Below are 144,179 nucleotides of genomic sequence, written 5' to 3' on the forward strand. Positions count from 1 at the left end.
ATAAACTGGGTGAATCTAGAATCATCAATGTAGCAATAAAAAGAAAATCAAAGTTGTGTCCCGTTTCACTCAGCTTTCTGCTAAGGTGCTAGTAATCCACTTTTGGCGAAGTTGAAGTAAATGCTCTCGTTATACAAATGCATAAGAAAAAAAGTAACCTTCAGCTCAGTATACTGATACCCGCTCACCCCAGCTCTAATTTCAACTCATGCGTCATTCACATACACGTTTATACACATGTACATATTCGTGCTTGTTTTCATCCATTCTGGCGCTACCCCGCCCCACAGGAAACAGCATCGCTACCCCCTGCTTATTATTATCAAAATCATTATTTCATCATTTATACTTGATCGCCATTTCCTGTGATTTCGAGGTAGCACCAGGAAACAATTTTATGCATGTGGATGGGGGCCCATGAATCATCTCTTACACCTGGGCATCCTGTACTCTAGGAATGTTCTTTATGAAGATGAGCAAAGACAGACTAAAAGAAATACATGTCATAAGTGTAGAGAGCAAAGGGGAATGGGAAGACTGAGAAGATGAAAGGATGGAACAAAAAAAGGCTTTAAACTGTCAGGCCCTGAACATTCAGGAGAGTGAGAGGTGCACATGGGATTGAGAGTACTGAAGTGATGTGGTATACAAGGGGTGATTTACTCTCAATGGCCATATGAAAAGATCAATGAACACCAGATAATGATTTGTATGGGGGATCTAGTTTTGGTGCAATCTATATGACACATACAGAGGTCACATGAGCAAGGGAGACCAGTCCTCTATTCCTATTGCAACCTCACTAATGCACATAATAGTGACTATATGAAAAATATTGTTCAACATTCCTCTAATCAAACCAAAACCAAAGGGGCCATACATAAAGTGAAAGTACCCATGGTCTTACAATAATCTTGAACACCTGAAGAATGTGCTCAAGTTATTTAGACTGGTGCTTCCAAAATTATGTTATCTGACAGGCCTAAAGGTCACACAACCAACAAACTAGATCCATTCTAGATGCATAATATCTACCATACTGTATCTCATAAAGGGAACATTTCACTATGTCATATAGTACACTATGGCATATATGTACAGTACTATAATTGGAGCACTGTAGATTTGATGCCTCTCAAGCATTTGCAATTGTTGAGGCATTGCATTGATTCTAAATGGGTACAAGCTTTGTTTGCTGAATGATGGGATGATAACTGAAATTCTTTTGATACTAAATTCATTTTTCATGGCCCTTGGAAATCTAGTAAGTTGTGTTAATGCAGCTACTCTGTCTGATGACAAGAAGCGTTCTATCTATCAAATCTGAAAGTGATAACTACAGCATTACAAAAAATGGTTTACATTCCAACTGACCATGCTTCGAGGCAAGTTATCACAGGAACAGGCCCAAGTGAGGTAATGGCAAGTTGAGCAGTCATGAGTAAAGATGCTTGATCTTGGGAACCATGTAGCTTACCCACAGGGAACCCATACTATGACCTAAAGACAAAAGATTCAATTTGTAACATTAGTGTATGCTACCATAACTAAGGCAAAGTACATGAGCTTGCTCTTTCTACCTCATGTAAATTATCCTACCTATCCTCAGGCAGCCATCATTTATTTCTCCTAACTTCTACTCAGCAATGTATATCTAAATATCTTGTTGTAAGTGGTTGCAGGCATGCCACGTACATCTGAGGCCCCATGCACCTTTCATGGCAATTAATTTGCTGAAGCGAGGTTCCTAGCCCCAGCATATAGTATAGCAAAGGGCTGCTAGGCACAATTCCCTGAGTTAAACTTGCTATCTTACTACCCTACAATATGTATGTAACTCTCCAATTTCATTTGTTAAGGGAATTACATACAATGAATAATCTTATAACCATCATCCATAAAATGTTAGGGTAAATTTCATAGAAGATATTTTGACTCACAAATTTATTCAAAATGAAACAAGCAATGATGGTGCAACTAAGCACATTATTTCATCATTTTGTGCAGGAATTATCATATTTTTCACAAAAGTCTCCATTCATCCTGTCATTTCTTAATATATAATTCTACTACAAAAGAGATGCATCCATAAAGGAAATTAAATGGTTATGTATTCTTTAACCAAAGTATTTGTAATATGAGGCACAGTTCTGAATCAGACATTTGCCAACATATGTGACTCTGTTATTCACTAATCATATGCTTATAAAAATCATAATACAAAATTACAAAGTTGGTATAAAAATATTTCCACATAAAACCCAAACTTTAAAAAAGTATATAAAAAGATCTTGTTTAAGTATGTTTTATATAAAACTTTACGATAAATGCTAATCAATATTGTTGTGGTAAATGCATTATTCACAGAACTACATTCGCATGTTTTCTACTTCATAGGAATTTGTTTAAGTCATTCACTATAAGAATGAACTAAAATACAAGAAGGAGGCACTGTTGAAAGAACATACTGCCTCAATAAAACAGTTTGGTTCTGCAGTATGACAATGAAGTAACACAATTGGCAATTTGCATCTTGCAATACATTTACAGGAAAAAATTATCACATGCGCCAAAGTTATTACTGAACAAAAACTGTCACATAACTAACACCAGCAATTGAGAAAATAAATTTTCATATCTACAGTGCACCCCTTCCATAATCCTATTACAGTGTGTGGCTGCAAGATTTAGCATGGGATGTTCATATATCAACAGTACAAAAATTGGAAACAGAGCTATGTATATCTGGTACTGTAAATCCAATACTTAATACCAGATTAAATCGTACACCTTTAGAGGTGCAGTTAAGATTACTCATCTTCAAAATAGGATCAGCGTGCATAAAAAAAAGAGATGCTTCAACTAGATTAAAGAGTCAGATCAAAGCATCATTAATGAGATTTACATTATCTCAGTTTTCTGATACTACTGCCTTAGTAGGGCTATTTTGCAAAATGATAAACCTAATGATATTACAACTCACCATTTTATGTATTACAGAGAATTCATGATCCTGTTTTGGCAGTGAGAGACTCCTTTCTGTACATTGACAAGCTTGAAAAATGCTTGGTTAACATCCAGTCTTTCAAGGCGGCTAAACAATATGATGGTAAGCCAAGCTACCATGACATGGAGGCTGTGGAGAAGGAAGAGGCAGTCCTACCCAAAGACGTAACACCAAGGTGTTCTTGCTAGGCAGTAGTTGGTATGCAGCCAATAACCAGGGAGGTATATTACCAGAACTAACCACCTGGGTATCAGGAGGGTTAGTGATGGCTGCATAGTGAGCCAGCATTTCAGTGGTTGTCAAGCTGCACTAATCTGATCCAGGTAGCTGTCTTATCTCTCTGCCTTGCCTAAACATGGACAACTGGTATTCTGTCTACAAACATACAATCTTTCCTTGTCACACATAACACTTGACAAAACTGAACTCAAACAACTTATTCTTCATAACTTTAGATTTTCCTGTAGTGAGTGCTAAGTGTAAACCCTGCAAAATGGTAGGAGCAATAGACAGAAGTAGTAGGTAGAAACATTTAAGTAGAAACATTAGGTAGTAGTCAGTAGGGGCATTAGATAGAAGTAGTCAGCAGGAACATTAGACAGAAGCCTCAGCAAACACAGCACTAGAGTTGCACTCTGCCAGTGGCCTGTTAAGGGTAAGGCACTAAAGGTTAAGAAGTGGCAGTGGAGTTCATCAGTTGTGGAGACTCCATTGCTGTGGCCACCTTAATGAGGGAGTTCCAGAGGGGAACAGGCATCAAAGATATAGAGAGATAGATAGATAGACTTAAGATACCACTTAAGGTCCTTATCAGTCAATTTACCACATGAACTTCTGATACTATCTAATAATAACCCTAGTGTTACCTAACTAAATAATGAACATGAACAACTCCTCCTACAGTATAAGTGATGAGCAAAGTACAAAGTTCCTTACCAAATGGTAACTGTACAGTAGGCTATTTCAATTCAAGAAAATAAGAGCTTTCCATTGATGACTTTCTTTGGCGGTGTCTAAGTGTCAAGTGGCATCCTCATTATTAGCTCGTTAGTGTCCCTAAGATGAAATAACCATCAACATTACCTTGTATCAAAATCTGCAATATGTAGCTGTCTGATAGATGATTAATACTTTGCTGAGGCAGTTTAGCTTATTGTTTCATGTCCCAGCTGCCTTGAAAGATAAGTTGCTAACCATGCATCTATTAACCTACTAAATATAAATAAAACAAATAATACATATCTATTCATACGTGAAATAAATTTTGCAACGGGAATAAGCACATCATCTACAGTAGTGCTTCAGTCTTCTATCCTAACAAATAATGCAAAACAAACGTGCTGTATAATTTTTAAAAGCTAATAATATACATATGTATGTTATCCCTGGGGATAGGGAAGAAAGAATACTTCCCATGTCTTCCTGTGAGTCATAGAAGGTGACTACAGCGGACGGGATTGGGGGGGCTGGAAATCCTTCCCTCTGGTTTTACTTTTCCAAAAGAAGGAACAAAGAAGGGGGCAAAATTAGGATTTTTCCAACAAACGCTCAGTCATCTGTTCTTAATGCCACCTTACTGATGCAGGAAATGGTGAATATGTATAAGGAAAAAAAGAAATATGCATATAATATACTCCTATAAGTCCAATGGGAAATGAAACACGATAAGTTCCCAAGTGCACTTTTGTGTAATGATCACATCATCAGGGGAGACACAAGAAATATAACAGTTAGTTGATATACAATGATGAGACATAGCTAGGATGCCATTTGGTAAACAAGCAACACCATATACCAATGGTGTCATAGATACATCTCTTCCTTGTATATGAACTGACTGTTTGATATGACGATATGATCATTACACAAAAGTGAACTTGTGAACTTGTCAGGTTTCATTTTCCTGAGGATTTTTTGCATATACACTGTGTATATATAAATATATATATATATATATATATATATATATATATATATATATATATATATATTTTTTTTTTTTTTTTATACTTTGTCGCTGTCTCCCGCGTTTGCGAGGTAGCGCAAGGAAACAGACGAAAGAAATGGCCCAACCCCCCCCCCCCATACACATGTACATACACACGTCCACACACGCAAATATACATACCTACACAGCTTTCCATGGTTTACCCCAGACGCTTCACATGCCTTGATTCAATCCACTGACAGCACGTCAACCCCGGTATACCACATGACTCCAATTCACTCTATTCCTTGCCCTCCTTTCACCCTCCTGCATGTTCAGGCCCCGATCACACAAAATCTTTTTCACTCCATCTTTCCACCTCCAATTTGGTCTCCCTCTTCTCCTCGTTCCCTCCACCTCCGACACATATATCCTCTTGGTCAATCTCTCCTCACTCATTCTCTCCATGTGCCCAAACCATTTCAAAACACCCTCTTCTGCTCTCTCAACCACGCTCTTTTTATTTCCACACATCTCTCTTACCCTTACGTTACTTACTCGATCAAACCACCTCACACCACACATTGTCCTCAAACATCTCATTTCCAGCACATCCATCCTCCTGCGCACATCTCTATCCATAGCCCACGCCTCGCAACCATACAACATTGTTGGAACCACTATTCCCTCAAACATACCCATTTTTGCTTTCCGAGATAATGTTCTCGACTTCCACACATTTTTCAAGGCTCCCAAAATTTTCGCCCCCTCCCCCACCCTATGATCCACTTCCGCTTCCATGGTTCCATCCGCTGACAGATCCACTCCCAGATATCTAAAACACTTCACTTCCTCCAGTTTTTCTCCATTCAAACTCACCTCCCAATTGACTTGACCCTCACCCCTACTGTACCTAATAACCTTGCTCTTATTCACATTTACTCTCAACTTTCTTCTTCCACACACTTTACCAAACTCAGTCACCAGCTTCTGCAGTTTCTCACATGAATCAGCCACCAGCGCTGTATCATCAGCGAACAACAACTGACTCACTTCCCAAGCTCTCTCATCCCCAACAGACTTCATACTTGCCCCTCTTTCCAGGACTCTTGCATTTACCTCCCTTACAACCCCATCCATAAACAAATTAAACAGCGACAAAGTATGATAAATATAAATAAATATAAATATATATATATATATATATATATATATATATATATATTTTTTTTCTTTTTTTTTTTTTTTTAAACTTCGCCATTTCCCGCATTTGCGAGGTAGCGTTAAGAACAGAGGACTGGGCCTTTGAGGGAATACCCTCACCTGGCCCAATTCTCTGTTCCTTCTTTTGGAAAATTAAAAAAAACCGAGAGGGGAGGATTTCCAGCCCCCCGCTCCCTGGAAAATTAAAAAAAAACCCGAGAGGGGAGGATTTCCAGCCCCCCGCTCCCATATATATATATATATATATATATATATATATATATATATATATATATATATTTATATTTATTTATATTTATCATACTTTGTCGCTGTCTCCTTCAAACATACATATATATATATATATATATATATATATATATATATATATATATATATATATATATATTTCTTTCTTTCTTTTTTCTTTCAAACTACCCGCCATTTCCTGCCCTAGCGAGGTAGCGCCAAGAACATATATATATATATGGTTCCAACAATGTTGTATGGTTGCGAGGCGTGGGCTATGGATAGAGTTGTGCGCAGGAGGATGGATGTGCTGGAAATGAGATGTTTGAGGACAATGTGTGGTGTGAGGTGGTTTGATCGAGTGAGTAACGTAAGGGTAAGAGAGATGTGTGGAAATAAAAAGAGCATGGTTGAGAGAGCAGAAGAGGGTGTTTTGAAGTGGTTTGGGCACATGGAGAGAATGAGTGAGGAAAGATTGACCAAGAGGATATATGTGTCGGAGGTGGAGGGAACGAGGAGAAGAGGGAGACCAAATTGGAGGTGGAAAGATGGAGTGAAAAAGATTTTGTGTGATCGGGGCCTGAACATGCAGGAGGGTGAAAGGAGGGCAAGGAATAGAGTGAATTGGAGCGATGTGGTATACCAGGGTTGACGTGCTGTCAGTGGATTGAATCAAGGCATGTGAAGCGTCTGGGGTAAACCATGGAAAGCTGTGTAGGTATGTATATTTGCGTGTGTGGACGTATGTATATACATGTGTATGGGGGGCGGGGGGTGGGCCATTTCTTTCGTCTGTTTCCTTGCGCTACCTCGCAAACGCGGGAGACAGCGACAAAGTATAATAAAAAAAAATAATAATATATAAATATAAGAAGAGTGAATGTTGGGGTGAAGAGGGTGGTGAGAGTAAGTGAGCTTGGGAAGGAGACTTGTGTGAGGAAGTACCAGGAGAGACTGAGTACAGAATGGAAAAAGGTGAGAACAATGGAAGTAAGGGGAGTGGGGGAGGAATGGGATGTATTTAGGGAATCAGTGATGGATTGCACAAAAGATGCTTGTGGCATGAGAAGAGTGGGAGGTGGGTTGATTAGAAAGGGTAGTGAGTGGTGGGATGAAGAAGTAAGATTATTAGTGAAAGAGAAGAGAGAGGCATTTGGACGATTTTTGCAGGGAAAAAATGCAATTGAGTGGGAGATGTATAAAAGAAAGAGACAGGAGGTCAAGAGAAAGGTGCAAGAGGTGAAAAAGAGGGCAAATGAGAGTTGGGGTGAGAGAGTATCATTAAATTTTAGGGAGAATAAAAAGATGTTCTGGAAGGAGGTAAATAAAGTGCATAAGACAAGGGAGCAAATGGGAACTTCAGTGAAGGGCACAAATGGGGAGGTGATAACAAGTAGTGGTGATGTGAGAAGGAGATGGAGTGAGTATTTTGAAGGTTTGTTGAATGTGTTTGATGATAGAGTGGCAGATATAGGGTGTTTTGGTCGAGGTGGTGTGCAAAGTGAGAGGGTTAGGGAAAATGATTTGGTAAACAGAGAAGAGGTAGTAAAAGCTTTGCGGGAGATGAAAGCCGGCAAGGCAGCAGGTTTGGATGGTATTGTAGTGGAATTTATTAAAAAAAGGGGGTGACTGTATTACTGACTGGTTGGTAAGGTTATTTAATGTATGTATGACTCATGGTGAGGTGCCTGAGGATTGGCGGAATGCGTGCATAGTGCCATTGTACAAAGGCAAAGGGGATAAGAGTGAGTGCTCAAATTACAGAGGTATAAGTTTGTTGAGTATTCCTGGTAAATTATATGGGAGGGTATTGATTGAGAGGGTGAAGGCATGTACAGAGCATCAGATTGGGGAAAAGCAGTGTGGTTTCAGAAGTGGTAGAGGATGTGTGGATCAGGTGTTTGCTTTGAAGAATGTATGTGAGAAATACTTAGAAAAGCAAATGGATTTGTATGTAGCATTTAAGAATCTGGAGAAGGCATATGACAGAGTTGATAGAGATGCTCTGCGGAAGGTATTAAGAATATATGGTGTGGGAGGCAAGTTGTTAGAAGCAGTGAAGTTTTTATCAAGGATGTAAGGCATGTGTATGTGTAGGAAGAGAGGAAAGTGATTGGTTCTCAGTGAATGTAGGTTTGCGGCAGGGGTGTGTGATGTCTCCATGGTTGTTTAACTTGTTTATGGATGGGGTTGTTAGGGAGGTGAATGCAAGAGTTTTGGAAAGAGGGGCAAGTATGAAGTCTGTTGGGGATGAGAGAGCTTGGGAAGTGAGTCAGTTGTTGTTCGCTGATGATACAGCGCTGGTGGCTGATTCATGTGAGAAACTGCAGAAGCTGGTGACTGAGTTTGGTAAAGTGTGTGAAAGAAGAAAGTTAAGAGTACATGTGAATAAGAGCAAGGTTATTAGGTACAGTAGGGTTGAGGGTCAAGTCAATTGGAAGGTAAGTTTGAATGGAGAAAAACTGGAGGAAGTGAAGTGTTTTAGATATCTGGGAGTGGATCTGGCAGCGGATGGAACCATGGAAGCGGAAGTGGATCATAGGATGGGGGAGGGGGCGAAAATTCTGGGAGCCTTGAAGAATGTGTGGAAGTTGAGAACATTATCTTGGAAAGCAAAAATGGGTATGTTTGAAGGAATAGTGATTCCAACAATGTTGTATGGTTGCGAGGCGTGGGCTATGGATAGAGTTGTGCGCAGGAGGATGGATGTGCTGGAAATGAGATGTTTGAGGACAATGTGTGGTGTGAGGTGGTTTGATCGAGTAAGTAACGTAAGGGTAAGAGAGATGTGTGGAAATAAAAAGAGTGTGGTTGAGAGAGCAGAAGAGGGTGTTTTGAAATGGTTTGGGCACAAGGAGAGAATGAGTGAGGAAAGATTGACCAAGAGGATATATGTGTCAGAGGTGGAGGGAACGAGGAGAAGTGGGAGACCAAATTGGAGGTGGAAAGATGGAGTGAAAAAGATTTTGTGTGATCAGGGGCCTGAACATGCAGGAGGGTGAAAGGAGGGCAAGGAATAGAGTGAATTGGATCGATGTGGTATACCGGGGTTGACGTGCTGTCAGTGGATTGAATCAGGGCATGTGAAGTGTCTGGGGTAAACCATGGAAAGCTGTGTAGGTATGTATATTTGCGTGTGTGGATGTATGTATATACATGTGTATGGGGGTGGGTTGGGCCATTTCTTTCGTCTGTTTCCTTGCACTACCTCGCAAACGCGGGAGAAAATAAAAAAAAAAAAACTCAATGTATACATATGTATACACACACAGACATATACATATATACATATGTACATAATTCATACTGTCTGCCCTTATTCATTCCCGTCGCCACCCCACCACACATGAAATGAAAACCACCCTCCCCCCGCATGTGCGCGAGGTAGCACTAGGAAAAACAACAAAGAACACATTCGTTCACTCAGTCTCTAGCTGTCATGTACAGATGTATATATCTATTTTTCCATACGTATTCGCCATTTCCTGCATTAGTGAGGTAGTGTCAAGAACACAGAAGTGAGCCTTAGAGGAAAAAATCCTCACTTTGCCCCCTTCTCTGTTCCTTCTTTTGGAAAAGTAAAAACTGGAGGGGAGGATTTCCAGTCCCCTGTCCTACCCCTCTTAATCACCTACAACACGCAGGGAATACATGGGAAGTATTCTTTCTCCCCTATCCCCATGTATAATATATATAAATATATATATACTACATTTACACATTAATCTATTATGATGACACAAAACTAAAACAACAATATCAACAAATTATGTCAATGCCTGTGTAATTCCCTTTTCTCCAAGGAATTAATAAATGATAAAACACTGAACATACCACATGTACATTTCAGAAATGCCATTTTAATCTCTTTATTATCTAGTCATATTGTCTTATTATATACTGTACACAAGGAAATGAGTGGATTATATCTAATTTGTTGACTAGTTAAAAGAAACTGTTATGACAATGTGGCACATTACCGGAAGGACTACTTACACATGGACAGTGAGTTAAAATTCTCATTCTCGTTTGTCTGTATCATTAGACAAAAGTGAATACTTACAAAACTGTAGACAGGCTACTGACCACAAAATTCCTCAACAGAAGACCGCATTAGATTCCCATTATGACATAAAATACATATGTATCTGCACTAACCCACAAAGTCTTGAAACCTCCAGTAACAACAGCAGCCATATATATATTCTCTTTGTGCATAGCCACTAACTAGTGATGCTTACTGAATTAAAACAAGGAAAACAATACAACCTATTCAAATGCCAAGGCAGCTGAAAAAGGAAATACTGCTGAAAAGTGTTGTACTGAGGTTTTACAGACAACTGACATCTGCAAAGCATTTGTGAGCAGTACAATCAACAACCAATGGGTCAGTTTAATTAAGCTGGCATGCAGAATTATAATGAGTGGTGAACTACCTAAATTGAGACAACCTACATCCTTTGTTAACCAACATTTATCTGACCCAAAAATTCACACCATACTCCAGCTACTACCCTGCAATTGTTATAAATTAATGTATAACAAGAACTACAATGTTAATAGGAGACTAAGTTCTACTATTTTCAGAATTTTACAAAGTGCACATTAACATCAAATCTGAAAAGGCAACACAGTTATGGACGGCCAACATGAGGTTTCTGTCTCATTAACTGCACAAATATGTTATCGGTAAATATAACGTACGAGGATGAGTATGGATAACCATATAGTTTTGTGCCTTGCAAACAATCTATGTAACCAACTGCATGGCAATAAATGGCACTCATTCAAATCAAAATCACATGTTACTAAAAAAGGTAATAAAAAGTCTATCGCAAGGAAATATGATTGCATCCTGTACTGTTGTTACACAGATAACAATAACAAAAAAAAGTGACTGTAATGGTAAGTTTTACCTATAGTGAAGATAAATATACTCCCAAGCTCTTTCTCCAGGTTTCTAAAAAGTAAAAAAAAAAATTATAGTGGCCTCCACTACTAATAACTGTACACCACCATTTAGCCACTTATATACAGTTTAAAAAAAAATACCAAATTCACAAAATCAAACAAGGGAAGGGACCACATCTGCTGACAAAGACACAAACCCTTTACATTCTAAGCTTCATGTATTTCCCATTCCCCCAGCCTGAAGTATTTTTGCAAAAAAACGAAAGATGAAAAAATAGGGAATCATATTAATTCAACATAACGTAAAGAGACACAAAACAACTCAAAAGATAAAAGTTCCCTTATCTGCTGCAATCCCTCAGTTTTCTTAGCAGTATGGCAGTTTGTTACCCTTCTTGTGAGTATAATTCTATCATGTAACAGCCATCATGGGGCCTGAATTGGGCCTAAATAATTCTTCATGATGAGTATCATCGTATTCCTCTATTTCACTACTTTCAGTAAAATCTCATCTTCTTTCTTCCCATGTTAGTACATGTTAATATTTGTAGCTGCCAGACACACAGGTAAAACGTCTGCAGGATGCAAGGTATCACATTTATTACTGACAAATAAGTTTTTAGTTTTTCTGCATAAACTTATGTAACTTACTTTTTCAATGCTGATTACTGTTCCATTTGAGTTTCCTGTGTACCAAATAAGTTTTTAGTTTTTCTGCGTAAACTTATGTAACTTACTTTTTCATGCTGATTACTGTTCCATTTGAGTTTCCTGTGTACTATCTTGGAAAACAGGTAGTTCTTTATTTCACTGTTTCAGCAATTTGGCTCAATTCTGGTAAATGACTGTCTGCTATGCACAGGCACATATGTTCTATATACAGTATTACTTTAAATATCTTTCTGAAGCTCTTCCAAGCTCTGTTCATACTGTTTTCAATGATAATGTCATTCTTGTTCACTCCAAAGATATATAAAATTTGTAAGTCTACAATCTGGTATTATTTTATGAATGTGTTGAAAGCTACCTCAAAAGTGTCATGTCAGTGATCACTCACACCAAACACTTCAACTACAGCATTAGAGGTAAGATCTTCATCTGCAGCCAGAACTAAGTCTACTAAGTTCATGTCAAAAGAAAGTTTCTCAGTGAATTGTCCGAGGGCACTATCAAGCAAGTCTCGGTAGAGTTCATGCTCAGAGCATGTCAAAATCCTCTATCATAATCAATTTAAGTTCTTTACAAATTCCAGCTCACTGATTATATGTATTTCTTCTACCTTTGATGTCTGTGCATGTGAGATATATTCCTATACTGAACCTACAGATACTCTGATGAGATATACTTGAGATTCATAAAGAAGCTGCCAAGAAAATATCTTTCTGGGTTACTGCATGCACTCTTACAACAGATCCATAAGCTTCATCCCTCCATTGAACCTAAAGGTACTCTGATAAGATATACATGAGATTCATCATTCAGCTACAACTTAATATCTACAACTACATCTAAAGTTTTCATGTCACAAGCAGCTTTCTCAATAAATTGTATCAGGGCACTGTCAAGCATGCTCAGTCAGAGTTCATACCCAGAGTTACTGGAAAGCGATTCTCCCTACAGTGTATACCACTAAGTCAAAATCCTCCATCATGATCAAAGTAAGTTCGTTACAAATCCTGCTACCTGGCCATTATTATTTCTTTTACCTTTGATGTCTGTGCTTGTGAAATCATTCCTCTGCAAAACCTACAGATACTGTGATAAGATATACTTGAGATTCATCAGGGAGTTGCTAAGAAAAGATCTTTCAGGGTTATAGTATGCACTTTCACAACAAATCTGTAAGCTTAATCCCTTTGCTGAACATAGAGGTACTTTGATAAATATATGAGATTCATCATTAAGTTGCCAAGTAAATATCAACAATCACAAGTAGGTTTCTCAACAAACTTTTAGGGCACTATCAAGCAGGCTTAGGTACAGTCCATGCCTAGAGCTTCCAGAAAGGGATTCTCCCTGCAGAATATACCAGCTTATCAAAATCCTCCATTCTTAATCATACTGTGTTCATTATATAAGGTTTTCTTCTACCTCTGATGCACTTGCCAGTAAGATTTCTTCCTCTGCTCAACTTACAGGTACTTTGGTAAGATATACTTGAGGTTCATCAAGAAGCTGCCAAGAAAATATCTTTCTGTGTTACTGCATGTACTTTACTACAGATATGTAGTCTCCATCCCTCCAATGAACCTGCAGGTACTTTGATAAGATAAAAATGAGATTCATCATTCAGCTGCAGTACATATCTTTCTGGGTTACAGCATGCATTATTACAATAGATCTGTAAGCTTCATCCTTCTACTGAAGCTACAGGCACTTGTGAGATTTATCACTCAGCTGCCAAGTAAATATCTATCTGGGTTACTGAATGTACTTTTACAATATATCTGTGAGCTTCATCCCTTGGTTGAACCTACAGGTATGCTGATAAGAAATACATGAGATTCATCAGTTAGCTAGGTGTTACTGGACTCCACCAGCTCAAGGTCACACTGTCAGTGGAAAACAACCTCTGGCTAGGTTATATCATTGGGAGTACAGTCCCGTCAAAGAATTTCTTACTCCATAGGAGTCTACATTTCCCTGCTAACAAGGCAGCCTTTGCCTGCAAGAGTGTTTTAGAAAGGTCCTGGGTAACACAGGATGCTTTCATAAAAACTGAACCTGGGGTAATTATATATAAACAAATAATTAATCAGCTGCCTAATAAATATCTTTCTGCATTACTACATGTACTTTCAAAATATATCTACAACATTCATACCTTTCCTGAATCAATGTATAAAAGGTTCCTGTTCTTTTAGTTATGTATGCCATTATTTCATGTGTTTTTATAATACTATGCTATGAATCAATTCAACAGATAAAATAAAATACTTATCAACCTTTACCTCACTGCATAGACAAAAAATGTGGAAAATGACTGACTAGTCAGTTAGCATGTCATCCTAATATGTACCAATTGGCTTGGAAGAACAAATGAAACAATTCATGCCATGCAATGATCCTTCCAAATAAGAACTTATGTCTAAAGAAGTTATAGTGGAAAAAGAAATGCCTGCTTCGCTCAAGAGCCAAATCAACATGTAGAATTTTCTTACATTTGTTTGCACAATTGTTATTTAGATTAAGATTCTTGAAGTTCAGCAACTTACATGCCTTTGAAAATTCTCCATGTTTCATTCAGATCTTATGTGACTACAAGAGGGCTTACATGTTACCGATTGGGAAAGTACCATTCTCATCCTTAGATAAATATGGTAAACATACACCACAACAAAGGGGTCTCAAACATAAAACCTATTTGGTATTTTCAAGGTACATTTCATGTAATCAGTACTTCAGAGGAGCCATGAAAATATTCTGCGACATAGTCAAAAGAATTTGTCTGTTATCATAAAAAGATGTGCTTCTAATCAGGTAGCGTATGGTTTTGAATATCCTTTAATGAAGTCATACGTCTGACATGAATTTGCATCAGTTCAGAGAGATGTCACAGTTGTCCTTTAGTTAAAAGGAGATATTCAAAAATATTCTTATATCAGATTTGTCCCCTAGCTCAGAGAGATGTAACAGAGATACATGCTCTCAGTTATTATGAAAATCATCTTGCATAGCAATGATCAAAAAATTTCATTAACATCAATTCTAATTTAAACTGTTGTTTCTTGATGGACTGTGGTTGTTGGTTTACTTGGTGAAAGAGGGACCGCTGCTTCATCATCCAAACTCCTGGAACTACCCCGAATACTTCCTGCATAGCCATTACCCATATTCCCACTAACTGGACTAGTGCGATAGTTACGACTGGGAAGCATAGTAGGAAATATTGTAACTGTAAAATATATCACAAGACATACCCAACTTGAGCTCATTTTCACCCACACAGCAGACCAAGAGCGTCCAAATGTCAACAGTCTTGCAGTGGATGGTGTATACCAGTCTGTGAGGCTCATCATTAGGAAGAGAGTAGCAAGACTAAGCATAACGTGAAACAGCGGATAACTATAGGCTAATCCATTACTTTCATTACGAACCACTTTCTGTCCCCCTATATCCTCAACATCATAGCGCTGAATACTCTGACGTGAGGGACAACTGGGAAATTCAATGGCCTGGCAATTATCTGGAGTGGCTGTGCGTACAACAGAATACATAACTGTGATTAAGGTAAGTGCTAGACTCACATAAGGAAGGATTTCCTCTGCCCATATTTTTTCTTCATTACCATCACCTTCACCATCATCATCATCATCATCGTCATCAGGATAATCAGATCTGACATCATGTCCAGCACCAATCCAAACACTAGAGTTCTCCCACTTGTCAGAGTTTCGGTAATTGTGAGGAACACTTGCAATGGCAGTCCAAGTGAGGTACATGACGTACAATGAAATAAGGGAAGAGTGGAGAAGTCTAAGACGAAAATCTTTGGGCCCTGGAGATAAACGAGAAATGGTGATGATTACAACCAATTCAAACACATGAAGTGACTTTTAGCAAGTAATAAGAGCTAAATTTACAATCATTATCTACAGATTTCAAATGAAAGGCAGTTTTGTGTAAAGAGACTTTTTCTGCACATGTGGGTACAGTACCAGAAAAGTCCTTCTTGGCTCACAACTGGACCTCTAATTCAATAGATAGCCAGATTTGTGAAAAAAGTTACCATCAACTAATCTATGGTATCAATTATTGGTTGTTAGTTAGTGAAGAACTAAATATGAAAAAAAATTCCCAAAGCCAACCGACTGAAGGCAGCCCTACCACTTAGAACATCCCTGCTATACAAGCCCTCACCAGAAAGGAGAAAATATACAGGTAGAGTTGGAGTGTAGCACAAACCACAACAAATCATTCTATTGACATTAAAAACATATTGTACATGTACCTTATTTGCCTGTAATACGATTTACACAAATTTAGTATCCCTTTTTGGAAATTCTTTCAGGTTTTATATAATGCTTCTCCCTAGGTTCAATCATCAGGTGAGCCTTTAAAGAATCTCTATGATCCCTAGGGTTTGAAGCCAGGAAACAGCCAAAGAAAGGATTCACCCACTCACATACACATACATATACACACATAAAGATTAGAAAGGGTAGTGAGTGGTAGGATGAAGGAGTAAGATTGTTAGTGAAAGAGAAGAGAGAGGCATTTGAATGATTCTTGCACGGAAATAGTGCAAATGAATGGGAGACGTATAAAAGAAAGAAGCAAGAGGTCAAGAGAAAGGTGCAAGAGATGAAAAAGAGGGCAAATGAGAGTTGGGGTGAGAGAGTATCATTAAATCTTAGGGAAAATAAAAAGATGTTTTGGAAGGAGGTAAATAAAGTGTGTAAGACAAGAGAACAAATGGGAACACTGGTGAAGAGGACAAATGGGGAGTTAATAACAAGTAGTAATGAAGTGAGAGGGAGAAGGAGTGAGTATTTTGAAGGTTTGTTGAATGTGTGTGATGATGGAGTGGCAGATATAGGGTGTTTTAGTCGAGGTGGTGTGCAAAGTGAAAGGGTTAGGGAAAATGATTTGGTAAACAGAGAAGAGGTAGTGAAAGCTTTGCAGAAGATGAAAGCTGGCTAAGCAGTGGGTTTGGATGGTATTGCTAAAGAATTTATTAAAAAAGGGGGTGAGTGTGTTGTTCACTGGTTAGTGAGGATATTCAATGAATATATGGTTCATGGTGAAGTGCCTGAGGATTGGCGGAATGCATGTATAGTGTCATTGTACAAAGGCAAAGGGGATAAAGGTGAGTGTTCAAATTACAGAGGTATAAGTTTGTTGAGTATTCCTGGGAAATCATATGTGAAGGTATTGATCGAGAGGGTCAAGGCTCGTACAGAGCACCAGATAGGGGAGGAGCAGTGTGGTTTCAGAAGTGGTAGAGGATAAGTGGATCAGGTGTTTGCTTTGAAGAATGTAAGTGAGAAATACTTAAAAAAGCAGACAGATTTGTATGCAGTATTTATGGATCTGGAGAAGGCATATGATAGAGTTGATAGAGATGCTCTGTGGAAGGTATTAAGAGAATATGGTGTGGGAGGTAAATTGCTAGAAGCAGTGAAAAGTTTTTATCGAGGATGTAAGACATGTGTACGAGTAGGAAAAGAGTGAGTGGTTCCCAGTCAATGTCGGTTTCTGGCAGGGGTGTGTGATGTCTCCATGGTTGTTAAATTTGTTTATGGATGGGGTTGTTAGGGAGGTGAATGCAAGAGTTTTGGAGAGATGGGCAAGTATGCAGTCTGTTGTGGATGAGAGGGTTTGGGAAGTGAGTCTGTTGTTGTTCGCTGATGATAGCACGCTGGAGGCTGAGTTGGGTGAGAAACTGCAGAAGTTGGTGACTGAGTTTGGTAAAGTGTGTGAAAGAAGAAAGCTAAGAGTAAATGTGAATAAGGAATAAGTTAGCTGGGATGTAGATATGAATGGAGAAAAAGTGGAGGAAATGAAGTATTTTAGATATCTGGGAGTGGACTTAGCAGCAAATGGAAGCATGGAAGTGGAAGTGATTCATAGGGTGGGGAGGGGGCAAAGGTTAAAGGAGCAATGAAAAATGTGTGGAAAGAATGTTATCTCAAAAAGCAAAAATGGGTATGTTTCAAGGAATAGTAGTTCCAACAAAATTACACGATTAAGAGGCATGGGCTATAGATAGGGTTGTACGAATGAGGATGGATGTGTTGTAAATGAAATGTTCGAGGACAATATGAGGTGTGAGGTGGTTTGATCGAGTGAGTAATGAAAGGGTAAGAGATATGTGTGGAAACAAAAAGTGTGTGGTTGAGAGAGCAGAAGAGGGTGTGTTGAAATGGTTTGGATACATGGAGAGAATGAGTGAGGAAAGGTTTACAAAGAGGATATATGTAACAGATGTGGAGGGAACAAAGAGAAGCGGAAGACCAAACTGGAGATGCAAAAATGGAATGAAAAAGATTCTGAGTGACTGGGGCTGAACATACAGGAGGGTGAGAGGCATACAAGGAACAGAGTGAATTGGAAAAATGTGGTAAATCTGGATTGACGTGCTGTCAATGGACTGAACCAGGGCATGTGAAACGTCTGGGGTAAACCATGGAAAGGTCTACAAGGCCTGGATGTGGATAGGAAACTCTGGTTTTGGTGTATTGCACATGACAGCTTTGTATGAATGAATGTGGCCTTTTATGTCAGTTTTCCTGGAACTACCATGCTGATGCAGGAAGTAGTGGCACTGGGAATGGATGAAGGCAAGCATGTATAAATATGTACATGTGTATATGTATATGTCTATGTGTATGTATATGTATGCAATCCTCTGTTCTTAATGCTACCTCACTAATGCAGGAAATGGCGAATATGTATAAAAAATATAGGTATATACTTTTTTTCATACTATTTCATAACATTCACTGAGAACCAATCACTTTCCTCTCTTCCTAGTCGTACACATGCCTTACATCCTCGATAAAAACTTTTCACTGCTTCTAACAACTTGCCTCCCACACCATATATTCTTAATACCTTCCCCTGAGCATCTCTATCAACTCTATCATATGCCTTCTCCAGATCCATAAATGCTACATACAAATCCATTTGCTTTTCTAAGTAATTCTCACATACATTCTTCAAAGCAAACACCTGATCCACACATCCTCTACCACTTCTGAGACCACACTGCTCTTCCCCAATCTGATGCTCTGTACATGCCTTCACCCTCTAAATTAATGCCCTCCCATATAATTTCCCAGGAATACTCAACAAACTTTTTTTTTTTTTTTTTTTTTTTTTTGCTTTGTCGCTGTCTCCCGCGTTTGCGAGGTAGCACAAGGAAACAGACGAAAGAAATGGCCCAACCCACCCCCATACACATGTATATACATACGTCCACACACGCAAATATACATACCTACACAGCTTTCCATGGTTTACCCCAGACGCTTCACATGCCTTGATTCAATCCACTGACAGCACGTCAACCCCGGTATACCACATCGCTCCAATTCACTCTATTCCTTGCCCTCCTTTCACCCTCCTGCATGTTCAGGCCCCGATCACACAAAATCTTTTTCACTCCATCTTTCCACCTCCAATTTGGTCTCCCTCTTCTCCTCGTTCCCTCCACCTCCGACACATATATCCTCTTGGTCAATCTTTCCTCACTCATTCTCTCCATGTGACCAAACCATTTCAAAACACCCTCTTCTGCTCTCTCAACCACGCTCTTTTTATTTCCACACATCTGTCTTACCCTTACGTTACTTACTCGATCAAACCACCTCACACCACACATTGTCCTCAAACATCTCATTTCCAGCACATCCATCCTCCTGTGCACAACTCTATCCATAGTCCACGCCTCGCAACCATACAACATTGTTGGAACCACTATTCCTTCAAACATACCCATTTTTGCTTTCCGAGATAATGTTCTCGACTTCCACACATTCTTCAAGGCTCCCAGAATTTTCGCCCCCTCCCCCACCCTATGATCCACTTCCGCTTCCATGGTTCCATCCGCTGCCAGATCCACTCCCAGATATCTAAAACACTTCACTTCCTCCAGTTTTTCTCCATTCAAACTCACCTCCCAATTGACTTGACCCTCAACCCTACTGTACCTAATAACCTTGCTCTTATTCACATTTACTCTTAACTTTCTTCTTTCACACACTTTACCAAACTCAGTCACCAGCTTCTGCAGTTTCTCACATGAATCAGCCACCAGCGCTGTATCATCAGCGAACAACAACTGACTCACTTCCCAAGCTCTCTCATCCCCAACAGACTTCATCCTTGCCCCTCTTTCCAAAACTTATGCCTCTGTAATTTGAGCACTCACTTTTATCCCCTTTGCATTTGTACAATGGCACTATGCAAGCATTCCACCAATCCTCAGGCACCTCACCATGAGTCTTTTTTTTTTTTTTTTGCCGCTGTCTCCCGCGTTTGCGAGGTAGCGCAAGGAAACAGACGAAAGAAATGGCCCAACCCACCCCCATACACATGTATATACATACGTCCACACACGCAAAATATACATACCTACACAGCTTTCCATGGTTTACCCCAGACGCTTCACATGCCCTGATTCAATCCACTGACAGCACGTCAACCCTGGTATACCACATCAATCCAATTCACTCTATTCCTTGCCCTCCTTTCACCCTCCTGCATGTTCAGGCCCCAATCACACAAAATCTTTTTCACTCCATCTTTCCACCTCCAATTTGGTCTCCCACTTCTCCTCGTTCCCTCCACCTCTGACACATATATCCTCTTGGTCAATCTTTCCTCACTCATTCTCTCCATGTGCCCAAACCATTTCAAAACACCCTCTTCTGCTCTCTCAACCACACTCTCTTTATTTCCACACATCTCTCTTACCCTTACATTACTTACTCGATCAAACCACCTCACACCACACATTGTCCTCAAACTTCTCATTTCCAGCACATCCATCCTCCTGCGCACAACTCTATCCATAGCCCACGCCTCGCAACCATACAACATTGTTGGAACCACTATTCCTTCAAACATACCCATTTTTGCTTTACGAGATAATGTTCTCGACTTCCACACATTCTTCAAGGCTCCCAGAATTTTCGCCCCCTCCCCCACCCTATGATCCACTTCCGCTTCCATGGTTCCATCCGCTGCCAGATCCACTCCCAGATATCTAAAACACTTTACTTCCTCCAGTTTTTCTCCATTCAAACTTACCTCCCAATTGACTTGACCCTCAACCCTACTGTACCTAATAACCATGAGTCATACATACTTTAAATAACCTTACCAACCAGTCAACAATGCAGTCACCCCCTTTTTTAATAAATTCCACTGCAATACCATCCACACCTGCTGCCTTGCCAGCTTTCATCTTCCACAAAGCTTTTACTACCTCTTATCTGTTTACCAAATCATTCTCCCTAACCCTCTCACTTTGCACACCACCTCAACCAAAACACCCTATATCTGCCACTCTATCATCAAACACATTAAACAAACCTTCAAAATACTCACTCCATCTCCTCACATCACCACTACTTGTTATTACCTCCCCATTTGGCCCCTTCACTGATGTTCCCATTTGTTTCCTTGTCTTACACACTTTATTTACCTCCTTCCAAAACATCTTTTTATTCTCCCTAAAATTTAATGATACTCTCTCACCCCAACTCTCATTTGCCCTCTTTTTTACCTCTTGCACCTTTCTCTTGACCTCCTGCCTCATTCTTTTATATATCTCCCAGTCATTCGCATTATTTCCCTGCAAAATTCGTCCAAATGCCTCTCTCTTCTCGTTCACTAACAATCTTACTTCATCCCACCACTCACTACCCTTTCTAATCTGCCCACCTCCCACGCTTCTTATGCCACAAACATCTTTTGCGCAAGCAATCACTGCTTCCCTAAATACATCCCATTCCCCTTACCTCCTTTGTTCTCACCTTTTTCCATTCTGTACTCAGTCTCTCCTGGTACTTCCTCACACAAGTCTCCTTCCCAAGCTCACTTACTCTCACTACGCTCTTCACCCCAACATTCTCTCTTCTTTCCTGAAAACCTCTACATATCTTCACCTTTGCCTCCACAAGATAATGATCAGACATCCCTCCAGTTGCACCTCTCAGCACATTAACATCCAAAAGTCTCTCTTTCGCGTGCCTATCAATTAACACATAATCCAATAACACTCTCTGGCCATCTCTCCTACTTACATACGTATACTTATGTATCTCTCTCTTTTCAAACCAGGTATTCCCAATCACTAGTCTTTTTTCAGCATATAAATCCACAAGCTCTTCCCCATTTCCATTTACAACACTGAACACCCCATGTACACCAATTATTCCCTCAACTGCCACATTACTTTCCATTCAAATCACAAATCACTATTATCTGGTCTCATGCATCAAAACTACTAACACTATATATATGTGCGTGTTTGTGTGTGTGTGTGTGTGTGTGTGTGTGTGTGTATGAGTGGATGATTCATTGTTTGTCTGTTTCCTTGCGCTACCTCGCTGATGCGGGAGACAGCGACAAAGCAAAATAATAATAGAATAAATAAATACTACACATGGCTTACCTTGTTTAGATAATGCAACCAGGGACACAACAATGCAGGCAGCAACGTTGATAAATATAAGCCAGCAGATAATATCCCAACCTTCATCAAGCGTGAAGTAATAATACATGAGAAAGACACAACAGGCACATGCAGAGTATACAATGGTTGCTGCTGTCAAGGAAAACACTGTAAAAGAAAGGAAAAAAATTCATTGTCACAACCAATTCATACTGTTAATACAGTAAAAGAAAAAAGACATAATTCTTTATCAAAAACAATACTGTAAAAACAAAATTTATAAGGAAATAAGTGATAACATGAGCATTCTATGAATTAATATCCTTAATTCAAAAGTTTCAAAGTATGACAAACTTCATCCTGTATTACAAACAAGTTGGAAATGAGAAAACATACACCCATGAACTGGCTGATAGTTATGCAACATAGATACCCATTCAACAGTAAGTCACACTACCAAAGAAAGCAGTTGACCCTCCTAAATGACTAGCCACCAAGAGCTTAATAATGAGTTGCATTAATTTAAATCTTTCTGTTAGAGAATATAATGTCAGTATAACCATTTTTCTTCAACAGTTGGAAGCTCCAGTCATGGACAAGAGTGCATAATCAGGTTAATGCCATAACTGATATATACAAAGAGTTAAAGACAGGAAGAAATAATTTAAGAGGAAAATGATTTCAAAAATTTTGGATGTAGGGGAAAATATGCTTTTTATGAAGAGGTAGATTATAACATATAGGAAAAACATAAGGGGGTTATGAGTTCCAAAGCTCTGCAGGGTAAAGAAACATCAAAATGGCCTAATCCAAGCTGCTAGTGGATACTCCGTAACCATGCAATGGAGCAGCCTCCCGCATATTACATGGTCTACCTTAAGGTGGAGGCACACAAGCAGCCAGTTCTTGGGAGAAGAAACCTAAGTAATATCTTTAGAAGAAGAAAAAAGAACCTACATTGTAGCACAGGGCAAAAGGAACATATTGTGAGGTCAGACTGAGAGAGTTGATAAGAGAAATCACTTTGGACTTTGTCTGGTAAACATGCAGACTGAACCTTCCCAGATGTAAGAGTAGAGTACTCCACTCATGCAAGGATCAGTCTTTTGTACAATTAAAGCAACTAATAAGAAAAGAATTTACAAAATCTGAACAGAGCTCTCAGGTCCTTGGAGGCAAACTTATTTATTTATGTAATATGGGGTTTCCGAGATGACTTTGATGTTACTGTTTACTGTGACAGCACGTATGTTTACTATACCATGAGGCCGAACTTAGTGACAGGGTTATGTTCCTGGAGATCTGTCACTTTAGCAATCCATCATGATACAAACAGCCAAAACATGTTATAAGAGAGGTTACATCCCTGACCAAAAAATTTCCTCATATGAGTTAATATGCATGGACCATGCCTGAAACCTTTTAGATTACCATCACTATCCTAAATTCTATTATGATATTATGATATAACACAAAAAAATATTTAATGAAAAGTTACTGAAAACAGCACTGGAAAAGGTGTTGATGATGGCTTGTGCTGGTGCTGTAGTAGGATAGTGTGAAGATTACTGGGAGCTAGGAAGACAATGTATTAGACATTTCTACATCATCCCATGAATCATATGATTCAGTAACTGCTGCCAAATCACATATAATGCAGACTTTCCATAGCCACTCATAGCCCTAAGATTTTCTCAGTGAAACATAAACAAAGGCTTGCTTGCACTATAAATCTCCCTCAGTTTTCCTCTAAGTTATTATCTTTATCATATATAACCAGTACCTTATCTCCAAAGGTTCCTGCAGCTTCAAGGGTGCGCTAAAATAAGTAGGACTGGAAGGATGGACTCCTTTGGAATGAGTTCTTGAATAAGTTTGTACTCTAATGATGTAGTAAACTCACAATAGGTGACCTATCACTTGCAGCATAACCTCAAGCTTGCAAATTCCAGTAATGCCTCCCCTTAAAAAGAGAGCTTCAAGCAATCTCAGGTGACATTAATCCTATGGGCTGGGCTGTTTTTCTTCTTTACTTCTGAAGGTCCTAGTTGGCATTTTTTCCAAAATAAGCCATTCTCTATCTTTCTATATATCTGATGCCTGTTCCCTCTAGGAACTCCCTCAAGGGGATGGTCAGTGCAAGTCTCCATAACTAGTGAACTCAAGTGCCACTTCTTAGCCTTTAGTCTCTCACCCTTAACAGAGCACTGGCATAGGGTGAATCTAGTATAATGTTTGCTGCAGCTCCTACCTAATGTTCCTGCTCACTTCTTTTGCCTAATGTTCCCACCAACTTCTACCTAATGTTTCTACCTAATGCTCCTGCCTAAATGTTTCTACCTGCTATTCCTGTCTATTGCTTCTATCTATCATTTTGCCAAAATGCAGGGCTAGTGTATATTGCTCATTGCAGGAAATCTAGAGTTACGAAGAGTGAAATGTATGAGTTAAGTATTGCAAAGAGTTATGTGTGATAAGGAGAGGTCGTCTATTTGTAAACAGAATGCCAGTAGTCCATATGTGGGTGAAGCAAAAAGAAAGCCAGTCATATTCCACTAAACAGACGCTGAAGTGTTCAATCTCCACACTCAATAATCTTCTCTGAATATACACAAAATAACCACAGGAAAGCAACATAATAGGGCAAGAATGTGAACTGGATGACACACATTTCTGTCTACAACCACACTGCCAGTGGGTGGGAAAAGAATCTAAAAGTACTTTGCCAGCAAAAGTCTGGTTGGTTTGTACAGAGGTTGAAGATACTGAATGAGTGGCACTGGTTTATTAGTAGTTCACCTTAAGGTTCTTGGCAGTGGGTCTTGAGTCAGGCAAGATAATTGGCATTGAAATCTCTACCAAAAAGAAAAAAAAAATTCAAAAGATTTATCCCCATCTCTCTTGACCTCATTTCTGCCTGTTAACAATTCCCTATTTGCACCTTTCAACAATATTCATAAACTGAATCATAACCCAACCCAGACTCTGCCACCAATGCTGCATGACTGCCAACCACGATTCTATGCTTATAACAGCCCATTTTTTTTATTTTCTCACACTATTAACCTCCTGCCAAAACATTTTCTTATTCTCCTTGAGGTTTCCTGATACTTGCCCACCCCATCTCTCATTTGCCCTCTTTTACTCAGCCCATGTACCTTCACCTTGACATCCTGTCACTTTCTCTTGTATACCTCCAAGTCACTTCCAATCCTTTCCTGCAAATAATACCCATACATCTCTCTTTTCTCTTTCACTAGCAACATAACCTCCTCATTCCACCATTTACTGACCTTTCTCACATGTCCACATTCCACATGCCACACAATTCTCTCCCACAAGTAAGCAGTCCTCCCTGAAACACCTCCCATTCCTCACTCACTCCCCTAGCATTATTTACCCTTTTGCCATTCTACACTCAATCTCTCCTAGCATCTCTTCTGACATGCTTCTTTTCCTAGCTCACTCATTTTTACAACCTTCTTCCCTTCCATCATTTTATCTCTTCTTACAAACCTTTTCCCAAGCCGCCACCAAGAAATCATCTTAAAACTCCACCAGCTTACCTTCTCAACACATTTACATCTATTAGTCTCTCCTTTCCTTGCGAGTAAAGTAGTACATAATCCTATTATGCCCCTTCCCACCTTTCTAACTCACCCATGTATACCTATGTATGTCCCTCTTTTTAAACTAGATATTCCTAATCACCAGTTCTTTTTCAGCACACAACTCCACAAATTGGGCACCGTTCTTATTCACAATTATACCCTCAACTGCCAGATTACCCACTCTCACATTCAAATTACCCATCATAAGTACTGCTGACACAGTTCCTCCCTTGCATCCCCTCTTTAATTTACTCAATCCTATGTTGAATTACCTTTCAGTTTGACATGGCAGTTTCTCATTTAATCAAACAGATTTTGGTAACTCCAAAAAATCCATGTTTGACACAATCATATGGATATGTTCTCTGATCATTAAGAAACATGATCAATGGGAGAACAAATCAAGATCCATACAGATACTTCTTGTGGGATGTTTACTAACTCCTTAGAGTATTACAGCCCACCTCATGATCAGTTACAAAAGATCTGGTGGACCAATCAAGAACAACTGGTTTCTCTATGGTCTGCCAGAGATAACCTATACTGCTCATTATAGAGAAAATGGATTAAATACATACTGTTTTGTGTTTCTTAGATGGACAACTGCTTTCTTCTTAATTCTATGAAACAAAATGGCTTAGGAATGCCCACTCTGGTGAACTGAAAATACTATTCCTAATGAACCAGCTATTACAGAGAAAATAAAAACAAAGAAGTTCTGACACAATAATTTTGAAATATTTCTGCATATATCAACTTGTTTAAAAGTTAAGTAGATTGTGACAGACTGGTACAGTTAGAAACAGAGAAGACACCTACCTCCATACCAGCAAAATGGTGAGCCACCATTGTCTACACGAGCCATCAGTTTGTCAGTCCATGAATGGTACATGAATACCAATAGCATCAGCTGGATGACAATAAACAAAGCTGCTCCAGACATTGCTGTATACATCCACACTGAAAAACAAGGTTCATAACATTACTAAAAATGTCAAGAGTTAACAACTTCACAATTTCTAATGATAATTTTATGAATATCATGACAGAACAACAAGAAGCTAAATTTACCATAGCAGAAGCTAGGTATTTCTAGGAGCTGAAATATTTTCCAATTACAGGTTTTACTATCTGTCTTTTGTATCTTTTTTTCTATGCCATCATATCCCATGACAAAATAATCCCTTCTTTTCCCCAAAAATGTCACTCTCTTATTGAGAAATGGTATAAACTGACAGCAAATGCTTTTTAGTTCTGATTTTGAGGGAGTTCGGGTTGGAATAGGCATCAGAAATATAGATAAATTGTCTTTATATAACTTGGACCTAAGGATCCTCAGTATGACAGTATAGAGTACAGCACTTTATTTCATGTATGTCATTACATATGACTTTTTGTCTTCCCATTAACACCTGTATTTTTTCCTTTAGATCTTTGCCTAGTATACAGTCTTTGCCTGTACTTTAGTTGACTGACCATCCAGTAAGTGAAAAAAATTCAGGACTTGCCTGTTTATCCCTTCTGATGGCTCTGTTCCATTGCTGCATTCTTAATACAGCACTTCAGATGTGTACAGCTCATTCTCACACTCCTTACTATGTTCAGACTGTTACATTTTCCAAATTCAATCTTTTATATTGTTTCCCCTTACTTCTACCAGTCTGTTTTTCATGCTTCCCTATTCCTATTCTTGTAACAAGAATGCTATATCAAGACAAACAAACAATGCTTGCTCCAGATAATCAAAAGCAAAACCAAAATGTAAAATTCTTCAACAAGGGATTTATGTTGTTAGATACAACACATGAAGCTGTGAATATTGTCAAAAAACTGTCTAGGGAGTATCCTGCATACACTGTTGTGATGTGACTGTGTGAAAAGGCATGTGTGATAAATATACATTCTATGCAGTTCTTACATATATAATACTGCCATACGATACCAAGTGAATACTGTATTCTGGATAAGACACAGCTGGAACTGGCAGAAAATGGCAATAGATAAATGAAAAATAAAACATAAGAACAACTGCAAATTCTGACAAAGGAGTTTCTTTTAAATTTTTCAATACCTCTAAAATGGCCATCAAACCATACAGAATGCTACTATCAATGAATATGGTTGGTGAATGAGATAGCAAATACATGGTTGATCCAAGTACATTCTTACAGCTTGCATATATTTTCTCTGTATTTTCTTATTTTCATCATTAAAGAATAAGAGAAATGTTTGTGTAGATGAAACAAGTAATAACATAAACAACAAAAATTCATATCTCTGGAATACAGTTCATGTTTTACCAAATCAATTTGCTCAGTTTTTCAGATCTTAAAAATTTCTTTTTAAAACCTTGATTTTCATTGCTAATCATCAAGAAAAATCTTAAAGTTAGATAGGAAAACTTACATGTCAATTTAAAGTTGAAAACATTACATTCAGGCTTTTACATTCTCAAGGTAAAATGACACTCTGGGAACATCCAAGAAATCTAAACATAAATAGAATATATCTAAAACTATATCTAAAAAATACTCTATATAATGCAACATTATGCTTTTTGTATCCATTTGGCTTCTTAACTGATCACTTTGCTTATTTTTTACTATCTTCACTGAAAATTCATTTTCAAATTTTTTTACATATTTTTTTGTTAAAACCTAAATTTTCATTGCAAAATACTGTTTTACAGTTTCTTCGGTGTCAGACAGGAAAGTGTTAAGGTCATTAAAAGTTAGAAATGCAAGACAAATGGTCATATTCAAACATTTTTAAAGGAAAATAATGCTTTTCAGGAATACCTATGAAATCTAAAAATGAGGTACAAGGATTAAATTGAATAGGACAAAGGGAGGGGGGACAACAAGGTAAAGCATGAAAAAGTGAGGAGCAAATCATTTACATTAATGGGTTGAGAAGTGTAAATGCACAGAAATGTTGATCAACTAAAACATTTACAAAGACTATATTTTTCACACAACCCTCATTTAAGGCCTGAGATATAATACTTAAAGACAGAATAATAAGACACTGAATCTGAAAGACTCACTTTTGATTCCAGAAAGACTCACTTTTGATTCCAGAAAGAGTGTACAAAATCCTGATCAACTCATCAAGTTCATGTCTTGGTGGAAAATATAATATGGACATATTTCCGCATAACCAATTACTTTAGCCTCAAAACTACAAACAGCCACACTCTGGTAAGCAGAGACTGTTAAACACTGCAAATAAACCTCTGTTAAGCTGGAAAAGAAAAGTCATCTAATGCTAGGAATTTAATCAAAGCTCATGTTAAGAGCTATAGAAAAAGATGAAATACTGTACTGAAATGACTATCTGTAATTAAACTACAGTACTATCTAAAGTCAAAACTCTCAAGAAAAAGTCTAATACCAAGCCCAAAAAGTTATGGCACATTATTTTACATACTGTTTTATATATCAATTATGATCTATGATGGTAGTGTGGTATAGACAGGTTTCTCTTAAACTATAGAATAAATCTTAATTAGGTTTTTACAGTACCATAGATAAACAAGTCCATTGGATCTGGTATGAAGAAGGACCCAATGCAAATAGTGATCAAAAGGAGGAACTTGTAAAACCACATTCCATTGTGAAATCCAGCACGACAATCTCGGCTGCTTTTAACTCCTGTGGAAGATTGTAGACATTTATGTCCTTTAGTTACAGGAATGAATGAGAGATGTACATTCAAAGATAATGAATTGTAAGTTTGTGTCAAAGCCGTAACAAAATCTTTACTTCACTGATTGTTGATCTTATTCTATTTAGATATATAACAATATAAAGAGCAAAGAGCAAACCGGCACTCCTTCCTTTACACTGAATCACATAAACAACAGCAACTTTATTGGACAATAAAAAGGATCTACACCTCCCATGTCACCCCCAGACCCCACATATGAAGTGTTTCAGTTCCAAATCAACAACATCCCTTTCCCCCAAGCATGCTTAAACATGCTCATGCAATTACTTGAATATTAGCCTAAAGCCATCCACATCCCCCAGAAGGACAGTAATGAAAAACCTACGCAAAATCTACCCTAAAACAATCACTCGTCAATCCTTCACCTCTTGTGACACTTGCAACACAGTTAAAATCCTTGAAGAACCCCTCTGCAAAGCACTTAACAACATAACATACCACGATTTCATATAAAACACTTTGGTCCTATTGCAATCCAAGCATTTCCACATATCTTCAACCACTCCTGATTAAGTGAAAGAATCTCAAACATCTGGAAACTTCCCAAATAAATACTCATCCAAAAATCCTCCAAACCACCCAGCTTTCTTTCCATCTACCACCCAATATCACTGCTGTCTTCAGCATCCAAACCTCTCCAAATGAGAACAACCAAAATATCACGCTCTCAACTACACTGCAAGGTTTTAGACCTAATCATTCCACAACATTCCACAATCATTCCTCTATATGCAAACCTTACACATCACATCCTGGATGAAATCAACCAACCACATCTCCCCTTACACACAGTAATGGTAGAAATATATATCAACAAGGAATACACATCAGTCCCCTGACGCATCCTCAAACAAAAGATACTTGAAACCAAATCCCACCAGTAATTACATAAGTTTGTCACACAGCTTCATAGATGATAATCAAGCCAAAGTTATTTACAAAATCCTTACAGTGGAGTTCTCCAAGGAGCAGGTCTCTTTCTAATCCCCTTTAATAACTTTTCATATAAATTTCCATCCCCCTCCTACAGACCAGAGAATCAAATTCCTCTCACACAAAGATGAACTCACAGTTTCACCACAGCACCCTGACATCACCCAACAAACATGCACACTACATCACAGAGTTATAACAATAACTTACTCAAATGGGATCTGTATCACCATCGAAATCTACCATCACCATCTTAACCCCTAATAGATATGAAACCAACCTAAACCCTCTAATCACTCAAAATGTATGACTTCTTCCACTCAACTAAATTTCCAATTATAGTGGGTATCACATATGATACACACAACATTCACTTCCCACATCACATACATCAACACCAAGGCCATGCATAAAGTATTAATCCTTAAAACACTTACCAGATTTGGACAAAAAAAAGAAACCCCAAATATCTCCCACAAATAATTCATCTGCTCCACCTCTAAACCATGCCTCATCTGCTTAGTCATTAACAATACCAAAAGCAAACACAAAAAAGCTATAAATGACAAAGAACAGAGCCCGTGCAAAAATCGCCAGCTGCCTAGCAACCACAAAAACACTTGCACAACGAGCAAAAATACTTTAAATACCATCTCACCTAATATACTTGGCACTCAGTTCTCTGCAACAGCACTAAACCTTACCCACCCAAACCATTCTTTCACCAACAAACAATCCTTAAGTAGAAAAAACTGCTTTTCTCTGATTTACACTTCAACAAACTATACTTACAGAAACCCCCTCCCAACAAACAAGCTGACAAAATATACACATCCTAAAATGATCTGACAACCATGGAACAACTGTCCAAGTAACCTACTCTTAAACAGCACTGCATCAAACATAAACACATAAACCCCTGCTCAAACAATCCTCCCAAGACAACCAAGAATTACCTTTTCTCATCTGCATTCAAAATACCATCTATCTCTTCAAAAATCAGTTCACCATATCAAAGGACCTCTCATGCCCATGATGTAGTCTCCATGCTCAAGTCCCTCGACACTTATTCCTCAATTGTCCTGTGCTCTGCCCACAAAAACACACACACATACACCTCACCACATCTCTTGACCCATGGTCCTACCCTACCTTAGCACTGCAGGAACTCCCCAAAAATAAGATTTGGGGGCAGGAAGGTAAAGGTAAGAGTAAAGCAGTATGACAGACAGTATAATATGGAAAAGATGTCTACTGAATGGGTTGACAGATGTACTAAAAGGACTGATCAGGAATAGGGATATTTCAGATCACGATTCTGAAGGATTGAATGTGGATCAGATGTACTGGAAGCATTGTGTGCAGAATGGTATGAATGGAGACATTGATTTCTCTGGATTAGGGGCATCTAACCTTCTTCATATATGGGCCACATGATCACAGATTCATATGTGTACATGGTTCAAGTGCATATGAAGGCTTTATCTATACTTATTTCCCCTTTTGTCAGTAATTCTTCATTATGCCCTAGTTTCAAAACATAATTGCAGAGGATTTTAACTTAAACAGCTCAAAATTACATCAGTAAATAAATTCAACCTGAATTACAATTCCTAATTGATTTAAGCCTAGAAACAGTCAATTACTTAACAATAGTGGTGAGCAAGTGGTTTGAGTACATTTGATAATAAGCTAAAAAAAAATATTTTGCTAAAAATCTCTGGCAGGCCACACTCCAATGTTGAACAAGCCACACTCCAATATCAAGCAGGCCACATTTAGCTCGTGGGATGCATGCTGGATGCCCATGCACAAGTAGAATCAACATGATGAATAAAGTCATGATGAAAGCAGCTCAATTACAGATGTGAGAATCCATGTTTCATTTCCACTCAGTGGACATGGGTTGAATATGAGTGCAAGTGATATTATGAAGGCTGTGTCTACAGTACTTGAGTGATCCCATTATACTAAGAAAGGGGTAATCATAAAACACAAATGATAAAGGATACACCTTTATGATGCTCTAAATGAAATTGAAAATGACAGATTATTTCTATGGAAGAATTTATATAAACAAGGCAGAAAAAAGTTCACAGGAGTACAGAGGGTTACATTTGACAGGAAAATGTTCTTAAACTGAGTTGTGGTCCCTATTATTCTGGGAAAACAAGAGAGCATGTAAATGTTCAACGAAATCCAACACTACCCAAAAATACAAGTCACATGTGCTCCTTCCACAAAATGACTAAAATTTAAGGTCATTCATATCTTTAATCTCTTTTTCTTATTCAATTTATATATTATAAGTGAAAGTCTTAAAGCATGTTGATGGTAAGAAAGCACTTCTTTAGCCTGTCTTTCTATCAAGAAGCTACATACTGTCATCCTTTGCATAACAAGAAAGCCCAATACTTTGTTCCATTCACATGGAATGCATAAATCTTATAAAAAAAAAGACATGGAAGTGCATTTAACAAAAAAACAGTGCAATATTGCTCTTTCTGCATTTTGATCAGTGATAACCCTAAATACACCAAAACTGTATCGCTCAATTAAAAATTAGGAATGAAGATCTAATATTTCAGCTCTTAATAAACAATTCACAGAAACCTATGGAAATGAACATTTAACATTCTTATCTTTAAAGGTATATCAAACGAACATAAAAACACTTACCACATGTAATAAGCATGAGTAGGAAATGATAACAAGAGACAGCAAATCCAAGCCTATAGACAGCCATATACCCCATAGCTGCCTCACAATTTTTCCCGGCACCAATCCACTCACACACAACACTATGATCAGGAAACTGAAATAATGAATAATTTTTTCATCAGTAATTCTCAGCAACTGCATATATGTGGTAATGTAATCAATAAATGCAGCCATTAGACCATCTACTAAGCTGCATCATCTATTTTTGATCTTAAATACCTAAAATCAGCTGAAAACCTTCACTACAGAAGTTCTCACATTTACCACAGTGCAGCTTTGAATAAAAATCACCTCTTTCCGAAGGAATATTTACAAATACATCTTGCATGTTGAAGGTTTTTTAGAGTACTTTTCCACTTATTCCTTATCACTTCTGTTTGATATTCCTCACTTTCTCATTTCAACCACACCAAAAATACAATATACACATCACATCTCTTAAAAAGTTATAAATCAGTACTTCATATAGTAACTTACCATTCCCATTATAGCTTTCTGAACACGAATTGACATCATGAGTGCCATAATGACCACACTAAACATAAGAAACACTATGTACACAATCCTTGTTGATGTAGATTCAGACACGCTAGGGCAGAAGCGGCAACAGAGACGACATGATGATGTTCCACACAGGCAACCAACCTGTAAGATAATCATGTGCTTTGAATAATCTAATTCAGATATATCTTTTCAATACATTTTCTTTTCTTTCTTTCATACCTGTTTGCCATTTCCAACAGTGTCGGGATAGCACCAGGAAAAGACAAAAGTAAGGCCTCATTACCTCACATCCATTCTCTAGATGTCATGTGCAATGCATAAAAACTCCAAACCCCTACCCACAACCAAGCCCCACAGACCCTTTTGTAGCTTACCCCAGCTGCTTCATGAGCCCTGGTTTAGTCCATTAACAGCAAGTTGCCTCCTAAATACAATATTGCACAAATTCACTCTATCCCTTGCAAGCTTTTCACTCTCCTGCATGTTCAGGCCTTGAGCACTCAAAATCTTTTTCACTCCATCCTTCCATCTCTAATTTGGTCTCCCTATTCTCCCTATCATCTTCACTTTTGACATTATATATATCCTCTTTGTCAACCTTCCCTCACTCATTCTCTCCATATGTCTAAACTATTTCAGACACCCTTTTCAACTCTCTCAAGCATGTAATTCAAAGGAGTACCATCAGTACACACACTTAAGAACAGACTTAACAAAAATTTTGCTTTAATTCCAAAACTGACATTGTTTGTGCCTCCTTAGTTACATGAGAAGCTTGCAAGCTCTTCCATTTGAAACACCTGCATGCCTTTCTCCTCTCACCACAGTAATCTGAGTGTTTCTGACATCTTCCACAACCACAAGCAGCCTTAAAGGTACCACTAGTATGCTGCTGTTTGAATTCTTTTGTATTCATCCATCTGGGCCTTAAATACTATGGACAAATTTGGTCACCATACTACAACAAGGATATTACTCATTTAGAAAATGTGCAACACAGAGTCTTGAAGAGGGGGTGATGTACCTGAGACATACATGCTTTAACAGGTATAGAGAAATTTGATAGCACTGTCTCCTTCAAGCCTTCTTGAGAGGAAATACAATGAAATTACTGAGGGGGGGGGTGCAGACTCTAGGTCAGAACATACTTCCTCAGTCAGAGAAATACATCATTGAATAATCAATAAAAGCTTACAAAACAGTCATGCGCTTTCTAGGATTACGATCTGTGCTCTACTCTTATATTGCCATTTTAAAGAATGATCTAACTGAGTGGAAGATTCCTTTTTCACTCTTAAAAAAAAATCTTTTGATATTCAAAAAATGTTATTGTTCAGGTTATTACTAAGAGGGAAAATGTGGGATCAAATGATAAAAGCATGATGTAAAATACCAATAAATATTAAAACAAAAATATAACCCAACTATTCTATCCTTCAGATGCCTTGTGAGTTCCATAATTAGTGACACTCCATTATCAAAACATGAACTCCACTTAACTGCACAATGATTTATTGGTATGGAAGGTAAACAGAATTCAGATGTCTGTGGATATAGAGGATCCTGTGTGTAACAGATTTCAATGGCATTAATTCGTCTCCTAAATCTATTGGGACTTCTGAATTTACCCTACATATTTGCAAAACTCAGATTCATTTGGATTCAAATGTTATGATGCATGGTGGCAATAAATGGAATGCATAAGTAATAAAGTAGGCATTTCTATACCCTACAGGCAAACTTTCTTATTGTATTACAGCTTCATTTGGTTTGTACAGTATACTGACATATGAACCACGTAAAACTCTAATGAATCCAAACAAAAGCCATGTGAATATATTTTGTCAGCCATCTGCAGGGCGCTCATTTTTTTAATATCGTCTCACCACAAGCGAAGACATTCGATAATAACCTCAGGACACTGTAGGAATCCCTCCTGTTCCTTTACCATTAGTTTGATATGAGCAAGTACAGATGCATTACTAACACTCTGAACTATTCATTTTGAGCATTCTTACCCTACATATTTCCCTCTACATCAAAGCCATACCTCTTATGTAACACTTACAACTGACGGAGTTAAAGAGGTAAAATTACCACTAAAGACATTCTCTTTCATGGAAATTGAAATCATGCTTTGCCTTCCAAAATTCTGACCATTTCTACACAAATCACTATCTTTTGAAGTATCCCCCCTTATCCAATGATAAAGAGGAAGCTCCGGTGGGAACCGGAAATTTGTGTGGGGGAAATCACAGAAAGTGGTGCTATATTAAAGATCAGAATAATTCAAAAGGCATCAAAAACCATAAAAAAAAAATCAACCATACCAAACCTAATCTAACCTGGGCCTGGATTAAGGATGCTATATCTAAAAATCTCACACTTTGTATCACCTCTACACAACATAAGGAATAAATAGGTACCAATTTCATTTAACTTTGTCATCCACAAAACATTCGTCCGTCTTATGAATAAATACCCATGTCTTCCACAATATTAATAAGCCAGAGGCTCATTGCCACACACGATATTGAAACCAAACTTGTTAAGTAACCACTAGCTATGGATAAATATCATTAGAGGCCCATACAACACCCATTAACACTTAAATGAAACTGTAATTGAATAAGTTCAAAAAACACCTTAACAAATGAAACTGTTTTGAAATGCTACATGTACTGTCAAAGGTATTATCAAGGCTTGACACTCTCAATGATATCTCTTAAATCACCTTGTTCGATCAGAATTTAAAGCAAAAGAATTAATGAAATAAGGATAATGACACTTCCTGCGGCCGTCACAAACTGTAATTCCTGGAACACCCATCAAATTGTCATTTCCTCCGCCGACAATAAACATCTTACCTGCGCACGGCAACATGATCTGTCTTCTATATAGTCCTCTTCCTCATACATTCCCGTCATTTTGAGAATTTCAAGGGATCGTATTCCAGTAAATGTAGGGCAAAATTAGTGTCAAATGTCAAATGCCGTAACCCAGTTTAAGGTCGTGATGGACCTGCCTCACGCTAGGAGTCTGATGGTTCATGCTCATTATACCCGGACTAATATATGGACTATTATTATAGTATAACACAAAATTTTTAGCATTTTAGAATTATCATATACTTTTTGATTACAAAAAAAAACTTTTCCATAATTTTTGAATTTTTCTAGCAATAAATTGATTCACAATTTAGTTTTACACCTCTATATCTAAGAGTATGCAAACTGGATATAAAATTTATGTTTGTTATTGTATACAGCCAGCTGAAATTTTCGGACGTTTTATTTTGAGCAAAAATGGAAGTAAGTGACATTTTACAACCTCTGATTACATGTCGACCATGTCCTTATTAACTCTAGGGTACATTTTTATGCTAGAGGACCATAGAACTAACTAGGGGAAGTGGATTGAAAGTGTATCAATGAACCCTTCAAACATTTGGTAAAAGTGGTTCAGAAGGACGCTGATCTTTGCCCCTTATCCGCTCTTGTGACATTAACATCAAATAATCTTACCATGAGATATGAAATGATAGTTGGGAGGGCTGTGAAGATCAGGGAAACTGTGGGGTTCATCTATGCAAAAGTCAGTGAAACCGCGAAATCACCAGAATTGAAGTAAATAATTTGCCAGTTATTAAGGTAGAAAGTCTTGTCTCTTTTCACAGTAACCTTTCCAGTCTTCACTTGCACCACTCAAGCCTACAACATGTACTACACATTACAATTTATGGCGAGGAAAGCGTGCATTTACATTGAGTAAGGTGAATATTTTATTTTGATTTAGTTATTATGTCTTAGTATTCATTCCTTTATGTATTTGTCTCTGTTTTGTGTTTATTTCTTTAGTTAATATGTCATTAGTTTTGTACTTTATATATGTTAGGATAATTGAAAATCACCACCCAGGAATGCATCTTCAACTTACATTATGCTAATGATATAATGTCCTTGATACAGCATTGGGATTATTTCTCATGTTAGCTGAGATGGCATGGGCGGCTGAGGCCCTAATCAAGGCCATCCCATGAACACTATATATATATATATATATATATATATTTTTTTTTTTTTCATACTGTTCGCCATTTCCCGCGTTTGCGAGGTAGCGTTAAGAACAGAGGACTGGGCCTCAGAGGGAAAATCCCCACCTGGCCCCCCTCTCCGTTCCTTCCTTTGGAAAATAAAAAAAAAAAAAAAACGAGAGGGGAGGATTTCCAGCCACCCGCTCCCTCCCCTTTTAGTCACCTTCTACGACACGCAGGGAATACGTGGGAAGTATTCTTTCTCCCCTATCCCCAGGGATAATATATATATATATATATATATATATATATATATATATATATATATATATATATTACCCCAGACGCTTCACATGCCTTGATTCACTCCACTGACAGCACGTCAACCCCTGTATACCACATCGCTCCAATTCACTCTATTCCTTGCCCTCCTTACACCCTCCTGCATGTTCAGGCCCCGATCACACAAAATCTTTTTCACTCCATCTTTCCACCTCCAATTTGGTCTCCCTCTTCTCCTCGTTCCCTCCACCTCCGACACATATATCCTCTTGGTCAATCTTTCCTCACTCATTCTCTCCATGTGACCAAACCATTTCAAAACACCCTCTTCTGCTCTCTCAACCACGCTCTTTTTATTTCCACACATCTCTCTTACCCTTACGTTACTTACTCGATCAAACCACCTCACACCACACATTGTCCTCAAACATCTCATTTCCAGCACATCCATCCTCCTGCGCACAACTCTATCCATAGCCCACGCCTCGCAACCATACAACATTGTTGGAACCACTATTCCTTCAAACATACCCATTTTTGCTTTCCGAGATACTGTTCTCGACTTCCACACATTTTTCAAGGCTCCCAAAATTTTCGCCCCCTCCCCCACCCTATGATCCACTTCCGCTTCCATGGTTCCATCCGCTGACAGATCCACTCCCAGATATCTAAAACACTTCACTTCCTCCAGTTTTTCTCCATTCAAACTCACCTCCCAATTGACTTGACCCTCAACCCTACTGTACCTAATAACCTTGCTCTTATTCACATTTACTCTTAACTTTCTTCTTCCACACACTTTACCAAACTCAGTCACCAGCTTCTGCAGTTTCTCACATGAATCAGCCACCAGCGCTGTATCATCAGCGAACAACAACTGACTCACTTCCCAAGCTCTCTCATCCCCAACAGACTTCATACTTGCCCCTCTTTCCAGGACTCTTGCATTTACCTCCCTAACAACCCCATCCATAAACAAATTAAACAACCATGGAGACATCACACACCCCTGCCGCAAACCTACATTCACTGAGAACCAATCACTTTCCTCTCTTCCTACACGTACACATGCCTTACATCCTCGATAAAAACTTTTCACTGCTTCTAACAACTTGCCTCCCACACCATATATTCTTAATACCTTCCACAGAGCATCTCTATCAACTCTATCATATGCCTTCTCCAGATCCATAAATGCTACATACAAATCCATTTGCTTTTCTAAGTATTTCTCACATACATTCTTCAAAGCAAACACCTGATCCACACATCCTCTACCACTTCTGAAACCGCACTGCTCTTCCCCAATCTGATGCTCTGTACATGCCTTCACCCTCTCAATCAATACCCTCCCATATAATTTACCAGGAATACTCAACAAACTTATACCTCTGTAATTTGAGCACTCACTCTTATCCCCTTTGCCTTTGTACAATGGCACTATGCACGCATTCCGCCAATCCTCAGGCACCTCACCATGAGTCATACATACATTAAATAACCTTACCAACCAGTCAACAATACAGTCACCCCCTTTTTTAATAAATTCCACTGATATATATATCATAGGTTCCCATTTTATTGACCAACCCTTAGGGGTGGATGAACAGCTAAATTGACTGTGGACCAACTGTCATACCCAGGATTCAAACTGGTGCGCTTGACTCTAGGCGGCCTGTGAATGCATCACAGTTAGGAACGCTTACCACTACACCACAGGAGTCCATAATGCATCTCCAGCATTAATTGAAAAACCTTTGAATGATTTTCTGTTACAAAGATGAAGAAAAGACATGTAGAGTGCAAGTAGGTGACTATATGGTATTAAACTTATAGTAATATTATTTTTTTCCAACATTGTTTCAGACAGTCGCAGGTTCAAGCAATTCTAGCAAAGTTGACAAAATGGCAGACTTTAAAGCTCGCTTGGCTAAGCTACATAGTAAAAGAGTAAGTGTTCCTTTTGTTGAATTTTGAAATAATTTGCTCTGCAATAAGTGATATTTCAGTTCTGCTAGATGTTCAGACTGCTTAATATGTTTATTTATCCTTATATTTTACAGTCTCCACCACTGCTGTGTATAGATTAATGTGTAAGATTGACTGTACATACATCTGTTAGATAAAGCTGTCTTGAAAGTCTACTAGAATGGTGTGAGGATCAAGCTTCACAGTGATTTTTTTCACTGATTTCTTTTTTCCACCATTTCCCAAGTTAGCACCAGGAATAGATGAAGAAAGGTGGTATTCACTCATCCATCCTCTAGCTGATATATGTAATGCACCAAAATAACAGCTTCCAGTCCACAACCATGCTCCCACACGCCTTTCTGTGGTTTACCCCACTGCTTCACATGCCCTGGTTTAATCCATTAATAGCATTGATATCAGGGCAAATTATTAGATCACCAGTACCATTGATGGCCTGAGTGTTGCTGGGATCCTGGGTAAGGGAGTCATTTGGGTCCCTTTAAAAGCTTAATTTTGATGACCTACAAGAAACTAAGATATTTCTTTATTTCAAATTCACATAGTCATATCCATGAAAGTGCAATGAATGTGTCATGATGTGATATTGTTAATATGGTTAATACAAAATGATGCTGATAATGCAACATTTTGTGGCCCCTGAAGTGTGGGGCCCAAGTTGGTCACCCAGTTTGCCCTCCCCAAAGGCAGCTCCTACTAGTACATTCAGATTAATGTTGATGAACTCATACTTATGTATTCATTAATAATCAAGGGAAGATGTCCAGGTGTAAGGATTTTTGGAGTGGATTTTTATGAATATTACAGTCCTAGTAAGCTTTCTGTTAATATTATTTTTTGTTGCTGCATCTCTAACTGTTTCGGAATTTATGGAGCAGTCTTTCATGTTCCAGAATGAAGCTGCAGTTTTGAACCATAAGGAAGTTGTGGAAGAAGACCGTTTAAAGCAAATGCCCAAAAACTACTTGAAGAAACGCCAAAGACTAGAAGCTGAGTATGAAGAAGAGCAAAGGAGGGAGGCTGCTGTAGCAGAGGTTAAACACTAATTGATAATTTTTTATTTTTAGTAGTAGGAGTAACCATTTTCATTTTACCATATTTAATACCTCGCTAATGTGGGAGACAGTAAGGTAACGCAAGGAAACAAACGAAAGAATGGCCCAACCCACCCACATACACATGTATATGCATACATGCCCACACACACACATGTACATACCTATACATTTCAACATATACATACACAGATGTATACATATATACACATGTACTTATTCATACTTGCTGCCTTCTTCCATTCCCATGCCCACGCCGCCATACATGAAATGTCACCCCTCTCCCCCCCGCGTATGTGCTAGGTAGGGCTAGGAAAAGACAACAAAGGCCACTTAGATAGATAGATTTCTTTATCTGTTATTATCTGTAATTCTTTCCCCATTGTTACAAGGTGGATCAGGTATCTACATTCTCTTAGATTACTCTTACACATTCTCCATTCATGCACAGTGTGTTAGAGTGAAAAATGAACTTTCACATTTACATTGGCATGTCTCACTTTTTCACTTTGCTCTCTATTTTGTTTTATCTGGTGAGACCAATATCTCCGTTCATGTTATCCCTATACACAAAACACTACCATTGAATTTGATTTTAACTCATTCCTCAGGCATGCTCATCTGATATATCCCCAGCCCATATTCCTCAGGCATGCTCATCTGATATATCCCCAGCCCATATTGATTCTCTAATTACATCTATTAGATTCCTTTGAAGTCTGTCTGTCCTCCTTGTACCTCCATCTGTTATCTCTTGAATATTTGACCGTACCATCCACTCCTCTTACCTCTAGACATAGCATACATATTATGATTTCCATCCCTTCCCAATATTATTTTCCTTTCAAAGTTTTCTTTCCAGCTTCCACTCACATTCTCTGGCTTTGATTGCAATTAACTGCCTGTATCATTTATTGCCTTCCTTTACAGTCTTATTAAACTTTCAATTCCTTTCCATTGGCTGTCTATGTTTGTGTTTGTAACAACCTATTTGCATTTACCAAATTGTACTGTACAGTGAGGGAGTTTTTCTCTGAACACTCTTCTGTCATACAGCTTCTCATATTTCTCTATGCTGTCTGCATTAACTATGTCTACTTTCGCTTTATTCCAATCATCCACCACCCATATAGAAGTATTTCTTCACATCTCTCAAGTCTTTTGCTTAATTCGTTGTATGTTCTCTTGCTCTGTCGTTAAATCTCTTGAAAAACTGTTTATTGTCTTTGTCATTAATTTGGTTTAAAGGTTGGGTTACCTCTCACTCTTCTTTCTAGCCTTTCCCTGTAACTCAGCTCTCTTAATTTTGATACCAACTATATTGCTCTCCTTTGCACCTTCTCCATTAACTCTTTGTGCCTCTTTAGTTGCAGTGACCAGACTTGAGAAATATGTTCAAGTTTTAGGTTTATGTATGATGTGAACAGCTTGTTGAATATTTCCTTATCTATGAACTTCAGTGAAAGTATTATTTTCAAGGAGACGCTTCGTGTCCTTAACTATTCTCTGAAGGTAGGAACATGGCAACACGTTAAGGACAGTGTCACCTCACACATTTCTAAAACACAGATTCCTGCATCTTATTTCCTTTTACATGATGATCATATTGAGACCTTTTTTTCAATGAGATCCATCCTCATTTCTCTACATTTTTTCTTTTTCTTTTAAACTATCCGCCATTTCCCGCATTAGCGAGGTAGCGTTGAGAACAGAGGACTGGGCCTTTGTGGAATATCCTCACCTGGCCCCCCTCAGACCATCTTTGGAGTCTGCTAAGGTCCCCTTGTAAGTTGATGCAGTCTTCCATACTTTTCACCTCCTTCATGATCATGCATCCTCTGGAGACATATTCAAGTAGGAGTTTATACCTTCTGGCACGTCATCGAGAAGAGTAATGGTTCTAGAACAGAACCCTCCAGCGCTTCCCTGGTTACCTCTACCCATTTCGAGAAGGCTCCTTTGACATGCTTCATTTGTTCCCTTCCACTGAGGTATTCTTCTGTCCATTTAATGAGAGATCCCCTTATTCTTGCCCGATGATCCAGCTTCTTGATTAGCCTTAGCCTCTCATGTATACAGTGTCAAATGCTTTTTGGCAGTCCAGATGCAGACAATCCATGTACTCTTCTCTTTCATCTAAGACCGTGTTTATTCTTTCATAGAACTGTAAAAGGTTTGTATGCATGACCTCCTCTATAGAAAGTCCTCCATTTGCTTTATTATTATCTTTTTCAGAACTTACAGCCCTCACTTGTCAGTGAGAATAGTCAGTAATTCAGTGTTTCTTCTCTTTAAAAATGAAGGCAATTAGAACAGAGTATGAAAACTAGTACTTATATATGAGGTTTACAAATGTTCATAATGTAGTTTGTTGTGTGAGAACATGAAACAGACAAACCATCAAATAGAGAAACGACATGAATACTGTTAAAGAAGAATAAATGTCTGTGTGAAAAATGGTTGAACCAAGTTTTTTTCTCATGATGTTTTGTTTGCTACTGACATAGCAGTGAGTTTATTTCATGTGTTATAGTGGTAAAATGAAGTAGGAATCACCCATATATGGTAAATTCTTTAATTATTGAGGAATGAGGTCATTCCAAATTCTAAAGGAAGTAAGTTGAAAGTATTAGGACTGACTTTTATGGAAAAGCATGTACTGTGTCAGCAGCTTTGGTCATTATTGGCTGAATTGCAAGTTAAAGTTTCATAAGAACATAAACCAGAGATTCATGAAATGTGAATAATTTAGATACTACTTTTAGGGTAAAGATTATGATCGCTTAAGGATGATGAATGTAGGAGCAGATGAAGCAGAGCGCTGGGAGAGGCGAAAGAAGAAAAAGAACCCAGACCAGGGCTTTTCAACTTACGAGGATGCCACCATCAGGTAAAGAAACAAAATATGAAGTATTTCATTTTGATAGAAGCAAGATCATGTTGCTGTATCCTACATATATATAATTCACTTAAACTGTAATGAAGTTCGGTACAGATCTGTTAGATATTAACTAATTCTCTGAGGTCTTGACTAATTGTACCGATACATCTTTATATGTTTCAATCAGATGATTTTAAATATGCTTATTTTGTGCAGTCAGGGTAATCATGCCTTGAAAATTGATTATCATCTTTCCACATGTTATTTAAATCAGTAGGTTTCCTAATCAATGTTGATGACGGTCTTGTCCAAAGTTTTTCACTCATGAGTGCTGAATGTAGCAATATATGCATTTTGGAACAAGATTTCTGTCTGTTTTCAAGGGAAAAAAGAGTGAAGTTCTCTCACTAATAGTACAGAATTAAACAAACCAGATAATGGGTAGAGTGACAGACAGGAATATGGGAGTAGGAAAAATAGCAATTTAGAAAGTTTGTAAAATTGGGGTTACACCAAACACAAAATTGTATTTAGCATGTATTGGTGCCTGTGATCATCATTGCTAAGAGTCACATCCAACACCAGTGGAACAGGATTTGGAATATTGTAAACATCCCTAACTAAAGCTACCAATGTTGTTCTCAGTAATGTCGAATACAGGCATGTCTGCACAGTCACAACAGTGCAAGAAACATTTTTGTCAAAAGTTTGGACGAAAGCTGGTTACATTGTTTAACAAAGTGTTTAACAAAGTTGAAACAATCCAGATCAGTGGCATGTGTTTTGGTAACGTAGGCAGTAAAAACGGAGTTGTAGTAATCATATTTCCTACATCAGTGCTAACTACCAGTGTAGCCAACAATAACCTTATCAGTGGGAGATAGTTTATATTACCAGCACTATTGCTAATGATAATGTAGCCAATGTCTTTGTATATGGGTCACAACATTGCTGATAACTATGTAGCCAACACTTTACTGATATTGTTTCCAGTGGATCCATGGCACTGTAGCAACACTGTGGAATAATACTATCATTGTTACTTACACTGCCAGTCCATACCAGGTGTCATCCACGTTATTTTTAACCATGTTCGCGGTGTTGTTACGTTGATGTGAGCCCCCCCACCTTGAGATTCTTCACAGCTTCAGAAGTTAACCAGCCTTTAATGAGAGACTGTATTGTGAATGAATCCAATGCAGTTAAGGCTTCAGTTGCATAATGAAAGCTTGAAAATGTTTTTTCCTTATAGTAAACCCTTGATTTATTGGACTAAGGGGGGATGGAGTGTCTGCTAATGCCTTAAGTCCGTTAAATGGAATGTAACCTATTACTGTGCCACATTTAAGTTCACATGCTTTCTTTTAACCCCTCTATCACTGTACAATTTAGTGTGTGGTACAATGGTTGGGTGGTGGGCACCTGGCAGCGTGGGGATGCTCGTTGGGCAGTTGGAGGCAGGAGTCAGACTGAGATAGAGGTGATGCCACCCCTCTCCTGTGAAAGGATACTTCTTAACAATAAAGTAAGGATGGACTACCTACTTTCATTGCATCTCTTACATGGCGCAGAGGGTAGGATTCAAACCTATGTGGGGAAATCCCACGTTATCTTAAGGCTGCTCACCTTCTTCATGGGATGGGGTGCACCCAAGGAAATTGCCTTTGATGGCAGAACCAATCTAGACAGTGAGGAAATGGAAGCTTTCTATAGAAAATGGGGAATCATGGCTTGCATCTCCTCAGCCCATTTCCCTCAGTCCAATGGACTGTGAGCATGTTCTCCTCCATACAGTTTTTGGTTCTAAATGATTTTGGATTAGAAACAGACATTCTCAGTCAACACTTCCTTGTATCTTTCTCCTTTTTTAATCTCTTCCAGTATTAACCATCCAGGGTTTCTCCATGTTTTCTCACTCCTCTTTTGTGTTCCACTTAACACCCCAGTCTTTTTAGAGATTTTATGTTTAAAAACTGCATTTTACTTCTTGAACAGGCAGTATAATCGTCTAGTTAAGAATGTGAAGGTCGATGTGGCAGAGTATGAGAAAGAGAAACATGCTGTTGGGGAAAGTGCATTTTATGGAGAAGACAACACTATTGCCATTGGTCTGCACAAGGATTCTAAAGATGCCATTGACAATATGGTAGAGGATTTGGAAAAACAGTAAGTTTTTGTTTTCAATCTTTGCATTTGGAGTCCTCTGATATATGTTTAGACTCATGCATGCTTGTTCTATGGTGACTTCCCTTCTTTTGATAAGCTTTTCATGTCATTTGCCTTATATCTTCCTCCATCAGTTTCTTTATGTCTTCTAGTTGCTGTTACTCAGGTTTTTAGTATGATTGTTCCATGCATCTGATATAATGACAGTCATGCATTACAGGTTTTACACATAATGCATATCTGTTGATGCTGGTCCTAAGAATGTTATAAAGCTTTATATCTTGCATAATGGAACAATGGAGAAAGGACTTTGATTTTCATTTATGATCATTATGTATTGTTCAGGAAGGCACAATAGTTTCACCTTTTTAAAGGGCTATAGTGCCAAAATCGTTCAAACATTGTGGTGGAGCCTTGTTTGCAAGATAAATTGAGTGTCTCTTAGTAGATTAGACAAATACATGCATTATATATGCAAATTGTTATTATCTTGTTCTTTCTTTATATGAAAAAATGAAACCACCAAGATTAAGGTACAAAGGCACTAAATTGGCAGATTTGGACAGTTGCAACTGAGTTTCATTCCTTCTGTAGATGTTTTTTCTCCACATACACCATATATGAATGATAGCGCATTCTCATACTTATCAGTGTTTCTCAGATGGTTATTTTTATTCCATCTGTGCTTCAGTTTACGCTTTCTCTTTTTCTCCTTTGTTATATTTTATTATTGCTTTCCTTCTTGTATTACACAAGTTTAGGGAGCCCTAATTCTTCACTATATATATTCTTTTCTCCAGTTCAACATATGGCATTTGTTCCCCTTATTTGATGGGAACACCAGCCAGCCACTCTTTAGCAATTCCTTCAATAATTATTGTGTTTTTTCTTTATATGGTGGGAAATCTGTATCATTGGAAATGTTAAGATTCCTTGTTCATACAGGAATTGGTACATCGTAAGCTGGATAAAGATTCATGGATGCCTGATTTGGTGCATTTTTTTTTTCTCAAACAGAATTGCCAAGAGGGAAAAGTACTCCCGCCGTCGCACGTTTGATGACGATGCTGATATTAACTTCATCAATGAGCGCAACATGAAGTTCAACAAAAAGTTGGAACGCTTTTATGGTTCATATACTGAAGAAATCAAGCAGAATTTGGAGAGAGGGACAGCAGTGTGAGGTTCATAGTCACTGTAGTATTCTGGTGTGAGAAAATATATGTATTAGCTAGCAGCAGTACAAAGTAGAAAAGCAAGTGATTTCCTGTCTATCCTTAATGTTGTTCTGGTCTAAAGGAGTTGAGGAGCACAATTATTTTCTTGTTAGAATGACTACCTTTTAGTACAATAGCTGAGAATTACTGACATTTTGAACACACACACACACAAGATTTAGAGGTCTTTTGGTTTCCTGTTACTGTTTTGTACAAGTAAGATGAGAGAGTGTAGTGTGATGGGAGCCCTGAATGATATAGCTTGTGAATACGATATTTTGACTGTGCCAGATTAAGGAGTAAAGTAGCTGTTGGAAAGACCAGGTAAAGCAAATAGAATGATCAGGAATGTTGCAAACAGACATGTTATAATTCCTCCACAAATGGAATTGATTATGATTACCTTGGTAAGTCCATGATTATAATTATCACTTTTCTGAATTAAGGGATTCAGATATGATTATGAATCCTCAGAGTATTTGGAATCAGTTTCAGTTATTACAATTACTGATTTCAATTACAGTATTTAGCCAGTACAGACTCAAATTGAATTCATTCTACAATGAAGTGGCATAGACCATATGACCATGTAATGGACAAATAAAGTATCATATCAGTGATTCGACCACTGAGCCACCAGCACCTGTATGCTTGACAGGACTAAGGTGTGAACAAAAGTTTCAGAACTGTTTCCCAAATCCTTGTGTCCTGCCTTGCCCTCATGTGCTCTCCACATTGTAAATATGATAGGAATAGAGAGTTAAGGGAGAGAGTGGTACAGGGTAGAAGAGTCACTGGGTCCCTTAATAGAATAATGAAGGGTAGAGTTGTAAGTATGGAAGTGAAGAAAGGATTAAGGGATAGCATATTCATCCCAGCTCTGACCTATGCAGCCAGAACATGGATATGGAATTATTCACAGATGTCAAGAATCTAAGCTTTGAAAATGAGCTATTTGAGAGGAGCATGTGGTATGACTAGATGGAATGAAGAAAGAAATGGGGTAAATGAGAAATTTTGCATGGCAGTGAATGCAAAGGGATTGAATTGTGGAGTGGTAGAGTGGGTGAAATGTAATACTTTGAGATGGTTTCGGTATGTGGAAAGAATGCAAGACAGGGAGTTTACAAGGAAGAGTGTATGATAGTATGATTAAAGGGGTTGGTGTGAGAGGAAGGCCTCCTGCGATATGGGGAATTAGAGTGGAAGAGCACTAGAGGGAGAGAAATGGTGGAAGAATGCCTGAAATTGTCTGCAAGGGAGGCATGTAAAGGAAAAGTGGAGATTCTTTTGCCATGGCCATCAGTTTGATGGGAGTTCCCAAAGGAAATGGACATCAGAGATGAAGATTGATAGATAGTAATTATGGAATGTGATCATGATCATGATTCCTTTTGCCTTGGTATTGATTGTAATTGCAGTTTCATGGTCTCCTAAGACAGTGGAATTGAACATGATTACATATCCTTTAAAAATATGGAATCAGTCCCTGGTTATGATTGCAACATGTCTGGTTGCCAGTATCTGTAAATTGAAACTATAAAAGATTGTTCTTGTAAATGATATCCAAACAAGGTATTGTAAAAAACTGACGATTAGAGAAGTTTATCAAAGAAATGCTACAGAGGACAATGAGTAAAAAGAAAAGTAACATATTACTAATAGGCAATTATGCAAGCTGATGTGCTTCTGAAAAATAAATTTCAGGATAGGTACTGTTTTATGCCAATAAGTTAATTAACTGTTATTCTTAGAAATTGGGGCAACAGTTTAAAATGTTCAACCATAGATAGCGGCCGATGTTGATTGACGTTTATAGCAGCCATCATCAGTCAATATTTTGACTTTTCGTGACTGTTTTAAGTATCTAGCTGACTTATGATTAGCATATGGAGGTCTTTTTTCATCCTTAAAAAGATGTAAGAAAAATTTTTGCTCTCCTTATTACCAGTCACCATTATAAATGCATACCTGTTCACCTGAAGGTTATGTGCTCATGTTGACCCTGTGGAAAATATGTAGTTTGTTGGATGACCAAAGTTATTAGAAGGAACACTTTCGATATGTATCACTAGTTCACCAACAATGCTTTGCTTATGTATGAAACAGTAGTGTACATGAAGTAGGAGTTAAGAGTTTTAGTATAGGAAGGAAATGAATCCTTCAGTATCCTCTTTAGACTTGCCGGCTGATCTACTTAACGCTAAATTATAATGTGATAGGTCAGGTATTTCTAAATGAATTTATGTTAGTAACCACTACCACCACTGTACCTGCATATGATTTAAGAGTACAAAATGGAAACAACTTTAATAGAAAGGAAGAAGTGTTATTTTCATGTCTTCCTCAGTTATCAAGGGCTCTTAGATGCATCATTCACACCCCCTCCCAGCACTCGCTTAGCAGGCTAACAAAGAGGTAATAATATTACTTTCTGTAAATTTTCTATTACTTTGAGTGCTAATGTATCATTTCATAAGGCCATTCTTTTTTTAATCTATTGTTATTAGCACACTCCATGATGGACTTTCCAGACCATGCCTGTCATTTAAGGGTTAAGTGGTACATGAACCAGTAAAACAGGGATTTACAAGCTAAGGCAAAGAAAATCAGACCACCAGTCAGACCAGGTTCGGAAAGCTTGTTTCAAGAACACACACTCACAATTCAAGCTAGGCAAGAATTTTTTTATTTTATTTTTGATCAGAAATGTATTCATAAAAGAAAAATATCAAACAGTTGTGGCTAGATCACTTAGAAGGAAGCTAGAAAATGAGGATCTTACAGTATGAAATAAAGGGTGAAAATATAATCAGTTGAGTACTGAAAGATCAATCATCTTTGACCATAAGTGTAGGGAAGTTAGTTGAAATAAGTTAAAAAAGGATCTGAGGTTATCACAGTTGAAAGTAGAAATCAAAGATCTTGGTAAGTGTCAAGATGGGAAAGGAAATGAGGGAATCATAGCATATAGTTAAAAAGAGCATGAACACAAATTGGTTAAGGAGATTCAGTAAGTATGTAACCTGAGGAAAGAAGCGGAGATAAAAGGAAAAATATGATTAGAAGGGTCTTTTCTTGATGTCCTAGAGACTTATGACAAAAGAAAGTGCCCGTAACATGAGTACATAAATTGTTGATAAAAGTGAGTGGAGAGAGGAATCAGGAACAATTTCTGGGGCTGCTCAACAGACTCTGAGCATGAAGACTAGTGCAATGGAACAGACCTGGGGACATTGAGACAGAGTTATACAGGGAATAGTGAAGCTGTAGAAAAAGCAATATGCACTGGTAAAGATGAAAAAATCAGCAGAATTTATGGTCTAGTAAAGGATGCAGAGCATACAGGATTATTACTTGTTAACAAAGAGAGAGATATTAGAGAAAGCCACAGACATGGAGAGTGACAACAAAGAAGGAATTAGAAGGAATAGTCAAGCAGGAGATTGATAGACATAAATCAGTGATGATTTTTGGACTGAAAGATCATATTCCTGAAAGAGAAGAGGGTGGGGAAAGAAGAAATGCTGATTTATTGGTTTACTAGAGACATTAGAAATGCCAAACACAGTTTCCATGATAAAAGGAAGGAGGACAACCAGTTATGGTTACATTTGATTTGGAGTCATCTAGCTAGCAGGTATATGGGTTGGCTAAGAAATTTAAAACAAGATGGAATTCAGTAAGGTGTTCATCAGACATGATAGACCAAGAAAGGAGGGGAAGAATAACAAAGAAAGCAGACAGAAAGAAAAAAAAACGGGAGACAATGGATGAGGCAAAAGGATGGAATAATCCCACCACTAGTACATAGAGACGAGGAATCTTAAATGGTGATATATCAGACTGAAAATAATGTATACAAATGCAGATGGGCTAGTAGCAAATGGTATAGAACTGGAATTCAAGGAGTGAATTCTAGAAAGTGCATGTGTTATTGCAGCTGTGAAGACAGAACTTAATAAAAGAGGTAAGATCTCAACTGTTTTATCCAGAGGGATACATATTAGCATGGAGGGAAAGAGAAGATATGGAATGGCCTCCTTGATAAGAGATACTCTTATAAGACTGGGAAATGCAGGTATGAGGTCCATTTAAACAATACATATTGGGATGGGTAAGTTTAGGAAAGAAGTGCATAATGAACTGGAGCAAATTTACAATGGTACATGATGCCTAAAACATGCACTTATCAGAGATTTAAGGGACTGGTTCACCAACTGACAAGATCTTATCTTCAGACATAGCAGCATGAAAATTGAGAATATATATATATTTATTATTTATTTATTTTGCTTTGTCGCTGTCTCCCGCGTTAGCAAGGTAGCGCAAGGAAACAGACGAAAGAATGGCCCAACCCACCCACACACACCTGTATATACATACATGTCCACTCACGCACATATACATACCTATACATCTCAACGTATACATTTATATACACACTCAGACATATACATATATACACATGTACATAATTCATACTGTCTGCCCTTATTCATTCCCATCGCCACCCTGCCACACATGAAATGAAAACCCCCTCCCCCCGCATGTGTGCGAGGTAGCGCTAGGAAAAGACAACAAAGGCCACATTCGTTCACACTCAACCTCTAGCTGTCATGTATAATGCACGGAAATCACAGCTCCCTTTCCACATCATGCCCTACAAAGCTTTCCATGGTTTACCCCAGACGCTTCACATGCCCTGGCTCAATCCATTGACAGCATGTCGACTCCAGTATACCACATCGTTCCAATTCACTATATTCCTTGCACGCTTTCACCCTCCTGCATGTTCAGGCCCCGATCGCTCAAAATCAGTTGTTGTTCGCTGATGATACAGCGCTGGTGGCTGATTCATGTGAGAAACTACAGAAGCTGGTGACTGAGTATGGTAAAGTGTGTGAAAGAAGAAAGTTATGAGTAAATGTGAATAAGAGCAAGGTTATTAGGTACAGTAGGGTTGAGGGTCAAGTCAGTTGGGAGGTAAGTTTGAATTGAGAAAAACTGGAGGAAGTAAAGTGTTTTAGATATCTGGGAGTGGATCTGGCAGCGGATGGAACCATGGAAGCGGAAGTGAATCATAGGGTGGGGGAGGGGGCGAAAATCCTGGGAGCCTTGAAGAATGTGTGGAAGTCGAGAACATTATCTCGGAAAGCAAAAATGGGTATGTTTGAAGAAATAGTGGTTCCAACAATGTTGTATGGTTGCGAGGCGTGGGCTATGGATAGAGTTGTGCGCAGGAGGATGGATGTGCTGGAAATGAGATGTTTGAGGACAATGTGTGGTGTGAGGTGGTTTGATCGAGTAAGTAACGTAAGGGTAAGAGAGATGTGTGGAAATAAAAAGAGCGTGGTTGAGAGAGCAGAAGAGGGTGTTTTGAAATGGTTTGGGCACATGGAGAGAATGAGTGAGGAAAGATTGACCAAGAGGATATATGTGTCGGAGGTGGAGGGAACGAGGAGAAGTGGGAGACCAAATTGGAGGTGGAAAGATGGAGTGAAAAAGATTTTGTGTGATCGGGGCCTGAACATGCAGGAGGGTGAAAGGAGGGCAAGGAATAGAGTGAATTGGATCGATGTGGTATACCGGGGTTGACGTGCTGTCAGTGGATTGAATCAGGGCATGTGAAGCATCTGGGGTAAACCATGGAAAGCTGTGTAGGTATGTATATTTGCGTGTGTGGACGTGTATGTATATACATGTGTATGGGGTTGGGTTGGGCCATTTCTTTCGTCTGTTTCCTTGCGCTACCTCGCAAACGTGGGAGACAGCGACAAAGCAAGAAAAAAAGAATATATATATATTATATATTTTTTTCATACTATTCGCCATTTCCAATGTTAGTGAGGTAGCTTTATGAACAGAGGACTGAGCCTTTGAAGGAAATCCTCACTTGGCCCCCTTCTCTGTTCCTTCTCTCGGAAAATTAAAAAATGAGAGGGGAGGATTTCCAGCCCCCCACTCCCCTAGCATAAGCCAGGTACCCAGCTTATTACCCAAACCCACAGGGGAGAATGAACAGCTGGGTTGACTGTTGACCAGCTACCATGACCAGGATTCTAACCTATTCACTTTACCCTAGGTGGCCTTTGAGTGTATAACAGTCAGCAGGGCTGACAACAACACTGATATCAAAATCATTATATTATCATGAATTACAAGTTGAGCATTCCTAGTTTAGGAAGAACTAGGAATATAAAGCAACCACAGGAAACCCCATATGGAAGGGTCTGTGGTGCCTGTAGTTTTGGTACATTACACATAACGGCTAGAAGATGGATGTGAGAAAATATGGGTATTTTGTTGGCTGTTTTTGGCATTACCTTGCTAATGCACAATATGACAAACAAGCATGAAAAAATATTTACTGGATTGGCCAGTCCCGTGTGCAGGGGTTTGTGCTTTGCATATTGAGAGTCCCTGGAAAAAGTGCCCAACCACTCACAATGGTCACTAGCAAGTAACTGAGGCCTCCAGGAAACATCAGTGGCTCGTCCTTTGGATTGCCATTTTTTTTTTTTTTTTTTTTTTATACCTCGTCGCTGTCTCCCGCATTTGCGAGGTAGCGCAAGGAAACAGACGAAAGAAATGGCCCATTGCCATTTATGGACAGCTAAAAGAGTGTACAGTACTATAAAACTCAACTTAGGGCAGGAAAGCATATTGCCTCAACTGAGGCCAGTAGCACCCAACTACACTTGTCTCTGTTGTGGATGGAAGCACAGAAAGGGTTAATGACTTTTACCCTATATCTATATAGTTCCTTCTTCAAGGCCTCTGGCAAACATTTTCTAATGCTTTCTCCAGGTTCAGAAATGCTTATGGCTGTAGGTGGTAAGAAATCACTACCACCTAGGTATCAGGAGGAGTTATAGTGGCATAGCAAGCCAGCTCCGTGATGGCTGTCATATGACCCTGCCCTGACTCAGGGCACTATTGCTTTTTTTTCTGCCTCATTAACATGTGGGTTGCTGGATTTCAAATCCATAAACACAAACTTTCTCCATCTTTCACATAACTCCTGACAACATGTAAGTCACAACTCTTAATTCTAAATCACAAGTTTCCTCTATCCTTGGGTATGGTTGAGTAAGCAGTCTACCCTTCCCTCTACTGCATGTAATTAGAGGTGATTAATCAGGGCTGGAGTCCCTTCCCTCCTTGAACTGTCACTTTCTAAAAGAAGTTGCAGAAGAAAGAACCACACAAGGATGGCTCCCAGCAAGCTTTTGCTGGCGTCTGAATGTACATTGATGTTACCAGAATAAGATGTGAAATAGATGCTATGCTTAAGGATAGACACCTGTGTTCAAGGGGATAAGAGAATATTTGTTTAGGAATGTCTTTGGGTAAAAGCCTAAGGTTAGTGCAAGGATGTGAGAAAAAGAAAGAGGGTGGCGCTTATGATGGAGGAGCTGTGGGAATGTGTTAGTGTTAGCAAGTGGGTTCAAGACTGATGTGGGGCAAGAATGAAACTAGAATACGAGAGGTGGGTGATTGTCAGTGCCTGTGCCCCCGTTTTTTAGGAGCCGAGTTAAGGCTAAGTTTTGATACAAGGGATTCAGCACTAATGATGGGCAATTTGAATGCAAGATTGGGTGAAGTGGCAGTTGAAAGTATAACTGGATACAAAGGGAACAGCATATTGACATGGGTGCAGTAAAAACAACTGGTGATGGGAATTCCTACTTTTAAAAAGGATGCATACTTAAGTATGAATGGATGAGTGAGGTACGAGATCAGTGGGCATTATTAAATCATATACTAACTGACATGCATTGAAAGGAGAGGCTGTTAGATGTGAATGAATGTGCTGCGAGAGCAGCAGGTAAGATGTCTGATCATTTCGTGGTGGAGAAATTTTGCAATGTCTTTTGGAAAAGAGAAAATGCCAGAGATGGGAAGGTGATGAAACTGAGCATGGAAGAGTGGCTTGAGTGTATAGATACCAAGATTAAGTGAAGAGTTGCAGAGGGTGAGAGTAAATGAAAAAAGGGGAATGGTTAAGAAGAGTAAGGTATTCTGAGAAAGTCCTTATATGTGCTGGTGAAGTGTATGAAAAGTGGGATGTGGGCGTATTGAAAGTGGTGGTAGGAGGAAGTTCGTTTGCTGTTGAAAAAAAACAGTATCTGCAAAGGATTGCAAATGATTGGGAGTTGTACGAGAGAAAGTAGCAGGAGATCAAGAAGGCACACTAACACATATACACATTTGAGTGGTGGTGCCAGACTCCGCTTGTGAGATTATACTACTAGTGGAAAATTATCTTCAGTGAGGTTGTATCTTTGTCAGTGAACTTTCAAAAAGGCATTTATTTTTGTCAGGGAACTTTTCACCCATAGGGTCTATCGTATCCCTGCATATGATTGGTGTGCATACAGCCTTGATGCTAAAGGAACCCATAAAAGGGTTCCGAAGTTACAGAAAGTGTTTGAATTTATATTTTTCTGTTAGTTGAGATGGCACAGGTAACTGAATGCCCTTGTCAAGGCCATTTCATTAATGCTATATATATATATATATATATATCCATATACCGTAGCCTATACCAGATACCCAGTTTATTGACCAATCCTTAAGGTAGGATGAACAGCTAGGATGACTGTATCCTAGGCAGCCCAAGCATGCATCACAGTTAGTAGTGCTAATCACTCTTAACTTGGAGGTTCTCTTGCATGGATGAATTCATTTATTATACTAGGCACTGCATGCCTGTTGGAAAGGCCTTCACCTTTCATAATACTATTATTTTTTTTTTTCTCCCGCGTTTGTGAGGTAGCGCAAGGAAACAGACGAAAGAAATGGCCCAACCCACCCCCATACACATGTATATACATACGTCCACACACGCAAATATACATACCTACACAGCTTTCCATGGTTTACCCCAGACGCTTCACATGCCTTGATTCAATCCACTGACAGCACGTCAACCCCGGTATACCACATCGATCCAATTCACTCTATTCCTTGCCCTCCTTTCCCCCTCCTGCATGTTCAGGCCCCGATCACACAAAATCTTTTTCACTCCATCTTTCCACCTCCAATTTGGTCTCCCTCTTCTCCTCGTTCCCTCCACCTCCGACACATATATCCTCTTGGTCAATCTTTCCTCACTCATTCTCTCCATGTGCCCAAACCATTTCAAAACACCCTCTTCTGCTCTCTCAACCACACTCTTTTTATTTCCAAACATCTCTCTTACCCTTACGTTACTTACTCGATCAAACCACCTCACACCACACATTGTCCTCAAACATCTCATTTCCAGCACATCCATCCTCCTGCGCACAACTCTATCCATAGCCCACGCCTCGCAACCATACAACATTGTTGGAACCACTATTCCTTCAAACATACCCATTTTTGCTTTCCGAGATAATGTTCTCAACTTCCACACATTCTTCAAGGCTCCCAGAATTTTCGCCCCCTCCCCCACCCTATGATCCACTTCCGCTTCCATGGTTCCATCCACTGCCAGATCCACTCCCAGATATCTAAAACACTTCACTTCCTCCAGTTTTTCTCCATTCAAACTCACCTCCCAATTGACTTGACCCTCAACCCTACTGTACCTAATAACCTTGCTCTTATTCACATTTACTCTTAACTTTCTTCTTTCACACACTTTACCAAACTCAGTCACCAGCTTCTGCAGTTTCTCACATGAATCAGCCACCAGCGCTGTATCATCAGCGAACAACAACTGACTCACTTCCCAAGCTCTCTCATCCCTAACAGACTTCATACTTGCCCATCTTTCCAAAACTCTTGCATTCACCTCCCTAACAACCCCATCCATAAACAAATTATTTCTTTTTAATATAGGTATTTCTTCAAGTAAACTCATTGCACATCTTGGGGCCCACCATAGGGAAGGTCATCAACCCTTTAGATAGTGAAACAGGGATCAGTAATTTACATTTTGGAAAATGATACATAAGTAATTTTATAAGTTTATTTACACTGTACATATCAGGGTATGAAAGCTGCTTTACGTAAATTTCAAACACTTCAATGTTTATGACAAATAATTATATATAAATATATGTAGGTAAGCTGCAGATTGGATGTACCAAAATCAGATGACAGTATTTAGTTTACATATTAAAAATGTTGGTTTTTAACTTCTAGAAAACATAAGTATACTGTACTCCTAAATATAGAACATTTCAGACCACACAGTGATTTTCAAATGAATCTACCATGACTTGTTTGAAGTTAAGAGAATGGGTTTTCAAATATTTATTTTTCTTTAAAAACATTAAAATTTTAGCCAGAAAAATTTCTTGGGTACCAAATTTCATCCAGTACATAAAAGAAATAATATTTAAGATACGATTCTGTATAAACACTATAAAATAATCTTTAAGATATGATTCTGTAAACACTATACAAGTAGCCAAGTTCCATCTATTTACTGTTAATACAGCATCAAATCAAGCACAGCAATGTCTTATTCCTGTGCTGCTTGCAACTGTGCAAGAATATAAAGAACTCTTACAATGGAAGTGTACCAACTTCCAAGTTCGGTGTATCGGTTTGCAATTCTCTCAGCAAAAATTGATGGCATTAATCCATAATTTCACAATGAAGTAAGTACAAATGATAACACTCATATAAACACATGCATACACACATATATGATGAGTTGGGGGATATTGGATATAGTCACTTAAATATAATGCACACTATCTTCATCGCATGTATTTTCACATGCTATGATAGTAACATGTTTGAGTAAAGAAAGGTATGGTTAGGGTTGAAAGCTTGGCCATCAGTCGCTGTGGCTGTTAATCATAAATCTTACTAGTTAACTCTGATTGGACAAGCTCAACAGCCAAGCAGGTGAACTGATTTGGTTGGTAAGATCTTCTGTTAACCTGCTGGACATATTGGCATACTGCCAGTACTAGCCTGTGTCCAGTCCCTTGCCTGACTCACTCTAACCTTGGCGTCCGCCCACCAGCACACCTACTACACAAGTAATGCTATGTAAGGCTTTTGCGGAATGAAATAAATACTATGGGTGTCATCATAGCTGGTTATAAAAGGGTATTACAGTAACTCTAATTAACAAGTCACACATGCTGCAGCTCTATGTGAATAAATTACACATAAATATTACAAAACGTACTTTTATATAGCTTTTTATATATAACAGCTTCAAACTCAATCTCAACAATCATCACAGGACAAATATAGCTCAGAGATTAGGTAAATGGGCAGAAAACATTTCATGTTTAAGGATTTTGACATTCATCCAATGACATTCACCCCATCCAGCAGCCAAATATCAATACTTGCATCCTCTGAGAGACTGGAAGATGACTACAATAATGAAATGCATAAACAAGTTTAAATTAAAACTCTAAAAGTAGCTGCCTCATGTGCAGTGGAAATGCTGTGTGATCTTACACAAAGCTAAATTTAAGGATGTAATACAATGGCTCAAACTACAACAATCACCTGCAACGATTTGTAGCAGCTCTTCCATGAAAAGGGAACCATTAACCATAACCCATGTAGTGCCATGAGAATCGGCCTATGGTAGACACTGTCTTTACGAAGACATCTGCTCACCCAGTTTACATCACCTGACTGTCATTAGGCTGAAGACTTAGAACAGTTAGCCACTTTTGAAATCCTACTGTACTCATGACTACAGCTCGAAAGGAATCAAAAATGGAGTTGTTTACAAAGATATAAACCAGTCTTCTAGCTTTCCTCAGAGCACATTTACTTCCTTCCAGTCCAACGAAAAGTAGAAAATATGAGCTTTATACTAACTGTATAAAGCTAGTTTTCCACAATGGCGATGCAACATATTTTCAGTTGCAGAATCTATTTTAAGTCAAGATGGACTAAAAAAAAAGTTTTCGTAATGTCTGATTCTTTTGAAAGATCCTCACCGACTTAAAACTGCTACTGTAAGTCAACTTACACTTCTTAAAACTCTATACATTTATACAGAACGGCCAGTATCATATACATTCTATATGTCACTTTTCCATGGCACATCCACACTCAAACATTTGGAATTTTCATTACCAAGAAACCTGTACTTCTCGGAGAAACTTATATGTACTTTGTGTCATAGAAGAAGTCAGTATTTCACTATTTTGTCACATTTATGCAAATTCACCTGGATTCATCGACTGTCGGGGATTCGCATTATTCTTCACTTCATTAATACACACAAAGATTGGCCTTATATAGGCTATAATCTTAATCTCGATAATTCTGTTCTCTCATCTTCAGCACCTGACAACCTCATTTCATTCCTTCAGCACGTGAATTAATCACTAGTTCTATCCCAACTTAAGCACCTGGATTAAACAGTCTCACTACTCATGCCCTGCACCTAAATCAAACCATCTCAAATGTCTTCACTTCAACCATGTCTTCATATCTGGCGGAATTCCAAGGGGGTGAGGCACTGCAGCCAGGCAGGATGACCCAAGTCAGAATGAATGGGCGATCCCATCCCATCGCTTGTCCATTATATTTAAAACGACACCTCTAGTTCACCGTCAGCACTTCACACTTCCACCTCTGACCACTAAAACTGTGCACTGTATTTAAAGTGTCATTGCCTTCCACTATACCGTCTTTATTACCACTGGTACGACCGCTGCACCACTAAATCCACTAAATTGCACCACAAGTTTTGCACTAACTGGCAACACAAAGCACTATAGCTAGAAGGATATATATATATTGGCACGTTAATAGAGGGGTTGTTCCCCTCTCATGACTGGTGTCAGTACCCCGTGGCTCCTCACCTCATCCTCTCTTTATCACTTACGTAACCCTCCCTGCTCGTACAGTCAAATGACAGAGAGTAAGAACTCTACTTGGTAATGGCAGGAGTATCTGTGGGTTTCTCTACCACCGCGGGCCGCTCTACCACAGTGTGAGGTAGGATGGGAGGTGGGGCAGTCTTCTGCTTAGAAAACGCCTGAAGGGAGAAGAATCGTGCCTTGTCGCAAGCGTCGACGGTGGTCACATGCTGGAAGTTGCATGGAGAGGATATATCAGTCTTCTTTGGTGGTTTGTACTTGGGGACTTTTTCTTTCGTTTTATTCTTCTTCTTTCCCGGACCAGAGAGAGAGATGTTAGCTGGGTCAGCTGTGAGTCGCTCGATGTGACTGTGGAACTCGCATGCGGCACGTCCATCATTGAAGGAGAAGCCCATACGACGGCGGTGATCTGAAGACATGTAGAGCGTGTGGAACTGTGGCTCTTGGGCGCGGTAGGAAGTCAGATTGTCTACCACGTCTCTCCACAGGGCAAAACCTGTTCCTTTCTCTGCTAAGATGAGCTGCAAACGCCGCTTATCGCGGGAGCGCGTATCCCCCTGATCCAACAAGAGGATGGGAACGCCTGTGTACTTCAGTTCCCAAGTGCCATGCGTGGCCCCCGGCCCTCCCTCGATGTACAGGTTGGCCAACGTGCGGCATACCCAAAGCTGTGTCTTGTGGCCGCGGAAGAAGGTCTCGATGCGTGACACATCCTCATCTGTGACCGCCAGCGGATCCTCGGCTTCGTCCCGACGGTCCGTCAGCGCCCGCAGGGAGTCGTACTTTTCGTTAATCCGTCGCACCGCCTCAGCCTGCAAAAAATGACTTCATTTACTACCTGATGATAAATGGAATCAAAACAGTTGGGTCGCTTAGATTCTAAAAGACGTGGAACACATTAAATGTGGGGAATGGTGAGTTTTTATGTAGCAAAGTGTATAACATTAAATAAACAAAATACATGAATGCAAACAACAACAAACCTCCTTGGAAGCCGCAGCTTTGCGAATGTCAATGGCGGAGGAATATATGGGTTCTTTGGCCTCCTTGGGGTCGTGATCTACTTCGTCCTCATCCTCTGCGGCTTGGTAGACGAACAAGTGTGGTGTGGAGGCATAGTGAGGCACATGCCTCGCCACGCCTACCTCGGTGAGTGTGGAGCCGCCCTTTACGCCGCCCATCGTCATGCTGTTCCTGTGTTTGTCGCTGATACAGTCGACGCACCGGCCCGAGCACTCCTGGTTCCCCTGGCACATCCTATACCTGGGGCTACCTCGGCCGCCCTCCACCACGGCCTGCCCTCCTCCTCCTCCTCCTCCCACAACCACCTGACCGCCCTCCTGCCCGACACCACCAAACTGCTGCACCTGCGCACCACACTGCTGAGCGCACATAAACAGAGAATGAAAGTCGTTTCCTAACGTAGCTTTATCTTCCTCACACCAGCGTAGCAGGTCTGTATTAACACTACCCCACCACACAACTCTGGTGTTATTTCTTTATGCTGTTTACAGGTATTCACCTCGACAGTAATGACACACGTAAACACACTGAGGGTTTGCGGAGTCCACTGCTTTTACGGATAGTCCAGACACTTGTTTACATGTATAGACACTAGATGACATGGGCTCTTGTATCCGCCTTCCCTGCTTGCCTAGGATGGCTGCCATGTAGGTGCTGCCGCTGCCACAGTCGGAAGCTGACTATCTCGATGACTCGCTATCAATGAAAGCGAAGAGAACCTCTTCCGACCTCCTACACCAGTGACGTCACTAATCCTAAACCAGTAAGCAGGTCGCCCGCTTTCCAGTTTCACAACGTCACCACTTCTACGAGACCAATGGAGGATCGGACATCTGACATCACCAGTGTCCAAGTCCAATGGGCAGCGCGTGGGACGGCTACGTCACGAGTGACGGGCCAATGGGGAGCCTGCGAAGAGAAGAGAGCGTCATGAGTCAGTGCGTAAACATAGCAGGTGAACAGCACTTCAGGGCCTCGGGTCGGAGCAAGCCCGGGAATGGAACAGGGATCACCAGAATTCAGGTGGTATGAGTCAGTCACACGACCCACACATACACTATTACTATAAGGTTCACGCAAAGAACAACGGAAGCAACATTCAACGATTTCGTTAAAATGTTCTCTCTCTCTCTCTCTCTCTCTCTCTCTCTCTCTCTCTCTCTCTCTCTCTCTCTCTCTCTCTCTCTCTCTACGTTAATTCAGGTTATGGAAAAATAGTAGTGTGAACGTCTCGCTGGTGTTCATACCAAGAGAGAGAGAGAGAGAGAGAGAGAGAGAGAGAGAGAGAGAGAGAGAGAGAGAGAGAGAGAGAGACCATCCGAAGGTACAACACCAGGAGGAATTACGGACGACGCGCGGGAAAGACAGGCGCCATGTCTCACCCGGCCGCTGACGTCACACCTTAGGTACGCTGTGCTTGCCCCTCTCGTGTCATCCCTTGATTAGGTCCGAACCAAAACACCCGAGGATTAAATGTACCTCCATTGCATCACCGTCATTCCTCTGAAAGAAGTGGGTCCTTTCGTCTCTTTACACAGTTACTCGGATATTAGACTCGAAATTACCGAAAGGAATATTAGAAAATACAACCAATACCATGTTTATCACGGTCATCAACTGCAGGAATGCACCATTTATTTTTTTGTCTTAAGATACGGATATGAATACAGTAGCGCTTGGGTTTACGAACGACTGAAGTTTAGAGGGGTTGATACAGCCAATCACGATGGCTTTGAGGTTGACGAAGGTTCAGATGTGCACATAGAGGTTGCATAGTTTTAAAAGTCGACATGGACGGGGGGTTAAGAGACTATGTAAAAGCGATGTGAAGTTCACGTGAGGCTTGGAAGAAATCTCGAGTATCCTTGTGGATGGGATGGGGGCACATGAGGGGTTGCCTGATTTAACGAGGATGGTGGAGGTCGGTGGGAGGAGGTTGGGTGGGGGCTATTCGTCGGCATCATAACAACACCATACCAACTACATTACTTCGCAATACAGACAGATTCCTTCCATCGGTGTCCTTGCGATATACTTGATACAGAGGCCTAGGCTGGCTACGACGACCATGGGTCGTAGAGACAGCTTACGTCACATAAGGATGGAGACCACAACAACTGGGAGCGGCCACCGCGTCCGCCAGGCCCGCCCGGGACGTTGGGCGCCCGCGGCCGGCAGGGGACCCAACGTGTTGTACAGTACACGTGTACCCACGGCGTACCACAAGGTAAAGTCTGGCTGCGGTAGAGTACTCAGAGCGTACCAAAAGGTGAGGTACTAGCTTCCAGTACCCTGTAAAATATGCCTCTATCTACTTGTGTACCAAGAACGGACAAACATTATTCTTTTAACGTTAAACCTCCAATCTGCTTGTATAATCAATAATTATTCAATCACCATCTCCTTGTTTATTATTCTATTAATAGCTAATCTACTGTATTATCATTAATAATCATTATTCATTGTATTATTGTATTATTCTATTACACGAGATGGATTACATCATCTTGCAAGCCTACAGCGAACACCAACAGCGGAAAAACACGGTATGGAAATAAAACTGTATATTCTGAGGCAGTCGCTGATCCAGCCATGGTCGTTGCAACAAGAGTTAATGTATAACGACGCCACGACCACTGGTGATATAAGACATAACGACGCCACGACCACTGGTGATATGACATGACGCCACGACCACTGGCGATGACATAACGACGCCACGACCACTGGTGATAAGACATAACGACGCCACGACCACTGGTGATATGACATGACGCCACGACCACTGGTGATATGACAAAGACGCCACGACCACAGGTGATAAGACATAACGACGCCACGACCACTGGTGATATAACAAAGACGCCACGACCACTGGTGATATAACAAAGACGCCACGACCACAGGTGATAAGACATAACGACGCCACGACCACTGGTGATAAGACATAACGACGCCATAACCACTAGTGATATAAGATATAACGACGCCATAACCACTGGTGATATAAGACATAACGACGCCAAAACCGAATATAACGGAACTATGAATTTGTCATGTCAGAACTAAAAAGTGTGTGTGTTACGGGGAGAGAGTTCTACACTCGTGTTGCCCCGTCTCTTAACCTTGAATATTTGTATCATTCTTTCCTTCTATGTCTTTACACACACACACACACACACACACACACACACACACACAAGCTAATGCCAGCTTGTGTGTGTGTGTGTGTGTGTGTGTGTGTGTGTGTGTGTGTGTGTGTGTGTGTGTGTCGTTCGTCAAAGAAGCAGCAGCAGCTGCGAGACGACTAGTCGTGTCCACGACAGCTAATATCCATGAAAACTCCCCCAGACAAAAACTGATTTCACTCCCTTGTTTTTTATTACTCACCTCATCTGTATACATCTTACTCCCCATAACCTCATTACATTACTATTACTCCTCCCTTCACTAAATCACTCTCCTAACCTCATTACATTAATTCTTTATTAATCTTCCCCTTACTACGTTGCTCTCCTAATCTCATTATATTAATCCTCTCTATATTACTCCTACCCTCACTATATTACTCTCCTATCTCATTGTATTATTCTTCTCTATATTACTCTTCACTTACCTATATTACTACCTAACCTTATTAATCATCGCCTCACGACATTACTCTCCTAACCTCATTTCTTGATCATTTTTATATTACTCGTTACCTCACTATTACTCCACCCATGTCTATGCCACTATCTCCCCCTCACTGTATTACTCCGCCCCTGTCTATGCCACTCCCTCCCCTCACTGTATTACTCCATCCATGTCTATGCCACTCCCTCCCTTCACCTCCGTTTTACTCCACTCATGTCTGTGCCACTTCCTCCCCTCACCTCGGTATTACTCCACCCATGTCTATGCCACTCCCTCCCCTCACTGTATTACTTCACTCATGTCTATACCACTCCCTCCTCTCACCTCGGTATTGCCCCCTCACTACATCACTCCCCCCGTGACCACGACCTTAGGCTGCCCAGCACGTGACCTTCCACAAAGGTCAAACCTCCACCGGCCGGCAGATAGCACCAAGCGGCCGGGGTGAAGGGGTGGGTTTGCCCACGCCTTTGGTATCACTGCCGGACGCGGACGGCCCCGTGACGTCACGGCGTCTTGAGTGTGTTACAGGCACTGCAGCCGACGGCCGGACGGACGTGGCGTTGTGCGTGCGACTGGTGGGGAGGGGTTACCTGACGTGGCACTCCTGGACCAGCTTATGGTCCCCCCTGGCGCTGCGAGCAGAGCACAATCAATAGATCAATTACACACTCACGTTATAGCCTTGAATGTCTGTCGACAAGCATTGAAAAATAAAAAAAATAACTAAAATCCGATGTGAAAATAAGGACAGAAATCTGTGACCGTGACCATATACATACGGTGAAAAAAAAAAGTATCTTACCACACTATTTTTTTTCTTCGTTTGAAACAATCTGACACCGAGGGCGAAGGATTCTGAAAGACGCCCACTGGGTCTGGCCTCACATGAGTGTCCTTGCTTTCATGGGACTGATATAATATATCGACTGCTACCGACGTTTTCTGTCCTTTTGCCGTAACAGAAGTTAGCGTTATACTGACTTGTAAAGTGGTCTCAGGTAACCCCTGCTCCGGAGTGGGGCGCAGCGTGGCCAGCTTGGCGAGTGTTGCAGGAGCCTCGTAGGGTCACAAGGACTCAAGACAGGACTCAAAAGAAGGAACAGAGAAGGGGCCAGGTGAGGATATTCCCTCAAAGGCCCAGTCCTCTGTTCTTAACGCTACCTCGCTAACGCAGGAAATGCCGAATAGTTTGAAAGAAAAAATATATATATATATATATATATATATATATATATATATATATATATATATATATATATATATATATATATATATCATGGCCCAACAAGTCAGCTAAACATTTACTCAATGTATCGCCATATGAGAAACATGTATGGAGCAACTGCAGAAATATCTACAAGAAAACTTGTAAATGGTTGAAGACAGTCCCAGATGTATTGATACATGGTTGAACAGTTCCAGATGTATTGATACATGGTTGAACAGTCCCAGATGTATTGATACATGGTTGAAGACAGTCCCCGATTTATTGATACATGGTTAAAGACAGTCCCAAATGTAAATGAAAAGTTGATATACGACTGAAGTCAGTCTCAGATGATCTCTGCATCGGAGGAGCGTAACGGACGGGTTAAACTGTATTATTCATAGACAAGAATGTTAAGACTGATTTGTTCCTCCTGTACGTCTACGATTATATTATATATATATATATATATATATATATATATATATATATATATATATATATATATATATATATAATGGTTGGTCTACCTGGGAGATGCGAGATCAGGGAAGGGGGAAGGGGTGACACATCAGTCGACCGCGCGGATGCCAATTACTCGCTGGTCTGTTTTGAGGCTACAATTTCTCCTCCTCCTCCTCCTCCTCCTCCGACAATAGTTCAACCCACTTCACGCACTCAATAATTGAATCGGGCGTGGTAAAACTCCGCCGCTGCTCCAACACCAGGTCTAAAGGCTAGGCTGCCAGGGGACCTCGGACCGGGAAGTTAGCTGATATCGTCTGCTAATATATATACACACACACACACACCCAAGCCAATTTAGCAGCTGGTCTAGTACGCTGGCGCAGGGACACTCTATACCCGCTGAATCAAAGCGAGTTGATTGAGTGAGTCAGTGAGTCATATTACACCAGTATATAATCATTCATATAAACACGACTAGGAAAAAAAAAAACGGATAAATATGAGCGTCGGTAGCTGCGTTCAGTTCCATTTTTTTTCTTTCTCCCAAGAGAGTGGATGACGAGAGAAAACAATAACAGGAAATGACTCTCCAAGGAGCTCTTACTCATGATATAGACTTGTTAAGTTATGCCGGCCATCTGTGTACACCCACGGGAGAGCGCGCAGCAGATCATTACCAAGGTAGTATTCAAGTCTGGCGCCCAAAAAGGGAAACACTTGACCATTTATCACCCGAAGAAAAAAAAAAACGAGTAATAGAAAACGTATGCCATCTTCACCAGGGCCGGCCTTCAACACGACGCAAACGCATCAACTTGCAGGAGCCCACTACACTACCATTACACTTGGGCCCGATCTGTGCCAGAAATGGTACCCCGAGCACATGCACACCTGGCACACATGAGGACGGGCTGTCATTGACAAGAGCCCCTGCCAAACTTTGTCTTCGTTGAACTTTCACACACACACACACACACACACACACACACACACACACACACACCACACACACGGTCAGTCCAAGCCGTTGGCGAAATGTTTGCTTGGCACTAATGTGAACAGCTTCGACAGCACTGTTGCCTCTCGCAATCTGTAGCCAGATGATAGAGAGAGACAGGATAATAAAGCAAAAGGTTCCTCCCCACCCACCACTATAGATAAGAGTCAATATAGGAAAGCAGAAGGCTCCTCCTCCCCTCACCCACCACTGTAGATGGAGACACGATAGTGAAGCAGAATGGCTCCTCCTCCCCTCACCCACCACTGTAGATGGAGACACGATAGTGAAGCAGAATGGCTCCTCCTCCCCCACCCACCACTACAGATGCAGGTAGAACGGGACAGCAAGAGGACCTAGGACTGACCTATCTCTTACGGCGTGGGGACGATGTTGTCTGCTGGCGTGACGCTCGTGTTCTTCCGTCTCCTTCACAGTACCGCCGAGGACCCCCCGGGCGGACGGGAGCGCGGACTTTGCCCTGCCCTCTCGACCTGACCACACACCCACAGGAACCTCTCCAGACTCCTCCCCCGCGCCAAGGACGCTGACCTACAACCTCTCCACCGTCGCCACCAGAACACCACTCCAACACGAGAACTGGGCGGTCACCACCCCAACGCAAGGAGGACACCAGCGGAACAACCCCATCACAGTAACAAGCCAGCAACACAAACGAGGCAACTCAGCGACCAAAGTCATGACCAACACCTGTATTAGTCATGGAACTCATGACGGAAGCTATGCAGATGTGTGTGTGTGTGTGTGTGTGTGTGTGTGACTAACTGCATTCAAGGTGAAGGTAACAACAGAATCCTATCTCGTGTAATCGAGGGGTGGACTTAGGAGACCTTAATGATGGCAGGAATGAAAAAAAAAAAGAGAAAGAAAGAATGAAAGAAATCTTATCTGAAGTTATGACCTACGGGCAGCCGTGACACCATAGGAGCGGGTGAGGGGTGGGGGAATCTGGGGTTGGTGTACCATGGGAGTTGGGGGGAGACCTGGGGGTTGACAGACGATGTCTCCCCCCCCCCAAAAAAAAAGAAAGAAATGCTGCAGTAAACATCAATGTTCCCACATCCCAATTTCTCTCACGAATACTCACGGAAACTGCTGCAGTGTTACACGGAGCAACATAAGAGCGGAAGCAACGCCAGCCAGGTAGCCACACGCTACTGAAGGAGGAGTTACGTCCCTCGAGCCACACCTGTCCTTCCCTTCCTCCCTGAACACCTGCACTTGTGTTGTATCTACAGTACACACCTGTCGTTATATTCGTGGCTGAATTCGTGTCTTAATACAGCCTGTTTGTCTGTTTTTGCGTTTGTCAATCTCCAGGATTCGTAAAACCTGTCAATAATAATAATAATAATAATAATAATAATAATAATAATGCTAATACTAATAATAATCTGGCTTTTTTGGATCTCAGGATATTGTGTTCGTTTTTCTTTTATATCATTTTAGTCAATTATTTAATTCGTTCTAAGTCAAATGGGACGGATCGATCTCATCACAGCCACACTTGCAACTTTTCTTGGGTCTCAAACAGTGTGCTGGGGGAGGGTCTCTGAACCCCAGCCCAGCACGATGGGGTTCCCTCGGTTCCCTCTGGGGCAGCCTGCCTCCTCCCTCCCTCCCTCTACAGTGGCCAGCCGGTATCCTTCTAAAACCACACTCTTTCTGAGAGCAGAGGTTCGAGCTCTCTCCGACCCTATGATCCTGTGATGTGTCGGTGAGTGTGAGAGTTCATGGCAGAATGAACGAGCGGGTGGGGTTCCTTGGTGCCCCACACTCGGGCCCACACGTCACCCTCCCTCCTGTGTGGCTGTACCACCCTACGCTCCATAATGCCCTCCTCCACCTACCCCCTAGACGTGCGCCCTTCACCTATACTCTCACTGAAATGTTTTGTCTGTGTGTATCTAGACGATAAATCATTTAAAATAAAAACAATGTTACGCTCCAACATTCCCATATCACTGACCATCAAATGAAAAAAATCATGGCTTCCAAATCTCCCACTGAAAATCATCAGGGGGATACAAACATAGGGTGTTAGGCCACTGAAGTTATAGTGTTAGACCACGGAAGTTATGGTGTCAAACCACTGAAGTTATGGTGTCAAACCACTGAAGTTATGGTGTCAGACCACTGAACCGAACCCTTAGCTTTTTAACCCAGGTAGGTGCGAGGTCCGGAGCCTGGCCATGAATGAGAGGGTAGGAAAGAAAAAAAACGAGGAGGCGGAGGAGGAGGAGGAGGAGATTGTCCCTCTACCTCCTCATAAACGCATCGGCACGGGTCTTATGGCTCCCCTTCCTCTTGCAGGGGCAACCGACGTGGATGACATTTCCAGAGAGTCTGGATGTCTCGAGCATGTCACAAGGACGACTCCACCCCCTAGCGCTTACAATTCCCCCACCAAGGACGCAATTAACTTAGCTGTCCTGGAGTCGGGGAGACGATGACGAGCCAGCCTGGGTGACCCCTAACCAACACCCACCAAACATTAGCCAGAAAAAAGTTCGTATTACATGGCACGCGCGAGGTGGGGAGGCCGGATGTGTGTGTTTGTGTTTGTGTGTGTGTGTGTGTGTGTGTGTGTGTGTGTGTGTGTGTGTGGACACAAACCGTCTCATCCTTGGCCAGCTATATCACTGCAGGAGGGAGGGCAGCCGTGAGGCCCGTGCCGATGCGTTTATGGGGAGGGACAGTCTCCTCCTCCTCCTCCTTCTCCTCGTTTTTTTCTTTCCTACCCTGTCATTCATGGCCAGGCTCCGGACCTCGCACCTACCTGTGGTTAAAAAGCTAAGGGTTCGTTTCAGTGGTCTGACACCATAACTTCAGTGGTCTAACACCCTATATTTTTATCTCCTTGGCGCTTCCCTCCAGCTCTGTGTTTCATCCAGCTCTATCTTAGACCGAGTATGCCTGATGTTGGGTTTACCTTAACAGTGAGTCTACCCTACAATGAGTCATCCTTATACTGGGTCTACTTTACAGTGAGTCAGCCTTGTAATGGGTCTACTTTCCAGTCTCTACCTTACTGGGTCTACCTTAAATTGGATCTACTTACCTTAGGCTGGATCTACTTCCCTTACTAAGACTGTATCTACGTACCTTTCCCTGGGTCTACCCTAGATTGTATCTACCAACTTTAAACTGTGTCTAACAAACTACTGTGTCTACGTACATCACACTCGGTCTATCTATCTACCTTACACTGTGTCTACCTATCTTACATTGCATCTACCACCTTTACACTGTCTTTCCTACCTTATACTATATCTACGACCCTTACACTGTTTTTTTCTACCTTACACTGTATCTACAACCCTTACAACGCAGTATTCCCTTCTCCACTTATCACAGGCCTACCTGCCCCACACAACACCCCCAGATCCATGGTCGTCTACTCTCCCTCCCTCCCCCCGTGCAACCATTTCTCAAGGATATCTCAACAGCCAGCCACATATGTAGCCATGTAGGTATATATGTGGGTGTATATATATAGCCATAAGGCCTCCAGCAGCGCGAGGATCAACACACGAGGAGGAGGAGGAAGGGAGGTCTTCCACAGTACACCCACACAGCCTGGGTGGGAACTCAAGGATTTCATTTTGTTTTCATCATCGGTTGTTTTGCATTCCGCCGTTGTCAAACACCAACATATCATCATCTCCCTCAAGGCCAAGCATCAGCTGACAAGGACGGTGTTCCCGAGCGTTTCCAACCCCTCAAGTGTTACTGCTGTGGGGTGAGAGGATGTCAAGATGAAGGTTGGAACACTGTCCTGACGTGTGTGTGTACCGGGAGATGAGATGAGAGAGAGAGCGACACGGGCGCCATGTTTCTAGTGTCTGATGGATACATGACTGGAAGGATCGAGGGAGTGGTGTCCAGCCTGGAGGTGGAAGGTATGCTACCACACCTCCTCCTCCTCTTCCTCCTGCTACCACATTTCTTCCTCCACCTCCTGCCACACACGCATCATTCTTCCTCCTCCTGCCAAACCACTTCTTCCTCCTCCTCCTCTTGCTACCACATCTCTTCCTCCACCCCCTGCTACACACACATATCTTCCTCCTCCTCCTCCTCCTTTTGCCGCATCTCCTCCTCCTCCTCCTCATCCTACCACACCTCTTCTTCCTCCTCCTGCTACATCTCCTCCTCTCCAGTGCTTCTGGTATCCTCCGCATCAATCTATCCCCCACCCCCACTTTAACCATGACGGTGCGATCCCTTGACATCACCGGTACGACCACTGGGTTATGCTGGCCTCGCTCTCCGACCAGATGGCCGAGCCGTACCACACACCTGAGTCGCCAGGTCGTATCCCGGGGCCGTCGTACCGTCGCGCTCAGGCGATGTACCGCTGGACTCAGGAGGTCGTGCCGTGGCACGCAAGGGTCTGTCTGCATCGTCATACTCATGCAGCTGAGCTTAGGGGTTTGGAACCCACGGACCAGGGACCCTCCCCTCATCCCCAGGGAAGGGAGAGGGGCACCATAGACAGGACACGAGGGCAGGGGTGAAGGATGAGGTAGGAAGGGAGGGAGGGAGGGAAGAAGGGTTGCATTGGTTCAGCTCACCCAGGACCGGACAGAGAGAGAGAGAGAGAGAGAGAGAGAGAGAGAGAGAGAGAGAGAGAGAGAGAGAGAGAGAGAGAGGGGGGGGGGGGGACACCCCCAACTCCCTACCGCTACCCAGGGTGGGCAAGCCACACCTCCCGTAGCGCCAGTGGTAGGGGTAGGAGGAGGAGGAGGAGGAGAAACAGCCTGACGGTGGAGAGGAAGAGCGAGGCGGCCGTGTCCCCTCCCAGGCTCGTGGTGGGGGAGGAGAGGCCCCTACGTCTGGCCTGGTAACGTGGACGACGACGACGACGACACCACCGTCGTCGTACGCACCGCAAGCAGGGGGGGGGGGGGTGCCGCCGGGGACGGGGACAGTGTAGTGGTCCCAGGCCGTTCACCCAAGCCACTGGGGCTAGATAGGAGGGTCTCGAGGCAGGCGCCCGGCCAGCAGTGTGTGTGTGTGTGTGTGTGTGTGGGATGGTCGTCTTCTGCTCTGGCAAAAGGGATACAGACTGTACAGGTCGCCAGGGCGTCCCCCTACCCCACACAGCAGCAGCTCTTGCTTGCGCCTCCTTCCTCCTCTCATCACGCCGCTCGAGAGAGATCTCTGTAGAGGACGTCGAAGCCTACACCCTCCCCACACCCGCCAAAATTCCCTCAGCTCCCCCACACACACCAGCACACGACCAATGCATCTGCTCCACACAATGCCGACGCCTTCTACCACTTCAAGTATGTTCCAGGAAGTAAGCGTGAACAGGAAAAAAGAAAAGAAGAAAATATATATAAAACGAATTGACATACTGTGCCCATTTAAAGACATATTTTCACCCCAAGCAAAGACACATGCCGTCCGACCACTTCCTCAGAGAGAGAGAGAGAGAGAGAGAGAGAGAGAGAGAGAGAGAGAGAGAGAGAGAGAGAGAGGAGGATTGGCGGCGTTCCAAGACGACTGGCGAAGCAGCTCCGTCGAAAGATCTAAGGGCATCCTCGAACTCAGCCAGAGCGCGAAAATAAAAAAAGAAAAAATAACACAGTCTTCGCCTGGGGAGAGAGAGAGAGAGAGAGAGAGAGAGAGAGAGAGAGAGAGAGAGAGAGAGAGAGAGAGAGAGAGAGGGAGAGCCAGCCCCGGAGGCGATGTCGGGCGATGGTTGAAAGTGATGGTCTCCATCGACGACTGACTGACTGACTGATGAGGTCCACACGACCACCAACATCTCGAGGTGGAGGGTGTGGGGTGAACAACAGCGAGTCACAGGATGGCTGAATGTGAACCGAAACGTTTCGTCACACGAGATAAGGTCATGTTAAGGTTTCGTCAACATATTACCAAGGTTCCCGGTCCCCTCCCCCCCCCCCCAACAACAACAACAACTCTCGATGACGCTAACATCATCGCTGGGAGGCCATACCACAACACGAGTGTGAGTACACTTTGACTTATTTACCAAACGGCGTCCTAGCTACGACTCTTCGTTGTATATCAACTGACTTGAATTTCTTTCCTGTATCTCCCCTGATGATGTGATTATTACACGAAAGTGCACTTGGGAACTTGTCGTGTTTCATTTCCCCGTAGACTCATAGGTATATATATATATATATTTTTTTTTTTTTTTTTTTTTTTTTTTTTTTTATACTTTGTCGCTGTCTCCCGCGTTTGCGAGGTAGCGCAAGGAAACAGACGAAAGAAATGGCCCAACCCCCCCCCCATACACATGTACATACACACGTCCAGACACGCAAATATACATACCTACACAGCTTTCCATGGTTTACCCCAGACGCTTCACATGCCTTGCTTCAATCCACTGACAGCACGTCAACCCCTGTATACCACATGACTCCAATTCACTCTATTTCTTGCCCTCCTTTCACCCTCCTGCATGTTCAGGCCCCGATCACACAAAATCTTTTTCACTCCATCTTTCCACCTCCAATTTGGTCTCCCTCTTCTCCTCGTTCCCTCCACCTCCGACACATATATCCTCTTGGTCAATCTCTCCTCACTCATTCTCTCCATGTGCCCAAACCATTTCAAAACACCCTCTTCTGCTCTCTCGACCACGCTCTTTTTATTTCCACACATCTCTCTTACCCTTACGTTACTTACTCGATCAAACCACCTCACCCCACACATTGTCCTCAAACATCTCATTTCCAGCACATCCATCCTCCTGCGCACATCTCTATCCATAGCCCACGCCTCGCAACCATACAGCATTGTTGGAACCACTATTCCCTCAAACATACCCATTTTTGCTTTCCGAGATAATGTTCTCGACTTCCACACATTTTTCAAGGCTCCCAAAATTTTCGCCCCCTCCCCCACCCTATGATCCACTTCCGCTTCCATGGTTCCATCCGCTGACAGATCCACTCCCAGATATCTAAAACACTTCACTTCCTCCAGTTTTTCTCCATTCAAACTCACCTCCCAATATATATATATATATATATATATATATATATATATATATATATATATATATATATATATATATATATATAAAACTGCTGCTCACGCTCTGAACAAGAAAGGAAGGGGGGCTGTTACAATCAACTCGCAAAAGACACTATGGTAATGTGTACACATCTCAAGTTTACTCATAACACTTCCAGTATCGGATCAAGCAACTTAACCATCTACGTGCAAAATACCCATTCCCTCACCTGCCTCCAGAGATGGTCCAGACTGCTGAGAGCCGAAGTCCGCCCGCTACAGATCTGTCACACTGGACTGAACTGGATGACCCGTCACCAACTGCTTTTCTGAAAAGAGAGAAAAAGAAAATTAGGAAGCCATCCATCGCGATCCACCAGCCTCTCAAAAGACCTAAGTCAGTTTCAAGCAATGATATGATTCATAAGTATAGTTAAAAGACTTCTGGATAAGAAACTGATGAATAGTTTGCTTGTTACTTCTTCCAGGAGCTCTAGAAGGAAAACCATTCCCTGAAGTTCGCCAGAGGAACCTGAAATCTATGCCCATTACTAAAGGACAGACTACTGGAACCTGGAATGGATGATCATTACTTAAGATTAGTAAAGTGGATCCTGGAACCTACGGTCATTACTAGAGATCAGCACACTGGAACCTGGAACCCTCGGCCATTCTCAAATGTTTGGCTACTGGATCCTGGAACCTACGGCCATTACGAAATGTTAGGCTACTAGATCCTGGAACCTATGGCCATTACTAGAGATCAGCTACTGGAACCTGAACCCTCGGCCATTACTAAATGTTAGGCTACTGGATCCTGGAACCTATGGCCATTACTAGAGATCAGCTACTGGAACATGGAACCCTCGGCCATTATTAGAGATTAACTACGGCCATAACTAAAGTTTAGCCACTCGAATCTACGGAAATTTCTATGGATTAGCCACTGAAACTTGGAAACTACCGCTATCACTTGAAATTAACCACTGGAACCTGGAGCTAACTGTTCTTAGTGGAGGTTAGTGCACTACATTCACAAGTGAGCGACCGTCCAGCTACAGAGTGAGAAAGCGCCAGTTCTTCAAAGACACCACTGACTCAGGAAATACAAAGACTGGAACAGCAGACTGGAAAACCTTCCTAGTTCTTCAAACAGACCCGTGGAACTCTTTCCACGAACGAAAAAAGCACGAAAGACAACAACCTGACCCAGTGTAGCCTCATCTGCTACTCAAAGCATTGCCAAAAGACAGCAAATCAGGTGGTCTTATCCAGTGGTACTACCTTTACGGTGGGCAAATCATCGACGTCACGACTATAACAAGTAAATTACCTAAGTCTTTAAGCCTTACTTCTGTGACCCACCCCTTCCCCAGTAACTGTCTCACGAGGGCCCTAGCCCCTCCCCAATGAACCTGTTCAGCCCACTAGCCATCTCCCTGATATTCTGTGCAACACACTAAAGTGGAAGGAGGAGGTCAATACAATCATCAAGTCTTCCATCCGACGTCTCTCCGTCCATCGTTGCCGCTTCGAGACACATCCTCCCAAACTCGTGTAACCCTACCTCCCCCGCCTGGCCTTCCTCCCTCTCCACCACACAACATAGCAGGGAATGCAACATCACCCTCGTTCTCTCTTTACACCACGCGAACAGAGGTTCTCAACACAGTGATCTCATACATCCTTTCCAAACATCATCCGAACCTCATCTGTCGACAGTGCAGGAAGACGGTACGTCTTCACCCCCCCGCCACCGTCAACCTCCGGAGATCCTTCGTCCCTTGAGTTGCAGTTCGGCACCACAGCCGTTGCATCGAGACCATCCAAGCTCGCAATGTCCTCTACAACGACAGCCCCGTCCCAGCAACTGAGATCATCATCAATGATCTGTACAGACTACCGCCCCAGCATCTGGGTAAAGACTGTCTGTTTAAACCGACTCACAAACTCCTTTTACAGCTTCATATTGTAAGCATTTTCCGCTGCTCAATTCCTGATGTTTCCATTTAATTCAACACACCTAAAAATAGTGTCATCACTATTATCACTCTGTTACCTTTCTGACACATATCCTCTTTGTCAACCTTTCCTCACTCTCTCCGTAGGTCCAAACCATATCAGCACATTCTCTTTAGCTTTCACAGCCACACACTTTTTTACTACCACACCTCTCTCTTACCCTTTCATTATTTTCAATAACAACAACAATAATAATAATAATATTATTATTATTATTATTATCATCATTATTATCATCATTATATTATTATTATCATTATCAAAACCTAACACGTCTACAACGGACAAAACCCACCATCGTCACGTCTGCTGTGGACTAAAACTCAACACCATTATGTCTAGTGGACGGAATCTAACATCACCACGTATCCAGTGGCCACAACCCACTAGCGCCAGAACCTGACGTGCAGTCAGCCTGCCTTTCCCTAACACTGACAACGGACGTGTAGTCTGCCTACAACCCCGTACAGTGACTACGTGTAACCTTCCCCAACAACAATGAACACGGGGATGTGTAATCGGCCCTACGACACTGACCACTCTGAGCGCAGGTGGTGGTGGGGGGAAGGAGTTCGATAAACAAACCTACGAGCATCTTCAATCCAGCCAGTTGTGGTCGGAATGCGCGGGAGTGGACAGTGTTAAAAACTGGCTGGACCGGCAGCGAGCAGAGGAGGAGGGAGTGCCGCTCCTACAGCTGCCGGACACAAACGGACTTGACCCCTTGAGCACATCGGTTCGAACCTTCGAACGCGACGGTACGAACTTACAAATCGACGGTGCGAGATCTATAAACACAACGGTTCGGACCTTCGACGCGACGATATGAACCTTTTAACGCAGCGAACGCAAGGTATGATAGCCTAGCCATCAATACGACCCTTCAAGGGACGCGCCATCATGCTTTAACGGTCGGTCGGTCGCGCTCAAAAGGCCGTTCGGTCGTGGTTTTAAAACGGTCGCATCGTCGCACTCACAGGATGCAGGGATATGTGGACAGCACCACAAAACTCGCGACTGCCAATACAATTTCCATTAAACCTGCACAGCAAACGCCGATATATATATATATATATATATATATATATATATATATATATATATATATATATATATTTTTTTTTTTTTTTTGCTTTGTCGCTGTCTCCCGCGTTTGCGAGGTAGCGCAAGGAAACAGACGAAAGAAATGGCCCAACCCACCCCCCATACACATGTATATACATACGTCCACACACGCAAATATACATACCTACACAGCTTTCCATGGTTTACCCCAGACGCCTCACATGCCTTGATTCAATCCTCTGACAGCACGTCAACCCCGGTATACCACATCGCTCCAATTCACTCTATTCCTTGCCCTCCTTTCACCCTCCTGCATGTTCAGGCCCCGATCACACAAAATCTTTTTCACTCCATCTTTCCACCTCCAATTTGGTCTCCCTCTTCTCCTCGTTCCCTCCACCTCCGACACATATATTCTCTTGGTCAATCTTTCCTCACTCATTCTCTCCATGTGCCCAAACCATTTCAAAACACCCTCTTCTGCTCTCTCAACCACGCTCCTTTTATTTCCACACATCTCTCTTACCCTTACGTTACTTACTCGATCAAACCACCTCACACCACATATTGTCCTCAAACATCTCATTTCCAGCACATCCATCCTCCTGCGCACAACTCTATCCATAGCCCACGTCTCGCAACCATACAACATTGTTGGAACCACTATTCCTTCAAACATACCCATTTTTGCTTTCCGAGATAATGTTCTCGACTTCCACACATTCTTCAAGGCTCCCAGAATTTTCGCCCCCTCCCCCACCCTATGATCCACTTCCGCTTCCATGGTTCCATCCGCTGCCAGATCCACTCCCAGATATCTAAAACACTTCACTTCCTCCAGTTTTTCTCCATTCAAACTCACCTCCCAATTGACTTGACCCTCACCCCTACTGTACCTAATAACCTTGCTCTTATTCACATTTACTCTTAACTTTCTTCTTTCACACACTTTACCAAACTCAGTCACCAGCTTCTGCAGTTTCTCACATGAATCAGCCACCAGCGCTGTATCATCAGCGAACAACAACTGACTCACTTCCCAAGCTCTCTCATCCCCAACAGACTTCATGAAGTATATATATATATATATATATATATATATATATATATATATATATATATATATATATATATATATACATTGGAAAGGATCACAATTTTGCGCGTGATCAAAATATTCCTATGAGCCACGGGGAAAATGAAACACGGTAAGTTCCCAAGTGCACTTTCGTGTAATAAACACATCAGGGGAGGCACAAGAGAGAAATATAACAGTCAGTCTTGTGTTTCCACTGATAATGTGACTATTACACGAAAGTGCACTTGGGAAATTGTTTCATTTTCCCCGTGGACGCAGGAATATACTTGATAAAGCTCATAATTCTGATCGTTTCCTATATATAATATATTTTTTTTTTTTTCATACGATTCGCCATTTCCCGCGTTTGCGAGGTAGCGTTAAGAACAGAGGACTGGGCCTTAGACAGAAAATCCTCACCTGGCCCCCTTCTCTGTTCCCTCTTTTGGAAAATTAAAAAAAAAAAAAAAAACGAGAAGGGAGGATTTCCAGCCACCCGCTCCCTTCCCATTTAGTCGCCTTCTACGACACGCAGGGAATACGTGGGAAGTATTCTTTCTCCCCTATCCCCAGGGATAATATAATATATATATATATATATATATATATATATATATATATATATATATATATATATATATATATATATATATACCACCATCCAATGAAAGCTACGGACGAGCCAGGGAAGTGTGGTCCAGGGGGCCGAGGACAACCCTTGCTACACTCCACGCCTCCCAATAAGGACTGCAATTATAGGTAGAATGGCTCTGGGGTTAGTGCTGTTGACATTCTTGCGTGGCGTCGTCCATTCATACCATGTCGGATGCCGGGCCGGACACACACACACACACACCGTGGTCAAGAAGCTCTTGCGTACGACCCTTGAGCAAGACGGTACGACTCATGCCTATGATGGGGGTCTGGCTGCACTTCAGCTCAACTCTTTCAAAGGCTAGGCACAAATACCATGTGTGGATTTTTGATATGCGAACTATGTACACACTAAAGCTGCTACGTTATAATCATGTCTATATTGTGGTGTTTTAAATGACTTAAAAATTACCAGTTACTTGGAAACTATAAATGTTTGAAATGAGTTTATAAAATGATAACCCACATACACGCAGTACCATCGCGCGCCTGGCAGCGCAGTTCTCAATTCGATCACTTGTGACAAGAGCTCTTGCTTCACATCTTTATTTTTGGCCATAAGACAACTAGATACACTCTGCTGAATATTCCCTTGTTCTACGGAGCCCTGCAGTCTCAAAACTCGCTGTGACCCATAACAGAAGACTAATAAAAGATCTCTCCCCTAAGTTACGTTTTAAAAATTGGGGTAACTGATTTCGAAAATTCATTTTCATTCTTCTACTTTGCTTTAAATTGGTGGCTAATCCCCTCTAGCTTCTCGTTTTCCTGATACTACAAGTGCCCGATTCTCCTGTTGCACAATAGGGATCTGATGCAGCTGATGCAGGCGTACCATGAAAATCCGGGTGTTTCACTTCCCACTGTGGCAACACGTAATGTGCACAATAATAATAAATAATAAGAATACATTACTGAACTAACTGCAGCCAATGGCCGAAAATAAAACAAGATAAACAAGGGCAAGGAGTTAGGAAAACAAAAGAAGGGAGAAGATAATAAGACAACATAAGTGGAGGTTTGGTGCCATTGTAGAATATATATATATATATATATATATATATATATATATATATATATATATATATATATATATATATATACGTATATATTGAAAAGGATCACAATTTTGCGCGTGATCAAGATATTCCTATGAGTCCACGGGGAAAATGAAACACGATTAGTTCCAAAGTACACTTTCGTGTAATAATCACATCATCAGGGGAGACACAAGAGAGAAATACAATTCAGTTGATATACATCGAAGAGACGAAGCTAGGACGCAATTTGGTAAACATGCGATATATATATATATATATATATATATATATATATATATATATATATATATATATATATATGAAACAAACTAAGCGCGAACCATTTCTTGGCTGAACGGACAGAGGACGGTTAGGTTGAACAAGGCGATGATGATGTAGTCCGCGTATTCTCATAAGGATGGTGAAATCGACTTGGTGGTAACGGGAAAAAAATTTCGAAAGGCGGTCTAACTGCTGCAGGGCTCAGGGCGGGAAAATGTGACTGACTAGTTTTCCAAGAAGTATGTACAATAGTTTCCGGACAGAACTGGTTTGTGGTCTTAAGATAGCTGTGTGTGTGTGTGTGTGTGTGTGTGTGTGTGTGTGTGTGTTTTAACGTCACCATGTAGATATTTACTACGGCAAAACATTTCAATGATAGTATGGTTGAAGGGTATACGTCTAGGTAGGGTTAGGTGGAGGCAAACACAGGAAGTAAAATAAGTACGATACATCGACTAAGGAAGATCTAAGAAGTGGGTGAGACTTGGGTGAGGAGAATGTGACGAATGGGAACATTACTAATGAAGGTGATGCAGGTCTATGAAGGGGAGGAAGACAGTGGTGACATCACACGAGGAGTCAGTCAATATGTTTGGAGGAGATTACATAGAAGGGCTGTGCTTAAATAGCGCAACTGTGTTGGGAACATACGAGAGTAAAGAGGAGGACATGGCGAGAGGTTGGAAATAATAGTGTGCGTGTCAGTGAAGTGCATCATCTCTGTAAATTCTGCGCAAGCCTCTCTCTCTCTCTCTCTCTCTCTCTCTCTCTCTCTCTCTCTCTCTCTCTCTTTGTAGCAGCAAAGATGGATGCCATATATATTGTACATGGGTGTGTGTGTGTGTGTGTGTACACATATGAGGGTTAAGCAGCAGAGCAATCCTCACATCCGTCCAACACACTCGGAAAACAATGATCACGAACGTATTTAAGTCAGTTGTATACTTCCACTTCAAAATAATGACACAAAATCGACATTAATTTCTAAAAAAAAAAAAAAAAACGTCAATTACACTAAACTCAGAATATACAACCATCTTTATCTGCGATTCTCTTCAAACCCATACCATACAAACTTCAACTCCTAAGTCGTAAAGAACACGTTACCACTAGCCCCTTACCTACGTAAGAACATACAGAACATAAACACTTACAGTTACAAATCACGTTTGTGTTCAGTAGAAAACGTAAACAAATGATGTAACGTCTGGCGACCTCGGCAGCTGCGTGACGTCGAGGCTTCCCGGCCTTGCGCGCGCCGTGACCGTTGACGTGTGGCGCGGCGACGATGCTCTCCTCCTCCTCCGTCGTCACCTGCACCCGTCACACACACACACCCACCTCTAGATTACCGCACGGTCACAGTGAGTGAATAATTCCTAGCGGAGGGGTAGTAGTAGGAAAGGAGGTGCTGAGCACAGAGCTCGCGCGCGCTCACACACACACACACACACACACACACACACACACACACACCGCTTCTTTCCTCCCGCAGATCTCTTGGAACCAGATGGCGACACCCTGGGTGATGACACTCGAGGAGGATACAAGGTCAATTAGGTGTTTTGGAGAGAGAGAGAGAGAGAGAGAGAGAGGCTACACTTAGCCTGCATGGTATTCTACGCAATTTCTGCCTTACGAAATCCATTAATAAAGACCATTAGTATCCAACGTGTACCAATAAACCTAAGCCAGGTAACCAACCATTTATCGACCAGCCCCGAGGGGGGGGATGAACACCTGCGTTGGGTGCGGGCCGACTGCCACGCCCAGGAATTGAACCCGGGCAGGCCCGTGCATGACTCATGGTAAGCAACGCTAGCCAGAACATGGAACAGGAGAGTTGCTAAAAATCTCCAAGCAACTAACCAAGGGCCTGAGACGCCGAGCACGGAACAGCCCGGAACACTCGGCACGGAACAAGGAATACCACATTGATCAGCCAGGGAACACTAGGCACGGAACGAGGAATACCACAATCTCCAGCCTGGAACACTCAGCAAGGAGCAGGGAAAACCATACAGTCGATCCTGGAACAACCCTCCAAAAAGGAGGAGGGGAGAGGGGACCTCCATACTGCCGTCTCTACCTCCTAAATTATTAACATCGGATCCGATCTCCCACAGAAAGCATCTCAGCCTACTAATAATGCATGTCCAGACCTTCAGATGGGCGCTTTGGGGGTTCTTGATTTCCCATCACCCATCAGTCTAATGCTCTCGATCCTTTACATATCATTAATACTCGTCCATTCCCCCATCAGCCAATGTCGGCGAGTTTTCATCCTCAATCAGCCGACCAACTCGAAAGGATAGACATTCTCAATTCTCCTTGACCTGTATGTCTGGATTCTCTTAACATATAAGTCGGGGATTCCTTATTCTTTACCAACAATATAAGAACAAATTTGAATCCTTTAAGAAAAAAAAATACATTCACCTGTGGGTTTGGATTCTACATCAACCAACAACTTAAGTGTTAGGAATCCTCTATACGCCAAGTATCTACAGGTCTTGAGAGTTTTATTCCTCCATCGATAAATAGTTGAGGGTCCGATTCCTTATTAACATACAATGGAGACAGACACTCGCCCTCTGCTAACCACCTATTAATGGTCTGAACACCCCGTGTCAATTAATACTTGAGAGTCGATATCATTTATGAAAAGCATATCCCGCGTATATATATATATATATATATATATATATATATATATATATATATATATATATATATATATATACCCTTGTTGGTTCCGCCATTCTCTCTAACACAGAGAACTTGTCACCCCGTCGAAATTACTTCCTTTTGTGCAGCTGTTCATCAGGTCCTCTTCCGGTGGGATTCTACGCTGTAACGCCGCAGATTCGTGTCAGAACAAGGACCATGGGAGTCCCTTTTATCCAGTCTCCTTTAGGTATCATAGGCGAAACAGTTACTGGGTGTCGCTAGCCAGCGAATGACAGGCCTAGCGATCACCTCCCCTCCCGCCGCCGGAGCAGCCCTTCACAGCGCGACACTCCATTGATCTCCACCTCCTTTCCAGACATCGAAATGGTCAAGGTTAGGGACCCTGTAGCGCCGCAGTCAACACCACTTCCATTATCTGGATCCTCTAGCGAAGCAGCCAACACCCCTTTTGAGTATCTCGATCCTCTAGCGAAGCAGCCAACACCCCTTCCAGTATCTCGATCCTCCAGCGAAGCAGTCAACACCCCTTCCAGTATCTGGATCCTCTAGCGAGGCAGCCAACACCTTCATACTGGATCCTCTTTCGCCGCAGCCAATAACCAAGTCAGCGTCCCCCTATACAACAACAAACCATTCAGCGTTTCGGATCCTTTATTAAAACTAACGGATCTGGAATCATGGCGAGCGAGTCTGGATTCTACTGGTCGAACACCAACAGTATGAGAAGCAAGGCCGTAGCCCCCCACTCGAAACGGTACATACCTGACTGTTGAATCCCTAGTACCTGCGTGAACTGGAGGGAAGAAAACACACACAACACGACAAAACAGATAGGCTGCTGAGGCGAAATGACTTATCAATAATCCCGGATTAAGAAATTCGAAACTTTGAGAGGGGGAAAAAACATTCATAAATCTGCTTTTAACAGGAGATAGGAAAAAAAACAATTACGAAAAAACCTTTGATTACAATCTGATGTTACAGAGAGAGAGAGAGAGAGAGAGAGAGAGAGAGAGAGAGAGAGAGAGAGAGAGAGAGAGAGAGAGAGAGAATCAAACAAAAAAACGGAAATATCAAATTAAAGAAAGAGGTAACCAGAACAACAAGTATCCGGGCCCTCCCGCCCCCCGCCGGCATCAGATCAATTATTCAAGCACCATGACTGAGCAAACTGCACCCCCGCGAGCTACAGGGAAGCAAATCATGATAAACGTTAAATGTTTAAGAGCAAATCCCTCCAACGCTGGCAAGACCAGGAAGCCGTTGTAAAATCGCTCACATATCAAACAAGACAAAACAATGAATGAATGAATGAATGAAACAATAAAAACAAGGTCAATAACACTTGATACGAATACTTGAGGAGGTAGGTAAAAAAAAAAAGGTTCAAATGCATCACTTGAAGATTCGACTCTCTCTCTCTCTCTCTCTCTCTCTCTCTCTCTCTCTCTCTCTATATATATATATATATATATATATATATATATATATATATATATATATATATATATATACACACATATATATACCCCGATCCTCAAAGTATTAGGTTAGGCGAGACTAGGATTGGGTTAAGTTAGGTTAGATTAGAATACAAACCTAAAGTAAACCTTACTTAATCCAGTCTAAGATAACGTTGGTGTGCGGAGGGATATGGATAATCTTCAAGGGGATTTGATTATAACCACTGCACACACACACAGTGCTATATACGATCCTATCGTATTTCTCCGGCGTAAACATGAAACTTATAGCAAGTCCAGTTAAGGGACAAAAAGACACTGGGGACTAATACAATACATACTGCGCGTACGGCACGGACGAGGAGTTGAACACGACTGGCCTCGAGGGGGTATATACATTCTGGCGGCCTCAGGGGTCGAAAACAGCCGCATGGCGACGGGACGGACGGCCGTAGCGGAAGTGTGTATTATCTGCGGGTTCCCAGAACTGCCGGAGGAGCTTCGAGGAGAGGGAGGGAGGGTGAGTGGGAGGGTGAGTGGGGAGGGTGAGTGGGTGAGGGGGTGAAGGGAGCATCGTGATGAACTACCAGCTGATGACGGCTAGAGGAAAAACAGTTGGGAGGAGGAGCTACAGGTGTGTGCTGCGCCGACGAAGAGGAGGAGGAGGAGGTGGGGATGACGGGAGAAAACACTAGGATGTATAGGGAATGGAAAACGGGAATTTGAATGGGGGCACTATCGTAAGTTTATGCACAAAATATAATGACCCAGAAACGGTGGCAAAATAACAGAAAAAAAAAAATACGAGGAGTAAGAGTCGTGTACGATAAAAAAGTTTCAATAACAAACACATAAAAATAATAGGTTAGGGAACCACAAATACAAGAATATGGACATGTCACTGAATTATTAATAGTTAGGTAAACACTGGCGAAAATCTCGAGGGAAGCGCAGGGCACTTGGCGTAGCAGCACGGCAGACAAACCCCAGTAGGGATGGTGCAAGATAATGCTAAAGCGAGAAAGGCACACACACACACACACACACACACACACACACGAATATAAATAAGGGGGTAAAATAATGCGTTGGAAAAGGGATAAAAGGGATGGGTTTGCAGGTGACGAGAAAAAAGAGGCCAAGGAAAGGAGACAGACAAACAGCAGCGGGATGTGGTGTGCAAATTTGGGAACACTGTGTTAAGTTTGTATTTTAAAAAGAAAACGGGAATTTATAACTCCAGTTTCATTTACCAGGACGGCCGCCGCCGCCTCCACAGCAGCCGGCTGGCGCAAGCAGGTCTACTCCTGGCCTGCCTGTCCTGCCTCTCTACACCTCCCCCCCAACACACAGGCCTGCGCAGGCCCTCCAGCCCTACAATCTACAGGTCATTCTCCTACACACACACACACACACACACACACACAGTGATGGTCATCCAGTCTCGTCCTACGGGAGTTTCTTTTTTTTCCCCCAGGAACATCCATAAAAGACGGAGGCCTATCTACGCATTTGTGGTAATGGTTTGTTTATCGTTATTTGTATATCTTTGCACGCCGTCTCTAGCCCAGCCAAACGTACTCACCTAACCTAAACCAAAACTTCAAGCTATCCTAACTTACCTAATTTAACCTAACCCAAGGTAGCCTAACTTACCCACCTAATTTAACCCAACCCAAGCTAACCTTAAGTACCCACCTACTCAACCCAATCCAAGCTAACCTAACCTAATGTAACCTAACTTAACAACCAAACGTACCCACCTATCTCAAACCAAACTTAGCTAACCAAACCTAACCTAACGTAACTCAACCTAACTTACCCACCTAACTCAAACCAACCCAAGTTAACCTGACCCAACCCAACCCAACCCAACCTAACCTAACGTAACCCGAGCTCACCTCACCTAACCTAACGTAACTCAAGCTAACCTAGCTTCCCTTACCCTAACCCAACCTTACCCTACCTGCCCTCGTGCCACTGAACACCCCACCCCTCCTCCTCCACCACCTAACCTGGACCACCACTCAGCACTACCACTGCTGGTGACACCTGAAGAAGCGTAACAACGCAGTAACGCGCACTAACACCTGCCTGATATCACGTGATCCTCCCCCCTCCCCCCCTCGTGTGAGAGAGGGAGAGGGGAGGGGAGGAGGGGTAGGGGAGGGAAGGAATCCAGAGGAAGGGCAAAGGAGAGGGGAGGAGGGGAAGGGAGGGAGGGAGGGAGGATGGAGAGGTTTGCACACCACTGCAGTGTATCGTAGTGACATCTGGCGAACGAGGCCGGCATCACTACAAGGTCGGGGCCAACCAAGCCTCACCCCACACACACACACTCCGCCTCCAAAGCCAAATTTTGGACCAGTCTTTTACTCGCACCTCGGGTAACCCAGCCCTAGCCCTACCCTTAACCCTAGCCCTAGCCGTAATCCTAATCCTAGCCCTAGCTCCCCCTGCACCCACCCACACACACACACAAACACCAGTTCCTCACCTGCGTCGCGGGATGACCTTTCGTCCCCTCCCGCAGTTACCTCATCTTCTTTTCTTCTCCCTGATACTCCGCCTCCTCCTCCCTCCTCCTCCATCTCGTTGATACCCCGTCCCTCTTCCTCCCTCTCGCTGATACTCCATCCCTCGTTCATGCTCCAACATCTCCTCTTCTCTTCCTCCTTCTCCTTGATGCTAACTCCCTCTTCCATTATCCCTGAAATTGTCATGAGCATCACGCTTGCCTCAGAGTACGGGGCACGTATTCCCCACCGCCATTGCCTCACACACACACACACACACACACACACACACACACACTCACACACACACACACACACACACACACACACACACACAAACACACACAGAGTCTCCGCTGGGGGAGAGGTGTATGAAAGAGTAGAGTAATACTAGTGAGTAGGTATGCAAGGAAATACAGGAGTAGGTATGCAAGAAAATACGTGGGTAGGTACGCAAGGAAATACGTGGGTAAGTATGGAAGGAAATACGTGGGTAGATATGCAAGGAAATATGTGGGTAGGTATGCAAGGAAATACGTTGGGAGGTAAGTAAATACGAAGGTATGTACGGAAATACGAAGGTATGTACGTAAATACGTAGGTAGATAGATAAGTGCGAGCAGGTAGGTAGAGTGGTACGTAAGGAAATACGTATGTAGGTAGGTAGGTGGGTAAGCAGTACCCCCTGAGATACAGAGGATGACAGGGGAGTGCGGGGGGGGGGGGAGGCGATGCACCGAGGAGGGGGTGGGTGACGAGAGCCTGGGAAGAGAGAGAGAGAGAGAGAGAGAGAGAGAGAGAGAGAGAGAGAGAGAGAGAGAGAGAGAGAGAGAGAGAGAGAGAGAGGAGGGTACAACACAACAATGGCCGGGCTACAGCAGGTCTACTTCACATGGCGAACAATAACATGAATGTAGGTGGAGAGCACCATGACGTCAGTCATCTCCTCTCCCTCTTGACATCTCAATCTCGGCGACATCCCTCCCTCCCTCACTCCCTCTATACTCCCTCACTCCTCCCTCCCTTGCTCAGAAATCCCTAGCCCCTCTCGAAGTACCATTGCCATACCCAGAAATGATCACTACTCAAAGTTTTATCCATATATTCTCTATCAAAAATACGAATTTGTCTAAACACACAAAGACAAATTATTTCAGTGATAGCGTGGGACAAGGGCCCATGGCTAGTGGGTACGCGGAGGCCTGTATAGGGCGTACAGTGGGTATAATACATCGACAGAGGAGGGTGACAGGTGGGCCCGAGTGGGGCCCACGGACCCAAAGGGTCCTTGGGCCCGTTAGAAAAGACGGGACCGCGTAACTGGCACAAGTATAATACAATCATTAGAATGGAGGGGATAAAACTCAGCTACAAACTGGGTCTGCAGTGTTCAGGTTGAAGATGAAATGGTTATGATGCACAGGGCTCAGGCTACAGTCAAATACATGATAAATAATTTAAGAGAATATAGTGCGATAATGACGACTACATGAATAAAAAAAATGGTACGGACGAAAATTCCATGATGCTTTAAGCAAGAATAGTACGTAGTTACACAAACCCAATTCACAATTAGGGAGAAAACTACAGTACTCTATAATCTCATACTGCACACATACCCGCCGGCAGCGAGAATCAGACGCCATACTCAAAGTCTCTTTTCTCACTCCAGACTTCATCATACACCTTCCATGATGCTTTAAGCAAGAATAGTACGTAGTTACACAAACCCAATTCACAATTAGGGAGAAAACTACAGTACTCTATAATCTCATACTGCACACATACCAGCCGGCAGCGAGAATCAGACGCCATACTCAAAGTCTCTTTTCTCACTCCAGACTTCATCATACACCTTACTGCATTTACGAAAAAATACCCAAAGAGCCGTGGATATGCCTGGACGAGACAACCGCCGAAAGCAGGAGCAGAAGAAAAAAATATAGCACTATAAAATTTGGGAAGGTCAAAAAGGACGGAGGCGCCAAACTGGTTCACAGAGGAGAGAGAGAAAACTCGAGGCCAACACCCGGGGTAACTCAAGGAATCATTGGAGCGCCCTGGATCCGGGTCGCTGCGGAATACAAGGGGACACGCTCAGACGACCCCAGGTTATCTACTAGGTCTTCCGTTTCAATCAACCATCTTTAAAGTGTAGAAAAAAAAAATGTGGATATATAGAGGTAATATAATCTTGGATCTCTTTTCTTTTTCCTCTTTTTTCTTCATCCGTTCCCGGATCAAGTTCACTGTGCTGAACCATTCTCTCAAGTCACCGCCGCTGCTTCTACGTTGTAGCCTGGAGAGGCTCTAGGGGGCGCGCGCGCGCGCACACACACACTCGGACAAAGATCGCCTCATAGGTTTATCATGAAGTGCGTGTGCCACAGCCTCCCGCTCGCCCCTGATAATCTACACTCACACCCCGAGGTCGAGCGCAATGGTTCTATCCGGCAACGTTAAAAGAGCGTCTCAAGAAATGAGTAGCTGAGGGGTGGAGGGCCGAGAATGAGAAAGGAAGGGAGGGAAGGGGTTGGTTGGTTTCCTCGGATGGTCACTTCAGGAGGGGGGTGGTGGGGGGGGGGGGGGAGTCACCGGCGAGTGTAGAGTAGTGTAGGGTTAAGACGAGGTCACTGTGAAGGTGCTGTTGCCAAGCGGGTCATGTGGTCTGCAATGGGTGGGTGGGGGGGATTAGGGGAGGGGGGGTAGTACCGCTCGCAGGTAGGGTCGTTGCCAAGGTAAATCATATAGGGCCACTGCCAGGTGACTGCAGGGTCAGCAGCAATGGTTGATGGCAGGTAATTCGAGGGTCAGCTGGGGGGTCGTTGACAGATAATAGCAGGATCAACATGGGTCGTTCGCACGTAATTGCAATGGTCAGTCAGGGTCGTTGCCGAGTCATTATGGGGTCGGCTGAGGTCGCTGCCTAATAACTGCAAGGTTCGTTGCCCACTAACCGTCGGGTTACAGCAAGAATGGGTCGTTGATGAGGAAAGTCGTTGCCAAGAAAACGACGGGGTCAGACAGGGGAGGTGTCGTTGATGACAGACTCGTTACCAAGTAGGTCATCACTGCGCTCAGTGAGGACCGTCGCCAAATGGGCCCAGCAAAGCAAAGTGGATAAAGAGGGATGGAGAGAAAGCGCTACTAGAGAGAGAGAGAGAGAGAGAGAGAGAGAGAGAGAGAGAGAGAGAGAGAGAGAGAGAGAGAGAGAGAACGATCGCCCACGTCAATCAAGCGATGCCCAGTACCATATCTCTGGTTTAAGGAAGCTATCGGCGGAGTGGCCCAGCGTAAGGCTATGGGGTGCTGGGGAGCCTCGACAACCATTCAACTCACCCTACAACACCAACTTCGTAGGACCACAGAAGTCTGTGTTGGACACAAGAGAGGTAATTACCCGTCTACAACCCAACCAGAATCACAACACCCTCCCGCATCATCCCCAAAATAACAACACACACACACACACACACACACACACCTCCCCCAACAACCGACACGCGACGTCACACAACACCAGGCACGACCATCACTACCCACATCGAAGTAGCAGTCCTCTCTTATCTCAGTGGGACGTGAGGCAGCGGAACACGGGGGTTGGGGGGACAGACTGCACGAGGAAGGGAGGGCAGGGAGGGAGGAGGTTACGTGTGAGGGAGACTGAAAGCACGAGGGCTGGAGGTAGGAGCGGGTGCCACAGGCAGGATGGGAGAGGAGAAGAAGAAGGAAGGGAGATAAAGATAGGCGTAACAGGGAGGATACAATGGAAGGAGGCGAGAACCAAGAGGGAGAGAGTCAGGATGGTCAGGTGAGCTGGCTAGGGAGGGAGCTATGACGGTTGTGAGAGGGAAGGAGGGAGGGAGGGAGGGATAGAGGGAGGGAGAGGTTCAAGGTGAGCGGGTCAGCAGGAGCAGTGTGACCCAGGTAGCACCTGCAGCAGTAGAGGCCAACCTCCCCGCCACAGCCACACAAACTCGCCTCTTTCGCCCTCCCTGGCCACCACTGGGGCGAGGGGACCTGACACGTGGCCTCCTTGGCCACCACTAGGGCGAGGGGACCTGTCATGTAGCCTCCCTGAACGCCACTAGGGCAAGGTTACCTGATGCATGGCCTCCCTACCAACAGCAAGGCAGGGGCACGTCATACGAGAGAGAGAGAGAGAGAGAGAGAGAGAGAGAGAGAGAGAGAGAGAGAGAGAGAGAGAGAGAGAGAGAGAGAGGTGGGAGGGAGGCAGGCTGCACATACAGACGCCTCTTCCCAACCGAGAGCTCAAACCTTCACAATCAACTTTGAAACCATTTCAGGATTTGCTCAGCAAGAAGACCTCAGTCCTCGAAGGAAAGATATACGCAGGTTAATGGACCCCCCAAAAAAAAAAAAAAAAATGTAGATTCACTCGTACAACAGTCTTTTCTGAAGGAAACTTACGGAGTTGGACAAAGCGCGCTTGTCAAGTGGCGTACGGACGTGCTTGGTGATGGGGTGGAGCACTTGGGGAAAGAGGTGGGGGGTGCGATGTGCCTATGGAAGAACTCCATCGCAAGGACGGTGGAGCAATGGTTTATAGCCACACACACACACACACACACACACACACACACACACCAGCGGTACACTGACGGTGGGACCCGAGTGCCGGCACGTAACAGCTGGAGGACGGCGTAGAGAGAGAGAGAGAGAGAGAGAGAGAGAGAGAGAGAGAGAGAGAGAGAGAGAGAGAGAGAGAGAGAGAGAGCCAGCCGCCCTCAGCCACGGCCCTCACCTATACAATACTCCCACATACCTTACCTAACCCACTCACCTCTACCAGCACTCCGACATTCACTTCTCTGTACTTTACTTCTTCCCTCTTTTTCTTTCTTTAAACTTCTACTGTGGATGCTGCTTCGTTCCCAGCGCCTCACCTACTCGCTCTCCCTCGTTTCTTACCGTCGCCCTTAATTTCCTGTCCCTCCAACCTACAGGTTTTCCCTCCTGAAGGCGTCACACCACCAACTCCCAACATAAAGCAAAATGTGACACAGTGAATCTTCCAACCTGGAGTGCTTCATTCCTCTTCTGTATGCATCACGGATGGACAGGTTCGTATCGCTCCGATTGATTCCTTTTTCGTTTTCACCTCTTTGTCTTTCTGTCTCCTCACACCCCCCACCTCTTGCAAACGCCTCATCTTCCATAACTCTTCCCCCGCGACTCCTTCGTTCCCTCCGTCACGAAGTTCCTCAGCCACGTCCTAATGTGTTACACACACACACACACACACACACACACACACACACACACACACACACACCTTCCTCACCTTCTACCATTCTCGCCTCCTGCATTCCCTTCAGTTACCTTCCCCTCACAGTCTCTCTCATCAGTATAATGATTGTTTCCTATGATGTAGTCGTTGTTCACCGCGTGCACTACAGCAGGACAGTAGTTCACCCCTCTCCCTCACACCTCTGGTACACACACACACACACACGTCCTCTCCAACTACCCACTATCAAACAACCTTGACAGTCCCCCTTAATTATATACACTGACGGCTTGTTATAGGCCAGATGGTGGTGCGTGGCCCCATGCTGTCCATGGGCCATCCACGACACCACCTCCTCTTCTTCCTCCTCCTCCTCCACCACAGCTTCCCCAAACAGCGTTTTTCTTTTTTCACCATCATTCCAAGAAAAAAAAATATCTACATTTTCTATTCCTCCACTCTATAAATCCCATTACTCCAATAACCTCTTCGGAAACATCCGTCCGATCCTGCCCCCTCATGCGTATATACACACAGTCTCTCACATTCTCGCAAAACACTACCACGTTCCCTAAGTTCTTCTCCTTCCCTTATCTACAGAGATACAGAACGATCCTCTTCAGAGTCGCCACCACCGAGCCTCCTAACACCAGGCCGACCGTGGTGGTAGGGTCAAGCAAGACTCTTAACCACATTTCCATCACCCATGCAAAAACCAGGCCCGACACCACCACCACCACCAACACACACACACCTTCTTCCCCCACACAGCCCTCCCTCCCTCCCTCACCGCACCTGCCTACATAACACAGGACGTCCTGCATATCCTTGGCGGGAGATAGAGCGAGTCTCACATAATTTGATGAGATAAATCACCTAACTCTCTCTCTCTCTCTCTCTCTCTCTCTCTCTCTCTCTCTCTCTCTCTCTCTCTCTCTCTCTCTCTCTCGTGCATATAAGAGATAGATAGGGAGAGAGAGAGAGAGAGAGAGAGAGAGAGAGAGAGAGGACGAGGAGGTGTGTGTGTGTGTGTGTGTGTGTGTGTGTGTGTGTGTGTGTGTGTGTGTGTGTGTGTGAGGACGTCATGCGTCGTGTCTTTGGACGGCGTCGTCACAGGATCATCCACCAGAACATTACTGTGTTGCTTCACCTTCTGAAGGTGGACCTAAGGCTTCCCCCCTCCACACACACACACACACACACACACACACACACACACACACACACACACACACTTACTCCAAGCTGGATAGATTTACTGCGTCTCTCTCCACAGGACTAGGCGGGCCCTGCCTCAACCCTTCGTCAAGAGCATCAGAACCCCAGATGGAGTCCCCCCCCTCCTTGGACCAGGCGAGCGAGGATCAGTACATACATAAGCGACCGAGTCGAGCGGCCATGACACTGGCGAATGACTTCTTTCCGCACCAATTACGCACCACACAAGTCGACCTGACGACCAGGCAGTACGGAAAGTCCATGGAAGTATCAGAGCGGATACGCAACCCTGCCTCGCCCAGATGTAGCAGGCTGGATAGCAAGTCAGCCACGACTCTCAACATCTGACAGACCGTCTGGCCTTTAGGACTGGACTGTCTTTCGTAATTCCAAGCAGTCTGTGGATATTCCAGGGTTTAAGCATCAGCATAACACGTAGCTCCTGCTTGGAACTCATCTGGTCGAATATCTGTAACATTGAGGGGTTTATGTGCGCTAAATCGTTTCTGTAACTGGGTCATTTTTTTTTTTTTTTAGCTGTCATTTCCAGGCAGGGTTTGAAGTGGGTCCCCTTTCCAGCGGGAAGGAACGGTCTCCATGTGCCCACCGGATGGCACAGATGCCTCTTAGAGGCGTCCCTATCACATTACCAACACCAGCTGCTGCCACGTCATCGACCAAACTCCCCAGCAACCACCTACCCTGTCATCGACCAAACTCCCCAGCAACCACCTACCCTGTCATCGACCAAAACTCCCCGGCAACCACCTACCTTGTCATCGACCAAACTCCTCAGCAACCACCTACTCTGTCATCGACCAAACTCCCCAGCAACCACCTACCCTGTCATCGACCAAACTCCCCAGCAACCACCTACCCTGTCATCGACCAAAACACCCCAGCAACTATCTACCCTGTTATCGACCAAACTCCCCAGCAACCACCTACCCTGTCATCGACCAAAACTCCCCGGCAACCACCTACCCTGTCATTGACCAAACTCCCCAGCAACCACCTACCCTGTCATCGACCAAAACTCCCCGGCAACCACCTACCCTGTCATTGACCAAACTCCCCAGCAACCACTTACCCTCATTTAAACTACATCACAGCTGACTGGAGCAGCTTCACGGGACTTGGGAAAAAGTCAGGGTGCAAAAATTAGCCTTACTCCTATAGAACATCTATAACTGGAGTGGTATCTTCCCCTACACACAGCTCTTTTCTAAGCACTCACACCAACGGGTTCCTCCAATCATCAGTTGCAAGAGGTGTCCCCGCTGTCTAAAATGAAGCGTAGGTCTTCATCCTTAGGGCTGTCCCGATGTTCAAGCTCAAACATAAGTATTCCTCTACAGAACTGCCCCGATGTTGAGATCAAACTTATAAAGAAGGCTTCACCCTTAAAGATAACCCGATGTTTAGGATCAAATATAAGTCCTTACCCTTAAAGATGTCCCGATGTTTACAAACACATCTTCCTCATTAGAACAAGACAGTTATCACTTACACCAACATGACCGGCCATCTTAATGATTCCCCTCACTTAATAATCTCTCCACGCCATTACTCATGCGGGCCCTTAACACACCGCCACACGTCTTAAAAGCAGCCTAGCTCTACCCAGCCCAAAAGTGTAATAGCTACCATAATAAAACTCCTCCTCCTGACATGGGATTAAATGCCACAAAATCCCTCAACTCCTCACGGTTTCTTGGGTCTTGCACAGGACAGAATCTTCCGAAAAAAAAATATATATATACATCTAAATATATATATATATATATATATATATATATATATATATATATATATATATATATATATATATATATATATATATACGCAAAAGTACTGTACTGTACTTCACATCGACCGACGCGCGTCTGCCGCAGCCCGCTCTCCATGCCAACCCGCCATACTTGAGCCACTCAAAAGATGGATCCTCTTCTTCAGCCGCTCGAAAATCCTCCATTACATCACTAAACTCCCGGTCTTTTGCTGGAGCCTGAAGGGTGACACCACTAAGTACAAAAAGTAACCAGATAACACCGCAATTGATGCCCAGACTTGTGGCAAAACCTGCAGCGTGTTTTTGCACTTGTTTCCGGCTTTGGTGGCCGCTGGACGTGGTCGGTGTGTTCATCAATCACTTTACGCGCCAGTTTCATCGCGACAGACACACGTATTTATAACCAGCTACGATCTGCTCACGAAGGGACTCAGTATCAGACGAAACTATGTTGTTACCCGGTCAACTATTGAAATCTAAATTGTACTATAGCACATACATACATACATACATACATACACACACACACACACACACAAACTTTAAAGCCTTCTAAGTTCAGCGGTTGGCGATTCGATCCATCAGTCGAAAAGGCGCCTGGGTTCAGGTTCGGGCAGAACAGGTGCCTCATTTGATCCTGTCGGTTCAAACTACTCTCTGAGGCTGGCCTGATAAAAGGATATATATATATATATATATATATATATATATATATATATATATATATATATATATATATATATATATATATATATATTAGTATAAGCTGGGACCAGTTTTCTCTAATGTACACACAATTGAACACGACAGCTTATTTAGTTATTAATCTTCTTTCTTATGTTCTCTCCCCTTAACACACATCAATAATCAATAACAGTAATGGAACACAGACACGAGAGCTTAATCATAACACCAGTGGACATGCACTGCCCCATGTTCTACGGCATGAAAATAAATAAATGAAAAATACAGTTGTAATTTACTCTTGTGACGACCGAAGAAGCACTCCCGTAGAGCATCACCTCCTCGGACATACCCCCTCTCATCTCTCCCCCCAACAACACTGCAGCACCGTCCAGGCCCCACGCCCCCCTACCAAACACACTAACCACCACCACCCCAACCATCCCCCCCCAGCCCGCCGGCAGCACTCTGGAGTGTTGCTTCAGGCAGGAGGTTGGAGGTTAAACAGCGCGGAAAATGACAGCAATCAGCAGCCTTTCATCACCCCCCACCCCGACGCCATCACCCCCTCCCCACACCACTACCAAGGTCAAGTCAATGGTTTAAGATGTGTCCTGAAAAAAACATCTTCAGCCGTCGACCGTAACGCTTGTTTCCCATCTACGTATTAGATAGTGAAAATGAAGGACTTTACACAAGACCCGCCACTGTGAATAAATCCATGTCTAACCTGGTTACGTTCCGGATAGGCTATAATTATATCGAATGCAGACGACAGGCAAATACAAATATATATATATATATATATATATATATATATATATATATATATATATATATATATATATATATATATTTGTATATATTTCTCTCGTGTCTCCCCTGATGATGTGATTATTACACGAAAGTGCACCTGTGAACTTATCGCGTTTCATTTTCCCCGTGGACTCATGGGAATATACTTGATCACGCGCAAAATTGTGATCCTTTCCAATATATATATATATATATATATATATATATATATATATATATATATATATATATATATATATATATATAAAGAAAGGTAGTGACCATATCATGACTCAGGCGATGTAAGGGAAAACCGAGTCATCGTTAAATGGAGCCAATTTCAATGAACATCGCCAGATCAAACGGCAGAGGTCTTCTTAACTGTGCTTTCTAAGCTGCTGAGGCGAGTAATTCTGGCGCCCTGACAACTAAATAAAATAAATCAAACTGTGTCTGTGAAAGTGGTCGGTATAAAAAAAAAATACCTGGAGAAACCTTTTTTTCTTTTTTTTACCAGAACGCTATACTGTGGGAAGTAAGGCGCGTGGGCTAGGAATGCCCGAGTATGCAGAGACACGCACAGCAACCCGCACAAGCTGTCGTGTGCATCAGTCCCTACATACACAATGACGCCGGTTTACCTCACGCTGTGCGTCACTACACTCTTGACAAAATGACGCATACATCGGGGCTATGCGTGTGAACATACAGACAGACACCCTAGTATCATCCATGCGTATATATATTATCATATAATCGATGTGGGCGCAGTAAAGGAGGATTTTTCGATGTTAGTCTTAATTCAGACATTTTCTCTTCGAACTGGAAGTATGTCAGCGTAGCAGAATTCAAAAGTCGGGAGAGTAGGACGACTTGAATATTAATAGAGTTAGTCTTGATTCTCTGCGTTTTCTTCGCATGATGCGACAATTGGTTTCGCTGTGTAGCCCCGGAAAGGTGCGGGCGGTCGGTTCATTCATCATCCAACGATTTTGAACGCATCTCATGTTATAATCAGGTATATTTCCTCTTCCTTATCAATACTATATATATATATATATATATATATATATATATATATATATATATATATATATATATATATATATATATATATTCTCTTCCCTAATTTTTGTGCATGAGAGAAGCTACAGGTTTAACCTACAAGTTTACTCCACTGAACATCGTAGCATTACAGTGAAATAGTTTCAATGATTGCGACAGTTACGGAAAGAAAATCAAAACAGTTCTATAATGATTCGCTGTTGCTTCATTCTTCATTCAAGCATACAGCACGAAATTTCGGTCGTGTAAAAGTCGTCCCTACTACACCACCTCGAAGCATGACATAACTATGGCCTTCAGGGATCAGCATACCAGCAAGTATGGCGAATCAGTACACTGCACACGACCGCCCAGGAATGGCAGAGCCGTTGGCGCGGCTATTCAAACTTGCCACGACCAGTCACGTGATCGCGGCCAACCGACGGGCTCGCCTACGACGCATCTCGAGTATCTGGCGTAAAGTTACGACTGAAAATGATACCGTACTTCGTTAGAACAATAAATTTTCAAGTCTACTAAAAATGAACTATACTTTAGAGGTATCTTACGGATCAGGATAGCTACGTACAATGAAAAAAGTAAGGAAATCAAGAGAGGTAGCAGACGCACTGGCCTTGCTCCCCACAAATGGTCTAAGCTTTTTAAACCCGCTCGCCCACATCCTCCTACCATGCACCCTGGCTTTTTAAACTTAATCATCACATTCCATCGGCGTTGATTTATATAGCTTTGGTGTTACAGAGCTCCATGGTAAGTACACCCGTTACTTTAGTGTTAGCGGGTAAGACCTAATTTGTTGGTAGTATAACGTAATCATAGCTTTGGCAAGATGTTTATCGCTCAGTCTGGGGATATAATAAGCTTCTCATTATCCTACACAACTGTTAGGTTCATTCAGTAATGATGATGTATTCTCTAAACATTTCTACATCTTCTTACCGCTCTACATGAAAAGTATAAATATATCCCATTATGTGAAAGACACAAAAACCACAAAGTGCACCGAAATAGACAAAGCAAATATATGCGACGTTAAAATTAAGTAACACCTGGACCAAATGGCCCGTGCCAAGCAAATGTATTGGCCAACCTAGCAAGCGAAAATAAAACTCAAGATCCGTTGAGCAAGCTAGACATTCCTGGTTTTTACACTACCAACGTTCATGGACCACTGTAAATAATCTGCTCAAGTGCAGGCGATGAAAGCGTACAAAGAAACAAAAGCGGGTCACACAGTATCACCTCATAATTGCACTAATAACGCGGGTTAAAGAGGGTTGAGGCGCTTGGCTCCTGCAAACACACCCTCCCTCGCTCCCTCCCCACCACCTGTGACAACACCCGCAGTTACGGTAAGAGTGTTTTATGAAGACATGATATTCATTCCAATATTATATTGGAATAAATCTCAAACCGACTACTATGCGTTACTTGAAGGTTTTTTGTTTTAGTTTTGAAATGTTTAATGTTAGGATATTCATAAACAAAGCATTTCAGTGAGAGTACGGTTGTAAGGGGAGGTGAAGGCCAGTATAAGAGCGTTACAGTGGGTACAAAACGTCGATTTGAAGTTGTCAGTGGGTTCAATGATTGAGGGATAATAATCAGGGTACGTGGGAGTCTGAGTGAGTGAGCGAGAGTGTGTGTGTGTGTGTGTGTGTGTGTGTGTGTGTGTGTGTGTGTGTGTGTGTGTGTGTCCGGTGACGAATGACTGCCTCACAGAATTACTCATCACTAGTAACCTTTCCCTCTCAACGGTTTTGCTTCTCATTTCTTTTTTCTCTTCGACGACGGTTTCACTCCACCCCCCCCCCACCACTACCCTTTCCCCTCGGATTCCCCCACCACTCTCCCCTCCGGTCGAGTACCTCCACTACCGCCACCACTGGCATTCTCCACCACTCGAGTACCACACTAACGCCTCCAACCTTGGGTTCTCCACCACTCGAGTGCCACACCACAACGATTCCCCTCCAGCCGAGTACCACACCACCGTCTCCCCTCAGGTTCCCCACCAATCTCCCCTCGCACAAAAGTTCCCCCGGCCGGCGCTGAGTTTCCCTGCCATAATGGATTAAAAAGATCTGATCAATAAAGTTTATTGAACAAGGTGCCTGACTCACCACCACTTACCATGGCTCACTGTCTCCACCACACACTCCACCTGCCCTAGCTTAGCATGCTTCACCACAGCAACCCACCTGCTTTGATTTCCTAACTCGCCATCACGCTTCTATCTACCACACCATCACGCTTTTATCTACCACACCATCACGCTTTTATCTACCACACCATCACGTTTTTATCTACCACACCTCATCGATGATGGTGATGTGGTGGTGGTGGTGGAGGAGGATGGTGACGAAGAGTAGAGATGGTGTCGAGTGATGCCCGTGGAAAATGACGTAAAAAAGAAAGTCAGCTGGCACTAAATATTCAAACCAAAATTGGCTGAATCCAATATTAGTAATGTTACGTACTCGCCAGCGTGCAGTACTTACGAGAAATACGGACGCGCAAACCAAAGAACGTCCCTATAACTTTGCATTACAAACTTCAGAAAATATATGAAGCGGTCAAAAGCTGGCACTTTCGGTGCGTTCCTTGATTTTAGGGTCATCTGGACGCATCCCCTTTAAAAAAAAAAAAAATCTTACCTAGTCGTGCAAGTTTTAATGAATTTGCCCATGAAAAAGAAAAAGGGGTTGTTACATAAATACGGACCCATTCTGGCGAAATTGTATCATTTTCATAGATGAGTCTGAATCACATGGAAGAAAAAAGATATTAAAATCATCTCCACTGGGAGCTATGAGTGCCGAAGCGAACCCCCCACAGGCCTTATATGATGGCTCGTCCGGCTGCCAAATGTGTAATCTAAGTAATCCTGATGGATGGGGTCAGCGGCAACCCATGAACCAGTTCTTAGAGCAAGGGTTCATTCGCTCCAACACTTGCAATCTATATGCCCCAGATGGGTTTCCACAGCAAGGTACGAATTAAGTCAAATCGAAATATGAACTACATTCATATACAACCAACTTCTTGGTGAATGACAGAACCTGCGTCATAAAATTTTCCTTTCACAACCACGTATCTTTATATACCAAAGTTCTTCAGATTCTATAACGCATACGAACAATACACCTGCAGCCAAGTTCTTAACGAATGACAAAATACGTAAAAACAATTCCCTCTCACAACCAAGTTAATTTCACACAGCACATTCCTCCAGAATCTAAAGATTATATAATGACCCTTACCAAAAACACACCAGACGAAGTTCTACCATACAAAATCTATCTTTACCAATTCAAACAATCAGTGCAGGCAAAAGTGGCTGAAAATTGCAGAGAGTTTTCCTCCCCACCATGAACTTTGTGTACCGAGCCGCTTCGTGAACATCAAAAACTCGACCGCCGCTGCTGCAATTTTCCTATCTACCGACTGAAAACTTCGAGTTCGTCTAGACTCCCTGAACGGATGACTCTAGCTGACTGGCTGATGCGCAGGTAACCCGGTGGGTGGGTGTTGGCCCGGGCGGCGTGGGCGTTGTCAACGCTGCCGGTCACGCAGGGATGTTGACGCTTTGCGGCGGAGGACAACGGCCGCATGACCGTCATACTCGAGGCTCCGCTACAAAAACTGGGGCCAATAACCCCGTGTGTGTCTATATATATATATATATATATATATATATATATATATATATATATATATATATATATATATACAGAATTGCTTCTGTACCTGCAAGAAAGGATGCAGTAAATTCACTTCCAAGAGTAGTAGACGAACAGACCGGGCGACGTACACTGGGCACACGCCTTTGCTGTCGTATCTGGTATTCTGCTTCTGTCGGCCTTAATTACGTAATGGCTCTGGAACTCGCTGGCCTCAGCCACACGGGAGGAGGAACAACCTCAACCCAATTATCCACACGGCAAATCGAACCTTGGAGTTCCGTCACGGATGGAAAATGGAAGATGGTACATTGGCATCTTATGTTAATAATATAAATACAAGTTGTTATTGAGTGAGGTGGAATGTGAAAGGCATATAAAGTACGCTTGAATAACTATGACCCGGAAAACTGGCCAATGGCACAGTAGGCTGGGTTTAGGGGCTAGCCATACTTTACCCCTCCAGTTCAACAGCGTTTACCACGTTAATGATAAAAAACATTAACAGAAAACTTATTTACAAAAAAAAAAAAATGGGAATCGTATACATGGCCTGAACGCCTGTAATGACTAGTCTCAACCTTCAATTAATAGAGATGATGCCAAGTTGCCATTTAATTTTGTACATCAAGGCCTTGCGCAGGTTCGATACCCGGAGGCCAGCCAGCCAGGATCTAGCTAATAATAAAAAAAAAAAAATGACGATTCTTGCGTAGCTGTGTTAAAAATATAACCTCTTTAATAGTAAGGTATTGTTGAGGGGCGGCCACACCCACTGGAGCGTGAGCCTTATCTTTCTTATCAGCGGTCGGGCGTGAGGCAAGTGGGAGAGGGAGTGGTGGAGTGGCAGGGTGGTGGGGATGGTGTGTGTGTGTGTGTGTGTGTGTGTGTGTGTGTGTGTGTGTGTGTGTGTATATATATATATATATATATATATATATATATATATATATATATATATATATATATATATATATATATAATCTCCACACCTCACCGTGCCTCATTTAGCGATGGTCAGACAGCGAGGTCAAAGCGAGGGAGGAGGGAAGAGGCCGAGGACAAGGAGGAGGAGGAGGAGGAGGAGGTGATGGCTGGCGGGGGTGTGTGTGTGTGTGTAGCCTTCCTCACCCCTTGAGCACCGGCTTACATATGGTCGCATCAGCAGCATGGATGACCGCCCGGTCTCGTCACTCCTGCTGCGTTCTACATCGAACTCAACATCTCCAACTCTGACCACTGTTCTGGTTAACATAATGGCGTGTGTTACCGGACTCCGCCTTCTGACGAGGACGCATCGTTTGGGGAGTGCAGGCAGTTTCGTCAAGGAAGAATTTCTCGCCCCTCAAAGGTGTCTACATTCCCCTGCTACAGGAAGTGGTGCAGCCTTTAGATGTAAGAGCCTTTGGAAAGGGACTCCTGGGATATATATATATATATATATATATATATATATATATATATATATATATATATATATATATATATATATATATAATATTCTATTGTACATACCTTCCTCCCAGCTGACATCATCAACGACTCAGGAAAAGATGAGATATCCAGGCCCCCCGGCCAGGCTGGGCACTTTTGACCTTTAACAGACCTCTCCCTGGGTGGATAAGGTCAGCTTCCGACCAAGGTCAACAACTACCAGGTCCCTCCAAGGGCAAGTCTCAGGTGCGGTAGTTACAGCCGTGTTCAACTGCTATACATATGAACCACCCCCATGTTTTTTCTCATATTCAACAGTCCTGATTATTTTTTTTTTCACCTTAAATGGCTTTGATTGGGGCATGTCCTGCCCGAATCATGTTGGTCATTATATAAATATATGCCCTACGTTATCGGCACAGGAGTTCCTTCCTTCTTATATATATATATATATATATATATATATATATATATATATATATATATATATATATATATATATATATATATATCTTTTCTTTTAAACTATTCGCCATTTCCCGCGTTAGCGAGGTAGCGTTAGGAACAGAGGACTGGGCCTTTTTTGGAATATCCTTACCTGGCCCCCTCTGTTCCTTCTTTTGGAAAATTAAAAAAAAAAAAAAAAAACGAGAGGGGAGGATTTCCAGCCCATATATATATATATATATTCCTATGAGTCCACGGGGAAAATGAAACACGATAAGTTCCCAAGTGCACTTTCGTGTAATCACATCGTATATACATATATGAAGGCCATTCATAAATACGAATCTTACAATATGTGATTATACGTATAAGCTCCACCACAACAAAACCATGCGCAATGACGAAATGCTCCCTTCTCTGCCATACGACGCGCATGTGTGCAATACGTTCGCCTTGAACTCTCGTCGGGTTGACTGGCTCCAGTGTTTCAAGACTTACATTACAGTCAGCATCTTTTATCGGTTCGTCTTGTCTCCCAATCTGGTTAAGTCTGGGAGTGTGAGGAGGAGGAGAGGAGGAGGAGGAGGAGGGACGGGTGTAAAATACTGAGCCCCAGCACTGGCAGTTAGGTTTTGGTCCACTGGTTTGACTATTGTCTTTTAATTTACTTCATACATCGGATTATGCTACTGATGTGTAGTGTTGCGGTGATGGCTAGCAAGTTCCAGCAATCTGGCCTAATAGGTTAGGCCAGGAAGGTATTCTCTAGTGACTTAAAAATTAAGGAGAGAAAGATGTTGTTTCTATTTAGAGATGGTGGAGAGGGGAGGGAGGGAGGGAGGGAGGGAAGAAGAAACTGATGTAAGGGGAAACTTTAAAGAAACGTGAGCGAGAAGAAAAAAATGAAAAGGGGGGAAACTGAAGAAAATGGCAGAACGACAAGAACAGCAACACGAGAAAGTTCGCGACGATGAAAGGGGGAAGAGAGACGAGGAGGAGGAGGAGGAGAGGAGGAGGAGGTTGGAGGAGGGGGGCGAGGAGGAGCAGGGGAACAAGCGTCGGGAAGACAAGCAACTTCCCAGAAAGTCATGACGTAGCCATACCGTGAACTGGTGCCAGGATGCGACCGTGTCATCCTACACAGAAAAGACCTAAAAGAAAATAGTTAATTCAATATCGTCTCCCACTATTCTGCATATCGTCTCAGCGAGATGCACCAAAGACACGAAATTTAGTCAGAATCTGTATCAATATATATATATATATATATATATATATATATATATATATATATATATATATATATATATATATATATTCCTATGAGTCCACGGGGAAAATGAAACACGATAACTTCCCAAGTGCACTTTCGTGTAATAATCACATCATCAGGCGAGACACAAGAGAGAAATATAACAGAAATACATATATATATGGCAAGTACTCCACTGTTCTACACATTCTGCACACACACACACACGCACCCACAACACTATGGCCAGTGGTCCCGAATGATGGGCCTCAGTACGTAATGCAGGAGCCTCACAAAGAATCCTGGGACAAGATAAAATACATGATACGGAGTGAAAGGTTCTTAAAAAATTCTATGACCCATCCCATATTTTTTTCCTCGCCATACTAATTGCTTTTTTAAGTAACGCGTCTCTCCCACTAGACAATAATATCATTTTCAAACCAGCTTCACACAACCTAAAACAAAAACAAATTACATTCCTCAATACACATCATCATTATCATCATCACACCAAAGCAAGAATTGTATTCTGGATTCCATGACTTAAAAAAAAAACAACAGGCACCAAATATGATAAGCCACCACAGTCCAGCCAAATATGATGAGCCACCACAGTCCAGCCAAATATGATGAGCCACCACAGTCCAGCCAAATATAATAAACCACCACAGTCCAGCCAAATATGATAAGCCACCACAGTCCAGCCAAATATGATGAGCCACCACAGTCCAGCCAAATATGATGAGCCACCACAGTCCAGCCAAATATGATGAGCCACCACAGTCCAGCCAAATATAATAAACCACCACAGTCCAGCCAAATATGATGAGCCACCACAGTCCAGCCAAATATGATGAGCCACCACAGTCCAGCCAAATATAATAAACCACCACAGTCCAGCCAAATATGATGAGCCACCACAGTCCAGCCAAATATGATAAGCCACCACAGTCCAGCCAAATATGATGAGCCACCACAGTCCAGCCAAATATGATGAGCCACCACAGTCCAGCCAAATATGATGAGCCACCACAGTCCAGCCAAATATAATAAACCACCACAGTCCAGCCAAATATGATGAGCCACCACAGTCCAGCCAAATATGATGAGCCACCACAGTCCAGCCAAATATGATGAGCCACCACAGTCCAGCCAAATATGATGAGCCACCACAGTCCAGCCAAATATGATAAGCCACCACAGTCCAGCCAAATATGATAAGCCACCACAGTCCAGCCAAATATGATGAGCCACCACAGTCCAGCCAAATATGATGAGCCACCACAGTCCAGCCAAATATGATGAGCCACCACAGTCCAGCCAAATATGATGAGCCACCACAGTCCAGCCAAATATGATGAGCCACCACAGTCCAGCCAAATATGATGAGCCACCACAGTCCAGCCAAATATGATGAGCCACCACAGTCCAGCCAAATCATAGCGATCGTCATTTCAATAACCTAACGTTGCTGTACATTATCTATGAGCCATTGTAAGCTCTGTCTGAGGAACAAATAACAAACATCTTCCTCTATAACACTGTCCATTTCTTTATCTAACATTATGGAGTTATTGAAGAAGTCCCTCCCCCTCCACTTGATGTGAGGCTATGCACAGGTTTATGTACCTCCTCACCCCATGCACAATGAATATCATATCCAAAATAGCCAAATATTCCTGATTTCACAAAGCCAAAGTAATTCGCGATTTCACAAAGCCAAATAATTCCCGATTTCACAAAGCCAAATAATTGCCGATTTCACAAAGCCAAATAATTGCCGATTTCACAAAGCCAAGTAATTCCCGATTTCACAAGTCTCTAGCTATGCAAATGGTAACTCAACTTACTGCCCGAATCTACGACAAAGAAAAAAAAAAAAATAGAAATATGGCCTCAAAAGTCACTAGTTCCATTATTTCTTTGGAGACGCGTAAACATGAGGCATACGAATTAAGTGGGAAAAACAAAAACAAAATACGCAAAATAGGAAAGGTACGAGTAATGAGAAAAACAAAATTTTAAATCTATAAAATAAGCAGAAAAATGTTTGCAGTCATAATACATCAAAAGAAACTACTAATAATATGGGGAAAGGCATCAAGTCTCATATATAAATTTACTCATATATTACGCATACACGATACACGTTCGTCGACTGTGTCGAGACCTGAAGCATATATTTTGCAAAAGAATCCTTTGATATCCGCACTATATACGAAAAAAATATTTATATTACCGTTCATGGATTTTTCACAGGCTAAATGTCATACACGCACAAAAAATAATAATAATAATGACACTGCCGTTACCCCTTTGACGGGATTACGCACCCATTTCATTTTAACCCGTGGAAATGAATATCAAAAATCACTTTGCTACACATTTCAGAGCAACATCTATATACAGTGTATATTTTTGAAAAATGAATATATCTGTTCCCTTGTCTGAGACCACATAATATAAACATCTTCACATTTTACATCAAAAATCACTACACTAGGCAGGTTTCCCCACAGGAAATTCCCACCTTTCATGTAACCCTGTACAGATTTGTTTACAAGACTTCACCAACGATGGTGTAATGCATGATTAAGAAAAAAAAAAAGGTCTTTTTGTAACCTTACCAAGCATGGTCTTCCTCAACGTTCTTTTTGTACGGCAACTCGAGAGCGTTTCAGAACCGGACGCCCCAGCTGAGTGGCTCCGCCACACTCCTCCAGAAAAACTAAATAAAACATTTTTAGTCGTTGAACATCATCTTGATCTCTTCTCTACATCACCCAAGCGTGAAGATAAGAATGGGTAACATTTCTCCCTTTTTGCATGAAGTAATCATCACGAAAGCTGCTATTATTATTATTATTATTATTATTATTATTATTATTATTATCATTATTATTATTATCATTATTATTAATATTATTATCATCATCATCATTATTAATTTTTTGTTCCTTTAAATTTCTTTCGTACCAGGTTTGAGAAGGAGAATCCTTACATCACAGACAGAATACATAAGGAAAGTACGTTATGGAGAGAGAGAGAGAGAGAGAGAGAGAGAGAGAGAGAGAGAGAGAGAGAGAGAGAGAGAGATTAAACAGTATAACAAATTCCTGTCTTTCTGGCACTATCAAAATTTTGCCAAGACAAAAAAAAAAAAATAATACAGAAACTCTATGACAATCCAACAACATAAAAGTCCTCAGATTAGAAAACAAAAAATCTTAAAACTTAAAAGTCGCTTTTCCAGAGTAATTCAAAGAAAAAAAAATCTTGACATGGTAGAAAACTTACATACACCAAATAAAACGGATATACAAAAGCGTCACAAATTATGTAAAGGAAAGAACAGAAGAGAGAAAAAAAAGCAATATTAGCCATTACAACATATTTACCTGTACCCGTCTGTCAAATAACATAGTTATCTGTTTAATAACAGACTTGACAAGAAGGGGAAATTGCCTAATGGCATATTCTTGTAGTCTGGGAGAAAAGGGGATTACGGTCAGGGCAGTAAAGCACATCAGATTGAAGGGAAGGAAGAGTGACGCGCAAGACTGAGAAGGGAAATCCCAAGTGGGAGTCCAGAGGAACACGGTGATCTCATCTGTAGTTCCCCAAGACTGTATGTGGTGAGCGACGCGCCCCAAATGAAGGGGGGGATACGAAGCCGTTTTCTTCCCCTCGACCTGCGTCAGGAGCTCACAGAAAACGGAACGAACCAAAACAAACTCCCCCACGTCACACACGGGTTTTATGCCTACGTACCATTGTGGAATATGCAAATTTCGGTAGAGTATTGCCTGCTACTGAAAGACTAATTCAGGAGTGAAGAGATTTATATCGGAAACATGTGATCGGACAACCTAAAGCGGCTGAAGGGTGAAATAAGAGGCTTACCAATGACTGCAATTTGCAGTGTGCGGATTAACACCAAAACGGGAAGCGGCCGACACAACCTGTGTAAGAAGCGGCCGATACCATACAGTGTGAAAAGCGGCCGATACCATACTGTGTGGGAAGTGGCCGATACCATACAGTGTGGAAGCGGCCGATACCATCCTGTGTAAGAAGCGGCCGATACCATACTGTTTGAGAAGCGGCCGATACCATACTGTGTGGGAAGCGGCCGATACCATACAGTGTGAAAAGCGGCCGACAACAACCTGTGTAAGAAGCGGCCGATACCATACAGTGTGAAAAGCGGCCGATACCATACTGTGTGGGAAGTGGCCGATACCATACAGTGTGGAAGCGGCCGATACCATCCTGTGTAAGAAGCGGCCGATACCATACTGTTTGAGAAGCGGCCGATACCATACTGTGTGGGAAGCGGCCGATACCATACAGTGTGAAAAGCGGCCGATACCATACTGTGTGGGAAGAGGCCGATACCATACAGTGTGAAAAGCGGCCGATACCATACTGTGTGGGAAGCGGCCGATACCATACTGTTTGAGAAGCGGCCGATACCATACTGTGTGCGAAGCGGCCGATACCATACTGTGTGCGAAGCGGCCGATACCAAACTCTGTGTGAGGGCAACCCGACCGATATCACAGCCAGTGACCATGCATATGATATACTCACATACGAGGACACAAACGTGTAAGGGGATTTCCTTAGTCTTCTGAACCTACGAACCTCCTTCTAAAAGGGAAGTTTATCATATTTCTATCCACAGTATCTTGACTGGGTCAGATGACGCGGATTTTAGTATCCAATAATATTGAAGACTGTGTGAAGAGTCTCAATATAAGGATACTTGGAGTAAAAACAGGATTAAGTTTCATAATACATTTTGAATTAGAAAACAGAACTGTCCACACTGCGTACATAGATGACACACTTTGTGAAGCTTATACTGAGAGTGGCGCCTAATGTTTGATGTATATAGAGGAGGGTGTATATGGCAAGGTGTGGAAGGGGGGTAATCTGATGATGAAAGACAGATGAAACATTGACTGGCGATCAATGCTGATGAAGTCACATTCAAGTCATATACATATATATATATATATATATATATATATATATATATATATATATATATATATATATTGGAAAGGATCACAATTTTGCGCGTGATCAAGATATTCCTTATGAGTCCACGGGGAAAATGAAACACGATAAGTTTCCAAGTGCACTTTTGTGTGATAATCACATCATCAGGGGGAGACACAAGAGAAATATAAGTCAGTTGGTATACATCGAAGAGACCGAAGCTAGGATGCCATCTGATAAACATACGATTGTCCAAGACATACGACGAGCGTTCATAAACTTATCATTCTACAAATTTTATCAACAATAAAGTTATCTAATTTGTAGAGATCCTCACAAATGTTAAGATTATAAATCTTTGTGTATTTAATAATGAAAGATTCAATAATATTTCTCGTGGTAACAGAGTTAGAGTTAATAACTGAGATGGCATTACTCCAGTCAATACAATGATCATAGTTTTGAACGTGATTAAACAAGGCATTTGATTCTTGTCCCGTTCTTATACTATATCTAAGAGAACTTACGACTTATGGAGGAAGTGAAAAAAATATTCAAAATGTGCCAGGTCATAGTTATTGGGAAAGACATAAGAGGGTAGAGATCTCCAAAGCTTCGAGGTGTAGGGAAAGAAACAGTTATTAAAACGGCCCACCCTTGAGTTGCCAACGGCCACACGGTAATCATGCGACGCAGCAGCTTGCCGAGCATTGCGTGGTCTAGCTAGTGGCGGGGGTCACACAAGCAGCCAGCTCTCGGGAGCAAAAAAAACCAAAGTAATACCTATAGAAGAGGGGAAAGTGAACCAACATTGCGACGTAGGGCAAGAAAGTCAAGTTTCGAAGTTAACCTGGGACGGTCTATAAGTGGGACCGATTACGACTCAACTCTGTCAAGTAAGGATACAGAGCTAGAACCACCCCAGATGCGAGAGCAGTACTCCATACAAGGACGGATCAATCCCTTGTATAAACGAAGCATGTGTTCGGAAAAAGAAGAGAAATTTCGACATCTAAACAGGATTCCCAGTTTCTTCAGAGGCAGACTTAGCTATTTCCGTAATGTGGGGTCTCCGAGATGTTTCTAGTGGTCAGCTTCGCCACCTCCAGAAACCATATAGACCTAATCTTCCGCCTCTACACTCCTTCCATCTGAATCTGATCCTCCTTCTCTCTACACTCATGTAAAAAAAAGGCATGTCCCTCCCTCCTCCGTAGGGACCTTTGGGACAACATTCGACTAATGGGGACGAGAGCGGGGGGCTAGAAACCCTCCCCTCCTTGTACCTTAACTTTCTAAAAGGGGAAACAGGAATTATGTCCATGTGTATGTATATATATGTATACGGTGAAATGTATAGGTATGTATATGTGCGTGTGTGGACGTGTATGTATATACATATATGTATGTGGGTAGGTTGGGCCATTCTTTTGTCTGTTTCCCTGCGCTACCTCGCTAACGCGGGAGACAGCGTCAAGGTATAATAGAAATAGAAATATATATATATATATATATATATATATATATATATATATATATATATATATATATATATATAAACAAATAATCCTAACACCACCGCATCAACTGGACCTCCTTACTCTCCCTGACCGTCTTGGTTCCTCGTTAACCTTTGAGAGAGAGAGAGAGAGAGAGAGAGAGAGAGAGAGAGCGCCACTCCCCCCACGACACAGTAACAGCAGCTGGGGGCGGCCCAGGTTGGGCCTCGTCCCCGCCCAGCATGTGACGACCCTAAAAATACATGAATGAACCTACTTGTGGTGCCGACCCGACCCTGAGGCGAGCCTGGGGGGGGAGGGGGGGGGGGGGGGTAAGTGCTGCTGCCTCACGTGCAGGTCTTCTCTCCCCCACCCCCCCCCCTCTCTCTCTCTCTCCCCACCCCTCGAAGACCATCACCACAAAAGACCACTGCCCTACGACAGAGACAGAGAGGTGGGAGGGGAGCTCTTCTGCCTCGTCGCCTACAGCAGGCTCGCCTGAATACTGCAGAAGGACTTTCCTGACGAAGGTCCCACACACATACACACACACACATACACACACACACACACACACATACACACAGGGGAGGGAGTCTATGGGAGGGGCGAGAGAGTGTGTGTGTGTGTGTGTGGTTCATGCCTGACGGGGTGCCACAAAACTCCTGACCTTCAGGAGGGTCCGTCCCCTCGTCACGGTGGTTGAGGAGGCAAGCAAGCGAGCAATCAAGCACGCACGAGTCTTAAGTGACGGTAACGAGATGGTTGACGGCGGCAGCTCCTGCGCCTGCGTTCGTGATGACGACTCGCTGTGCTTCGCCTCCTCCTGTTTTCCTCTGTGTTCCGTGGCATGTGCTTCTTGCTCCTGCCCCACGATGACCTCCTCCTCCTCCTCCTCCTGCCGACGTTCCTACCCTCCCTGCTGCACACAACAACAACAACAACAACAACAACAACAACAGCAATAACAACCCTTGTGCTTGTTAGAGAAATGGAAAATGAAATCCTTTCATTACGGCTGAAGATCCTACGCGTACTGAATGGTGAGGTGGCACTTGCCACCCACACCCTTGATAACCCCACACCCACCTCCCCACGTTGGTTGGCACTATCATCACCCACACCTTCTCTCCCCCCCCCCTAACACATACATACATACAAACAAACGCACCAACTCTCCTAATTAGTTTAAATTACAGAAAAAGTAAATAATGACACGTGTTTACCTCCCCCAAACCAACCAACCAACCCTACTCCCCCACCCCCTTAACACCTCCAAACACACCCCCTCCACCTTCAAATTTACCGATATTTTTTTTTCTAGGTTTATTACAAACCATATTATGTTCTTAGTGACGGCACACGACCCTTCTTAATTTTTCTTTTTCATGATCATTGTAAAACATGTGTACACTGGATCCTGCATCCTCAACCATGTGAATTTATCGAAATTAACCGAACCGTCTGTACGTTTGTCTGTCTGTATGTGTGTGTGTGTGTGTGTGTGTGTGTGTATCTGTCTGTCTGTCTCTCTCACCACCATAACCTCAAAGGGGGAATGGGGGGAGGAGAGGGGTTGAACTTTCATCTTCCCGATAGCGAGGCTCCTGAGAGATGGATCCCGATAGCGAGGTTAGTGAGAGAAGGATCCCGATAGCGAGGCCTCTGAGAAGGATCCCAAATAGTGAGGCTCCTGAGAGATGGATCCTGATAACGAGGTTAGTGAGAGAAGGATCCCGATAGCGAGGTTAGTGAGAGAAGGATCCCGATAGCGAGGCCCCTGAGATGGATCCCAATAGCGAGGCTCCTGAGAGATGGATCCCGATAACGAGGTTCGTGAATGAAGGATCCCGATAGCGAGGTCCGCGAGAGAAGGATCCCGATAGCGAGGTTCGTGAGAAGGATCCCGACAGCGAAACTTCTGAGACATGGATCCCGATAGCGAAGCTCCTGAGACATGGATCCCGATAGCGAGGCTCCTGAGAGATGGATCCCGACAGCGAAGCTCCTGAGACATGGATCCCGATAGCGAGGCTCCTGAGATATGGATCCTGATAGCGAGGCTCCTGAGAGATGGATCCCGATAGCGAAGCTCCTGAGATGGATCCCGATAGCGAGGCTCCTGAGATGGATCCCGATAGCGAGGCTCCTGAGATGGATCCCGATAGCGAAGCTCCTGAGATGGATCCCGATAGCGAGGCTCCTGAGATGGATCCCGATAGCGAAGCTCCTGAGATGGATCCCGATAGCGAAGCTCCTGAGAGATGGATCCCGATAGCGAGGCTCCTGATAGATGGATCCCGATAGCGAGGCTCCTGATAGATGGATCCCGATAGCGAAGCTCCTGAGATGGATCCCGATAGCGAGGCTCCTGAGATGGATCCCCTTAGCGAGGCTCCTGATAGATGGATCCCGATAGCGAAGCTCCTGAGATGGATCCCCTTAGCGAGGCTCCTGATAGATGGATCCCGATAGCGAGGCTCCTGAGATGGATCCCCTTAGCGAGGCTCCTGAGAGGTGGTTCCCGATAGCGAGGCTCCTGAGATGGATCCCAACAGCGAGGCTCCTGAGAGGTGGATCCCGATAGCGAGGCTCCTGAGAGGTGGATCCCGATAGCGAGGCTCCTGAGAGAAGGATACCCGACAGTGAGGCTCAAGAGCGAAGGAGCCCGACAGCAAGGCTCCTGAGTGATACATCTCAATAGCGAGGTTCCTGAGAGATGGATCCCGAGAGCGAGCTGAGAGATGGATCCCGATAGCGAGGCTCCCCTGGGGAGGCGACTAAAAGGAGAGGGAGCGGGGGCTGGAAATCCCCTCCTCCCGTTATTAATTTTCCAAAATAGGGAACACAGAAGATTGCCAAGTGAGGATATTCGCTCTAAGGCTCAGTTCTCTGTTCTTAACGCTACTTCGCTAACGCAGGAAATGGCGAATATACATGAATATATATATATATATATATATATATATATATATATATATATATATATATATATATATATATATATATATATATATATTATCCCTGGGGATAGGGGAGAAAGAATACTGCCCATGTATTCCCTGCGTGTCGTAGAAAGCGACTAAAAGGAGAGGGAGCGGGGGGCTGGAAATCCTCCCATCTCGTTTTTAATTATCCAAAAGAAGGAACAGCGAAGGGGGCCAAGTGAGTATTTCCCTCATAGGCTCAGTCCTCTGTTCTTAACGCGACCTCGCTAACGCGGGAGGTGGCGAATAGTATGAAATTATATATATATATATATATATATATATATATATATATATATATATATATATATATATATATAGGGAGGTGAATGCAAGAGTTTTAGAAAGAGGGGCAATTATGCAGTCTGTTGTGGATGAGAGAGCTTGGGAAATGAGTTACTTCGTTGTTCGCTGATGATACAGCACTGGTGGCTGATTCGGGTGAGAAACTGCAGAAGCTGGTGACTAAGTTTGGTAAAGTGTGTGAAAGAAAGCTGCGAGTAAATGTGAATAAGAGCAAGTTTATTAGGTACAGTAGGGTTGAGGGACAAGCCAACTGGGAGGTAAGTTTCAATGGAGAAAAACTGGAGGAAGTGAAGTGTTTTGGATATCTTGGAGTGGATTTGACAGCGGATGGAACCATGGAAGCGGAAGTGAATCATAGGGTGGGGGAGGGGGCGAAAGTTCTGGGAGCGTTGAAAAATGTGTGGAAGTCGAGAACGTTATCTTGGAAAGCAAAAATGGGTATGTTTGAAGGAACAGGGGTTCCAACAATGTTATATGGTTGCGAAGCGTAGGCTATAGATAGAGTTGTGCGGAGGAAGGTGAATGTGCTGAAGTGTGTGAAGTGGTTTGATCGAATAAGTAATGAAAGGGTAAGAGAGATGTGTGGTAACAAAAAGAGTGTGGTTAAGAGAGCAGAGGAGGGTGTTTTGAAATGGTATGGTCACATGGAGAGAATGAGTGAGGAAAGATTGACAAAGAGGATATATGTGTCAGAGGTGGAGGGAACGAGAAGTGGGAGACCAAACTGGAGGGGGAAAGATGGAGTAAAAAAGATTTTGAGTGATCGGGGCCTGAACATGCTGGAGGGTGAAAGGCGTGCAAGGAATAGAGTGAATTGGAACTATGTGGTATACCGGAGTCGACGTGCTGTCAATGAATTGAACCAGGGCATGTGAAGCGTCTGGGATAAACCATGGAAAGTTCTGTGGGGCCTGGTTGTGGAAAGGGAGCTGTGGTTTCGGTGCATTTTACATGACAGCTAGAGACTTCGAGTGTGAACGTATGTGGCCTTTGTTGTCTTTTCCTAGCGCTACCTCGCGCACATGCGGGGGGAGGGGGTTTTCATTTCATGTGTAGCGGGGTGGCGACAGGAGTGAATAAGGGCAGACAGTATGAATTATGTACATGTGTATATATGTATATGTCTATGTGAATAAATATGTCTACGTTGAGATGTATAGGTATGTACATGTGAGTGTGTGAACGTGTATGTATATACGCGTGTATGTGTGTGGGTTGGGCCATTCTTTCGTCTGTTTCCTTGCGCTACATATATATATATATATATATATATATATATATATATATATATATATATATATATATATATATATATATATACTCGGGAAAAAACATAGTACATACCACATAAAAGTAAGGGAAAACACTTAAAAAAATAAAATAAACACTATGATACAAGAGAAAGTTCAGGACCTGGTGGTGTGGGTCCCTACGAGTGGAAGACTCCCCACCCGCAGAGAGAGAGAGAGAGAGAGAGAGAGAGAGAGAGAGAGAGAGAGAGAGAGAGAGAGAGAGAGAGAGAGGTGTTACATAGATACACAAATCACGTACACAGACCACACACACCAGACCCAAGGCCCAAGCGAGGTGGTCTGGCCCTTGAACGCTACATGAGAGAGAGAGAGAGAGAGAGAGAGAGAGAGAGAGAGAGAGAGAGAGAGAGAGAGAGAGAGAGAGAGAGAGAGAGAGAGGGAAAAAAAAACAGGTCAACACTCACCGTCCGGGGCACTCAAGAGCGCACCACACACACGCACTGCACCGTTGCCTTACCTTCTGGAAAACAAAACAAAAAAAAAAAATATGAGACAATTATAATAGAACCAAATCAGCACTAGACACAGGCTCGTGCCACCTTCCCCCCTCCCCCTCCTCACCCAGTCCCTCACCTGGGACAACGCTCCCCCCCTTCCCCCGAGAGAAGAAATCCACCCCACTGCTCATCCCGCGCCGCCTGAACGAGACGACCATGGAAGTGGGAGCACTTACAGTAGTCTCCAGGTATACTAACTCTCCCTCACCCTGACGTGTGTGTGTGTGTGTGTGTGTGTGTGTGTGTGGAGGGAGGGGGATGTGTAGGAGGATGAGTCTGTGAGGGACGGAGAAGGAAGGTAAGGGCCTCACTCCACCATATCCTCTCTCTCTCTCTCTCTCTCTCTCTCTCTCTCTCACACACACACACACACACATATATGGGCCTTCAGCCAAAGATTTCACACTCACGTTCCCTTGACAGCCTCCAGCACTGGACCACTGCCAAGCAAACCAACATAAACCTTTCTTCCAGCCGTGCCCCACCCCACTACTGTCTCACAAGGCCCTACCCCTCCAGGTTGTTCACTCCACCAAGCTCCCAGCCCTGTCCCACCCCCCTAGTGTCTCACGAGGCCCTAGTCCCCTCCAGGTCGTTCTGTCCACTAAGCTTCCAGCCCTGTCCCACCCCCTTACTGTCTCACGAGGCCCCACCCCTTCAGGTTGTTCTGTCCACCAAGCTCCCAGCTCTGTCCCGCCCCTTACTGTCTCACAAGGCCCCAGTCTCCACCAGGTTGTTCAGTCCACCAAGCTTCTCGGCGTCACTCTGGACGCAAAAAACTGGAAGGGATACGCCAGCACCATCACCAAATCCTCCAGCCATTGTCTCTAATACTCCTCACTGCTGACTCAAAACTCTGAACTTAGGAGCATCTCTAAGCATCTTCCATTCTCCTCAAGCCCAACCATGCCTCCCTCACCTTGTCCGTGGGCCTCCTTCCGACTCTTTCCAACCATCACCGGGACGTCATCGGACAGTCCAGGAAGAAGGTGCTGCATCACTCCCGCCACAGTCACCTCCCTGCAAACCAGAGATCCCTAGTCCCCGAGTCGCAGTTCGGTACCACAACCGCATCGAGCCCATCCGAGCCCGCACAGACCACCACACGAACAGCCCCATCCCCAACCATCGTGAACACCCTTCATGATAATCAGCCCCACAATCCACGTTGTAGGTATTTTCACATTTCCAGGCCATTCAACACACACCAATAATTATCATAATTTCTGTCGAACAAACAAAAATCCAGAAAAAGTTACACACACACACACACACACACTACAACACACACACACACACGTACCAACAAACATACATGTCGTGGTTGCATTGGGTGGGTCAGGCTGTGGTATAGGGGGCGCCCAGGTGAACTCCACCAGTGACGTGGTGTGTAAGGCCACAAGAGAGAGAGAGAGAGAGAGAGAGAGAGAGAGAGAGAGAGAGAGAGAGAGAGAGAGAGAGAGAGAGCCCTTGCGATGAGGACGGAGCTCGAACTCTGGCTCCAGAGGACATGCGGGGTGGCTCTAGCCATAAGTCCACCACCACCACAACTCAGGCACCAGCGGTTGATGCGCTCTTGTGTCACCACTCGCGCGAGGGCGCTGAATGAGGGGAGGAGGAGGAGGAGGAGGAGGAGGAGGAGGAGGAGGGGGAGAGAGGAAGGTAAGGGGGAGAAGGGGTGCTGGTGTGAGGGGAGGGGAGGCCCCACACAGTTGACCTGCATGACCAGTGTGGTAGCCACGAGACCTCGCGCTATTGTTGTGTCGCGGAGCGCATCATGAGTGATCATGTCGCTCTCTTATCCTCCAGAAGCACCTCTCTCTCTCTCTCTCTCTCTCTCTCTCTCTCTCTCTCTCTCTCTCTCTCTTTAGCTTGTGGATAACCTCAGAAAACCCACCAGACCAGTGGGGAGGAGGAGGAGGAGGAGAAGGAGGAGGAGGAGGAGGAGGAGGAGGAGGAGGAGGAGGAGGTGGGTGCTGCTACTGAAGGACGAGGAACATTATTATAAGCCTTCGTGCGCCTTCATAACATGCAGGACACCGAGAGAGCGAGGGAGAGGAGAGGAGAGCTTACTGAAGAGCTTTCCTGACGACGCCACGTCTCAATAACCGGATCACACACGAATCGAGAGAGAGAGAGAGAGAGAGAGAGAGAGAGAGAGAGAGAGAGAGAGAGAGAGAGAGAGAGAGAGAGAGAGATAGGAGCAACACTGAATACTGTTTGTCTTGTGTGGCCGCCAAAGATATACATATATAAAAAAAAATGCAAATAAGCAAGTCAGAGGGAGAATTCTCGGGCACTTTACGAGGAGAATGGACGTTATGGAACTCGTGATCTACCACGATGGGCTGAAAAGAACGGCAGTTTACCTAACCTAGAAAGAAGACGAGGAGGAGGCGGCGGCGGCGGAGGAGGAGGAGAAGGAGGAGAGAGCACTACATGACAACCCTGGCATGGCAACAAGCTGAAGGTATGAGAGGCGATGTATTGAACTTGGGTGTTGTTTATGTCTTCAAGAACGCCACGGAACGTACCGGCCACAAGCGATAGCCCAACCACGAAGCAAGAACGGGATATAAGAAGCACGCAGGGACCAACTACAGGAGCATCTAAGAGAAAACTTGTCACGTGGTTAAAATCAGTCCCAGATGAGCCAAGAATCGATTCGTAATGCAGGCGTGGCAGCTGGAGAGAAGAATAGCCTTATATACATCGTGCAAGACGTGCGGTGAGCGCTACGCGTTAAGAGGCCCTGACATCAATGGCAAAATCGCGTCTTAAAAACGACTGAGTACTGTCTTATCAGCAGTTACTATGGGCCATACATGGACTGACAGACTGTACGATCTTGGAACTACCTTAAGCACCAGGAAGAAAGAAAGGTTCGAGTGCTGTTCCATTTCTCGAGCGATTGTTATATCTTGAGGTTGACCTGCCTTCATGACCCCCCTAGCATCTTGACAGGCCTCTTAAATCACTAAATGGTCACCCAACCAATTTGGTTACCTTAGGTCAACTCGAAGTTATGCGTGCACACGTCTCCTGACCAGAAATCCATCCATCACAAGGTGACCTTAATGTAAGAGCTATCCTTTAGGGATCACCAGGTCACCTTCAGGTCACCGCGTGGGATAACCACACTTCAGGGCAATCAGGTCGCCTCCAGGTCATTTCGGCCAAGGTCAACAGGTCACCTTCAAAGTCATTTCGGCCAAGGTCGGCATGTGAGACGGAGGGGGAGGGGGGCGCCATGAGCCGTGAACATTATGGAAACTTTGGGGGTCGTTAGCACGTGCTAACGGCGCCTGACCAGTGGTAATGACCCGTGCCGCATGGCAAGGTCACAGGGGCGGGAGAGAGAGAGAGAGAGAGAGAGAGAGAGAGAGAGAGAGAGAGAGAGAGAGAGAGAGAGAGAGAGAGAGAGAATGTGTGTGTGTGTGTGTGTGTGTGTGTGTGTGTGTGTGTGTTGAGATATAACACTCAGAATTATCTTTCTACCCCAAAAGTATAAAATTCCTATTGACCCCTCGTATGCAGAGTATGACCCGCGATCAATACTGACCTCAAACCGGTGCGTTCACAACAATCAGGTGGCGAGGATGGTATGTACAGGTCGCTGACTGACTTTTCCACGAAGAAACGCCACCTGGTATATATATATATATATATATATATATATATATATATATATATATATATATATATATATATATATATATATAATCTTCGGTGCCAAAATCACGAAGACTGTGTGACGGTGAAAGTTACGCTAATCAATCATGAAATCCTTACGACTTTCATGAATTTCATATACATAACAACTGCTACGTGTGCTGTAACCAATTACAGGAGGAGTGTGTGTGAATGCTGTAATTACTACGGGGGGGGGGGGGGGGAGATGTACCGGTATGGGCTATAAAGCCGGGCACGGTATTCAAAATCGACCGGCTGTGTTTTGCCGGCGATGCTGGCCGACGAAAGGTGCGTTTGGAACAGATCTACGGGAGGCGAGGCCTGGATGGCCAAGTAACATGTTACTGAAGGACATGGATGGCCACGAGGCATGTCAATAAAGGGCCTTTGAAGTCCTTATATCCATTTCATTCCTCTCTTCTGTACATCCTCTACTCTCTCTAAGCCTCTGTACCCTCTCTGTTTTCAGTCTTCTCCACCAACTCAAAAGTCTCCAATCCTCTGTACCTCCTCTAATGTCTCTAAGCCACTGTATCTCCTCTTATTTGTCCAATCCTCTGTACCTCCTCTCATGTCTCCAATCCTCTGTACCTCCTCTCATGTCTCCAATCCTCTGTACTCCCTCTAATGTCTCCAATCATCTGTACCTCAAGGTCTCCAATCCTCTGTAACCCCCTCTAAGGTCTCCAATTCTCTGTACGCCCTCTAATGTCTTTAGTCCTCTGTACTGTCTCAAATGTATCTAATCCCCTACACCTTCTCTGACGTGTCCAATCCTACAAAGACACCCCCCACCCCCCTTCTGATCTGCAATCTGACGAATCATCTTTCCCGTTTTCTTTGTCTCCTCCTGTAACTTTAATATCTCTCTCCTGTCGTTTCAACAATTACTAAATTCAACACATTTTCTCCTTTACACATCTGAATAACAACCTTGTGCGTTTATCTATTTCAGTGTGCGTGTGATCTATACAGCTAAGATTTCAGGGTCCCATTATTATTTCCACTTAACTCCAGTTCATTTGCACCTTCGACCGACCGTTGGTACTGACAACAGTGAACAACGGTGAGGATCACGGGAGGTGGGGTGGGGCTGCTGCTGCTCCTTGTCCTCTTCCTCCTCCTCCTCCTCCCTCTCCTCCTGCTCCACCTCCGCCTCCTCCTCCTTCGCCTCCTCCACCAGCCATAGCCCTGGCACAATCCCAGGCCTCCTCTTGCCCCTTCGTAGTCTAAGACGATCGTGTCCCCCTCTCCACCCCAAAAGTCCCACCCAGTCCCAGAGACAGATAGACGGACAGGCAGACCCTACACTTACCCTCGACCCTCCCAGAATAGGCCATGTCCCCCCCCCCCCCCGTTTTCTTTTTTCTTCTGGGAAGTGACAGGGCTTACTAAGGTGTGTGTGTGTGGGGGGGGGGGGGGTTAACCAGCCCACACTAACTTGTACCCACCCACCCGGCTCCAGGCTCCACACACCTTCAGAGAGAGAGAGAGAGTACGAAATTAAGCCAGGACCTATTAATCACACCTGCGTCACCGAATGCGAGTGGAAAATCAGACCAGACCCGACCCGTGCCAACCCCACACCACAACAGTCCTCCCTCAGGGACACGGAGGGGAGATTAAGACACCATTACGGTACATTTCTGCCGTCCTGTTCGGTCGGGGTAATCACAAACAGCGATTAAGTCCTTCCCCTAATATTCCCTCTCATAATAACAACCGCTGCCAATGTCCTTCATTCACCACATCATTCCTTCATTCATTAGAGTCGTTCTTGTATCTCCCCTGGCGATGTGACAACTGGCACGAAAGTGCACTTGGGACTTACCGTGTCTCATTCTCCCTCGTGGTTGTCGGCAAATACTAGATCGTGTGCACCATTGCGACCTACTGCAATATATATATATATATATATATATATATATATATATATATATATATATATATATATAACATACAAATCTCCAACAGCCAGGATCGAACCCGGGACCCCTGCGTGGCAAGCGGGAATGCTACCGCGATCATAGCCTAGCCTGGGTCCAGGGTTCGATCCCGGATGTTGGAGGTTTTATCATGTTATATCGAAGTGTGCGCGTTCATATGTACCGTATTCGTATATAAATATATATATATATATATATATATATATATATATATATATATATATATATATATATATATATATATATATATTATCCCTGGGGATAGGGGATTAAGAATACTTCCCACGTATTCCCTGCGTGTCGTAGAAGGCGACTAAAAGGGGAGGGAGCGGGGGGCTGGAAATCCTCCCCTCTCGTTTTTTTTTTTTTTTTTTTTTTCCAAAAGAAGGAACAGAGGGGGCCAGTTGAGGATATTCCAAAAAAGGCCAAGTCCTCTGTTCTTAGCGCTACCTCGCTAACGCGGGAAATGGCGAATGGTTTAAAAGAAAAAAAAAAAATATATATATATATATATATGTATATATATATATATATATATATATATATATATATATATATATATATATATATATATATATATATATATATAAGATTATGTGGATGGAGTTCCCCAAGGATCATTTCTGTCTCTAAAACTCTTCAGCCACTTCCTTCACGACCTCCCAGCATCTCACACACACCTGAGCTCGACGGATCTTTCTTATGAAGACGTGAAAAAACAGAGACATTACTTGTGCGAGACCAGAAGACGTTAACTGAATTCACGAATTACTTTACCATCATCATTATTACTATTACTTCCATCATCATTACCATTATCGTTATCGTCATTATGATCAATGTGAGGACAAAAAACAAAAAACAAACACGCACCGTAAGTCATTTGAAATCACCAGGGGGTTTCAGGGGAGGACCCTGAGTCTCGGGGCTGGGGAGGCTTGTAAACGGCAAGTCGGGGAGAACGAGTCACCACAAGTACGACGCCCCTTTGCATCCCCGACACAACGGGTCTCCTCCTCAGTTCACCGGGCCTTTGTTGCCTGCCTGCCACCAGGGGTTCATTTCCCCTCAGCCACCTTCTCCACCACCGGCGTGACGACGACCTGACACACACACCCCACCCTCCCGGCCGTATCAGCAGAGGTCACAAGTCCCCGTCACATCCACAGGGGATCGTCGACCTTGCTGCACCATCGTGGAGGTCTCATCTCATCCCCCTTCCGGGGTTTAGCTCTCTCTTACACCCAACCCCACCCCACCCCACACCACACATCCCACTCGTGTGATTTGTCCACGATAGTCCGAGGTGTTCCTCGAACCCGAGATTATAGTGGAGTGGTTCCTTCCACCTACACCACATCCACCACCTCCTCCTCCTCCTCCTCCTCCACCACCACAGACAACACGGGACCACCCCGCCACACCCGAGAATGGGCCAAAAACAGGATACGAGTTCGAACGCACCGCACCCGTCCTGTGAACCCCTTCCCCCACTAACACTACACATCCTACTCATGGGTCAAAGGACGGCGTAGGATGTCCCCCCCACCCCACAGAATAAGATGATGATGATGATGATGATGAATAAGGAAGATTAAAGAGAGGGTACTGCTGCTCGAGTGGGGGATGGGGGGGGGGGGGGTGCGAAATGTGGAGTATATAAAGATGGAGGAGGGGGGGGGTGTTAAGAGGGACAGCCGAGACATGGCAAGAAAGAAGAGATAAGAGGAGGTCGCGACGAGAGGTGGCAATAGAGAAGACGAGAAGGTGGCAACAAACAGAAGGTGGAGGCGAGACATGATTACAAAGGACCTAACCTGTCCTGGTGCCGGAGGGACGGTATCTGCTTAGGCTCCGGCAACGACAAGACTCACGGACCATCACACACACCAAACGCTGACCCACCATCAGAGAGAGAGAGAGAGAGAGAGAGAGAGAGAGAGAGAGAGAGAGAGAGAGAGAGAGAGAGAGAGAGAGAGGGGAACAAATGAAACGGCCTTAAAAGGTTAGGGAAATCACGTTTCTATAAATCTGCATATTCAAAGGAAACTCAGACTCAAGATCTTTGTTAATGTATTTAACCTCCTTTAAAAAGTGTTCAAAACCCCAAAAATGACTCTCCACACACACACACACACACACACACACACACAGAAACCTCAGAGACTAAAATAAAATAAAAAATCACCATATTACTGATGTTTTTATGAGCAAAAATGAATCAACAGAAAATGGATATCAATCCTGCAGCGCTCCCCTCCCTCCCTCCCTGCTGGGTACATCTCCAGGGGCATCACGACCAACTCCTCCTCCTCCTCCTCACAGTGGACGCAACTGTGAAAAATTGAGGACACGAGATGGGGATACAAAGACTCCATTGGCTGGAGTGGATGGCATTGCAGGTGATTATTTTTAGGGGATGATTTGTGCTGTCGATTGGTTAGTTAAGATTTTCTAGGTATGTATGGATCATGATGAGGTGGCTGAGGATTGGCGGAATGCATGTACAGATATACTGAATTAAGGAAAGGGGTGAATAAAGGCGAGTGTTCAAACCACAGATAAATAAAGGCGAATGTTCAAACCACAGAGGCATAAGTTTGTTGAGTATACCTGGAAAGTTGTATGGAAGGGTACTGATTGAGAGGGTGATGGCATGTACAGAGCATCAGACTGGGGAGGAGTGTGGTTTCAGAAGTGGTAAACGATGTGTACATGGGGTATACTCAGAGGAACCGTATAACCTGTACGTGGCATTTATGGATCTGGAGAAGCAATATGACAGGACAGATAGAGATGCCTCGTGGAAGGTCTTAAGAATATACTGTGTTGGAGGAAAGCTGCTAAAAGCACAGTTTTAATCAAGGGTGTAAAACTTGTGTTCAAGTAAGAGGAGAGGAAAGTGAGTGGTTACAAGTGAAGGCTGGCATTCGACAGGGGTGTGTGATGTCACAATGGTTGTTGAAATTGTTATGGATAGGGTGGTGGAGAGAGGGACGAGTAAGCCGTCTCTGGGGGATGAGAGGGCATAGGAACTGGGTCAGTTGTTGTTTGCTGATGATAAAACACTGATGGCAGATTCGAGTGAGAAACTGCGAAAGTTGGTGACCGTTGGACGAGTGTGTGAAAGGAGGAAGTCGAGAGTACATTTGTATAAAAGCAAAGTTATAATCTAAGCAGGGTAGAGGGAAGGTTAGTTGGGGTTATATGAAAGAAGGAATCTGGAGGAAGTGAAGTGTTTTAGATATATGGAATGTTCATGGCAGCAAATGAAACCATGGAAGCGGAAAGGAGTCATAGGGTGGGTGAGCGGGCGAAGGTTCTGGAAGCACTGAAGAATGCGTGGAAGAGGTCGTTATCCGGAAGAGCGAAAAGTGGTTTGTTTGAAGATATGGTAATCCTAACAATGTTATATGGATACACGGCATGAGCTACAGATGGGCTGTGCTGAGGAGGAAGGACGCACTGGACATGAAATGTATGAATACAATATGTGGTGTGAGATGGTTTGATGGAGTAAGTAATAAAAGGGTAAGAGAGATGTGTGTTTATAAAAAGAGTGTGGTTGAGAGAGCAGAAGAAGGTGTGTTGAAATGGTTTGGACGAGATAGAGTAAAGTGGAACGATGCGGTATACTGGGGTCGACTTGCTGTCAATGGAATGAACCAAGACATGTGAAACGTCTGGGGTAAACCATGGATAGGGAACTGTGGCTTCGGTGCATTACACATGACGGCTAGAGAATGGAAGTGAGCGGATGTGGCCTTTCTTCGTGTTTCCTGGCGCTACCTCGCTGACGCAAGGGGTGGCGATGCTGTTACCTGTGGGGCGGGGTGGCGCCGAGAATGGATGAGAGCGAGCAAGTATGAATATATATATATATATATATTTTTTTTTTTTTTTTCTTTTTTTTTTTTTTATACTTTGTCGCTGTCTCCCGCGTTTGCGAGGTAGCGCAAGGAAACAGACGAAAGAAATGGCCCAACCCCCCCCCCCCATACACATGTACATACACACGTCCACACACGCAAATATACATACCTACACAGCTTTCCATGGTTTACCCCAGACGCTTCACATGCCTTGCTTCAATCCACTGACAGCACGTCAACCCCTGTATACCACATGACTCCAATTCACTCTATTTCTTGCCCTCCTTTCACCCTCCTGCATGTTCAGGCCCCGATCACACAAAATCTTTTTCACTCCATCTTTCCACCTCCAATTTGGTCTCCCTCTTCTCCTCGTTCCCTCCACCTCCGACACATATATCCTCTTGGTCAATCTCTCCTCACTCATTCTCTCCATGTGCCCAAACCATTTCAAAACACCCTCTTCTGCTCTCTCAACCACGCTCTTTTTATTTCCACACATCTCTCTTACCCTTACGTTACTTACTCGATCAAACCACCTCACACCACACATTGTCCTCAAACATCTCATTTCCAGCACATCCATCCTCCTGCGCACATCTCTATCCATAGCCCACGCCTCGCAACCATACAGCATTGTTGGAACCACTATTCCCTCAAACATACCCATTTTTGCTTTCCGAGATAATGTTCTCGACTACCACACATTTTTCAAGGCTCCCAAAATTTTCGCCCCCTCCCCCACCCTATGATCCACTTCCGCTACCATGGTTCCATCCGCTGACAGATCCACTCCCAGATATCTAAAACACTTCACTTCCTCCAGTTTTTCTCCATTCAAACTCACCTCCCAATTGACTTGACCCTCACCCCTACTGTACCTAATAACCTTGCTCTTATTCACATTTACTCTCAACTTTCTTCTTCCACACACTTTACCAAACTCAGTCACCAGCTTCTGCAGTTTCTCACATGAATCAGCCACCAGCGCTGTATCATCAGCGAACAACAATTGACTCACTTCCCAAGCTCTCTCATCCCCAACAGACTTCATATATATATATATATATATATATATATATATATATATATATATATATATATATATATATATATATGTATATTTTTTCTTTTTTCTTTCATACTATTTGCCATTTCCCGCGATAGCGAGGTAGCGTTAAGAACAGAGGACTGGGTCTTTGAGGGAATATCCTCACCTGGCCCTCTTCTCTGTTCCTTCTTTTGGAAAAAAAAAAAAAAAAAAAAACGAGAGGGGGAGGATTTCCAGCCTCCCGCTCCCTTCCCTTTTAGTCGCCTTCTACGACACGCAGGGAATACGTGGGAAGTATTCTTTCTCCCCTATCCCCAGGGAATATATATATATATATATATATATATATATATATATATATATATATATATATATATATATATATATATATATATATATATATATTGCGCAAAAGATGCTTGTGGCATGAGAAGAGTGGGAGGTGGGCTGTTTAGAAAGGGTAGTGAGTGGTGGGATGAAGAAGTAAGAGTATTAGTGAAAGAGAAGAGAGAGGCATTTGGACGATTTTTGCAGGGAAAAAATGCAATTGAGTGGGAGAAGTATAAAAGAAAGAGACAGGAGGTCAAGAGAAAGGTGCAAGAGGTGAAAAAAAGGGCAAATGAGAGTTGGGGTGAGAGACTATCAGTAAATTTTAGGGAGAATAAAAAGATGTTCTGGAAGGAGGTAAATAGGGTGCGTAAGACAAGGGAGCAAATGGGAACTTCAGTGAAGGGCGTAAATGGGGAGGTGATAACAAGTAGTGGTGATGTGAGAAGGAGATGGAATGAGTATTTTGAAGGTTTGTTGAATGTGTCTGATGACAGAGTGGCAGATATAGGGTGTTTGGGTCGAGGTGGTGTGCAAAGTGAGAGGGTTAGGGAAAATGATTTGGTAAACAGAGAAGAGGTAGTAAAAGCTTTGCGGAAGATGAAAGCCGGCAAGGCAGCAGGTTTGGATGGTATTGCAGTGGAATTTATTAAAAAAGGGGGTGACTGTATTGTTGACTGGTTGGTAAGGTTATTTAATGTATGTATGACTCATGGTGAGGTGCCTGAGGATTGGCGGAATGCGTGCATAGTGCCATTGTACAAAGGCAAAGGGGATAAGAGTGAGTGCTCAAATTACAGAGGTATAAGTTTGTTGAGTATTCCTGGTAAATTATATGGGAGGGTATTGATTGAGAGGGTGAAGGCAGGTACAGAGCATCAGATTGGGGAAGAGCAGTGCGGTTTCAGAAGTGGTAGAGGATGTGTGGATCAGGTGTTTGCTTTGAAGAATGTATGTGAGAAATACTTAGAAAAGCAAATGGATTTGTATGTAGCATTTATGGATCTGGAGAAGGCATATGATAGAGTTGATAGAGATGCTCTGTGGAAGGTATTAAGAATATATGGTGTGGGTGGCAAGTTGTTAGAAGCAGTGAAAAGTTTTTATCGAGGATGTAAGGCATGTGTACGTGTAGGAAGAGAGGAAAGTGATTGGTTCTCAGTGAATGTAGGTTTGCGGCAGGGGTGTGTGATGTCTCCATGGTTGTTTAATTTGTTTATGGATGGGGTTGTTAGGGAGGTAAATGCAAGAGTCCTGGAAAGAGGGGCAAGTATGAAGTCTGTTGGGGATGAGAGAGCTTGGGAAGTGAGTCAGTTGTTGTTCGCTGATGATACAGCGCTGGTGGCTGATTCATGTGAGAAACTGCAGAAGCTGGTGACTGAGTTTGGTAAAGTGTGTGGAAGAAGAAAGTTAAGAGTAAATGTGAATAAGAGCAAGGTTATTAGGTACAGTAGGGTTGAGGGTCAAGTCAATTGGGAGGTGAGTTTGAATGGAGAAAAACTGGAGGAAGTGAAGTGTTTTAGATATCTGGGAGTGGATCTGTCAGCGGATGGAACCATGGAAGCGGAAGTGGATCATAGGGTGGGGGAGGGGGCGAAAATTTTGGGAGCCTTGAAAAATGTGTGGAAGTCGAGAACATTATCTCGGAAAGCAAAAATGGGTATGTTTGAAGGAATAGTGGTTCCAACAATGTTGTATGGTTGCGAGGCGTGGGCTATGGATAGAGTTGTGCGCAGGAGGATGGATGTGCTGGAAATGAGATGTTTGAGGACAATGTGTGGTGTGAGGTGGTTTGATCGAGTAAGTAACGTAAGGGTAAGAGAGATGTGTGGAAATAAAAAGAGCGTGGTTGAGAGAGCAGAAGAGGGTGTTTTGAAATGGTTTGGGCACATGGAGAGAATGAGTGAGGAAAGATTGACCAAGAGGATATATGTGTCGGAGGTGGAGGGAATGAGGAGAAGAGGGAGACCAAATTGGAGGTGGAAAGATGGAGTGAAAAAGATTTTGTGTGGTCGGGGCCTGAACATGCAGGAGGGTGAAAGGAGGGCAAGGAGTAGAGTGAATTGGAGCGATGTGGTGTACAGGGGTTGACGTGCTGTCAGTGGATTGAATCAAGGCATGTGAAGCGTCTGGGGTAAACCATGGAAAGCTGTGTAGGTATGTATATTTGCGTGTGTGGACGTGTGTATGTACATGTGTATGGGGGGGGGGGTTGGGCCATTTCTTTCGTCTGTTTCCTTGCGCTACCTCGCAAACGCGGGAGACAGCGACAAAGTAAAAGAAAAAAAAAAAAAAAAAAAAATAATATATATATATATATATATATATATATATATATATATATATATATATATATATATATATATATATATATATATATATAATGTACGTGTATGTATACATATGCGTATATGAGTGGATGGGTGTTTGTTTGCTGCCGCTTCTTCGCTGAAACGAGAAACGACGATCAAGTATAATAATAATAATAATAATAATAATAATAATAATAATAATAATATATATATATATATATATATATATATATATATATATATATCCCTGGGGATAGGGGAGAAAGAATACTTCCCACGTATTCCCTGCGTGTCGTAGAAGGCGACTAAAAGGGAAGGGAGCGGGAGGCTGGAAATCCTCCCCTCTCGTTTTTCTTTTTTTTTTTTCCAGAAGAAGGAAGAGAGAAGGGGGTCAGGTGAGGATATTCCCTCAAAGGCCCAGTCCTCTGTTCTTAACGCTACCTCGCTATCGCGGGAAATGGCGAATAGTATGAAAAAAAAAAAAAAATATATATATATATATATATATATATATATATATATATATATATATATATATATATCATATGTATATATAATGTTAATAAACAACAGTGTAAACACCTGGCTGCTGGCCATCTTGACCCCTGCCCCTCAAGTGTGGGCCAGGGTCACGGCCGCCAGTCGGTCACTGGCCAGCAGGTGTGACCTTTTCCGGCAACGACGTCCAAGGTCAGGGTCCACTCCAGCCCTGATAACTACAAACAATCATCCCTGATAAGACCATCAGTTATTACAACATTTATCACGTTTTCTGACAATCACTCAGTCAATATAGCTAATGAGAGATCGTGACATTAACGCATGATTGCACTATCGGCAACTAATCAAGAAGCGCGAAATGTCTCGTATAATTACCGTACACGCATTTAATTACCTTTATTTACTGGAGAGACACATCAACACACGACCCCTAGTCACCACCACGAACGGGAGGATCATCATCATCTGCTCGTACGTCATACAAACAGGGTATCAAAACAAGGCGAAAGCAAGCGAGGAAAACAGACGTTGTTATGCCTGAGTCACCCCTCCTCGTCCTCAGAAAACGGGCAGGAGACAACGCCGACTTTAACCCCAGCCTTGGTTACACAGAATCATACAAGGATAAGAAGGGATGTTATCTGGTCCACTGTACGCCACATGCATCATCAATGTATTAGTGTATTACTATAAGGAATGACTACGAAAAGCGGGGCGGGGTAGCAACTATGAATATGTACATGTATATATATATATGTATGTATATGTTGATATGTATATCTATGTATATGGGCGTATATATATATATATATATATATATATATATATATATATATATATATATATATATATATATATATATGTGTGTGTGTGTGTGTGTGTGTGGGCCATTCTTCGTCTGTTTCCTGGCGCTACCTGACGCGAGAAACAGCGATTATGTATAATAAAATATAAATCATACATATATCAGGCAACACACAATATTCTCTTCTAATGTTATGCGAACCGGATAACTGGAGCTTGTCGACCAGTTAGACTATAGTCCCCCCCTGCAGATATACCAGTTACTGATCTCCACAAGTGGCATACCACTGACCAGTCCCCACTGGGGAGACACCAACGACCAGCTCCCACTGGGGGGACACAACACAACCTCCCCTCCTTCCTCCCCACCACAAACCTTACAACCCCCTTACCCTCCCTACCAGCACCACTAACATCCACATGCTTCTCCACCCTCTCTCTCTCTCTCTCTCTCTCTCTCTCTCTCTCTCTCTCTCTCTCTCTCTCTCTCTCTCTCTCTCTCCACCACAAAGTATCCCCCCTCCGCTACTGACCCTTACTAACCTAGGTTTAGCCCAGGGAGGGAGGGACGGAGGGAAGGTGTGGCCGTGTACACTGTCAACACACACACACACACACACACACACACGTACATGGCCGCCACCTTCATCCTAGTGTTGTACGATCCACATACGACTTGCATAATCTGTGACATCGTAATATCAAACATACGACTTACGCAATCTCCTGCGTCGTAAGATTACGATTCCTCCATGTCGTAAAGACCTACGGAGATGCTCCGCAGCTCCAGAGTTACTATTCACTTATAATCACACACACACACACGCACACACACACACACACACACACAAAAAAAGAAAGCTGAACTTATAATATCACGAGAGAGTTGAGACAATTATGAAAACCTTTCCCCTGGCGCAGATGATGTCATGTGGGCTATAAAACGACCGTACAAAAAGGCAGAAAATCCCCTCCGAAATCCACATCGCCATGGGTCTTTTGACTTTAGGGGCTTCGTATCACAATAGGCCAACTAGAACCTAACACCGCATCCTGGTGTTACCTAGAACCTCCTTTCTATAGGCCCAAGCCTGCTGCGCTACTTTCAGCAGGGAGGTACTGCTTACTCCTTTGAAATGAGAAGTTCTCTGACGAGACTGTACTCCTAGTGACACAACCCTCGACCAGAGGTGACGTCTCGCCCGCGGTGTAACACTCTCACTCTCTTTCTCTCTCTCTCGCTCAGGCGGAGCCCGGTAACACCTCCCAAGGACTTACCTAAAGCGTATACAAAACACGAGACGAATTCAAAGGACCCACTTCAGGAAAACACGGCCACGTTTGCCCTCACTAAGTCCTCGCGCGGAGTAACTGGTGGCAGGGGGACGATCTACATCGACCACCTCCATCTACCACATCTACTGTGGTGAGTCTTGCCTCACTCAACACACGAGCCTCGACAGTACTGTGCTCGCTGACCTTTACATGACAGGACGTCTGGCCTTACCCCTCCTCCTCCTCCTCCCTCTCCTCCTCCTCCTCCCTCTCCTCCTCCTCCTCCTCTTCAACCCCCTTCATTCTCTCCCCCCACCTTCACCCACTCCCTAGTTGGCTGGCTTGTAAACATCCCGGCCACGATGAACACCAGGAGCGACTGGGGGGGTCGTCGAGTTCTCCAATGAGATGGGGGGGGGGAAAGGTGAGCGGCTGGGTGGCCCATTCGACCCCCCACTGGCTCACCAACCCTGCCCCACAGCCAAGTGTTATACTGCATCCTGTCCATTACGTGCCCATGTGTACTTCAATCTGAGCCTCCTTCTGGATATGTGGACACTGTACATTGTATACCTGATGTGGTATGACTTTTCACACACCCCACCACCACCATCATCATGATGTGGATGCTTTTGACCCAAGCGAGCCCTGATACCCCGTGTTGTGTCCTGTGTTAACTGGCTTTGTTCTGTACAAGTGACATTCATATCCTTCCTGCTTTACAGCCGGGACGAGGGACCTCCCTCCCCTCTAGATCCCCTGGGCTCCACGAGCTGGGGGGGACGCACCTGTCACCCTCCTGTGTACGCTCTGTACTTGCCTCCACCTGTCACTTCCCCCACTCCCTTTAGCCATGTACCCTTCATCCACGCTATCGGTGGTGATATGCTCCGTCTATGTACGTACAAAGACCCGGTCCACGGGGGCAGGCGTAGATAGGGACGCCGCCCCTGCCATCACCAAAGCCCTGTTGAAGGATGGCGAAGAACGTCGTCGTCTGCTTCTGACGATGGCCACCATCACCACCACTCATCACCACCTCCGCCTCCACACACCGCACCACACCACACCTCGCCACGCATCAACCATCCCACACGCACCTCCACACCCCACCCCACTTTGCCTCCACGGCGAGAGAGAGAGAGAGAGAGAGAGAGAGAGAGAGAGAGAGAGAGAGAGAGAGAGAGAGAGAGAGAGAGAGAGAGAGATTAAGGACATTCCCAAGAGCTTCTTAACCTGAGCAAGGGACAGAGTTTACCTGTTGGGGAGTAACTGTCGCCCTGCGTGACCTGATGCTGTGGGGGTGGGAGGAATCCTCAGAGAAGAAGAGGAGGAGGAGGACGACGAGGAGGAGGAGGAGGTGGAGTAAGGAAACACGTGAATTAATCTGAACGATACATATCAACGTGTACGAGCGAGGATTCGGAGAGCTCCCGGATGTGGACCGCACGTCCGTATGTGGAGAGCAGGAGTTCAGCGTGCATAGGTCACTTCTTTCAGAAGGGTTGGGAGACCTGGGTACGGGTCTTTACCTTCCCAGGAACCAGACATAATATCCCCGTGGGTCGTGAGGGAGTCTGCCTCAGCCCCTGAAGAGATTATACTTCAAAGGGGGTCGTTCACACTGGGGATTTTCCCCTGGGGGGATTAGAAAGGCGTGCATATTGTTCCTGTTTACAAAAATGGTAAAAACGTGAGATAATCCTCTGAAGCGGTGTCATTAAGGCATCAAATACGATGCTAAGTATCAGGTTATTAGTGATAATGAGGCAGCAGGTTCATGTAACAACATGGAGAACTGGAGGAAAGATGATCGAGAAGATGCGTTATCTACGATGGAGGAACGAACAGTGATTTGGTGAATGTTGTTCAAACATGGATGGACGTCACAAGTGGAGCGCCACAAGGATCAGTCTTGAGGCCTGTGTTTATATATATATATATATATATATATATATATATATATATATATATATATATATATATATATATATATATATATATTTTTTTTTTTTATACTTTGTCGCTGTCTCCCGCGTTTGCGAGGTAGCGCAAGGAAACAGACGAAAGAAATGGCCCAACCCCCCCCCCCCCCATACACATGTATATACATACGTCCACACACGCAAATATACATACCTATACAGCTTTCCATGGTTTACCCCAGACGCTTCACATGCCTTGATTCAATCCACTGACAGCACGTCAACCCCGGTATACCACATCGCTCCAATTCACTCTATTCCTTGCCCTCCTTTCACCCTCCTGCATGTTCAGGCCCCGATCACACAAAATCTTTTTCACTCCATCTTTCCACCTCCAATTTGGTCTCCCTCTTCTCCTCGTTCCCTCCACCTCCGACACATATATCCTCTTGGTCAATCTTTCCTCACTCATTCTCTCCATGTGCCCAAACCACTTCAAAACACCCTCTTCTGCTCTCTCAACCACGCTCTTTTTATTTCCACACATCTCTCTTACCCTTACGTTACTCACTCGATCAAACCACCTCACACCACACATTGCCCTCAAACATCTCATTTCCAGCACATCCATCCTCCTGCGCACAACTCTATCCATAGCCCACGCCTCGCAACCATACAACATTGTTGGAACCACTATTCCTTCAAACATACCCATTTTTGCTTTCCGAGATAATGTTCTCGACTTCCACACATTCTTCAAGGCCCCCAGAATTTTCGCCCCCTCCCCCACCCTATGATCCACTTCCGCTTCCATGGTTCCATCCGCTGCCAAATCCACTCCCAGATATCTAAAACACTTCACTTCCTCCAGTTTTTCTCCATTCAAACTCACCTCCCAATTGACTTGACCCTCAACCCTACTGTACCTAATAACCTTGCTCTTATTCACATTTACTCTTAACTTTCTTCTTCCACACACTTTACCACACTTTACCACACTTTATGTAGCATTTATGGATCTGGAGAAGGCATATGATAGAGTTGATAGAGATGCTCTGTGGAAGGTATTAAGAATATATGGTGTGGGAGGCAAGTTGTTAGAAGCAGTGAAAAGTTGTTATCGAGGATGTAAGGCATGTGTACGTGTAGGAAGAGAGGAAAGTGATTGGTTCTCAGTGAATGTAGGTTTGCGGCAGGGGTGTGTGATGTCTCCATGGTTGTTTAATTTGTTTATGGATGGGGTTGTTAGGGAGGTAAATGCAAGAGTTTTGGAAAGAGGGGAAAGTATGAAGTCTGTTGGGGATGAGAGAGCTTGGGAAGTGAGTCAGTTGTTGTTCGCTGATGATACAGCGCTGGTGGCTGATTCACGTGAGAATATATATATATATATATATATATATATATATATATATATATATATATATATATATATATATATATATATATATATATTCCGCGTTAGCGAGGTTACGCAAGGAAACAGACGAGGAATGGCCCAACCCACCCACAGACATATGTATACAGAGAGAGAGAGAGAGAGAGAGAGAGAGAGAGAGAGAGAGAGAGAGAGAGAGAGAGAGAGAGAGAGAGAGAGAGACATGGACGCTGCAGCAGCCTGGTACGAGGATGAGGGTGTGATTAACTGAAGGTAACTGTTACGTATTTAGAGCAGGGAGGAGATGAGGACCACCTCCCTGGAAGTAAAGGTTAGCTAGGGAGAGTTTAGTGTAGTGAGAAGATCAGGAATACCTCCCTGGAACTATACCTTAGCTAGGGAGGGTTTTCATAGAAGGGAGGAGACCAGGTCGACCTCCCGGGAACTACAGATAAGCTAGGGTGAGATCAGACGAATCAATATGCCAGGGAGATCTTGGTACAGTAGTACAAAATATCTGTCAACAACACTGGGGAGAATGTCATGGCAATTCCTGCGTTACTGACACACATAAGAACAACATTTAGGCTCATGACCCGTGTCTCCATGAACAGTGACACGTTTACTTGATTAAATCACTTGTTGAATTAAAGTCTTTACCGAAAAAATGTTTTAATTAATGACTATGTCAATTATACACAAAGTATTTCAGTGAGAGTACGGGTGAAGGGTTCATGGCTAGGAGGTAGGTGGTGGCCAGTACAGAGCGTACAGTGGGGTACAATACATCGACATAGGAGGGTGACAGGTGGGCCCACATAATGCAAATGGAGAAGACCCAGAGGAAGGCGACAAAGACGGAAACAGAATTAAGAAAGCTGAGTTACGGAGAAAGACTAGAGGGTTTTATATCATCCCACCGTGGGAGTGAGAAGAGTGAGGGGGTGACCTGATCACAACCTTTTAAGTTCTTACAACAGACAGATGAAGCGGAGAGTGAACAGTCCTCAGAGGGACGTGAGGAAAGAGCAACTAAGGAATATAACATGACCCCAAACAAGAAACGTGTTAGAAAAGATGGAAAGAAGTGCTTTAACATCTTAAGAGAGGTGGATGAATGGGACACAATGACTGAGGACATGGTTGATGCAGAGAGCATTCGAAAATCTAAGTAGTTTCGTGACAGAAGAGACTATTCCAAGAGATACCGGGGCCCCACGAGTGTAAAACTCCCTCCCCATACGGTACAAATAGGTCATTACATACAAGCTTTACTCGCACCACATCAACCACCCCCTACACCACAACCATTCCGACATCTCTACCACCACCACCAATGCAAGTCCCCTACCACAACGAGAACTCCCACGCCAAAACCATCATCATTACAGAACCCATTACACCCACAACATACACCACCCGCGACCAGTCCCCTCCTCATCGCCACACCACCACATCTCTCCAGCGTCAGCCTCGCCGACCGCAACTCACCCACCACCGCCAACGACTCCTACCACCACATTCGCCAGGAGCGAGCACCACACCAGCACCATCACAGGCGGGGTCGGGGGCCGGGTAGTGGTGTGGTGGGGTCCTGCAGTGGAGGACGTTGTGTGGTGTGGGCCGACGACCGCGCCAGCCTGGCAACACCAGCGCCTACCACCACTGCTCCCCCCATCCCCATTAGGGGCACCGGCCGCCCGCCCGCCCGCCCGCCGCACCCACACCGCCGCCCTCCTCCAGGACTCGAGCCTCAGTGTTAATGGGGCGGGGAGGTGGTGTCAGGGCAGATGAGTTGGGAGGAGAAGAGGATGGTTGGCTGGGACGGAGCGGACGGGACGATGTGTCGACGGGGACAGAGACTGGGACGGCGGATAAGGGCTGGGAAAGGAGGGAGTGGGGGCTGGGAAAGGAGCGGGATTTGGGAGGAGTCTTCGGAAGGTGGGGCTAGGAAGGCCGTGACGGTGGGGGAGGAGGTAATACCGACCCCAGGACCTGCCCGCCCTCACCACCTACAGCGTACTTTATACCAATCCTCACATCCCGGCGTCATGAAGGGAGAGAGGGGGAGGGAAGGGGAGGGCGAGTGCTGCAGGGATTATGCAACCCTCTGTATACACACATCAGTATACATAAGCTGTGGTGTCCACTGATCATACATAATATATGAATCCCCTTGAGGGGGTATGTTAGCACACAAGAATACAGCACTGGCGGTGAAATGTAGCAATCACCAACGTGAGGACATCCAATAGTTCAGTATTCTAGTAGCTGCTCAACACACACACACACACACACACGCACACATATGCTTCATGTAACTGTGCAGACCAAGTGTTGCTCCAGGTGCAACGCCGACAGCGTCGGAGTCCTGTTGAGTCGCAGTGCCCGTCGACGTGTCGGGCAACACAGGAAAGATCAACACAGTGCTTCACGCCTGCGTTCTCAAGAGTGTTCGTCAACCCCTAAGTCAATTACGCTACCACCTTACAAGTCCATATCTGACGCAGAGCGAGTTCCGTCTGGCTAAATGCCTTCATCATGTGGTATTACGTCAACCAATAAGCGACAATGCCTATACCGAATTCGTGAGGTAGATTTCTCTCCACACCCAAGTTTTATGGGGATGGAGTCTAGTGTATCTTACACGTATCCTACATTCAGCAGGACGAGTGTCGAGGGGAGACGAGGCTGAGCCATTTATAACCAACCTGTTGTCTCCCTGTGCAGGATTAACGCCCCCCTCTCAAGTCCCCATTGGGGAGACATCCAAGCAACCCGACCAAGGGAGAATGAAGACTAGGAGCAGGACATGCAATCCGGCAACTTCCTCTTGGGGACCTGAGACACAAACACCAACAGTCCCTCACGACCCACTCATTAAAAATCTTATAACTTCCACGTTGAGTTGAGGCAGAACTCACCGACGGATCACAGTGGAGCAGGTCTCAGTTCAGGTCCTGTTGAGGGAATCCTCTCTGATATCTGAGCCTCAAATCCAATCTGGAGGCTCGTCCCTCCAGGGGGCCCTGTTGCAAGACCCCAAGCACGTCTGCCCCAAGCACGTCCGCCTCAGCACGTCTGCGCCTTTCTCACCGCCTGTACGTGCTGTACAGCCGCCTCAGGAGGATGACCCTGTGTTCTTCGTCGACGACCGAGGTTAGGTCCACAACTGAAGTCTTCAGTGGCACTGGGATCTTCATCTACCTCACTACTGAGGGTTCGTTACCTCCTCCTCCTCTTCCTCCCGCAGCCGCCCCAACGCCCCGACTTTGTGTGTGTGTGTGTGTGTGTGTGTGTGTGTGTGTGTGTGTGAGAGAGAGAGAGAGAGAGAGAGAGAGAGAGAGAGAGAGAGAGAGGAGAGAGAGAGAGAGAGCATCTCTGTCAACACACCTTCCCCCTTCAGAACCCTTGAACGCAGCACAGTCTCCACCGACTCCCTAACCATATCTCAGGAGCCAATAATCACGTCCACGTTCGCTTGCGGCAGCAGCTGAAGGGGCAGTCCTCTCCGAGCGATGTTCTTATAATTCTTGAGGACCTGGAGCAGAACACTTCCAGGACTCGTCCCCTCAACCACAGCCCTGATAACTACACCTGGTGAATCTTACACAGGAGGCCTACCTTCACCTGGTTTTTTTTTTTTTCCTTTCGAAACACAGCGGTGAGTTTCCATGACACTTTTCCTCATTACTATGTTACCAAGGGGAAAAGGAAGGAAGGGAGAGAGAGAGAGAGAGAGAGAGAGAGAGAGAGAGAGAGAGAGAGAGAGAGAGAGGAGAGGAGAGGAGAGGAGAGGAGAGGAGAGGAGAGAGAGAGAGAGACTGATACATACATATCGACATACTGGCACCTTCCAACATGTCTGCACAGTCCAGTGCCGCCTTCGGTCAGAAGTTGATACATATGAGAGAGCGAGAGAGAGAGAGAGAGAGAGAGAGAGAGAGACTCAGCCTCATTCTGCGATCCCACAAGAGCCAACCGGACCGCAGCACCTGCGGGTTGTACCCACGGATGCCGCTGGTGGTGCAGGCGATCGCCCTACAAAACAAGGTCACAAAGGAATATGTGACGACTGTGATATTTTTTTCTCTTTTCTTCTTTTTACGGCATAAAGACGAACGATCAGCCAGACTGGAGCCAAGTCGCAAAACAACATACCCAGGTATACTGAAGCCCACTCGTCACCTAACTCTTGCGTGTTTATACCACCGTCAACAAACGGTAATTTTCCTAGGTAACTAGTACCTTCGACGAGATTCAGTCATGGTGGCAGGGCTAGCGCTTAGCGCTCACCGCACAATTTGCTTGCTGTTCAGGCCACACCCGCCCACATCCATCCTCTAGCTGTCATGTGTAATACAGCGAAATCACAGCTCCCTACCTACAACCAGGCTCCACAGATCTTTCCATGGTTTATTACCTCGCACGCTTCATATTGCCCTGGTTCAGTCCACCTCGCAACGTCTTACAGGAAACACCTGCCTGGGTCGCCTCCCACAACATGGGTGCGTCACCTACCACACCTTCATCTCTGGCGGGGTCCAGCCCTCCTCCTGACGGCGGGGGTGCTGGACTGAGGTCGTGGCCACAGGAACCCATTCGAGCCTTAGACGACCCTCCCTCACTCACCTCCCTCCCCGAGCACTTCCACATTAGATGACATTACCATCAAACACCAAAATCTGTATCTCTCTACCGCGTTAGCCACTTTGACGCCACGGAAAGAAAATTCACTTCATATTCCCTTCAAGAAAATCACACAACTCGTCCGTAGGAACAAGATCTGGGGGAGAGGAGTAGCAGTGGGAGCAGTAGTAGCAGTACTGCTTGCTAATGGAGAATGGAAGCTGTGAGCGGTGGCAGTTGCACGACACGTCATCTTTAACTGTGTATCAATACCTACACCTACACCCACCACCCAGCCAGCCGTCCCCCGCCCGTCCGCCCGCCCGACTACACCCACTTGTTGCCAGGCACACCTAACCTCCCCAGGCCTGCCAACCACCACTCACCTGTCCTTCCCGAGCGACTCGTCCCCCTGCTGTTCATCCCTCATGTGTGTGTGTGTGTGTGTGTGTGTGTGTGCGCGTGTTCATACGACCAGGGGAGCCACTGTGCCCTACCTTAACCATCATCACCACCACCAGACACCCAGCGATGATCACGAGCGCCAGGTGTCTCACCACCTGTACTTCGAGGCAGGTGTTGGCGTCCCGACCACCACACACACACACACACACAACGACTCTACACGGGTCCTGCAGGGTGGGTGATGGGGACGACTCTACACGGGTCCTGCAGGATGGATGATGGGGACGACTCTACGGGTCCTGGAGGGTGGGTGATGGGGACGACTCTACTATACGGGTCCTGCAGGGCGAGTGATGGGGACGACTCTACGGGTCCTGCAGGGTGGGTGATGGGGACGACTCGACACGGATCCCTGTGCCTTGGGGCGTGGTAGGGTCCCGCCTCCGCCACCCTCCCTGCCTCCCGCGGGCCTTCACCCCTGGCTGATGACCACGCCCTTGGCCATCCCGCTCCCTCCCAGCCGTGCCTGCGTCCACCTGCAGGCGGTGGGTTGCCGCCACCCACCTCCTGGCACCGGTGGGCGCAGTGTGGGTGGGGCTACAGCAGGCCTTCAGGGTGGGTGAGGGTTTTGATGGTGGTGGTGGTGGTGCTATGACTGTGTCTGATGGTGGCGGTGCCGTCTGCGTCAGTGCTAATGTTGGCGATCGTGATGGTGAGTGGGGGAGGAGGGGAGGACATCAGTAGCTGAGGTGGTGGTGGCGACCAGTAGTGACCAGGGTACAGACAAGGGGGGGATCCGCACCCACCCACCCACCCAGCCAGCCAGCCAGGCAGTACTTTCTCCCGGTCCGCACCTGGTCCTCCCATTCACTGGCTGCCAACACCCGCCCACCACTACCAACACACAACACAAGGGTCGTCACTACTTAACAGTCTTCAAAGTCGACTCGTCAACCATAGCTATCGACAGTAAGTGAACCAGACCGCGTCCCAAACGACGACAACCAGCCACACACACACACACACACACACACCTCAGGCCAATCACAACCGCACAACATTCCTGTTCTCTTCGGCGCGGGGGGACGTCTACAGAGTTACAACCACGCCTCGGGTCATAGTGAAACCGACAGGCCGGACTATCAGCCTGAGCACCAAAGTCTCCCCCTCACCAACCCCACCAACACCGTCCCCCCAACCTCCCACATTTACCAACCCCAACCCTCATTCCTCGCCACTATACTACCCTCCCCTCGCTACATTCTCCACCATAGCTCATGTGACCACCATACAACTCTCCCCATAACCCACCCCGCTTCACCATCATCATCCACTTCCATTTTTCCTTCCTGTGAAACGGTGACGTGGCCTGTCGGGTGACTTAAGTCAGCGGTGGCCTCTCGGGTGCGAGTGACCTAAGTCACTGGTGGCCTGTCAGGTGTTGATTGACCTAGTCAGAGGCGGCTGGTCGGGTGCTGGGTGACCCAAGTCAGAGCTGGCCTGTTGGGTGCTGGGTGACCCAGCCAAGGAGAGGAAGGAGGCGGTACGTAAGCAGCCGACGTGTTTGGCCGAGGGAGGCGCCACAGCCCGGCCAGCGATACCACAGCTGACCGCACGGGCCTCCACCGCCACGCAGGCCACAACGTTATACAAACCTCTTGTTTACAGTGGAGCCGGTGCTGCTGAAGACTCCATGGCAGACGACGGTAAGGAGAGAGAGAGAGAGAGAGGGGGGGGAGAGAGAGAGAGAGAGAGAGATACGGAAGGAGAGGAAGTGAAACCGAGAGTCAAGGTGAGGACGGGGACTGCTGTTTCTACAGACGATGATGAATGAATGATGACGTTGTCAATCTCCCCCTTGACCAATAAGCATCCATCATCACACAGACGATAATCAACGAGGAACAACTTCCACTCTCGACCAATAATAATGACACGTTCCAAGACCATAACCACAGCTGGAGAGGAATCAGCGAACATCAGCAGCTCAACTTGCGCTCGTAGCACACATTTCAGCGGATGATCTCGCACGTCCTGACTTCTGTCTCGTAATAGAGGGACGGGCACGGAAGTGAGGGTAATACACACTCCTTTATTGGGCGAGTACCGAGGCCGACGCAGTCCTGGATGAGTTATTGCGAGTGGTGCCGGGCTGGGGAAGAAAGCGAGTCTATGGGTAAAGGAAGTGGCGAGTTCTGAAGGTGCTGTGGTGGTGCAGGAACAGCTGTGGTGTGTGGCAGGTGTCTCGTCTCGTGGAGGAGGTAAGCGTGTCCTCGCCTGTGTCCTGTGGGGTGCCGAGATCCCGAGGTTGTGCGGCAGTAGGGAGGAGGAGGAGGAGGAAGAGAGGGAGGAGGAGTTGGCGAAGTCCCGTGGCTTTGTTGTCTGTGCGGGAGGAGGGAGGCGGCGGCGGCTGGCCTCCTGAGGTTCACAACGTACTTCGGAGAAAGCCCGGCAGCGGCGGCTGTCGAGTTTTGTGCCGGAGCTGCAATGAGGAGAGGCGTAGAAGGGGCTCCCGTGGGTGGAGCCGTAAGAGACTGGCGTTGACGATGCCTCGCAGGGATCCCGCCGGAGTAGGCAGGGGGGCCAGAGTAACCTGGGGCTCCTGACGAAGGAGGAGGCGATAGGGAAAGTGATGAACGAATAGTCACCTATTGAACTCCTCCGGCTGGAGATGGCGCCTCTGTGTGTCAAAGCTACAGGGTCTGCTCGACTGACTTATTCAGACGTTAAAAATAAAGTCCATTTTAAGGGAGAAATGAGCCACTTTATCCCAGGGTGTTGGTGGTGTGGGCACGAGAGCCAGGTCCACGGAGGATTGGTTCCCTCTGGCAATTCAGGAAGGACGTTCGCTGATGAAAGTCTCGATAAGGCCAGATACTGAAGAGGAGGAGGAGGAGGAGGATGGGATCCCTGGCACGAAGGCCGCGCCATCCTCCCAGCTCGCTCCCTGGAGAGGCGGAGGAGGAAGGGGATGGGGGTCGGGTCAGGCAAGGTCATGAGTTGGAAACGTTATGATAACTGGATTACGACAGCGGGTCAGGTGATGCCAGGCCATGGGAGAAGGCTTTCGTCACGACCGGGTGGGCTTCGTGTAGAGTCAAGGTGGGGGAGGGGCGCGGCTACAACCATCATCTCATCATATCTTAAAACTTCAGCTCGGAAAACATTAATCAGTCTGTGTGTACAAACATAAAAGCATTTCACCGATGGCTCGGGCGAAGGGTGCATATGGCTAAGGGTAAGTGTAGGCAAGTACAGAGTGGACATTAAAGCGACAAGACAGGGCCCCAGGGGCCCAGGATGCCCTAAGGGTA

General features: G+C 43.6%; 3 protein-coding genes across 7 annotated transcripts; 1 reads left to right on the plus strand and 2 right to left on the minus strand.

Annotated features, from left to right (window-relative positions):
* Positions 1–1,230: 1,230 nt before the first annotated feature.
* Positions 1,231–37,026, minus strand: LOC139760194 (serine incorporator 3-like). Of its 3 annotated transcripts, XM_071683145.1 has the most exons (8): positions 36,788–37,026; positions 33,894–34,061; positions 33,375–33,510; positions 29,558–29,686; positions 26,853–26,993; positions 22,423–22,590; positions 15,545–15,795; positions 1,231–1,500 (listed from the first exon to the last, which is right to left on the minus strand). In XM_071683145.1, exons 1-8 carry the CDS (start codon positions 36,845–36,847, stop codon positions 1,474–1,476), a joined length of 1,080 nt encoding a protein of 359 aa, XP_071539246.1. In that variant the 5' UTR covers positions 36,848–37,026; the 3' UTR covers positions 1,231–1,473. The 3 variants fall into 3 exon arrangements, with proteins under 3 accessions (XP_071539246.1, XP_071539233.1, XP_071539240.1); XM_071683132.1 differs by lacking the exon at positions 1,231–1,500 and having other exon boundaries at positions 11,476–15,795; XM_071683139.1 differs by lacking the exons at positions 1,231–1,500; positions 29,558–29,686 and having other exon boundaries at positions 11,476–15,795.
* A 130-nt stretch (positions 37,027–37,156) lies between these two features.
* LOC139760219 (pre-mRNA-splicing factor syf2) lies at positions 37,157–47,585 on the plus strand. 2 transcript variants are annotated; one of them, XM_071683158.1, is made up of 7 exons: positions 37,213–37,231; positions 37,597–37,692; positions 40,102–40,185; positions 41,118–41,258; positions 44,045–44,169; positions 46,156–46,326; positions 47,344–47,585. In XM_071683158.1, the coding sequence occupies exons 3-7, from the start codon at positions 40,141–40,143 to the stop codon at positions 47,507–47,509; spliced, it is 648 nt and encodes a 215-aa protein (XP_071539259.1). In that variant the 5' UTR covers positions 37,213–37,231; positions 37,597–37,692; positions 40,102–40,140; the 3' UTR covers positions 47,510–47,585. The 2 variants fall into 2 exon arrangements, with proteins under 2 accessions (XP_071539252.1, XP_071539259.1); XM_071683151.1 differs by lacking the exon at positions 37,597–37,692 and having other exon boundaries at positions 37,157–37,231.
* Positions 47,586–57,490: 9,905 nt separating this feature from the next.
* On the minus strand, positions 57,491–116,679 carry MESR3 (misexpression suppressor of ras 3). 2 transcript variants are annotated; one of them, XM_071683206.1, is made up of 4 exons: positions 116,658–116,679; positions 74,937–75,035; positions 61,333–62,281; positions 57,491–61,161 (listed from the first exon to the last, which is right to left on the minus strand). In XM_071683206.1, the coding sequence occupies exons 3-4, from the start codon at positions 61,741–61,743 to the stop codon at positions 60,400–60,402; spliced, it is 1,173 nt and encodes a 390-aa protein (XP_071539307.1). In that variant the 5' UTR covers positions 61,744–62,281; positions 74,937–75,035; positions 116,658–116,679; the 3' UTR covers positions 57,491–60,399. The 2 variants fall into 2 exon arrangements, with proteins under 2 accessions (XP_071539307.1, XP_071539317.1); XM_071683216.1 differs by lacking the exon at positions 116,658–116,679 and adding an exon at positions 82,002–82,146.
* Positions 116,680–144,179: the final 27,500 nt, after the last annotated feature.

This window comes from Panulirus ornatus, chromosome 3 (assembly GCF_036320965.1).
Source record: "Panulirus ornatus isolate Po-2019 chromosome 3, ASM3632096v1, whole genome shotgun sequence".
In the NCBI taxonomy this organism is placed as follows: Eukaryota; Metazoa; Arthropoda; class Malacostraca; order Decapoda; family Palinuridae; genus Panulirus; species Panulirus ornatus.

Excerpts from the sequence above, each read along its gene's own strand:
- LOC139760219 (XM_071683151.1), top strand. Across the intron at positions 41,259-44,044 it reads GGGAGGCTGCTGTAGCAGAG|GGTAAAGATTATGATCGCTT; the intron begins GTTAAACACTAA and ends TACTACTTTTAG. Across the intron at positions 44,170-46,155 it reads TACGAGGATGCCACCATCAG|GCAGTATAATCGTCTAGTTA; the intron begins GTAAAGAAACAA and ends CTTCTTGAACAG.
- MESR3 (XM_071683206.1), bottom strand. The coding sequence starts at position 61,743 with ATGTGCGCTCAGCAGTGTGGTGCGCAGGTGCAGCAGTTTGGTGGTGTC. Across the intron at positions 61,162-61,332 it reads AAGCTGCGGCTTCCAAGGAG|GCTGAGGCGGTGCGACGGAT; the intron begins GTTTGTTGTTGT and ends CATTTTTTGCAG.
- LOC139760194 (XM_071683132.1), bottom strand. The coding sequence starts at position 36,847 with ATGACGGGAATGTATGAGGAAGAGGACTATATAGAAGACAGATCATGT. Across the intron at positions 34,062-36,787 it reads GATCATGTTGCCGTGCGCAG|GTTGGTTGCCTGTGTGGAAC; the intron begins GTAAGATGTTTA and ends ATTATCTTACAG. Across the intron at positions 15,796-22,422 it reads GGTTGCATTATCTAAACAAG|GGCCCAAAGATTTTCGTCTT; the intron begins GTAAGCCATGTG and ends GTTTATCTCCAG.